The sequence below is a fragment of the Scyliorhinus torazame genome, chromosome 19 (assembly GCF_047496885.1).
Source record: "Scyliorhinus torazame isolate Kashiwa2021f chromosome 19, sScyTor2.1, whole genome shotgun sequence".
NCBI classification, from domain to species: Eukaryota; Metazoa; Chordata; class Chondrichthyes; order Carcharhiniformes; family Scyliorhinidae; genus Scyliorhinus; species Scyliorhinus torazame.
In genome coordinates this window covers 130,445,244-130,589,422 of record NC_092725.1, presented here as the reverse complement: position 1 = coordinate 130,589,422, position 144,179 = coordinate 130,445,244, and positions in this window count along the sequence as shown.

The following is a 144,179-nucleotide window of genomic DNA, read 5'->3' as shown; positions in this document are numbered from 1 at the left end:
TGGATGGCTTGGTATTAACATTGCCATGTCCACCTTTTTCATTAGGGACTAAAAGGTTAAAATTCCTCTGATGGATAATTTTAGCAAAGAAAAATGTCAGCAGGACATGGGATTTCTCATTTTGTACTGAAGACAACTTTTTTTCAATGAAGTTATCATCAGGCAAAATGTTATCCCTTAAGCCAATGTGATTGAATTGAAGCCAACACAATAGTTTCCCATGTACCAAACTCCCAAATAAAATAAAGGTCCTATCTCATTTTGAACATCGTCTGATAGGCTTTCTGTAAAATATATTAACTATTCATTCATACTCACCTTTGCAAAAACTCAGAATTATTGACTTAATTAACATAATGAGCTAAAACTACCACTACATGCATTAGCCTCCAACAACTCATTATGTTGCCATTCCACTTGCTCCTGGAGCAAAACACCTAACAAATTTCAGAAACTCTTCCGGAGGATTCCCAATGACCATCAATCGCAATCTAATGGGCATTACCCATGGCAAACAGCTAATTAGATATCACGTCGTGTTTGTCTGGAGCCGAAGGAACATCACGATGTGGGGGGAAGGAACAATGGAGGTAGAGGTTTCACAAAGCAGGCGATAGTGAATTAACTGTTCAATGTACTCCTGACCGGAGGCTCCTTTCAATTGAGGGGCACACATAGGTTGCCAATTCACTGTTGTGACATGCTAAAAGCCACTTTCCACACCAATGTGTCTCCACAGTTTGCTAATATTTGATTTGGCAGCAAAGTGCAGCGAGAGAACCAGGGATTTCTGTTTCCCAGCATAAGAAGCAACCAGCAACGGTGCAGCCAGACAAGTAAGATTTGAGAGGCTCCAAAAGTATTTTACAGTTCCTTCTATAGGTTAGTGAAAGCAACAGGGAGGTCACATTGCAATCAGCGTTATTGCATTGTAATCCAATTTATATGTTGCTTAAGCTGTCATTAAGCATAGCTTACAGATACACATGGAGTTGTCAGACATTTAGCATTTCAGTCAGACTGGCCTCATCCAGGCTGATGGCCACCTCAAGGCTTAGAAAGACCTTGAGAAACAGGCCATTTTAAACGGCAGCAAAATCTATGTCAGGTGGTAGAGGACTCTTGTGCACAATGCAAGTGGCACTTCAATCAATTAGCTCAGATTCATACGGGATGAATTTAAACTTCAGCAAGGATTCAAAAAGTGGATTAGATACCTGTTTTATTTGTTTACACGTGATTTTCCTAAGGACGGGTCAACGCGCGGCTGATTTGCTTCTGCCCACTCACTGCCATGCCAAAGTGGGAATTCACCTGCCTTTTAATCGGATGTGACCCTTCCTCCTGGCAGAGACGGATTTACGATGAGACGCACCTTCCTCAGGCATCAAGCCCCAAAACGAAAGGGGGTCCCAAAATGATCAATGGGTCTCTCACAGCCAATCAGGGACGGAACTACTTTGAAATTCCTTCCAGAAGTTATCTATCAACAATGCTGCTGAGCCAACCACAGAGGAGGAGGAGTTCTTTCCTGACACAATCTATATGCCGCCTGGGCATATAGGGCCTCTGTGACGGTTTGGATGCACCTTTGCACCAATGTTTGTGAGATCCTGGACAGGACCCCACTCAGCCCCTGGAAGGACCCCATGTAGTAAACGTTCAGGGCGACCATCACCTTGATGGCGACCGGGTGCCCTCCCCCATATCCCCGCGTTGCAAGGTACGCCATAATCTGGCAGATATGTCGCACTGTCTCCCTGTATAGCTGGAGTCTGCAACAGCATGCCCGGTCTGGCAGGTCCTCGAATGACAGGCGCAGCTGGAACACACGAGGTCGCATGCTGCGCCTCGTTGGCCCCTCCTCCTCCTCAGCCTGTTGGGTGGCTACCTCTCCAACCTGGGCAGCTGCCACCTGTTCTGCTGCTGCAGGCTCCGCTGCTGCCTGCTCTGCTGCTGCCCGCTCCGCTGCTGCCCGCTCCGCTGCTGCAGTTTTCCCCTCCTCCTCGAGCAGCTCCAGCCATACAGCCGCAGGGCATCCCCCAGGGCTGCCGCGACCAGCAGAAAGGCCACCACTGCTGGCTGAATTCCAATAGCCACTGTCTGCAAGGGTTGAAAGACTGACATGTTAGCATGGTGCTAAAAGGATACACGGTGGCCCCAGTTGGAACTGTGGGCTCTGCCCCGCATGTTGCTCCCCCATCCCCATACCCTTGGCCCCGTCGGTGCCTAACACCATGGGGGCATCTGGCCCTGATGCCCGTCCCTGATGCCAGGCGTAACATCGGCTTACACTGCCCTTGCCAGCAGTATGCTCCGCAGCCCTCGCCCAGCGCCCCGTGTAGGGCACTGGGTGGGCCACCTGATGCCCCGCCGCCGGGTGAGGGGTATGGCAGAGGGTGGGGTGTGGGGTGGGGCACCCATACGGCCGATGTCACCCTGCAGAATCAGGGTGGTCAGTGGGGTGCGCAGCAGGATGGCTGCCTGGCAGGGGGGGCAATGCCTGGACACCGCCTCAGTCCTGTTGGGGATGACCCCAGCCTCTCAGCCTGTCCCCCCTCAACCCCTCACTCCTCCTCAGCCCTGGCAGGGCCCCCCCCCTCCTCCCACCCCGGCCAGCCTGGCCCGTGTCCGGCCTGGAAGTCGTGCCTCTCTGTGTCCTCCCTCCTCTCTCTCCCTCATCAGCCACAATACCAGTTTCATGATTTTTAAAAGCAGAAGTGAACCGCGCCATCAGGAACTCGGCCCATAAGACGGGGAGAAGTGGAGGCCCAGAGAATGCCGGGCCAGGCCCAGTACTGATGTGCAAACAGTGTTTACTGTACGTGCGTTCCGGACAGCATTGACACTGCTGTCGAGCTAATGGAGAATTGCGATTTGGCGTCAAATCAGTGCCCGTCGCGATTTGCTGTCCGAACCTATTCTCCACCCAATCACGTTTCCTGATTTCAGTATCAGCCAACGGCGAATCTCGCCCCATGAAACCTGCCCCGGTATCAACACTTAGTCCCAGGAATGAAGAATTCCGCGCCTACCTTTGTTCCCAAGTCCTTTTCAGTAAGGTTAATGGAATAATTTGGGGGTTTGTGTGGGCGGGATTTGTCTGTTTGTTCAGGTTGATATTAAAAAAAAAGACTTTGGTCCTGTAAAGCTTCATTCACTAAGAATATCGAGGTTTCATTAGAGCCCGAAATGTTGTTTCATTTATCTTGTTTGAAGCATAACTATTATACCTAACATTAGTTAATTATATTATGATATAATTATTCAGATATTAGGGTGTGTTACCATATTCAATTCATTATGTGGCAAAGTGTTGAGGGTGCAGGCAAGAATTTCCTTGCTTACTCAACATGAGGTGATATCCGATTTCCCTGTAGGACCCAAGGAATTTCCCAGCACAGATGGAAGCTGTTTGGTCCATCATTGTCACTGTGCAGCTCTCGGAAAGATCGACTGACATAGCCCTATTCCCCATACTTCCCTTTTTTTAAATTTTAGGTACGAAACATAAGATAGAGCCTATTCCTGCCACTGTATCTGGTGGGAGCATTCCACCTCGGAACAATCCCTCAATTCATATCGATAGCTATTGAATCATCATATTTCACTTGGTGGAGAAAAATATTGCTGGAGACAACGTGATACTTGCTGTAAGAATGGGTTCAATTTTCAGGTGTAAAAATGGTTAAAAGATGGAGATTGCGATGGGCTGGTTGATAGAAAGGTGTAATAGAGAAGAAAAAGTATTTACAAAGTCAGAAAGAAGCCTCAAAAATAAATATTTCACTAAGTGTGAACCATTGGGGCAGCACGGTAGCATTGTGGATAGCACAATTGCTTCACAGCTCCAGGGTCCCAGGTTCGATTCCGGCTTGGGTCACTGTCTGTGTGGAGTCTGCACATCCTCCCCGTGTGTGCGTGGGTTTCCTCCGGGTGCTCCGGTTTCCTCCCACAGTCCAAAGATGTGCAGGTTAGGTGGATTGGCCATGCTAGATTGCCCTTAGTGTCCAAAACTGCCCTTAGTGTTAGGTGGGTTTACTGGGTTATGGGGATAGGGTGGAGATGTTGACCTTGGGTAAGGTGCTCTTTCCAAGATCCGGTGCAGACTCGATGGGCCAAATGGCCTCCTTCTGCACTGTAAATTCTATGATAATCTATGATTGGAAAGGTTGCATGTAGAGGTTTTAGATACAGGTGAAGTTAACTAAAGCCACAATTGAATGCCAAAAATACGTTGGAAGGAAACAGGTGGCATTCCCATGGTAAAGCTGTATAAGTTCTATTGGTGGCTAGAAAAGCCACAGAACTCATTTGAAAGATGTAGCATTGTGGTTCGGATTGAAGGATAGGATATGGAAAATGCAAATATAGATGTTTTGTATTCATTTTAACTGTTGAAGTTGGTACAGCGGTAGGTATGAATGCTGATTAGGGGCTGGTTTGGCACAGGGCTAAAGAGCTGGCTTTTAAAGCAGACCAAGGCAGGCCAGCAGCACGGTTCAATTCCCGTACCAGCCTCCCCGAACAGGCGCCGGAATGTGGCGACTAGGGGCTTTTCACAGTAACTTCATTTGAAACCTACTTGTGACAATAAGCAATTTTCATTTACTTTTTCATTTAGATGTTGACTCCTTGAATGTAAATACGCAAAAAGCCTTAGTTTAGTTCGAGGCACTGAAGATTGATCAGGTTGCCCAACCTGATAACATTTAACCTTGAATACTGTAGAAAATCAGAGAGAGGGGCAGCACGGTGGCGCAGTGGGTTAGCATTGCTGCCTCATGGCCCCGAGGTTCCTGGTTCAATCCCGGCTCTGGATCACTGTCCGTGTGGAGTTTGCACTTTCTCCTCGTGTTTGCGTGGGTTTCACCCCCACAGCCCAAAGATGAGCAGGGGAGGTGGATTGGCCACGCTAAATTGCCCCTTAATTGGAAAAAATGAATTGGGTACTTTAAATTTAAGAAAATCAGAGAGGTACTATGCGAGCCATTCATTTAGCCGACCAATAGTCCTTTGAGATCTGGGGTAGTTTGAATTAACCGAAGAAAGAGCTTGATGCATGAATGCTTGCAAAAATGTGTCAAGGCCTATTCGTTAATATCTAGAAAGCAACACAACAAGTGTAGGCCATTACATTCAGAACTTGCTTCCCCCGCCCCCCCCACCGCCCTCCCATGTAACTCCTCCAAAACATAGTTTGTGTTGTATCCTTCAGACAATTTCATATTGTCCTCAACATTTAACCTACTTGGGTTCCAACTTCCTCAAAGGCGTTTCATTGGTAAGTCATGTGGAATCTTTCTCTTTTAATATTATTTGAACTGTTACACCCTAGGTTACCCATTAAGGTAAATTGTCAATGTCTCACGTGTCATACGGACATATACATTAGGAGCAGGAGTAGGTCACTCAGCCACTCAAGCCTGTTCCACTATTTAATAAGTTCAAGGCTGGTCTGATTGTAACTTCACCCCACATGCCTGTAAGCTCCCTCATTTGTCTCAACACTCTGCGTTAAATCTTTGAATCAAAATTAAGATTGGGAAATATGCATCATTGGCAGCTGAATCGATGTTGTCCATTTTAGATTCACCAAAAATCATTGGGTGGCACGGTAACACAGTGGTTAGCACTGCTGTCTCACAGCGCCAGGGACCCGGGTTCGATTCTGGCTTTGGGGGTCACTGTCTGTGTGGGGTCTGCACGTTCTCCCCGTGTCTGCGTGGGTTTCCTCCGGGTGCTCCGGTTTCCTCCCACAGTCCAAAGATGTACGGGGTCGGTGGATTGGCCATGCTAAATTGCCCCTTATTATCCAGGGATGTGAACGTTAAGTTATGGGGTTGCAGGGATAGGGTGGGACACGAGTCAGTGCAGACTCGATGGGCCGAATGGCCACATTCTGCACTGTAGGGATTCTATGAGTTTATGAAAATTGCCTCTGCAGAATATATAGGGTGAAATTCTCCGGAAACGGCGCGATGTCCGCTGACTGGCGCCCAAAACGGCGCCAATCAGACGGGCATCGCGCCGCCCCAAAGGTGCCGAGCCCCAACATTGAGGGGCTAGGCCGACGCCGGAGGAATTTCCGCCCCACCAGCTGGCGGAAACGGCCTTTTGTTGCCCCGCCAGCTGGCGCGGAAATGACATGTCGGGGCGGCGCATGCGCGGGAGCGTCAGCGGCCGCTGACAGTTTCCCACGCATGCGCAGTGGAGGGAGTCTCTTCCCCCTCCGCCATGGTGGAGACCGTGGCGGAGGCGGAAGGGAAAGAGTGCCCCCACGGCACAGGCCCGCCCGCGGATCGGTGGGCCCCGATCGCGGGCCAGGCCACCGTGGGAGCACCCCCCGGGGTCAGATCACCCCGCGCCCCCCCCCAGACCCCAGAGCCCGCCCACGCCGCCTTGATCCACCGGTAAATAGGTGCTTTAATTTACGCCGGCGGGACAGGCAATTTATCGGCGGGACTTCGGCCCATCCGGGCCGGAGAATCGAGCGGGGGGGCCCGCCAACCGGCGCGGCCCGATTCCCGCCCCCGCCGAATATTCGGTACCGGAGACTTCGGCAACCGGCGGGGGCGGGATTCACGGCAGCCCCCGGCGATTCTCCGACCCGGTGGGGGGTCGGAGAATGACGCCCCATCGTGTTGAAGAATGACATAAAATGTGTAAGAAACTGATTCATCTTAGGTCTAGATATATCATCATGAATATGATTGATTCATACGGTCTTTTTCTGCTTCATATTTTAGTGCAGTTAATATTGAGGGAGAAGCGAACTCATTAGTTTAGTGAAACTATATATCAAGCACATTTCAATGCCATGGTTTAAAAAGGTTGTTACAAACAAAAACGTTTATAAGATTGTATGGTTTAGATGAGAGGGAGAAAGTAAAATTTATTGTTAAGAGACCTAGCCAGTCCGTAAGATCAGCTTTACCTGAACTCCAAAATGTCGGAGGAGGAACCCTAGATGAAATGAAGGAATCCATATTAGCTGCTATCAGGTATAATAAAGGGGACGAGTGAAGGTCTAAACAAATGTAGGCAAAAGAAAGGAGAGCATCCGACAGTCTTTGCCGGTCACCTCTGGATCCATTACAAAGCAGTTTTCGGCAAATTAAACCGCGCTAACCTGGATGATGAAGAAACCACAAAATGATCCCGAATCTTAGTTTCGCGTGCAACAGAAGCAGGTAAAATGGCTTGTGCAAACTACGACTCGGCAGATCACGCACATAATGAGGCATGGGTACTCAGACGTCTCTTTAGGGCATGGGGACAGTCACTACAGGAGCAGATAGATCAGAATGAATGAAATGAAAATCACTTATTGTCACAAGTAGGCTTCAAATAAAGTTACTGTGAAAAGCCCCTAGTCGCCACATTCCGGCGCCTGTTCGGGGAGGCTGGTATGGGAATTGAACCGTGCTGCTTGCCTGCCTTGGTCTGCTTTAAAAGCCAGCTATTTAGCCCAGTGTGCTAAACCAGCCCCTATTTGGGTGTAATAATCGAAGGGCAATGTACAAAAGCCCAACGGGAACACATCTGCATGCTACATTAGCACAACTGGAAAAGGGGATTGGTGGGAACTTGTGAATGAAGGGTGCCCCGAAATTGGATGTTCAAAGAGAAGCTCAGGGAACACATTAGGGATCGGACAAAATTGCCCCGGGGCACCCACTAAAGGTAACTTAGTATTGCACACAATTAGAGTAGGACACAAGCATAACCTTCTGTTGGCGCACCTCCTCAAAGAAGCTATGATGGTCTGCAGTGGGTTAAAATGGTGTTATCTTATTGCAGGTGTCCCTTAACTGGGTTATCGTGAGCGGGGTGGTGTAGGTGATAGGTGGACCTATAAGATTCTCTATCCTCCTTTCTGTAGTGACCAGATTCATGGGTGCCGGGGCAGTTTCACTACTCGTGGGGGTTGGTGCTGTCTGTTCAGTCGGGGCTGCTGGTGCTTTTCTCTTTGGTGTGGATGGCGGTTGCTTTTGACCTTCAGTTCCGTCTACGTATATGTGCGCGCTTTCTTTTAACTCTGCCCATTCGGCCGTCTCTTCCTCCTCTTTCCCTGCTGTTGAGAAGGGACACATAGATTCATTCTGAACCGAAAGTAACGATTGGAGTCTGTTTATTTCTCGCTGGCACTTGGTGTGGTCAGCGGTACTTTGCCTTTGCTCCTTAGTGGAGAGCTCTTAAAGCTGCCTTAAGTCGGCACATTTGTTCGTTAATTGAGTGACCTTTTGTTCAGTCTCCTCTCTTACCAAGACCGCACGTTGTGTGTCTTGATAGGCCTTGTCGTACTGGGTCTGAAAGCTGCTAGGTTGTACTATACAGGACTGGTGGGCGCGTTTAACATCGGCCATTTCCCTTTCCTTAACGGCTAACATCTCCGGGAGTTCCTCATTGTTTCTCCTATTTTCTTCCTCCTGCTCTCTTAACTGACCATGGAGTGTCTCTACGACCTCCTCGGTGCCTCGCAACTGTGCCAAGCAGCACACTATTGCCATTGGCTTTCTAAACTTAACTGCATTCTTCTTATATATCTCACAAAGATTCTCCCACCAAGTCTGTCCTGTCTTTCCTGGACCTGTCTCAGCGTTTGCACAAAAATTCGACCAAAGGGGCCATCCTTTCCCCTTTAAATACTTCCTCAACACATCCTCCCATATGGAGCACTGCTCTGACTTATCGACTACTGTATCCTTGGGTTGCGGATTCATCATCTTCTCTACTAATTGCGCTGCCACCTCTACTCTACTTTTAATTTGGAATAGGGGGAATAAGGAGTCGATTGAACAATGGGTACGGCTTATGGCTATATTCCGGTTCACAATCCCTCTGGATTTGCATGCAAGTCTGATGAGTTTACCTTACCCTTCCCTGTTAGTTACATATGCGGTTAGTGCACACTTCCAAAATTCGGTTATTTGGTCAAAACAAAACTTGCGCTTGTGGTTTCTTTTTCCTTTTTCCAATTTAATGCAAAGTTTGTGGGCTCTCTCGGAGTAACAAAGTCACTTCTACTCGAGTCCCACCAGAGTCGCCAATAAATGTTGCCACTTTATTATCAAACCACAAGCAACGAGTATGTTTCTTGTCTTGACCAAATGACCACACAACCAGCATGTTAGTTCAAAAGACAGTTTATTATTAAACACAGACTTATCTCTCTGTGCAATGATACACGCGGCTACGCAAGGGGCTGGTTTAGCACACTGGGCTAAATAGCTGGCTTTTAAAGCAGACCAAGACAGGTCAGCTGCATGGTTCAATTCCCGTACCAGCCTCCCTGAACAGGAGCCGGAATGTGGCATCTAGGGGCTTTTCACAGTAACTTCATTGAAGCCTACTTATGACAATAAGCGATTTTCATTTTCATTTCATTTTCATTGAACTACACCTATCAACTAAGATGACCTTTACTTAACGTCTGGATGACCGGCTCTGTGCAGGTAGATAAGGCCTTTATCTGAGTCCCCACGTGTGTCGGCTGGAAATCGTCAGGTTCGTCTCGGCTGCGGCTAATCTTTCTCAGGTAGCGATCGCGGGCCTTGACCTTGGCTGGCTGTTATGCCACAGTTGGTGTGGGCACAGGCTGATCCCAAAAGAGACTGATCCCTAGTGCGCAGGGTTTCTTATCCTTCTTCTCTTTCGCGCCCTTCTGGGTGGGGTTAACTCAGGGTCCAATGGATCGATAGAGTCTCGATCACTCTGATCGATACTGGCCAATTAGGGGCGGGTACCTTGATGGCTGGGCGGGTCCTAGTCGTTATTATGTCAAGTGTGTGTGCCTTTCCAAATAAGCGGGAGTGGCGCCGGGGAGTCTGCTACTGTTGCTATTCCTTGATTTGAGTCTATTGTCCTGGGGAAATTAGTGATTGACATTTAACAGGTGCAGGTTTCAGTTCGGGCTGGTTTTTCCTTTGCACAATACACAGGGGCTGTGTACTGTCTGTGTCCCAGCTTGACCACAACTCCCATTACCCTTTGCAGGTGGCCATTTTAGATGGCCACAAGGGGACAGTCGATCCCCAGAAATTGAAATAGAAAGGTCAAGGAAGGAAAGGGAAGTGTCGGAGATGAAGGTGATAAAGGGGTGGAAACTGGAAGAAAAATTAATACAGTTTTCCTGGTCCAGACGGGAACATGATGCGGCACCAAAACAGTCTCCGATATACCGATAAAAGAGATGTGGGATGGGGCTGGAGTAGGACTGGAGCAAGGAATGTTCCACATACCCCACAAAGAGACAGGCAAAACTGGGACCCATGCGATTGCCCCGAGCCACATCTTTGGTTTGGAGGAAATGAGACATGTTAAAGGAGAAACTGTTGAGTGAGAGGACAAGTTCAGCCAGACGGAGGAGAGTGTTGGTGGATGGGGATTGTTCAAGACTCTGTTCGAGGAAGAAGCAGATAGCCCTCAAACCATCCTGGAGGGGAATGGCGGTATAGAGGGATTAGACATCCATGGTGGTTAGGGCCGAGGAACTGGAAGTTGTTGATATGATATACGACGTCAGAGGAATCGCGAATGTAGGTAGGAAGGGGCAGTTCAAGAGGAGAGAGTATGGAGTCAAGATAGGAAGATATGAGTTTGATGGGGGAGGGACAGGCTGGCACGATGGGTCTCCTGGGACAGTCCTGTTTGTGGATTTTGGGGAGGAGGTAGAAGCGGGCTGGGGGATTATAAGGTTGGAAGCGGTAGAGGGAAGATCTCCAGAGAAGATGAGGTCAGTGACATCCTTATGCAGTCCTGGCCAATAAAAATATTTTTGTATTTTTGCCTCCGTTTTCTTTACTCCTAAATGGGGCCTCATGCTTTTTTGCTGAATATTTAGTTTTCTTGGAAAAATAACCAACAGGTCTTTCTATACTTTTGTCATCTTCCTGTAACAGTACAGAACCAATCACGCACATCAATTGCCATCTTAAATTGCTTGGCATAATTCGGTGTCGGCAACATTGGTGCGGTGGTTAACAGTTTTCAGATTGTCAAATGCCTCCTGACATTCTGACGTCCACGGACATTTCCTGAGTTTTTTCAGAAGCTCAGTCAGTGGAGCAACCAGATGGTAAAATTTGGCATGAATTTCGGTAAAAATCACTCATGCCCAGAAATCCCAGAACTTCTTTTCTCGTCAATGATATTGGAAACTCCCAATAGCTTTTGTTTTCACATTCAGTCGGACCATCTGACCATATCCAATCGCATGGCTGAAGAATGTGACTTGAGCTTTTGCAAATTCACTTTTAGTCAAGTTTATCACCAATGCAGCCTCCTGTAGTCGATGAAACAATTTCTTTAAGTGTTTCTAATGCTTCGTCTACATTTGACTGAAAACCATCAGATTGTCTAGGAATTATCTCGTGGTTAGTCTTTTGAATGTTGCTGCTGCATTCTTTATTCCAAACAGCATAACTTTAAACTGATACAGACCATTTGGCGTTTAAAAAGCTGAAACTTCCTTCACCCTGGCTGATAAAGGTACTTGGCAGTCTTCTTTAAGTAAGTCAAGTTTGGTAGGACATATATCTGACTTCATAAATGCATTGATTTTTCTATAGTCCCACACACAATCGTTATGTTCCATCTGATTTTGACACCATCACAGTAGGTGATCTCCAATCTCTGGAACTCACTTCACTGATATCATTCTTAAACATGCTTTAAATCTCCTTTTGTACCTGTACCAACTTTAATGGATTGAGCCTATATGGATGTTGCTTACTTGGAACAGCATTTCCTGCATTTACATCATGTATAATTATTTTTCTACTTCCTAGTTTGTTCCTACATATTGTTCTATATAACTGTAATAACTCTTTCAGCTCACTCTGATTTTCCTCCAGAAGTTAACACAGTAATCTATCCCAATTTTTTCCATTTCCTCATTGTCCAATCCAATTTGAGGAATGTCAAATTCAGAATTATCTGGATTTATCTCTTCTCTCTGAGTTACAATGACTTCTTTTCCTATAAAAAAAACCTTTTGAGCATATTAACATGACACACTCTGTGAGATTTCCTTCTATATAGTGTTCTTATCAAATAATTCACCTCATCTCAATTTACTTTCAATCTGATATGGGCCACTAAATCTTTTACTCTCTCTCCACTAACAAACTATGAATTTTTCATTCCTTATCTGTCTCTTTCTTCATCACATGCTGTGACAATTTGAAATGCTTTACAGCCAACTCTCCAGCGCTATTTAATCTCTCCCTAAAATTTGACACAGAGTCCAGCAATGTACTCTCCGAATACTGACTCACCAATTGCTTCTTAATTAATTTAAGTGGTCCTCTTACCTCATTGGCCAGCAATCTATTTGAATGGACTAAATGTAGTTGATTCATTCGGTACATGCCTAATTATAAATAATACAAATGAAATTCCTTTAGCCCAATCCTCTGGATAATCCTGACTATATGCCCTCAACATGGTCTTTAAAGTTTGGTGCCACCTTTCTGACACCCCCTGTGATAGTGGATTATACGCAGTTGATTTCAATTGCCCCAAAGCTATCCATAACTTCCTTGAATAATCTCAGCAGAAAATTGGATCTCTGATCTAACTGAATTTCTTTTGGAAGTCTCCATCTGGTAAAGATTTTAGTTAACTCCTCTGCTGTAATGTTTCTTAATAGAATGGCCTCCGGAAAACTCATAGACACATCCATTATATTCAACAAATACTGATTCTCATTTTCTGTTTTCGGAAGGGGTCCCGCACAATCAATTAGGGCCCTAGTAAAAGGTTCTTCAAATGCTGGAATGGGTATTAAGGGTGCTGGTTTGATTACCACTTGAAGTGTTCTTATTACCTGACATGTAAGACACATACAGCTAAATTCAACTACATTCTTAAGCAGTTCAGGCCAATCAGAATGTTTTTGTATTTTTGCTTGCATTTTCCTTACTCTTAAATGACCACCTATTGGAACGTCATGTGCTATCTGTGAAACCGCCTTTCTATAACCCACCGGTAATACCACTTGATGAACCTCTGAACCATTTTACATCTGCCTGAATATGTAAAAGTCTCCACTTCCTCGTTAATGCTCAATAATGCAAATCTTTTTCAGTGCTTTCCATGGCCAACGCTATCACAGATTGCAAGTTTGAAATTGATGTCGACTTCTGCTAGCAACCTGCACCGTATGGTGTTCTAGCTGATGCCACAAACTAACCAATCCCACAGCATGTCATTTATGGTCGTTCCAAAATCACAATGCTCTGTTAGTTGCTTCAGTTTAACAACATAAATCACAATCGATTGCCTGGGCTCTTGTCCACAAATTTAATTTGAATCTCTGGATTATGACTGATGGTTAGGTTTGAAAATGACCCTTCATTAAATCCACAGCTCACTGAATGATTTGGAGTCAGGCACATTAGGAGTTGTGAGACTGTGAATAAGATTATATGTCTGACTTTCACACAGGCTCAGGAGAATTGCTTTGTGCTTTACCTCCTCCTGTATGTCATCTGCCTAGCAATAATTCACAAGGCACCCAAATGTATTGATTCCAGTCCTCTGTGGATTGAATGGATCAAGCGAGGAATTCTGGTGAGTACACATATTTTTTCAGTCTCTGTTCAAAACACCGTACTCAGAGGTGTAGGACTAGAGGCAACATCAGGACCATTTATCCTCATCGCCAGATATGAAAATGTACTCCCAACGGCTTCTGTAGCTGAACAAATAAACTTTATTTGCAAAGTTGCTTAATTAACTACATGCTTCGAGCTAGTCCAAGTACACTTGTTCCAGCGAGGAAAACTCCTCCCCTTAGAGAGATTCCCCACAGTAGGTGGTGATTGGTTGTTCAGACCGCCTGGTCCGTACTCAGTAAGGCTGGTCTTAAAGTGGCAATCACCGCAATGCACTTCTCCATGCACCAACATGTTTCCTTAGGCATTGCACTTTCACCTTTCAAGAATGTAGATAAGATTGCAGCGCACCTCCTCCTCAATGTTGCACAGCCAAGAATAAAGGTGACATGAGTAAAGAAGTATGTGCACAAGATTCATTCCAAGCATACTTAACATTCAGGTCCAGGCATCACTGACATTGACACTGATCAATGAAAGGTCCACACACTGTGGTGATACGGAAACACACTACTTAGACGGGTGGCTCATGACTACAACATCTGTGATAGGTGAGGGCAGAGGCCTTGGTCTCACACCTGATTGACAACACAGCTCAGCATAAGAAAGAGACACACACAAGCGGAGACAGGAAATGGGAGCGATTCTATATACATTCATGAACATTGCATGTGCCACCATTTTGTTGCTAAATCTTTCAACTTTCCTAACCCTACTGTCACATCTTGGTGCATCCCAGACATCCACAGCGGAGGTGTAGGCAACTGGCTAGCTGCTACACCCTGTTATCGGTGAGGATCTTTGCAGGCGTCCTCTGCAGGGCTGAGTACTGGAGTGCCCTGGCCTGTTTTAGATGCCCTGCTGTGGGACAGGTCCACCCTCGGTGACGGGGTGACAGGAAGAAGGGATTTGGCTAGGCCAGAGAGTTCTGGACTCAACTGGGTGGATGATCCTGGGTGTCCTGTTGCTTGTCCCCTTCTCTATGGTGCCTGAGGAACCCTTTGATTTGATTTGATTTATTGTCACATGTACTGAAGTACAGCGAAAAGTATTTTTCTGCAGCCGAGGAACGGACACAGTACGTACATTGGATTGGATTTGTTTATTGTCACGTGTACCGAGGTACAGTGAAAAGAATTTTTCTGCGAGCAGCTCAACAGATCATTAAGTACATGAGAAGAAAAGGGAATAAAAGAAAATACATAATAGGGCAACACAACATCTACAATGTAACTACATAAGCACTGGCATCGGATGAAGCATACAGGGTGTAGTGTTAATGAGGTCAGTCCATAAGAGGGTCATTTAGGAGTCTGGTGACAGTGGGGAAGAAGCTGTTTTTGAGTCTGTTCGTGCGTGTTCTCAGACTTCTGTATTTCCTGCCCAATGGAAGAAGTTGGAAGAGTGAGTAAGCCGGGTGGGAGGGATCTTTGATTATGCTGCCCGCTTTCCCCAGGCAGCGGGAGGTGTAGATGGAGTCAATGGATGGGAGGCAGGTTCGTGTGATGGACTGGGCGGTGTTCACGACTCTCTGAAGTTTCTTGCGGTCCTGGGCCGAGCAGTTGCCATACCAGGCTGTGATGCAGCCCGACAGGATGCTTTCTATGCTGCATCTGTAAAAGTTGGTAAGGGTTAATGTGGACATGCCGAATTTCCTTAGTTTCCTGAGGAAGTATAGGCGCTGTTGTGCTTTCTTGGTGGTAGCGTCAACGTGGGTGGACCAGGACAGATTTTTGGAGATGTGCACCCCTAGGAATTTGAAACTGCTAACCATCTCCACCTCGGCCCCGTTGATGCTGACAGGGGTGTGTACAGTACTTTGCTTCCTGAAGTCAATTACCAGCTCTTTAGTTTTGCTGGCATTGAGGGAGAGATTGTTGTCGCCACACCACTCCACTAGATTCTCTATCTCCCTCCTGTATTCGGACTCATCGTTATTCGAGATCCGGCCCACTATGGTCGTATCGTCAGCAAACTTGCAGATGGAGTTAGAACCAAGTTTTGCCATGCAGTCATGTGTGTACAGGGAGTAGAGTAGGGGGCTAAGTACGCAGCCTTGCGGGGCGCCGGTGTTGAGGACTATTGTGGAGGAGGTGTTGTTGTTCATTCTTACTGATTGTGGTCTGTTGGTCAGAAAATCGAGGATCCAGTTGCAGAGTGGGGAGCCAAGTCCTAGGTTTTGGAGCTTAGATATGAGCTTCGCCGGGATTATGGTGTTGAAGGCAGAGCTGTAGTCAATAAATAGGAGTCTAATGTAGGAGTCCTTGTTTTCAAGATGCTCTAGAGATGAGTGTAGGGCCAGGGAAATGGTGTCTGATGTGGACCGGTTGCAGCGGTATGCGAATTGCAGTGGATCAAGGCGTTCTGGGAGTATGGAGGTGATGCGCTTCATGATCAACCTCTCGAAGCACTTCATTACGACTGGAGTCAGGGCCACTGGTCGGTAGTCATTGAGGCACGTTGCCTGGTTCTCCTTTGGTACCGGTATGATGGTGGTCTTCTTGAAGCAGGTGGGGACCTCGGAGTGGAGTAGGGACAGGTTAAAGATGTCCGCGAATACCTCTGCCAGCTGGCCCGCGCAGGCTCTGAGTGCACGACCAGGGATCCCGTCCGTGCCCGTCGCCTTCCGAAGGTTCACTTTTAGGAAGGCCGATCTGACTTCGGAAGCTGTGATTGTGTGTATGGGTGAGTTATGGGCTGCTGGGGCACTCGACAGCGGATTGTTGGTTACCTGCTCGAACCGAGCATAGAATGCATTGAGTTCATCGGGGACGGGTGCGCTGCTGCTGGAGATACTGTTCGGCTTCGCTTTGTAGCCCATTATGTTGTTTAGTCCTTGCCACAACCGCCGAGGGTCTGTCTGTGACTCTAGCTTGGCTTGATATTCTCTCTTGGCATCTCTGATGGCTTTGCGGAGGTCGTACCTGGATTTCGTGTATAGGTCAGGGTCATCTGCCTTGAACGCCTCAGATCTGTCCTTCAGTCGGGAGTCAATCTCGCGATTGAGCCATGGTTTCCGGTTGGGGAACGCACGTACTGCTTTCTTTGGCACGCAGTCGCCCACACATTTGCTGATGAGGTCTGTGACGGTGGTGGCATATTCATTTAAGTTGGTCGCTGAGTTCTTAAATATGGACCAGTCCACTGTCTCTAAGCAGTCACATAAGAACTCTTCTGTCTCCTCGGACCAGCACTGCACAACCTTCTTAGCTGGATTCTCCCGCTTGAGTTTTTGCTTGTATGCCGGGAGAAGGAGCACCGTCTTAAGGTTTGATTTCCCAAAGTGCGGTCGGGGGATGGAACGGTAGGCGCCCTTGATTTTTGAGTAGCAGTGGTCAAGAGTGTTGTCACCCCTGGTGGGACAGGAGATGTGCTGGTGGAATTTTGGCAATACACTCTTGAGGTTGGCCTTGTTGACGTCTCTGGCCACGATGAACAAGGCCTCCGGGTGTTCTGTTTTGTAGTTGTTTATAACTGTGTATAGTTCGTCCAGCACCTTCCTCACTTCTGCCTGGGGTGGGATGTAGAATGCTGTGATAATGGCTGAAGTGAACTCACGTGGAAGATAATAGACACAAGAATAATCAACAGAGAACACTGAAAAATGGTACATCGACAAAACAGTGATTGGTTACAGTGCGGAACAAGGGGCCAAACAAAGCAAATACATGAGCAAGAGCAGCATAGGGCGTTGTGAATAGTGTTCTTACAGGGAGCAGATCAGTCCGAGGGGGAGTCGTTGAGGAGTCTTGTAGCTGTGGGGAAGAAGCTGTTCCTATATCTGGATGTGTGAGTCTTCAGACTTCTGTACCTTCTGCCTGATGGAAGGATCTGGAAGAAGGCAATGCCTGGGTGGGAGGGGTCGCTGATAATGCTGTCTGCCTTTCTGAGGCAGCGAGAGGTGTATACAGAATCAATGATGTGTGATGCGTTGGGCTGAGTTCACCACAGTCTGCAGCTTCTTGCAATCTTGGACCGAGCAGTTGCCATACCAAGCTATGATGCAGCCGGATAGGATGCTCTCTGTCGCACATCTGTAGAAGTTTGAGAGAGTCGATGCAGATGTGCCAAATTTCTTTAGCTTCCGTAGGAAGTAGAGACGTTGTTGGGCTTTCTTGACTGCTGCATCAACGTTAGTGGGCCAGGACAGACTGTTGGTGATGGTGACCCCCAGGAACGTAAAGCTATCGACCATCTCCACTTCGGAGCCATTGATGCAGACGGGAGTGTGTGCCGTGCTACGCTTCCTGAAGTCGATGATCAGTCCCTTGGTCTTTCCAACATTTAGAGAGAGGTTGTTTTCAGTACACCATGCAACCAGGTGATTTATCTCCCTCCTGTAGTCTGATTCGCCGTTGTTTGAGGTACGGTCCACCACAGTCGTATCATCCGCAAACTTATAGAGTTAAATCTTGTCACACAGTCATGGGTATATAGGGAGTACAGTAGAGGACTGAACACACATCCATGCGGGGCCCCAGTGTTGAGGACTATTGTGGAGGAGGTGCTGTTGCCTATCCTGACAGATTGCGGTCTGTTGGTGAGGAAGTCGAGGATCCAGGATGACTCCCTGAGGAGAAGGGGCAGATGAATGAGATTCAGGTGCCCCACTCCCCCTATAACAGTGGAGTGTTGCCCCTGTAGCAGTGCAGAGCTAATGTCCTGGACTAAGGTGACCAATGCGACCGCCAACCTGCCAATATTGATCTCGGTGTGTTGGCACGTGGACACCATCATCAGACTTAAGGAAAATGGGCTGCTGCATCGAACGTCGCAAGCCAAGGATTGCAGCTAAAAACCTTCCTGATGTTCCCTTGACTGTCGCCCCAGGCCCAGCTATTGACTTAGGACCCAGTCCAGAGGTTCGGCACCTGACTCAGCAGAACCATGGCCTCCAGCAGTCCTCCGAGTGCTGCCGACCTCGGATGTCCCTGCCTCCTCCTGCTGTGGACCAAATTGTACGCTCGCCAGACCATGGCGCCAAGCCTGCTCTAGAGCTAGGTCCCTCTGAGGTGTATCTGCGCTGGGGTAGGATATGAGTGAGTGCTGTGACATGTCTTCTATGGTGCTCTCCTCTGGTTCCACATCTGAGGTGTCCTCGGAGCTGCAGACGGGGGTGCCATGGGGCATTTTCGCGGGGTGCCAATGAGAGAAAGGAGCAATACTTGGTGCACAGCCAGCGCGATTGTAAAAGAGGACAAAGCCCTCACTGTGGTTGCCTGCGGGTGAGCTGCGCACATCCTCACTTGGATGTGCACCGCCTATGTCACCGCTGACATAAGCGGGGTCAATGTTCTCTCCTGCCAGTTCGATGGATCAACCATCAAACTCTGTGAGGACCTTGATGTCGTGCACTTCACCTCCCGCCTGGGGCTACTCCCTTTTATTGTGTCCGAGCTTGTCCTGCATAAAGATAGACGGAGAGAATGTGAGCAAGGTGCATGCCAGGGCAGATGATAGGAATGCCTGGCATTGGTGGGTGGTGAGTGGGGCCATAAACAGGATGAGGATGTGATCTCGAGAAGATATGAGCCCAGATAAAGATGTGAGGTCACGTGTGAGAGGGTGAGTGGTGATGCCCCTTGAGCTGGCAGTGTGAGAAATGCCAGTGAATGTGCGATGGGCTGGTGGTGAGTGAGAGTGATGAAATGGGGTGACGCAGCCTGGAAGCATGGATGAGATTATTCATCCTCTTTCTGCATTGCGTGCTTGACCTCCTGTATTCAGTATTGGCACTGACCACCGCTGCCACCCCTTTTCAAGCCAGATTGATGAACTTGCGAGACCTCCTGTGGCCAGAGCAGGGGGTCAATGACATGGAGGTAGGCTTCCACTGCGTCCAGCAGCCGCTCCAGTGAGGCTTCACGGAATTTGTGAACTGCCATTTTCTTGGGTTTCGGGATCATGTCAGTGGAGCTGTTCTGCGATGCCGACATTGAGAGGCCTGTGCGTGTGGCTGCACTTAAGTAGTGATGTGACCATCAATTCACTCAAAGACACGAGTAGAAGTAAACCGTGGTTTTAATCAGCTTAGAACAGTGCCTGCCTGCGACTGGTACAATACTGTGAACCGCCTACAGGTCAACTGCTCTTTATACTTCCTTTCAAGGGGAGGAGCCATGGGCGGAGCCCGTGCATGCCCCAACATATCCCCCTGTGGGTGAAGCCACACAATGGCCCATAGGTGGAGCCCAGAAGGTCAACAACATAACATAGCTGTAACACAATGGCAGAGCATGATACTAATACACTGGTGAATTACTCCTACTATACATTCACCACAGTATGGCATCTGGAATCAGGAAGCAGTGAGCTGGTGGCAGGGCGGACGAATCAGTGGCTACCCACTAGCTGCGTTTTACATGTGCGCATAATTAGTGAGCCGGGGTGAAAACCTATTTCAGCCTGTGGGCAGAACGCTGTTTTTCCCGCTCGCTCCCGCATTGGGTGCAATGGCAGGAAAATCCCATCTGTAGAAACTCTGCAGTTGCAGGAAGAGACGGCAATATTCATTCAACCGATTCTACAAAGAATGCTCCACTTGGAAAAAAAAACCCCGCACAAGTTGTGGCAGCCCCTTCTAACTCCAAGAACAAAGTCAATAAGTCAAATCAGTCTTGACATTTGTTGTGCTCTCCAAGAAACTGCTCAAACAGAAAGCTGCGCTTTGTTATCAGACAGCAAAGGCTCTTAAAGCCTCAAAGAGAAAGAATATTTCTGCATCCAGACCTTTCCAGAACTGGTGAAGAGCCTGAGAAAATTTGATAGAATTAAGAGACAATTAAAGCAGTGTCCTGCTTTCTTTCCTACCGAACATAACAATCAGTCATGGATATGCTAGTTTCTCATCGATCAAAGAAAACAAAACTATTTTTGCTTCAAAATATCGCCATGATATATGACATAAAGAATGATCATCTATCCTGTCTGCCTGAGGCCTGGAATGTAATGAAAAAGAATAACGAAACGTGTGTCATGGTCCATCTTAGATACGATCCAAATGAATCAATTTAATCACAGCAGACGAAATGGTGGCTTACTAAGCCTTAAGCTCTATTGACAATCTTAATGCTCTCCTGGCGAGAATGTTTCACCCTTAATAAACGATCCAAATGTCTGCTGCCCAAGTCGTAACACACACAAACCCTCACCCATCCTGGTGTGCATTGGCCCCTGATTTGAGAATACCTCAATTTTAAAATCCGAGTCATGTTATGCACTCATGCACATAATGAGATACAGACAGGCAGTGACATACACCCAGTACAGCCAATCAACGCACAGTTCAGAATACAACCAATCACCAGGCAGAACACTAGAAGGTGGTCTCCCACTATAAAACACACGAGGCATCAACACTCTGCCTCTTTCCACTGGTGACAACTGTAGTGACAGGCAGGGTGTATACATCAGTTAGCACCTTCTACACGTGGCTCAGAGCTAGTATGGTCTAGCTAGTTATAGTAAGCATGCTTAGATTAGTAGCGTGTCAAACCCACAGCGAACTGTGTGCACTGCCTAACAAGTTCAATAAAGTGTATTGAACTAACATCAAAGTTTGGAGTCTACTTTCAAGTACAACTGCATCCAGTTGCAGTCAGTGTTACCCCAGGGTGATTAACACGACAATCCGCACTCTTGTTTCACATCCCTCTGCGGCCTCGCACACTCCTCCAGCCTGACAAACCCCAAGATATCTGGTCTCTTGCGTATCCCCATTTTAATAGCTCCACCATAGCTAGCCATCCCTTCAGATGCTGAAGTTTAAAGCTCTGAATTCACTACCTAAATATCTCTGCCTCTTTACCTTCTTTAACATGTTTCTCAAATCCGGCATCTTTGACCAAGTTTTGGCCGCCACCTTCTGGCTCGATGTCAAGTGTTTCAGGAGAACACTCCTAAGTAGCACCCTGGAACATTTTTCGACAGTGAAGACACTGTATAAATGCTGGATATTGACGTTATTGTTCTTATTGTAAGCGCTGTCTTTTGTTAGTGCTTGGTACTGTTGAGCACGGAATGAAGATTATATACTGACTATAATAAGCTTTAGAGTTTATTTTTTGACAGTATGCCTCCTGGGCTATGCTTGCACGTCATCCTGGACTCAGAGTAGTTTCCAATGTTTATTGTGGGCTTTCTGCAGCCTCAAGTTGACAATAGTTTTCCCATTGCTGCAATTCAGCCAATTTATCGTAACAATTGCGGAGGACACGTCCTCGTCACCATAACATTGGAAAAACCGTAAAACAGCGAAAAGCACTGTGTACAGAAATGCGGTTTCCATATCCCTTCAACACTTGTCCTTCACTTTAACGTTGATATTTCTTGATTGAATCACTCGCCTTTTAAGTGAATTCTGTAGCCTCAACTCGCTTCATAAAAATGTTCTCCTGCCTTCTGTTCTAAATTGTTCCAATTTGTGGTTTGAGTTTCAATCCCTTCAATTATTGGAAATGACAGTTTCTATCAATAAGGCAGCACGGTAGCGCAGTGGGTTAGCCCTGCTGTCTCGCGGCGCCGAGGTCCCAGGTTCGATCCCGGCTCTGGGTGTCCGTGTGCAGTTTGCACATTCTCCCGTGTTTGCGTGGGTTTCACCCCCACAACCCAAAGATGTGCAGGGTAGGTGGATTGGACATGCTAAATTGCCCCTTAATTGGAAAAAATGAATTGGGTACTTTAAAAACAAAAGTGATGCTTAAATAGGTAGAAACTTTACGGTAGCACAAGTGATCAGCACTATGGCTTCACAGCGCCAGGGTCCCAGGTTCAATTCCCTGCTGGGTCACTGTCTGTGCAGAGTTTGCACGTTCTCCCCGTGTCTGCGTGGGTTTCCTCCGGGTGCTCCGGTTTCCTCCCACAGTCCAAAGACGTGCAGGTTAGGTGGATTGGCCATGATAAATTGCCCTTAGTGACCAAAAAGGGTAGGAGAGCTTATTAGGTTACGGGGAAGGGGTGGCAGTGAGGGCTTAAGTGGGTCGGTGCAGACTCGATGGGCCGAATGGCCTCCTTCTGCACTGTATGTTTTATATACTATGTTCAATCTTCCCCAGCCTTTCAAAAGTTTTAAAGTTTCTATCATATCATTCCATAATCTGTCACTTTAACGTTAAAACATTTTGCTTTCAGGTCTTTCTTTATATTTGTATTTTCTGAAGCCAGGCAGTATCCTCATGAAGTAATATCCTCTCTGAAGCCTCACATTACTTCCTACAGGGCGCGATTTACCGGCCTCGTCGCTCCTGATTTCATGGTGCGACGAGGCTGTTGAATCTCGTGAGATTTGCGTCACTTGAGACATCTCGCGAGTTTCAACCCAATCTCGCGAGATGTCATGATCTGAATCTCGCTCCCGCTAGGCGAGGGCCAATCACCATATTTAAATGAGCCATTCGGCAGATTCTTCCGGTACTCGGGAACTAACAGCGTCCCCAGCGCAAACTCGACCGGCGCCACAAACGTGGATCAGGCGTTATGGCACCTGGGGTGTTTCCCAGGCCATTGGAGATCTGGGTGGTTGGGGACAGGGCAATGTGGCCCCCTCGCTCTCCCTCTGGCAACTGGGCACCTTTGCACTGCCAGCATGACAAGTTGCGCTGCCAACCTGGCACTGCCAAGGGGCTCAGGTGGCATGGTCAGGCTGGCAGGGGCAGTGCCAAGATTCACAGGTGCCAGGATGGGTTTGTTAAGGGTCCGGGCCTGAGGAGGCCTGCCCATGAAAGGGGGGGGTGGGCGTTATGAAGGATGGAGGGCGTAAAGGCGGGTATCAAAAAGGTGCGGGGGTTACGGGTCGGGGTCGTGAAAGTAGTGGGGCTATGGGAGGCCTGAAAAGGTGGGGCCTTCAGCAACCCCAGAGCGGGGTGTCCTCACTCGGGGGGCGGGGGGGGGGGGCGGGGGAAGGAGGAGGGGGGGGTAATGCCTATGTGTGCGGGAGGGTGACATTGCCTTTGGGTGGGGGCGGTACGGCACCCTCAAGCTCACTCTTTCAAAATGGTGGCCCTATCTCCGAGAAGTCGGTTTTGCCGGCTTCCCAGTGATGAAAACAATTCTAAGGGCGAGATTCAACTAAAAGGGAACAATGTTCCACCTCCAGCGCCTTTATCGGCGTGTTTCCCGGCATTCGTAGCGCTGAGAATCACAAGGCTATAAAATGCCACCCTCATGAAATAAGGGGCCTAAGCGGGAAACGGGCAGCCGAGGCGGCACATAGCCCCGTGAGCTCCACTCGCTGGAACTCCTCAGTTCAGTGAGAAATCAGGACGCAGCTTTTAATGGCCCCAACGCAGCCCAACCCCCGCAACTGGAGAGGGCCGACAACCACCCCCCCCCCCCCCCTCCCCCCACCCGCCCCCTCCAACACCCCTGCAGGACACCCCTGGCCCGATCGCCAGCAGATAGACAATGACAGCTTGGCACATTGGCAGCACACTAATGGCAGTGCCCCTGCCAGCCGGCAGTGTCACCAGGGTGTCAGGTTGGCAGTGCCAGTGTGCCCAGGTGGCACCAGCAATGCCAGGGCATCACCCTTCCCGAAGGGCGTGCACCTGGGGGCCTCCAATTCTCTGGGATACCCTGGACGCCTGAGCTAAATATCGGCTGCGGTATGTTGAGTGACTGGAAGTTTTCTGAAGAGCAGACAGAGTTAGACTCATGGAATTCCTACAGTCCAGAAAGAGGCCATTCGGCCCATCGAGTCTGCACCGACCATTTTAAGGACCACCCTACACAGATCCAATCCCCGCCCTATCCCTGTAACCCCACCTAAGGACTCTTAGGGGCTAATTTAGCATGGCCAATCCCCATAGCCTGCACATCTTTGGACTGTGGGAGGAAACCGGAGCAGCCGGAGGAAACCCACGCAGACACGGGAAGAACGCGCAGACTCCACAGTCACTCGAGGCCGGAATTGAACCCGGGACCCTGCAGCTGTGAGGCAGCAGTGCTGAGCACTGTGCTACCGTGCCGCTGCTAGATTCAGAAGATTCAGGAGAATGAATCAACAACCCCGCAGCAGTATAGTGTGTTCTGGGCGTGGGGGAAAATCACTCGCCAGAGATCTGCAGATTCAAAGAGGTGAAATGATTGACATTTGAGGCACAGCTACAAGAGTAAGCAGAACCTGCCTAGTCGCAATGAACAGTCCAGATAAATACATAATGTTGAACATTTTTCTGCGAGTGATCGGAACGTTCTTCAGATGAATAATGTGAAGATGAGCAAGGTGGCCCCCATTACAGTGGTGTTTCTGGTCAATGACAGACCATTAAGAATGGAAGTAGAGTGGTTGCTACCATAGGGGGAACTACAGATATCTTGGGGTTCAGCCTCAAAGGCTGCAGAACATGGCAGCTAGATTGGCCACCTGCCCAAAACGGGAGCGGCATTGGAGGGTGGTCTTCAGGGTAATCTCAAGGGTGGCGCATGTGAGACTCAAATCAGGTCCCCAAGAAGGCATATTCGGGGTGTCAGATCGGCCGGGGTTGGAAGCGGGTGCGGAGGCAGATGTCTTAGCCTTCACCTCACAGGTCGCCTGAAGGCGGATCCTGTTGGGGTGGAGGTCGGTTTCTCCGCCCTGTACTTCACCCATGCCAACTTAACTGGTACCCAACGTTCTGCTCTTACAGGACCACAGATTAGGATTCTGAGGGAGAAAGGGAATGGGTGACCAAAAGGCAGAGAAAAAGCAGGAAGGCAGTGTAGGTGTCCCCTGCGGTCATCTCCCTCCAAAACAGGTATACCGTTTTGGATACTGTTGGGGGAGATGGCTCACCAGGGGAAGGCAGCAGTAGCCAGGTTCATGGCACTGTGGCAGGCTCTGCTGTACAGAAGGGCGGGAAAAAGAGTCGAAGGGCTATAGTCACAGGTGATTCAATTGTAAGGGGAGTAGATAGGCGGTTCTGTGATCGAAAACGAAACTCCCGAATGGTATGTTGCCTCCCAGATGCACGGGTCAGAGATGTCTCAGATCGGCTGCAGAACATTCTGAAGGGGGAGGGTGCACAGCCAGTTGTCGTGGTGCATATAGACACCAATGATATAGGTAAAAAATGGGATGAGGTCTTACAAGCAGAATTTAGGGAGTTAGGAGCCAAGTTAAAAAGTCGGGCCTCAGAGGTAGTAATCTCAGGATTGCTACCAGTGCCACGTGGCAGTCAGAGTAGAAATGAAAGAATAGGCAGGATGAATGCGTGGCTTGAGAGATGCTGCAGGAGGGAGGGGTTCAGATTTTTGGGACATTGGGACCGGTTCTGGGGGAGGTGGGACTACTACAAATTGGACGATCTACACCTGGGCCGGACTGGAACCAATGTCCTTGGAGGTGCTTTTGCTAACACTGTTGGGGAGGGTTTAAACTAATGTGGCAGGGGGATGGGAACCAAATGAGGAGGTTAGTGGACAGTAAGGAGGTAGTAACTAAAGCCTGTATGGAACTAGATCATGAAGTCAGCGTGATTAAGGGGAAGAGTAGGCAGGGAGCAGATGATAAACGCAAAGGGACTGGTGATCTGAGGTGCATTTGTTTTAATGCAAGAAGTGTAGGAGGTAAGGCAGATGAACTTAGGGCTTGGATTAGTACCTGGGAGTATGATGTTATTGCTATTACTGAGACTTGGTTGAGGGAGGGGCATGATTGGCAATTAAATATCCCAGGATATCAATGCTTCAGGCGGGATAGAGAGGGAGGTAAAAGGGGTGGAGGAGTTGCATTACTGGTCAGAGAAGATATCACAGCTGTGCTGAAGGTGGGCACTATGGAGGACTCGAGCAGTGAGGCGATATGGGCAGAGCTCAGAAATAGGAAGGGTGCGGTAACAATGTTGAGGCTGTACTCCAGACCTCCCAACAGCGACCGTGAGATAGAGGTACAAATATGTAAACAGATTATGGAAAGATGTAGGAGCTACAGGGTGGTGGTGATAGGAGATTTTAATTTTCCCAACAATGACTGGGATACACTTAGTATCAGAGGTCTAGATGGAGCAGAATTTGTAAGGAGCATCCAGGAGGGTTTTCTAGAGCAGTATGTAAATAGTCCAACTCGGGAAGGGGCCATACTGGACCTGGTGTTGGGGAATGATCCCGGCCAGGTGGTTGAAGTTTCAGTCGGGGGTTACTTTGGGAATAGTGACCACTATTCTGTAAGTTTTAGAATACTCATGGACAAAGATGAGAGTGGCCCTAAAGGAAGAGTGCTAAATTGAGGAACGGCCAAGTGTAACAAAATTCGGCAGGAGCTGGGGAATGTGGATTGGGAGCAGCTGTCTGAAGGTAAATCCACATTTGATATGTGGGAGGCTTTTAAAGAGAGGTTGATTAGAGTGCAGGACAGACGTGTCCCTGTGAAAATGAGGGATAGAAATGGCAAGATTAGGAAACCATGGATGACAGGTGAAATGGTGAGACCAGATAAGAGGAAAAAGGAAGCATACATAAGGTCTAGGCGACTGAAGACAGATGAAGCTCTGGAAGAATATCAGGAATGTAGGACCAATCTGAAACGAGGAATCAAGAGGGCTAAAAGGGGCCATGAAATATCTTTAGCAAACAGGGTTAAAGAAAATCCCAAAGCCTTTCATTCATATATAAGGAGCAAGAGGGTAACTAGAGAAAGGGTTGGCCCACTCAAGGATAAAGGAGGAAAGTTATGCGTGGAGTCAGAGAAAATGGGTGAGATTCTTAACGAGTACTTTGCATCGGTATTCACCAAGGAGAGGGACATGACGGATGTTGAGGTTAGGGATAGATGTTTGATTACTCTAGGTCAAGTCGGCATAAGGAGGGAGGATGTGTGGATGTGTTAGGTATTCTAAAAGGCATGAAGGTGGACAAGTCCCCAGGTCTGGATGGGATCTATCCCAGGTTACTGAGGGAAGTGAGAGAGGAAATAGCTGGGGCCTTAACAGAGATCTTTGCATCATTCTTGAACACGGGTGAGGTACCGGAGGACTGGAGAATTGCTAATGTTGTCCCCTTGTTTAAGAAGGGTAGCAGGGATAATCCAGGTAATTATAGACCGGTGAGCCTGACGTCAGTGGTAGGGAAGCTGCTGGAGAAGATACTGAGGGATAGGATCTATTCCCATTTGGAAGACAATGGGCTTATCTGTGATAGGCAGCATGGTTTTGTGCAGGGAAGGTCATGTCTTACCAATTTAATAGAATTCTTTGAGGAAGTGACAAAGTTGATTGATGAGGGAAGGGCTGTAGATGTCATATACATGGACTTCAGTAAGACATTTGATAAGGTTCCCCATGGTAGGCTGATGGAGAAAGTGAAGTCTCATGGGGTCCAAGGTGTACTAGCTAGATGGATAAAGAACTGGCTGGGCAACAGGAAACAGAGAGTAGTAGTGGAAGGGAGTTTCTCAAAATGGAGAACTGTGACCAGTGGTGTTCCACAGTGATCAATGCTGGGACCACTGTTGTTTGTGATATACATAAATGATCTGGAGGAAGGTATAGGTGGTCTGATTAGCAAGTTTGCAGATGACACTAAGATTGGTGGAGTAGCAGATAGTGGAGGGGACTGTCAGAGAATACAGCAGAATATAGATAGATTGGAGAGTTGGGCGGAGAAATGGCAGATGGAGTTCAATCCGGGCAAATGCGAGGTGAAGATCCAATTCAAGAGCGAACAATACGTTAAATGAAATAGCCCTGGGGAAAATTGATGTACAGAGAGATCTGGGTGTTCAGGTCCATTGTACCCTGAAGGTGCCTGCGCAGGTCGATAGAGTGGTCAAGAAGGCATACGGCATGCTTTCCTTCATCGGACGGGGTATTGAGTACAAGAGTCGGCAGGTCATGTTACAGTTGTATAAGACTTTGGTTCGGCCACATTTGGAATACTGCGTGCAGTTCTGGTCGCCACATTACCAAAAGGATGTGGATGCTTTGGAGAAGGTGCAGAGGAGGTTCACCAGGATGCTGCCCGGTATGGAGGGTGCTAGCTATGAAGAGAGGTTGAGTAGATTAGGATTATTTTCATTAGAAAGACGGAGGTTGAGGGGGGACCTCATTGAGGTCTACAAAATCATGAGAGGTATAGACAGGGTGGATAGCAAGAAGCTTTTTCCCAGAGTGGGGGACTCAATTTCTAGGGGTCACGAGTTCAACGTGAGAGGGGAAAAGTTTAAGGGAGATATGCGTGGAAAGTTCTTTACGCAGAGGGTGGTGGGTGCCTGGAATGCATTGCCGGCGGAAGTGGTAGAGGCGGGCACGATAGCGTCATTTAAGATGTATCTAGACAGATACATGAATGGACAGGGAGCAGAGAGATACAGATACTTGGAAAATAGGCGACAGTTTTAGATAGAGGATCTGGATTAGCGCAGGCTTGGAGGGCCGAAGGGCCTGTTCCTGTGCTGTAAATGTTCTTTGTTCTTTGTTCTTTAACCTAACGCTCCTTCGAGGTGGTCCCCCAGGCGGTACATCAGAAGTGGAGGCGGCCTGCTGCGTATCTCGTCCTGCGACCTGTGTCCCCTTTGGTGGATGTCCTCTGGAGCGGCCCAGTCCGGATGGGCCCTGCAGTCATCTGGGTGCCATGGGTGGCATTGTGCATCAGGTCAGCTAGCAGCAGGCCAATGCCCTTGACACCGAGAGTCATGACCCGTTGTGACTGGGCCAACCTCTGGAGCGTCATGACCCGTTGTGACTGGGCCAACCTCTAGCTGCAATGTCCATGTGGCTCTGGTACATAGCTGCCTGTGACATGGTCACCCTGTCCTGTGCTTTGGCCACCGCCCACACAGAGTGTCCCAGGCCTTGGACATCTTGACCTATGGCTGATACCTTTGCATCTAAGGCCTCCAGAGCGTATGCCACCCATGTGGTTTTGGCCTGGGTGGCACATATGGCCAGCCCCACCTCCTGCCCCTGCTGGATGGTTCCCGCCACCCCCCGCCTGAAGCTCCTGGCTCTGCCCCTCCATCTCTAAAATTGATGGGACTGCACTTTCCAGAAGCCCGAGGCACATCTGGGCGGCAGCTAGTCCCTGGGGTCGGGCTGGCCTCCGACTGCCCGCCACCGCGGGGGTTCCTACCTCCACCTGATGTACCACAGCATGTGTGTGGTACGCACCAGACAGTGTCCCAGGAGCCCCTCCACTATAATACCCAACCACGGTGAGTGCCTCCGGGATGGTGGAGGGTGTTTGGACGCAGCTGTGACGAGAAGTCGGTGTCGTCCCCGGACATGTACTCCAGAGTGTCGTGGGGTTGCAGCGGGGGTCACTGGTCACCAGCAGGTCCTGCCTTGTCACCATGGTTAGATTGCGGGTGGGGCGAGGGGGAGGGGGGGGCGACGGTGGCACATGTGCCGTAAGGGCACTGCAATTCATTAGGGGCTCACTTGGATCTGCAAAGCTGACCTCCGCCTCTGCAATGTCCCGCTCTCCAACCCCACTGACCAGGTCCCTCACCCTCTGCTCTGCAACAGACCCGGCAGGCCTTCTCCGGTCTTCTCCTGCTCCCTGCGGTTGTGGGCAGCCTTCTCCTGCGGCGACAGGTACTTCATAGTGTGAGACACTCTGACGTGGGCAGCAAGGGCAGCTGATGGTCTATGTGCGCAGGGCACCCGGCCATGGCGGGTGGTATGGGTGTTGGCATGTGGTGAGTAGTGGGGTGCGAGGAGCCTGCCGGGTTCCATCGTTCTCTGGAAGGCCGGGGGAGGGGGCACGCTATGGGTGTGGTGCCAGGGGCACCTTGGCCACCCTGAGGAAGTTGTGCAGCTTCTTCCTGCACTGCTGTGCCGGATCCTGGCGGTGGGGCCCACGACGCTCACAGCCTCTGCCACCTGCTCCAGGCCCGGTTGACATCTGTGGGTGGCAGCCACCTTCATACCCCGGGGAACAGGATGTCCCACCTCTCCTCCACACCGCCCAGCAGTGTGTCCTGCTCTGCATCAGCGAACCTTGGTGCCACTCTTCGGGGAGGCATCTTCTTGGCTGGAATGAGAGTGTGTGCGGTGGGGTGCTGAGATGCGGCCGCAACTTGTCAGGTTGTTGAGTGTCAATCCTGACCCCAGCGAGTCACATGCCAAGTGCATTGGAATCGCAATAGTTCCACCTGGCACCAGTGCTGACACATGAGCATGTCCCGAATGGCTCCAGGATCAGAGCCGCCATCGGGACCATAGATACCCGCAATTCAGTCCCGGCGGCAGCACTTGCCCCTGAAATGGAGAGCCCCGCCCAATGTAAATCTTAATTAAGGACTATGATATTGGCCCAGGTCTTCCAATTTCTGAATCGTCAGAGACCGCACGTACAAAGCAAGACCTGCGTCTCCCATAGAAACGTCGGCACGCTGAGCTCTGGGAGAATTACCTGCGAAGTTTGAAATTCAGATGGGAAATTCCTCTGCTCCCCGGATCTTTCACAAAAGTCTCCACCTGTGAGTTAAAGTCAGTCACTTCAGCCAGTTCTGATGGACGTATTGGATAGCTACCTTGGAAATATGAGACAGAAAGATCCTAGCCGAACACTTGGGTAATTATGGAACGGATCCTCCCAATTACTCACACTGAATCCTAAGCCCCTCTGTTGCCTTTTTTTACCTGCTATAAATATGGCAGTCAATAAGCCTGCCCTTCTTTCTTTAGATATCAATACTATATTGCTTTCAGAGTCGCCAGGTATCAAATGATACCACCACAGGGTTCAACTGGGTATCGATCAAAGAGCCAAACAACCAGTTAGTTAGTTCAAGGTCAATGGTACTTTATTTACACACATGATTGACTTTACACATGCAACATAAACACTACTAGTTAAACTACACCTAACAACTATGACAACCAGTACGTAATTTCAGGTACCCGGCTTAGGTCAGAGGGACAGTGGCTTTTGTTCGATTCTGGATCTGCTGGGTCTGTAGAAGTAACTGCTGCTCAGCTGGGCTCCTCCGTCTGGTAGCGGGCGTTGAACTTGGACTTGCTTCTGGCGGTGCTGCAGTTGGAGATGGACGTTGCCGGAGCGCCAGGTCCAAAAGAGATCGAACACATGGCGGTGCCTCTCTTTATCCTTGGGGGGTTTCGCGCTCTTTTGGGCGGTCCTTAGCTTTGGACCCCATTAATTGGGCAGTTCTTGATCACTGCCTTCGATCTGAGCCAATAAAGGGGCGGGTGCCTTGATGGCTGGGCGTGTCCTAAACGATCATTGACCTTGCTGATTATGGTTCCTGAGTAAAGGGAGTGGCGCCGATGTGTCAAGAATTGTATCAGTTACCAGAGTATCAATCCTTTGTCTTACTGAGATGGGCCATTAAAATGCTAATCGGTTGGGGGTTTCGGTGCTGTCTGGATTCTTTGCTCACAAATATACATTCAGGCTTTGTGCCTGCCTGAATCTTACAATGTCCACATTTCCCTTTAGGCTTTGCGAACGAACATGTTTCTTGTTGTAAGTGGCCATCCCAGATGGCTACACCTCTCGACAACCTAGCTCCCTCTCTTACTCATTTGTCTCACCCACCTACCACTCCAGTCATTCACCCATTTGTGCACTGTCCCATTCATTGACATTCACACTGGATATTTAAACTTCCTGTATGGCAGCTGGTGCAGTAACAAGCGGTTGTGTCCAATCTTCCCCTCGACGGCGCTTTGCTGTGAGGAGTTCTCCGATGGACTGTACGCTCCTCATTTCTGGAGGGCTTAGCCAGAAATGCGGAGCCGGGTCAGGGCACAGAAAAGCACGGTGGGAGCAGCAACCCGACAGTGATTGCCACTTTCAGAAGACCCGGGCCGTTATTCTCCTTCCCGAAAACGTTGAGCGAAAATGTTGGGCAGCTCGGTGGTTAGCACAGTTGCTTCACAGCTCCAGGGTCTCAGGTTCAATTCCCACCTTGGTTCACTCTGTGCGGAGTCTGCACGTTCTCCCCGTGTCTGCGTGGGTTTCCTCTGGGTGCTCCAGTTTCCTCCCACTGTCCAAAGATATGCAGGTTAGGTGGATTGTCCATGCTGAATTGCCCCTTAGTGTCCAAAAAAAGGTTAGGTGGGGTTACTGGGTTACAGGGATAGGACTTTGATATGGTGCTCTTTCCAAGGGCTGGTGCAGACTTGATGGGCCGCATGGCCTCCTTCTGCACTGTAAATTCTATGATTCAAAGTGGCCTATAATTACCTGTCTCCATTTTGGAAAATCGATACTACCTTGGACCCTTTCCAGTTTTCTGTACACATCCCCACTCAGATTAATAATGCATTCCTGCAGACGCTTTGTTAAAATGCCTCTTGAACTCATGGTTATGATGATATTAACAATAACTAAAATATGAAACAATAATTATCATGCCTTGTGCCAGTTTCATATTTCATTATGTTTCACTGGGCAGTAAAATGTGGGCCTGAAAAGCAGGTCATGAACAAGTCCGCGACAGACCCGAGAATTCAGGGAACATTGCAAAACCTTGTCAAGACTGAATGAGAATTTATTGTTCAAGTCTGGTTTCCTTCGGCAAAAACATGCTGCATTGACCATGATGAAAATGTCACAGAAGGTTATGTAAAAGTGACAGGAAATAGGAAGATAAAATAGATTTTTACATAACGTGTCGTTCCTTTGATGCATCCTGCTGTGTTTGTTTCAAACTGTGTTATACCTTTTGAAGAATAATCCTCCTCTAAAGCCTCCTTTTTGGTTCCCTGTTGACCTGGATTTCAAGGAAGAAAATTCACTTTGCTGATGCCAAGCACAGGAATCCCTACAGGTAACATCACTATGAGTCACGCCATTTCACTTAGTCTGCGTGACTACAGAGTAAAAAGGAATTATATTTTCATCATACACAAGGACCTGAACGAGATGACCCCTCGCCTCCAGCGCATCCAACTCAAGCTCCGGAGGTACGACTTCCAACTTTGGTCTACACCCCGAGAAAGGACCTCATCATTGCGGATGCCCTATCCAGAACAGTGAGCACACCGCCCGACTCGGAGGGGTTCGTCTGTCAGGTCGAAGCGCAGGTGGCCTTCACATCGGCAAATCTGCCAGCTGATGATTCAAGTCTGGCCCCTATTCGCCGGGAGACTACGGCTGACTCCCTTCTACAACGTGTGATGCGCCATATGACGGGAGAGTGGCTCAAAGGACAGTGCCCACAATTCTATAATGTCCGGGACAATTTGGCCGTCATTGACGGTGTCCTCCTAAAGCTGGACCGGATTGTGATTCCTCACAGCATGCACAAGCTGGTCCTCGACCAACTGCACGAAGGCCACCTCGGGGTTGAGAAGTGCAGATGGAGGGCCCGAGAAGCTGTATACTGGCCGGGCATCAGCGATGACATTGCCAACATGGTGTTCAACTGCCCCACCTGCCAAAGGTTTCAGCCGGCGCAACCCCCTGAGACGCTACAGCCCCATGAGTTGGTAACGTCCCCCTGGGCGAAGGTGGGTGTGGACCTTTTTCATGCGCTTGGCAGGGACTACGTCATCATCATAGATTACTTTTCGAATTATCCAGAGGTCATACGCCTGCACGATTTGACATCGTCCGCTGTCATAAGGGCATGCAAAGACACCTTCGCTCGCCATGGCATTCCGCTTACTGTCATGTCGGACAATGGGCCCTGTTCTGCGAGCCAAGAATGGTCTTCTTTTGCTGCTTCGTATGGCTTCACACATGTGACGTCCAGCCCTCTGCATCCCCAGTCGAATGGCAAGGCGGAAAAGGGCGTTCACATCATCAAGCAGCTCCTCTGCAAGGCTGCTGATGCTGGATCGGATTTCTGCTTAGCCCTGCTGGCCTATTGCTCGGCCCCACTAGCCACTGGCCTCTCACCAGCCCAGCTGTTGATGGGTCGCGCCCTCAGGACCACTGTGCCATCCATTCTGGTCCCTACACCCAACTATGCTCCAGTACTGCAAAGGATGCGACAGCAGCGTGCTCAGCAGAAGGTGGCACATGACGCTCAGGCAACTGATCTTCCTGCCCTGGTGCCTGGAGACAACGTCCGCATCCACCTACCAGAGGGTGGCTGGTCGGCAACTGCCGAAGTTCTCCGACGCGTGGCTCCCTGCTCGTTCCTGGTTCGCATGCCTGATGGCTCCATTCGCAGGGGCAATCGCCGGGCTCTTCGCCTGCTTCCGTGCTCGCTACGTGATCATACACCGGTGCCACGCCCTCCTGTTGTTCCTGATGTCGAATTCGTGGAACTTCCTGCCACCATGCCCATTCCTCTGTCGCCTGTGGCCAGGCCCATTCCTCAGCCGGTGGATCCTGTCCCACCCTTGAGGCGGTCAACCCGAATTCGTCGCCCACCTACTAGGCTGGACTTATGAGCCTGTGTGAACATTGAACTCACTGACGTATTATGCCACAATGTTAATATCTTTCTCTTTTTGTCGTTACAGGAGTTTGTTTTGATGCTTAATGTTTACACTTGTTTTGTTTATGGTACAACCTTGTTGCTATGTTGCACCTGACACCTACCTATGTATATAGTTTAGCATCATGTACATGTTGTAGATATTGCACACACACATTCAGCTGCACTCAGTACACATCTATATTTATTACCACATAGGCACATATTCTTGTAAAAAAAGGGGGGATGTCATGATATTCAGATAAACATCATGGTGCAAACATACATACACATTGATGGACAGATCAACGGACCAATCAATACACACACAACATCATAGCCGATCACAGGCAAGAGCATACACACTATAAAATGGGGAACACGACACTTCCCGCTCATTCCAGCAGGAGACAGCTCAGGGCACAGAGCTCACAGCAAGCCACTCAGACATTCACCATGTGCTGAGTGCTTCCCCAAGATAGTGTTAGGGCTAAGTCCACAGGTTAGAGGGTAATGAACGAACTACAGTAACCAGTTTACAGATGTTGTTATTGTTAGTAATAAAACTGAGTTGGACCATCCGCAACCGTGTTGGTTCGTCTATGTAGCAGAGCACCCAACACGACAGGACCCACCTTGAGATAGTCTGCCTTTGACCAGCGATCAGCCATCCGGTAACATGGGCAGCGTCCGCCCTCCCCCGCCGCTCCGCATCGCCGGCAACCTTGGTGCTAACTGGAAGATTTTTAAGCAGAAGTTTCAGCGGTATCTTGAAGCCATCGACCTCGAGGCCGCATCGAATGCCAGAAAGATCGCTCTCTTCCTCTCTACAGCCGGGGACCACGCTATCCACATTTTTAACTCCCTCACCTTTGCTGAAGACGAGGACAAGACAAAGTTCAAAACAGCCCTGCTGAAGTTCGACAGCCACTGTGACATCGAAGTCAACGAGAGCTTTGAACGCTATGTGTTCCAGCAGAGGCTTCAGGGTAAGGATGAACCTTTTCAGTCCTTCTTAACCCATCTCCATATCCTCGTGCAATTCTGCAACTACGGCTCCACTTCCGACTCCATGATCTGCGACCGGATCGTTTTCGGGATCCATTCCGACCCCCTTCGCCAGCAACTCCTCAAAGTTGAGCAGTTCACCCTCACCATCGCCATCGAAACCTGCGTCCTACACGAGCACGCTAATAACCGGTACTCCCATTTCAAGGCGGCAGGGATGGCGCGGCAAGGCCCACACGATGCGGAGCCGGTGCAGGCCGTAAAACAGCTCCAGGGCCCGAGTCTGGATGAGGGCAGCCATTTTGCGCGCTTTTCCTGGGCTCCTGCGCATGCGCGCAACGACCGAGGGGACGGCGAGGCCGAGGATCGAACTGCGCATGTGCGCACCTCTTTCGACCGCACCGCGCATGCACGGTGGCGCACGGAACGTCCTGAAATCAGCGTCATGACGTGCAACAACTGTGGCTCCGCCCACTTAAAGCAGCAATGTCCCGCAAAATTTTGATGCTGTGGGAAGCTTGGCCACTACGCAGCCCTGTGCAGATCTGCTCAACTGCCCAATACACAGCGATCCCAGTCACAGCGCAGGAACGTCCGGTCAGTACAGCAACCCGTTGCAGACTCCGACTCCGACATGGTTCCAGATCCCGACACTGAGGATCTCACATCCCCATTCCGGGTGGGCATCATCACCAGGCATACGATGCTTTCTAAAAAAAAGGCGAATCAACTCCCAGTGATGAGCATTGATCCGGACGACGAGTGGTGTGCCACCCTTATGGTCAACGAATCTCGCACACGCTTCAGGCTGGGCACCGGCGCTTCAGCGAACCTCATTTCGAAGTCTGACCTGGATACCATCCACGTCAAGCTGAGCATTCTTCCATCGTCCTGCCAGCTTATCGACTACAATGGCAATGCCATTGCTGCCAGTGGCTGATGCCAGCTTGTGGTTTCTCATCGTTCCTCAAGAGCCACCCTGCATTTCGAAATAGTCACGTCCAACAAAGCTTCCCTGCTCGGTGCTCAGGCTGCACAATCCTGAATTTTGTGCAGCGGGTTCACTCCATGTTGCCCGCTGAGGCGTCAGCCTCGCCAGATGCCAACTTTCAAACCCAATTAAATGACATCATAACACGATACCACAGCGTCTTCGAGGGTATGGGCACACTCCCCGACACCTACAAGATACTTCTGAAATCGAATGCCACACCTGTGGTTCATGCACCGCGTCGGGTGCTGGCACCCCTTAAGGACCGCCTCAAGCAGCAGCTGCAAGACCTCCAGGACCAGGGCGTCATTGCTAAGGTCACGGAACCCACGGACTGGGTTAGCTCCATGGTTTGTGTCAAAAAACCGTCAGGGGAATTTCGCATTTGTATCGACCCCAAAGATTTGAACCGTAACATCATGAGGGAACACTACCCTATCCCTAAGCGAGAAGAGCTCACCAGCGAAATGGCTCGCGCCAAGTTATTTACGAAGCTGGATGCCTCCACGGGGTTTTGGCAGATACAGCTGGATGCATCCAGTCGAAAGCTCTGCACTTCTAACACCCCAGTTGGTCGTTACTGTTACAACCGGATGCCCTTTGGCATCATCTCCGCCTCGGAGGTGTTCCACCGAATAATGGAGCAAACGATGGAGGGCATCGAGGGGGTGCGAGTGTACGTCGATGATATCATTGTCTGGTCCACAACTCCTCAGGAACACATCGATCGCCTCAAGCGAGTGTTCCATAGGATCCACGAGCATGGCCTCCGACTCGAGTCAAGTGCTCGTTTGGTCAAGCAGAAATAAAGTTCCTCGGCGACCATATTTCGCACTTTGGTGTGCAGCCAGGCGCAGATAATGTGTCGGCGATCAATGCAATGAAGACACCGGAGGACAAGAAGGCGACCTCCGCTTCCTAGGGGATGGTCAACTTCCTTGGGAAGTTTATCCCCAACCTTGCATCTCACACCACAGCTCTCCGCAATCTTGTAAAAAAAACACTGATTTCAAGTGGCTCCCCGCTCATGAGCGAGAGTGGCGTGAGCTCACGGCCAAACTCACCAAGGCCTCGGTGCTGGATTTTTCGACCCTGCCAAGGAGACGAAGATCTCCACCGACGCGAGTCAGGCTGGCATTGGGGCAGTACTCCTCCAGCGCGATGAATCCTCCTCCTGGGCCTCAGTCGCATATGCATCTAGAGCCATGGCCCCTACTGAGCAGCGATATGCTCAAATCGAGAAAGAGTGCCTGGGCCTCCTCACGGGGATTGACAAATTCCATGATTACGTGTATGGACTCCCCAGGTTTACGGTCGAAACGGACCACAGGCCATTGGTTCACATCATACAGAAGGACCTCAACGATATGACGTCATGCCTACAGCGTATCCTCCTCAAACTCCGACGCTATGATTTCGACCTGGTCTACACCCCGGGCAAGGAGCTCATTGTGGCCGATGCACTCTCTCGCTCCATCACCACGCCGTGCGAGCAGTCGGACTTCGTCTGCCAGATCGACGCCCATGTTGAGTTCTGCGCATCCAACTTTCCGGCCACTGACGAAAGGGTCGTGCAGATTCGTGCAGAGATGGCCAGGGATCCTTTACTCCAACGGGTCATGCGCCATCTCACAGATGGTTGGCAGAAGGGCCAGTGCCCACAGTTCTATAATATAAAAGACGACCTGGCAGTGGTCGATGGCATACTAATGAAACTGGACAGGATAGTAATACCACAGAGTCTGCGAGAGCTCGTCCTCGGCCAACTCCACGACGGTCACCTGGGGGTGGAAAAGTGTTGCTGGCGAGCCCGAGAGGCAGTATATTGGCCTGGCACCAATCACAACATCGCCAACACTGTCCTCAATTGCCCAACGTGCCAACGGTTCCAGCCAGCTCAGCCGAAAGAGACTTTGCAGCCGCATGAACTGGTGTCGTCTCCATGGACCAAGGTTGGCATTGCTCTCTTCCACGCAAAAGGCCGGGACTACGTCCTCCTCGTGGACTATTTTTCAAACTACCCCGAGGTGGTCAGACTGCATGGCCTCACATCAGCAACAGTCATCTGGGCGTGCAAAGACACCTTTGCCCGTCATGGCATTCCACTTACGGTCATGACAGATAATGGCCCGTGCTTCTTCAGTCAGGAGTGGACGGATTTTGCCCGACAGTACAATTTCACGCACGTCACTTCAAGCCCCCACTACCCCCAGTCAAATGAGAAAGCAGAAAAGGGGGTACACATTGTAAAACGACTGTTGTGTAAAGCTGCTGATTCAGGTTCAGATTTTCACCTGGCACTGCTAGCCTACAGGGCGACTCCTTTGTCCGCTGGCCTGTCCCCAGCACAGCTGCTAATGGACCGCACACTGCGGACGACGGTGCCAGCTATCCACGTCTCGGACCTTGACAATTTTCCGGTCCTGCAAAGAATGCAACTGTCTCGGGCCCAATGCAAGTTGGCGTACGATGCCCACGCCACAGATCTCCCTGCTCTGGTCCCTGCTGACCGAGTTTGTGTTCAGCTACCTGACGGTGGCTGGTCTTCCACAGCTGTGGTGGTCAAGCAAGTGGCCCCCAGATCATTTCTCGTTCACACGCATGATGGCTCTTTTCTTCGCCGTAATAGGCGGGCACTGCGGCTGCTTCCACGCCCGCCACCTGAACGTGATGTCCCGCCTCGCCTGCTGATTCCTCAGGACACCGATCTGCCGCTTCTTCTGCCACCGTCTACGTTGGACGCAGCTCCACCCATTCCAGTGCAGGCGGCCCCTGACCCACCCTTGAGGGGGTCCACCAGAATTCGTCGCCCGCCACAGAGACTGAACTTATAGACTGAACGTTGCATTACCTTGTGATCCGTTTACACATCTGTACATATTGTTTCTTCCAAATTTGTTGCATGCACTCTATCTGCACTAGACACCTTCCCATGTAAATACATTCACGTACTTTTGTTAAGCTCCTACTCATGTAAATACACTCACATACTTTGTACATAGTCAGGCTCATACACACACACTATTTATTGACACATACACATTTTTTGAAAGGGGAGATGTCATAATATATGCACAAATATATGATGGTGCACAGACAGACATTGATTGACACAAAGGATGACCAATGAACATTCCTAACACAGCAGTCAATCACCAGACAGGACACGGCCACTATAAAACCAGAGGGCACTAGTTTTCCCGCTCTCTTGGGATGAAGCCTCTGAGACAGTCAGAGCCCGTGAGCAACAACTAGAACATACACCACGTGGTAGTAAGATAGTCTGGTCAGGTTAGCCTCAGGTCTCCAGTCAACTCAGCATAGTGTCAACCCACAGTTAAAGTATGTTTAATAGTTAAGAGTTTAATGAAATAGAGTTGCATTTCTTCAAGTGTTGGAAACCTGTCTCTCTCTGCTACAGTAAACGCAGTCCTCACAGACCCAGCTTACCCAACACATCAGCTGCCAGACCTGCTGAGATTTTCCAGCATTTAATAATAATAATCGCTTATTGTCACAAGTAGGCTTCAATGAAGTTACTGTGAAAAGCCCCTAGTCGCCACATTCCGGCGCCTGTTCGGGGAGGCCGGTACTGGAATTGAACCCGCATTGCTGCCTTGTTCTGCAGTACAAACCAGCTATTTAGCCCAGTGTACTAAACCAGCCCCAGTTTTCTCTTCAACATCCTACTTCCAACCTTACGTTGGAAGGGAGGTCATTGAATCAAACAAAGATGGTTGGGCCGAGGACACTACGGTGAGGAACTCCTGCAGTGATGTCCTGTAACTGAGATGATTTACCTCCAACCACCGTATCCATCTTCACTTGTACCAGGTATGACTCCAACCAGCAGAGAAGTTTCCTCCTGATTCCCATTGACTCCAATTTTGTTAGCACTCCTTGATGCCAAACTCAGTCAAATGTTGTCTTGATGTCACGGGCAGTCACTCTCACCACACCTCTGCGGTTCATGTTTGATTCACGCCTGTAATGAGCCGAGCTCAGGGGTTGAGCGGCCCTCGCAGAACTCAGTGAGCATCAGTGAGCAGGTTATTGCTACATAAGTGCCGCTTGATAGCTTGATGACCTATTCCATCACTTTACTGATGATTGTCAGTCAGAGGCTGCACGCCATCAATCTATCTGTTTTTAAAATGTCAAAAACCAATTTCAGCCGGTTTCCCTGAGCATTAAGAAACCACCAGGACTACATCCATAAGGTATGAACATTTACAGCACGGCTTGTGGGCCAAGAGTGTTTCCTCCAAGCCCCAAAGACTTACTTGTTTCCAATTCCACTATCGCTGACTCCTCCTGATCTCTACCCACATGATTCCCCTTCCATTTTGATGCTCTTAACACCTGCCCAAAATCTCTTCCCCGCCCACAATCTATTCCCTGGCCACATTCTCTTCACTCCGACAATGAGCCTCCACCACTTATAATTTACCTTCACGCCCTGAATGGTATCCTCTCCACACAGGAATCTCTACCTCCCTTCCCACCCACTTGCTGCTCCTGAGCTGCAACCTTCTGCTTCAGGCTTTTCTTTCCCACAGACAGCCAACCTGTCAATCAATGTCTGGTATGAAACCTGCAGGAAAAAATTAAAATACATTCTGTAATTAATATCGGCATGATGTCCACAAAACCCGTTCTTTTACGTTTCCCATCTGGAACTCTCCCCTCCGCTCCATTCCCACTTCTCCATAAATATTGGGGCCAGCTTCTTTGTCTCCACTCTATGGAATTCTTTCATTATTTTAGCACTTTCATTCGATCTCCATCCGACCTCACCACTTCCCTGTAAACTTCAACTAATACAACCCAAGTCTATGCAGTCTGTCCTCATAGTTCATTCCTTTTTAGCCCAGAATTATTTTGGTTAATTAGTGCAGCACCCCCTCTTGCGTCAATATGTTCTTCCTGGGGTGTGCTGGCCAGAATTGAACTCAGTGCTCCTGATGGGTTCTAAACCAGATGGGTTTTTTAAAAACAATAATTTTTATTAAAGGTTTTCATAAAATATCAATAACGAAATGAAAAAGAAAAAAGAACCCAACAGGGTTAAGTACAAAACACAATCTAAAAAAGCAACCCCCCAAACCCCTCCCCCACTGTACATAAATAATAAATTAACATTAACACCCCGACTTAAGACAACAGGTGTATACACCCCCTCAGACACTCCAGTGTAAATAACATAAACAAAAATAAAGTAACCCCCCCCCCGAGCTGCTGCTGCCATTGACCAATGTCTATCGTTCTGCCAGAAAGTCTAAGAACGGTTGCCACCGCCTAAAGAACCCTTGTACCGACCCTCTCAAGGCGAGTTTCACCCTCTCCAATTTAATGAACCCTGCCATATCGCTGATCCAGGATTCCACGCTTGGGGGCCTCGCATCTTTCCACTGAAGGAGAATCCTTCGCCGGGCTACCAGGGACGCAAAGGCCAGAATTCCGGCCTCTTTCGCCTCCTGCACTCCTGGCTCCTCTGCCACCCCAAATATTGCGAGCCCCCAACCCGGTCTGACCCTGGATCCTACCACCCTCGACACCGTCCTCGCTACGCCCTTCCAAAATTCCTCCAGCGCTGGGCATGCCCAGAACATATGGGTGTGATTTGCTGGGCTCCCTGAGCACCTAACACACCTGTCCTCACCCCCAAAAGAACCTGCTCATCCTTGTCCCGGTCATGTGTGCTCTGTGCAGCACCTTAAACTGTATGAGGCTGAGCCTCGCGCACGAAGAGGAAGAGTTCACCCTCCCTAGGGCATCTGCCCACATCTCCTCTTCGATCTCCTCTCCCAACTCCTCCTCCCACTTACCTTTCAACTCCACCACCGAGGCCTCCTCCTCCTCCTGCATCACCTGGTGAGTTTCCGAGATCTTCCCCACTCCCACCCACCCCCCCAAGAGCACCCTGTCCTGTACTGTGTGTGGCAGTAGCCGCGGGAATTCCACCACCTGCCGTCTGGCAAACGCCCTTACCTGCAAGTACCTGAAAGTGTTCCCCGAGGGGAGCCCGTACTTCTCCTCCAGCTCACCCAAGCTCGCGAACTTCCCGTCCACAAACAGGTCCCCCAACTTTCGTATCCCTGCCCTGTGCCACCCCGAAAACCCTCCACCTGTTCTTCCTGGGGCGAACCGGTGGTTCCCCCGTAATGGGGTCCACGCCGAGGCCCCAACTTCCCCCCCTATGCCGCCTGCACTGCCCCCAAATTTTGAGGGCCGCCACCACCACCGGGCTCGTGGTATACCTCCTTGGAGGGAGCGGCAGCGGCGCCATTGCCAGCGCCCCCAGACTCGTACCCACACAGGACGCCGTCTCCAGACGCTTCCATGCAGCCCCCTCCCCCTCCATCACCCACTTGCGCACCATTGTCGCATTGGCGGCCCAGTAGTACCCACAGAGGTTGGGCAGCGCCAGCCCCCCCTATCTCTACTCCGCTCCAGGAACACCCTTCTCACCCTCGGAGTCCCTCGCGCCCACACAAACTCCATTATACTCCTGTTAACCCGCTTGAAAAAAGCCTTCGGGATAAACACGGGGAGGCACTGGAACAGGAACAAAAACCTTGGGAGCACCGTCATTTTGATTGACTGCACCCTACCCGCCAAGGACAGTGGCAACGCGTCCCACCTCTTGAACTCCTCCATTTGCTCCACCAGCCTTGTAAAGTTAAGCCTATGCAGGGCCCCCCAGTTCCTGGCCACCTGGACCCCCAAATATCTGAAGCTCCTCTCCGCCCTTTTTAGTGGGAGCTCGCCAATGCCCCTCTCCTGGTCCCCTAGCTGAACTACGAACAGCTTGCTCTCCCCCATATTGAGCTTGTACCCCGACAAGTCCCCGAATTCCCTAAGGATCCTCATTACCTCTGGCATTCCTCCCACCGGGTCCGCCACATACAGCAGCAGGTCGTCCGCATAAAGCGACACCCTATGCTCCTCCCCACCCCGCACCAACCCCCTCCAGTTCCTCGACTCTCTCAGTGCCATAGCCAGGGGTTCAATCGCCAGTGCGAAGAGCAGGGAGGACAGGGGACACCCCTGTCTCGTCCCTCGGTGCAACCAAAAGTACTCGGACCTCCTCCTATTTGTGGCCACACTCACCATCGGGACCTCATACAACAGCCTAACCCACCTGACAAACCCCTCCCCAAACCCGAACCTATTCAGCACCTCCCACAGGTACCCCCACTCTACCCTATCAAAGGCTTTCTCAGCGTCCATCGCCACCACTATCTCCGCCTCCCCCTCCCTCGCCAGCATCATGATAACGTTCAAAAGCCTCCACACATTCGCATTCAACTGTCTCCTCTTCACAAACCCCGTCTGGTCTTCATGGATGATCTGCGGCACACAATCCTCAATCCTCGTGGCTAAGACCTTCGCCAGCACCTTGGCATCTACATTTAGCAAGGAAATCGGTCTGTAAGACCCACATTGCAGGGGATCCTTGTCCCGCTTCAGGATCAAGGAGATCAGTGCCCAGGACATCATCGGGGGTAAAGCCCCCCCCGTCCCTTGCCTCATTAAAGGTCCTAACTAACAGCGGGCCCAACAGGTCCATATATTTTTTAAAGAACTCGACCGGAAAACCGTCCGGCCCCGGTGCCTTCCCCGCCTGCATGCTTCCTATCCCTTTGATCAGCTCCTCCAGCCCAATCGGGGCCCCCAGTCCCGCCACCAGTCCCTCTTCCACCTTTGGAAACCTCAATTGGTCCAGGAAACGGCCCATCCCTCCCTCCTCCCGTGGGGGCTCGGATCGGTACAATTCCTCGTAGAAGTCCCTGAAGACCCCATTGATGCCAACCCCACTCCGCACCACGCTCTCTCCCCTGTCCTTAACTCCCCCGATCTCCCTAGCTGCGTCCCGCTTCTGAAGCTGATGGGCCAGCATCCGGCTTGCCTTTTCCCCATACTCGGAGACCGCCCCCTGGGCCTTCCTCCACTGCACCTCCGCCTTCCTGGTGGTCACCAGGTCGAATTCGGCCTGGAAGCTGCACCTCTTCCTCAACAATCCTTCCTCAGGCTCTTCCGCATACCTCCTGTCAACCCTCACCATCTCTCCCACCAGCCTCTCCCTCTCCCCCCGCTCCCTCCGCTCCTTGTGGGCCCTAATGGAGATCAGCTCTCCCCTCACCACCGCCTTTAGTGCCTCCCACACCATCCCCACTCGGACCTCCCCGTTGTCGTTGGTCTCCATGTACCTCTCTATACTTCCTCGGACCCGCTCGCTCACCTCCTCGTCCGCCAACAGCCCCACCTCCAAGCGCCACAGCGGGCGCTGGTCCCTCTTCTCCCCCATTTCCAAGTCCACCCAATGCGGGCGTGGTCCAAAATGGCTATCGCCGAGTACTCGGTATCCTCTACTCTCGCTAACAGCGCCCTACTCAAAATAAAAAAGTCGATTCGAGAATAAGCCTTATGGACATGTGAGAAGAATGAAAATTCCCTAGCCCCTGGCCTTGCAAATCTCCAAGGGTCCACCCCTTCCATTTGGTCCATAAATCCCCTCAACACTCTAGCCACCGCCGGCTTCCTACCCGTCCTAGACCTGGAGCGATCCAGTGCCGGATCCAACACCGTGTTAAAGTCTCCCCCCATTATCAGGCCCCCACTTCCAAGTCTGGGATCCGACCCAACATACGCTGCATAAAACCTGCATCGTCCCAGTTCGGAGCATACACATTGACCAGTACCACCCTCTCTCCCTGCAACTTACCACTTACCATTATGTACCTACCGCCATTATCTGCCACAATGCTCGACGCCTCCAATGACACCACCAAGATCGCCACCCCTCGATTTTTGGCACCTAGCCCTGAGTGAAACACCTGACCTACCCACCCTTTCGTCAGTCTTACCTGGTCTGCCACCTTCAAGTGTGTCTCCTGGAGCATAACCACATCCGCCTTGAGCCCCTTCAGGTGCGCGAACACGCGGGCCCACTTAAGCGGCCCATTCAGTCCCCCTACATTCCAGGTTATCAGCCGGATCAGGGGGCTACCCGCCCCCCTCCCCCGCCGACTAGCCATGACCCCTCCTCGGCCAGCCACGCGCCCGCACCCCACACCCGGCCCGTTCCCCACAGCGGCATACCCCGGTCTCGAACCCCGCCCCCCCACTCGCTCCAGCTCCTCTTTGACCTTAGCAGCAGCAACTCGATTTCCACCCCCCCCCCCCCCCAGCTAGGAGCCATCCTAGCTGGTTTACTCCCCCCATTGCACTTCCGCAAGTCAGCTGACTCTTGCTGACCCTGGCCACTCCCCTTCGACTCCTCCCATTGTGTGGCACACCCTCCTCTCCCGCTCCCCATCCACAGGCTCTCCCCCTCCCCCCTCCGTTCTAAGCGCGGGAAACAATCCTTGCTTCCCTGCCCCGGCCCCGCCCCCCCCCCAGTCTTCGGCGCGGGAAAAAAGCCCCCGCTCTCCACCTACCAGGCCCCGCCACCAACCAAAACAGTGCCCAACCCGCCCCATCCATCCTCCCCAACCTGAAAGAGAAAAACACAGAGAAAAAGAAACCCAAAACTATGCAAAGGCAACCCCCCACCCCCGAACCAAAAATAGGCATAACATATCCACTGCAATCCCCAATTGCCCATCCCGACCCTCAGTCTGTGTCCAGCTTCTCGGCCTGAACAAAGGCCCACGCCTCCTCCGGAGACACAAAATAATGGTGCCGGTCCTTGTAGGTAACCCACAGTCGCGTCGGCTGCAACATGCCAAACTTCACCCCCTTCCTGTGCAGCACCGCCTTCGCCCGGATGTACCCGGCCCTCCTCTTCGCCACCTCCGCACTCCAGTCCTGATATATCCGAACCTCCGCGTTCTCCCACCTGCTGCTCCTCTCCTTCTTGGCCCACCTGAGCACACACTCCCGATCGACGAACCGATGAAACCGCACCAGCACCGCCCGCGAAGGCTCGTTAGCATTGGGCCTCCTCGCCAGCACTCTATGGGCCCCTTCCAGCCCCTGGAAGGACCCCGCTCCCATCAGCGAGTTCAACATGGTGACCACATAGGCCCTCACGTCCGGCCCCTCCAGCCCCTCCGGGAGGCCCAGAATCCACAGATTCTTCCGCCTCGACCGATTCTCCATTCTCCTCGAACCGCTCCTGCCATTTCTTGTGGAGCGCCTCGTGCGCCTCCACCTTTACCGCCAGGGCTGAGATCTCGTCCTCATTGTCAGAGATCTTTTGTCGAGCCTCTCGGATCGCCACCCCCTGGGCCGTCTGTGTCTCCAGCAGCTTATCAATAGATGCCTTCATCGGCTCTAGCAGGTCCGTTTTAATCTCTCTGAGGCAGCGCTGGATACCCTCCTGTTGCTCCTCCGCCCACTGCCTCCATGCTGCCTGGGCTCCACCCGCCGCCATTTTGTCCTTCTTCCCTCCCTTCTTCTGGTCCACCACCACCTTTTTTGTCGCCCCGCTCCTAGTTAAAGTCATACACTGACGGGGAGCTATTATTAACTCCGTCCCACACCGGGAAACGTCGAAAAAGTACCCTTGGGGGCCCTGAAAAGAGCCCAAAAGTCAGTTTTTGCGGGAGCTGCCGAATGTGCGACTTAGCGCCGCATAGCCGCAACCGGAAGTCTCAAGAGGGAATCCTTTTGGCAGTGTTCGCTTTACCAATTGGCCCAAAAGGTCTGTGGAAACTCCTGAAAAAGGTCTAAGAATCCGTTCCAGACAGGAGCTGCCGAATGCGTGACCTAATCCTCCATGGCCACCACCGGAAGCCTCTAACCTGCCTCTTCAGTGGCCTCTGTGAGATCTTTTCACAGTTGTTCCCTCTGCTGCTAGAATTCACCTTTGATAGAGGCCCTCAAGTCAGATTGCAGCTTTAAGCTTGCCCTTCCCCCGCCTGCATGCTGGAAGAGGCTGTTTATCCTGCAGTTACAGCCAAATCTTTTACTGTTTCTGCCGGGTCTGGTAACCAAGAGACATAACATTCCTGGGGGACACTGTCGGGGGAATGTTGCAGTCTTCCTGCCACACCGGGAAATGTCAAACAAATGCCGTGGGGGCCCTGTGAAGAGCCCAAAAGTCCGTTCCAAGCGGGAGCTACCGAACATGCGACTTAGCTCTGCATAGCCGCACCCGGAAGTCCTCTAAACCAGATGTTGATGGTATGTTCATTATATTGTTAGAATACACAGCTAAAGGGCATTTTTTAATTGAGTACTATGAGCACATATAAATAGGGGATGGTTTTTGTTTTAGTCACACTGCCCCACCTGGGGCAGTCATCCCTATCATTTTTGTTTAATTTGTGATTATTCCTTTATTCAAAAGAGTATCAATTGATGATTACTCCTGGGAATGACGTTAATTTGATTTTGTAAGTTTCCTTTGGTCGTTCCCACTCATTTCTTGTTTAATTTACTGAGCTTTTGTTTGTATTAAAAGGGTATGATTAGGGGATGCAGCTACATTCGCAGTTGGGTGGTCTTCGAGGTGGAGCACACGGTGGATCCAGTTCAGGGTTTCCGCAACTGGTGGGTGCCGTGGGGGCGGGGGTGCATCATCAGCCCCAGCATTTATATTTTGGTTAAGTCAGTGAGGTTTCTTTTTGAGGTTTGAGAGTATAAATAGGGGGTGCGGCTATGTTCGCGGCCAGGCACGGTAGCACAATGGTTAGCCCTGTTATCCTCACAGCTCCAGGGTCCCAGGTTCGAGTCCAGCTCGGGTCACTGTCTGTGGGGAGTCTGCACGTCCTCCCCGTGTGTGCGTGGGTTTCCTCCGGGTGCTCCGGTTTCCTCCCACAGTCCAAAAGATGTGCAGGTTAGGTGGATTGGCCGTGCTAAATTGCCCTTCGTGTTCAAAATAAAAAGGTTATGTGGGGTTACAGGGATAGGGTGGGGGCATGGGTTATAAAGGTGCTCTTTCCAAGAGTCGCTGCAGACTCGATGGGCCGAATGGCCTCCTTCTGCACTGTAAATTCTATGAGGCGGCTCTGACGAGGGAGGACATGGTGTCCACGGCAAGCTTCAAGTGTTCCATGACTGGTGAATGCAGGAGGCGGTGGTGGTAGGGGGGGGTGTGGGGGGTTACAATTCCCCCCCCCCCGAGTCTCTCACCACTCTTTCATTTGTTTATCTTATTGACAATTTTTTCAGTTCAAAAAGCATACCAATAGGGGATAGCTGGGGCACTGGGTGTGAGAGGAGACCTGGGAGACTGAGAAAAGTCAATGAACTGCTCCTCATGAAGAAAAGCTCCTTGTCTTGGCCATGATCGGCTTGGATTCTGTACAACTGACGCATAACTTCCTCCTCTTCTTGTGAAAAAGGCGAGCATTCCATTAGCCTTTTTGATTACTTTTTGTAGCTCTGCACTAGCTTTTAATGATTTATGTAGCTGGAAATCTAAATCCCTTCGCTGCTTCATAGCATCTCGCCGCTCAGCAGATGGAAAAAAAAAAAGATTTGATTTGCTTTTGATAGATCCAAAGTGAATTAAGGTCCAGACCTCAGAGGAGCTCCAGAGAAAAACTCAGAAAAAGAGAGAGAAGGTGGAACAAGAAATATCTTCACGTTATGAAAGAAGAATGCATTTGAGGCATCGAAACCTGACATATTAGAATATTCTTGAGTGACTGGGCTGGTTGGAGTGATTCAGAGTGCTGCATTGGAAGATGTTTTTGCTGTTCCTGAACTTGGCCAAACCAAATAAGAAGTTGACGACAAACCAACCCTGGAATTTGTTTTCGATGGGCTGTAAAATAGTTATCGTGCTAGCAAGGCTTAACAGAAATCGTTTAAGGATATCAAGACTAGTGAGCTGAATTTAACTTAATGGTTTAGGTCAGGTCCAACAAGAGGGGTAAGGAATTGGATCAAAAACAGGGAATGCTGGAGGACCTCAGCAGGTCTGACAGCATCTGTGGAGAGAGAAGGGAGCTCATGTTTCGAGTTTGGGTGATTCTTTGTCAAAGCTGGAGAAAACTGGAAATAGGGTCAGATTTATACTGTTGCAGAGGTGGGGGGGGGGGGGGGGGGCGTGGAGCGGTGGGGCTGAATAGAGGGCCAGCGATAGGTGCAGATTAACAAAGATGTAGTGGAACGAAAGACAAAGGTAATGTAAATGGAGGTGATTAAGGTTCAGAAGGGTGTTGATAGTGGCACATGAAGAGATTATCGATTTATTTTCATTTCTTCCATCGATCTGTTTTTCCCTCACCATTGACCCACCCACCCCCCCCTCCCCCCCCTCCCTCCCCCCCCCGCTCCCACCACCCCACCCCACTTGGTCCATCTGTTCCATGTTCCTAGTTGCCCTTTGGCACACTGCTCACCTTTGTCCTGCCATTAACACATTCTAATCTCTTTATGTGCCACTCTCAGTCTCTGCCCAGTTCTCTTCAGCTTCGACAAAGAGCCATCCAGCCTCGAAACATTAGCTCCCTTCTCTCTCCACAGATGCTGTGTCAGGCCCGCTGGGATTGTCCAGTATTTCCTGGTTTTGTTTCAGATTCCAGCATCCGCAGTAATTGGCTTTTATCTTCGGGTTGGGAATTGGACTGGTTGGCATCCTCAGTACGTGGCTACAAGCGTGGGGTGAATCATGCTAAAACTGCGAAGGCATCTGCCAGAAGTATGCAGAACAGACAGGTAATGACATTCAATCATTTTACGCCAGAGATGCCATTTTGAGACTCATCGCTCCAGCTAACACCCTCTCTACATTTTGCACAACTAACAGCAGCAAAAGGATGCCCTCTCTTCCCACTGTTGCTACTTAAAGGGATTATTTGCTCCTTATGGGTATACACATCACAGAAAGGGACTATTTGTCCCCACCAGTCCAAGCCGTCATTTACGTTCCACTCTAAGGCTGCTGCCATATTCGCTTATCTAAATCAATCGTTGCGATCCTATTTTCCCTTCTCCCTCGAATGCTTGCCTGTCCCTTAAATGCTCCAGACTATTTGTTTCGGCCACTCCCAAGTGAAGTGCTGATTGATGTATTCTGACTGCTGCTACAAATCTGCAAGTCTTTTGTGCTTTCTCAGCCTACTTCAAGTCGCCAAGCTCCACAGAGAGAGATACGCTGGACTGAAGAACGTTTTGTTAGCTTCCAGGCTCCTGCTCAGACCAGTTGCTCCCAGATATGGATGCACCAGCAGTCAGTCCCTTTGAAATCCAGCATGACTGGGGAAATGAACAGAGGCCACACAAACCGGGGAAGGTAGCTGGAAGAGTTAGGGGGGGGGGGGGGGGGGGGGGGGGAGGCAGAAGGTTCCAAACAGTGGGCCATATTCGTCCAGAGTCTTTAGTCAGCATTACGATCTCCGTTGAGACCAATATATTTTAAAAAGAAATTTGAACTTCCGGTTAATAGCTGGAAGAGTGACAGGAACAATTTAATGTTTTAAAACTTTTACTGTAACAAATGATTTAAAAAAAAACACGAAACACTATTTTTTTTTGTGGGCAGCTCATCCTTAACTACAGAAAGTGGCATTCCCCTTGCATATTTGTCACCCATCACACTCTCCCCTGAATTACACTCCTTTCGGCAAACAGGCCACAGTTACTCCCAACTTCCAATCCCCACTTTGCTGAGTAGTAACTCGCAGTCACTGTCTCCAGGTGCATTTCTCAGTTTGCCAAGAGTTTCTTAAATCCACCACCAGCAGCAAAGGTTGTTCCGATCATTCTTCGTGGTCTCCAGCCAAGTCAGAAACAATGGCCGGGATTCTCCCCCAATTGGCGGGACGGCCCGATGCCGGCTCCAAGAGCAGCGCGAACCACTCCGGCGTCGGGCCACCTGGAAGTTGCGGAATCCTCCGCACTTCTGGGGGCTAGGCCGGCGGCGGAGGGGTTGGCGCCAATCGGCGTTGAAGGACCGCTGTGGACTGGTGTGAGTTGGCGCATGCGCAGAACCACCGGCATGTTCTGGCGCATGTGCAGGGCGTTTCCTCTCCACACCGGCCATGGTGGAGCTGTACAGAAGCCGGTGGGGAGGGAAAGAGTGCCCCCACGGCACAGACCCGCCCGCAGATCGGTGGGCCCCGATCGCAGGCCAGGCCACCATGGGATCCCCCCCCCCCCCAAACCGGGGCCGGATCCCCCCCGCGCCCCTCCCCCGAGGACTCCGCTAGCCGCCCTCCAAGCCAGGTCCCGCCGTGATGGACCATGTCCATTTCACGCCGGCGGGGCTGGCCAGAAACGTGCGGCCGCTCGGCCCATCGGGGCCTGGAGAATTGCCGGGTGGGCCGCTGCCAACAGCCCCCCACCGACGCGGCGTGAACCCCACCCGAAAATCGGCACCGGAGAATTCAGCGGCTGTGTCAGAACGGCGGGGCGGGATTCACGCCACCCACTGGCGATTCTCTGACCCGGCGGGGGGTCGGAGAATCCCGCCTAATATTCCTGAGTCCGTAGAAGGGTGCAGGATACATTTCATTGGCTTTCCCTTCTGCATCTGGTTTTGGTAGCTCTCACAGCCAAGCAGCCTTTTCTCTCTGCTGACCACACACAATCTCTACTGTCTGTCTGTGATTTTTGGGGAAGACTGTAACCTGTTCTCAAAACTGGCTTCATCTACCCTCTTCTCCATTGCAATATGAAACACATTAACCTCACATTCAAGTAGAACTGCTAATCATCTATCTTTTATTCAAACTCCCTTCCATCTCAGAAATAAATGGCCTCTCTCCAACACAATGGTTTACAACCTGTTACACCTTTCTGGGCTTTTGGGAGACTCCGGGTCCACTCGTGGTGAACTCAGAGGCTGCTACCATTGTCCCCCTCAATAAAAAAATCTCTTGCTTCCTTTGATCTCTAACAATCAAACTAGCCACGTTTTAGTGTAGAACATAGAATTTACAATGCAGAAGGAGGCCATTGGGCCCATCAAGTCTGCACCAGCCCATGAAAAGATCACCCTACAGAAGCCCACACCACCACCCTATCCCCATAACCCAGTAACCCCATCTAACCTTTTTGGACACTAAGGGCAATTTAACATGGCCAATCCACCTAACCTGCACATCTTTAGACTGTGGGAGGAAACCGGAGCACACGGAGGAAACCCACACAGGCACAGGGAGAAAGTGCAGACTCCGCACAGACAGCGACCCAAGCCGGGAATCGAACCCGGAATCCTGGAGCTGTGAAGCAACAGTGCTAACCACTGTGCTACCGTGCCGCCGACAATTGCTTGCTGTCAGGCAGAGGATAGAACAGGTCCCTCTAGGTGCTTCATAATTTAAAACTACAGTGCCAAAATATAGTGAACTTATAAACTTCATGATTGTAACAGGATCAGATCTCCAAGCTGAGCCTCCGGGGGGAACAATCTGTGTTTCAATAAGGACGTCCTCGCTGAAATTTGCCAGCTATTGCCAGCCATAAGTGCAATGTCAGAGCAGAGCCTGCTGTTCAGTGCCGGTAGCTAGGAAAGTGACTGTGAGACTGATCGTTTATGTGTCTGCTTCTGCCAGGCTGGAGCTGCAGTTAGTTGCTGCAATTTGCAGTTTGCTATCACTTCTTGTATTATGGAGGCCATCAATGATTTCTACACAATGGGAGCTGACTCACAGAATTTACAGTGCAGAAGGAGGCCATTCGGTCCATCGAGTCTGCACCTGCTCTTGGAAAGAGCACCCTACCCAAGTCCACCCTATCCCCATAACCCAGTAACCCCAGCCAACACTAAGGGCAATTTTGGACACGATGGGCAATTTAGCATGGCCAATCCACCTAACCCGCACATCTTTGGACTGTGGGAGGAAATCGGAGGAAACCCACGCAGACACGGGGAGAACGTGCAGACTCCGCACAGACAGTGACCCAAGCCGGGCATCGAACCTGGGACCCTGGAGCTGTGAAGCAATTGTGCTAACCACAATGCTACTGTGCTGCCCCCATTTTGTGTTGCCTCTTGCCAGGCAGCAGACAGACAGAGCAAGGACTGACACGGAAGGGGGGGGGGTGCAAGAAGAATGATTGGAACAGCCTTTATCGCTGCTGGTCGATTTGGGAAACTCTTGGAAAACAGAGCAAAGCATTTGGAGACAGTGACTGAGAGTTACGACTCAGCAAAGTGGTTATTGGAAGTTGGGAGCACGTGTGGCATGTTTGCCACACATGTAATTCAGTGTAATTCAGGGGATAGTATGATGGGTGATAGGCATACAAGTGGAATGTCATTTCTGTAGTTACGGTATAAGTTTCTTACAAAAAGAAAATAGTGCTTAATGATTGTTTTTTCTAACTCATTTGTTGCACTTCAAGTTTTGAAACTCCTCCTGAGCAAGGGGCAGAAGCCCTGCCTGCAGCCAATTGATGCTGATTTATGTGTGAAATGTCTGCAGGCAGGCAGGGTCAAGGGGGATGTGTTCCACGTCGACTCTTCAGATGGCGGGGCAGGATGGGAAACCTAGCCATTCCAGATATCCTGGCCATGATGTAAATCACGCCATATTGCATATAAAAGTCAATAGTCAGCCTTATGCATTCCCTTAATGCCCGTCTTCTGTGTGCCTTTATCTGTGCTCGGGCTCCTGCATCATGTTAGCTCATGTTACCTCCAGCACAGTTGATGACTTTAATGGGGGATGTTGTGGACTGTCTTGCAGAACAGCCTCAAGCAGCTCTGGTCCAAGACGGCTCCTCAGAGCCTGGCATCAATCTGGACACTCTCTGCTTTCACTGCCTTCCGCGAATGTGCCTGGAGGGTTTCCTGACCACTTCTAGATACAGGCCATTTCTCTTCCTATCCACCAAAGCCTCCAGTGCAGCATCTGAAATTCTTGGACCTTGTGCTCCCCCATGTTCGATGTTTCCAGTTCAGAATCACCTCCTCCATGACTGGCAGCCACAATGCAGTGCTCCTTTTGGAGATGCAAACGCGGTTTAAGCCCTGCGTTTCCCTTTTAAGCAGTGTTCGCCATTCATAATACTGGCACAATGATGTGTCCAGTCAATAGTATGATTAGCAGCAGCAGGACATTTAAATAATTGAAATGATCAGCTAGTACAAAGTTGGTGTGGTGCCCGCATCACAATTAAGAAACGTGGCTTAAACATGCATCATGTTCTCCCTGTCTATTTTGGGGAGACTGTCAAATTTAGCCCCTGTGAACTTAAGAACTTCAAGCCAAATTTGAGCCAAAGACAAAGGACAATCATAAAAATTATCCAATGGACAACTATTGGAACTTAGGAAGTACCACATATGAAAATAGTCCTGCAAAGTACCGGGGCGGCACCATGGCACAGTGGTTAGCACTGCTGCCTCGCAGTGCCAGCGACCCTGGTTCAATTCCCACCTTAGGCCACTGTCTGTGGGGAGTTTGCATGTTCTCCCCCTGTCTGCGTGGGTTTGGTTTAGCACACTGGGCTAAATAGCTGGCTTTTAATGCAGACCAAGGCAGGCTAGCAGCACGGTTCAATTCCCATACCAGCCTCCCCGAACAGGTGCCGGAATGTGGCGACTAGGGGCTTTTCACAGTAACTTCATTGAAGCCTACTTGTGACAATAAGCAATTTTCATTTCATTTTCATTCCTCCGGGTGTTCCAGTTTCCTCCCACAGTCGAAATATATGCAGGTTAGGTGGGTTGGCCAAAAGGTTAGGTGGGATTATTGGGTTACAGGGATAGGCTGGGTAGTGAACATAGGTGGGTGTTCTATGAGAGGGGCTGTGCAGACTCAATGGGCTGAAGGGTCTCCTTCGGCACTGTAGTGATTCACTTAAAGTAGGATATTGCTTCTTATTTTGCAAATCTGCAAAACATAGGCTGTTATTCAAGACCATTTGCTCTATATGTAATTATTAAAGGTACTATATATTAATCATAACAGTATTCAATGTTTCTGTTTCCTTTACTACGCTGTACAACAAATTTGATAAAGAAAATATATTTTCATCAGTTCGATGGAATATTCCTGTTTTTAGTGAAGTAATATATCAAAGCTATGGTAATATGTCCAAATGCACTGGTAATATAATCTTTGGGAATTATGCATAAAAAATTTATAGTGAAGGACATATGATGGAAGATATTTAGCTCATTTCTCTATTGGCGAGTGATCCATGAATAACGCATTTATATCAGAGAGCATGGCATATTAAGAAACATGGGTCGGTGTATCAAGGGAGAAAGGGAAATTTACAGCATCTAGGTACAGTAAATGAATGCACTAAGATGGAATATTGATATCATCTTCATACATAATGTCTAATTTTCGAGCAATTAAAATTCTGTCCCATGATACCACACAATCTTTAACTTCTGAATCCCTCAGTCAATTAATTTATTTTAGCGCGCACTTGGGAACTTGATTAGCTCTCGTTAGTCGAGGACAGAACGTGAAAGGAAACATTTCTCGAAGAAGAAAAACTTTTGTACACTGGAATTCAGTAATGATCCACAATCCCTTGAAGCATCAGACTACTTGGCAACACGATGACGCAGTGGTTAGCACGACGCTGACGACCCGGGTTCGATCCTGGCCACGGGTCACTGTGGAGTTTGCACATTCTCCCCGTGTCTGCGTGGGTCTCACCCTCACAACCCAAAGATGTGCAGGGTAGGCAATGTGAATCATAAGGGCCTTGTATCCAGGTAATAATGTTAATTATCTACCTCCGAGACAACCAATTCCATTCTATCTTGAAATTAAATGAACAGTTTTGTGCATAACTATTTATAAAAACCAACACTTCCTGTGAGACTTGGAGACTAAAAGTCTATCCAGTGTCAGCACAGCTGCTCAGTCAATGTTTACAGGTGTGAATAATTTGGGGGATAATCCAGCTCCTCATCCCCCAACCCTGACCTTCCTGCCTCACCACCTCCTTTAACCTTTAGCAACCATGCCACTCAAGCTGTGAGGCAGAATTCAGAACAAGTCACATGACCCCCTTTATTACTCCATTTTACACTAAATAAAAAAGACATTGGCAAAACAGAACAAACATAACAATCCTATAAACTTAATTTATCCAATACCAGGTACATAAACAAATGATGTCCCGTACACAGGCAAAAACACACCCACACACCATTTAACAAAGAACAAAGAAAAGTACAGTACAGGAACAGGCCCTTCGGCCCTCCAAGCCTGCGCCGACCATGCTGCCCGTCTAAACTAAAACCTTCTACACTTCCAGAGTCCGTATCCCTCTATTCCCATCCTATTCATGTATTTGTCAAGATGCCCCTTAAACATCACTATCGCCCCTACTTCCACCACCTCCCCCCAGCAGTGTGCTCCAGGCACCCACTACCCTCTGTGTAAAAAACTGACCTCTTACATCTCCTCTAAACCTTACCCCTCGCACCTTAAACCTATGCCCCCTAGTAATTGACCCCTCTACCCTGGGACAAAGCCTCTGACTATCCACTCTGTCTATGCCCCTCATAATTTTGTAGACCTCTATCAGGTTGCCCCTCAACCTCCTTCGTTCCAGTGAGAACAAACCGAGTTTATTCAACCTCTCCTCATAGTTAATGCCCTCCATACCAGGCAACATCCTGGTAAATCTCTTCTGCACCCTCTCTAAAGCCTCCACATCCTTCTGGTAGTGTGGCGACCAGAATTGAACACTATACTCCAAGTGTGGCCTAACTAAGGTTCTATACAGCTGTAACATGACTTGCCAATTTTTATACTCAATGCCCTGGCCAATGAAGGCAAACATGCCGTATACCTTCTTGACTACCTTCTCCACCTGCGTTGCCCCTTTCAGTGACCTGTACAGCAAGATCTCTCTGACTTTCAACACTCTTGAGGGTTCTACCATTCACTGTAAATTCCCGACCTTATTAGTCCTTCCAAAATGCATTACCTCACATTTGTCCGGATTAAACTCTATCTGCCATCTCGCCACCCAAGACTCCAGACAATCTAAATCCTGCTGTATCCTCCGACAGTCCTCATCGCTATCCGCAATTCCACCAACATTTGTGTCATCCGCAAACTTACTAATCAGACCTGTTACATTTTCCTCCAAATCATTTATATATACTACGACCAGCAAAGATCCCAGCACTGATCCCTGCGGAACACCACTAGTCATAGCCTGTCAATCAGAAAAGCTCCCTTCCATTGCTACTCTCTGCCTTCTATGACCTAGCCAGTTCTGTATCCATCTTGCCAGCTCACCCCTGGTCCTGTGTGACTTCACTTCACCATGTGACTTTACTCAAATATGGAGGCCCAAGAACTTTGAGAATTTGGCCCTGAGTTTTCATGTGCAGAAAACCGGCAAGATGTGGACGCCAATGGACTACTGAGATGCAATTCCTCATTCAGGGTCTTAGGAGATTGTCCAGCTCATGTTGAGTCAGCAGGTTGATCTTGAGGAGCAGGAAAGTAACAATTTGACAAAACACAAACTGAGTGTCAATGATCAAGATTTGATGGGTAGGTGCCACTTGATAGGGGCAGCACGGTAGCATTGTGGATAGCACAATTGCTTCACAGCTCCAGGGTCCCAGGTTCGATTCCGGCTTGGGTCACTGTCTGTGCGGAGTCTGCACATCCACCCCGTGTGTGCGTGGGTTTCCTCCGGGTGCACCGGTTTCCTCCCACAGTCCAAAGATGTGCAGGTTAGGTGGATTGGCCATGCTAAATTGCCCTTAGTGTCCAAAATTTCCCTTAGTGTTGGTTGGGGTTACTGGGTTATGGGGATAGGGTGGAGGTGTTGACCTTGGGTAGGGTGCTCTTTCCAAGAGCCGGTGCAGACTCGATGGGCCGAATGGCCTCCTTCTGCACTGTAAATTCTATGATAGTATTGCCAGAACCCGCTCCATCACTTTGCTCGGTAGGCTGATGGGGTGCAAATGGGTCGGATTTGTGCTGCTTTTTGTACACAGGTTATATCTGAACAATTTTACACATTGCTGGATAGATGACAACATTTTAGCTGTACTGGAACAGCTCCGCTAGGGGCAAGGCAAGTTCTGGTCTTCAGTACTATTGCCGGTATATTGTCCGGGCCCATAGCCTTTGCGATTATCCAGTGCCTTCAGCCATTTCTTGGTGTCATGTGGAGTGAATGGTATTGGCTGAAGACTGGCATCTGCGATACTGGGGTCCTCCAGAGTAGGTATTGCTGGCTGCAAATGATTCCGCACTATCTTTTGCACTGATGTGCTGGGCATCATTGAGGATGGGAATATTTGTAAAATCGCCTCCTCCAGTTAGTCACTTAATTGTCCACCACCATTCACGAAGTAAGACTTCAAAAATCCAATGAATTGGACGCGGGGTTGCTCCGCTCTGTCTATCGAATGCTTCTTCTGCTGGTTGGCACGCAAGTAGCCCCGTGTTGTAGCTTCACCAGGTAGACCCCTCATTTTCAGGTGTACCTGGTGTTGCTCCTGGCATGCCCTCCCGCACTCTTCACTGAACCAGCGCTGATCTCCCAGCTTGATGGTAATGGTAGAGTTGAGGATATGCTGGGCCATGAGGTTACAGATTGGGGTTGAATACAATTCTGCTGCTGCTGATGGCCCTCAGCGTCTCACAGATGTCTCGTTTTTAAGCTGCCAGATCTGTTCAAAATCTATCCCATTTAGCGTGCTGGTAGCGCCACACAACACGGTGGGCAGTATCCTCAGTGTGAAGACAGAATTTCTACAAGGACTATGCAATGGTCCCTCTTACCATTACTGTCGAGAACAGATATATCTACATCAGAGGATCATTGAGGACAAGGTCAAGTAGGTTGCTCCTCTTGTTGGTCCCCTCACCACCTACCGCAGATTCAGTCTACCAGTTATTAGAACTAGGCAGCTCGGTTGATTGTGCAGCTTCAGCTAGGTATTGTGATGGAATTGAAGTCCCCCACCCACAGTACATTCTGTGCCCCAGTCACTCTCAATGTTTCTTCCAATTAGTGTTCAACATGGAGGAACATTGATTCATCGGCTGGGGGAGAGGAGGGTGGTAAGCGACAGGATGTTTCCTTGCCATTGTTTGACCTGACGCCATGATACTTTGTGCAGTCTGAATTCTATGCTGAGGAAGCCCAGAGTAACTCCCTCCTGATTGTTTATCATTGTGGGACGGGACATACCCAGGGTAGGGTGATAATGGTGGTGCCTGGGACATTATCTGGAAGGTATCATAGAATTTTAGAATATACAGAGCAGAAGGAGGCCATTCGGCCCATCGAGTCTGCACTGGCTTTTGGAAAGAGCACCCTAACCAAGGTCAACACCTCCACCCTATCTCCATAACCCAGTAACCCCACCCAACACTAAGGGCAATTTTGGACACTAAGAGGAATTTAGCACGGACAATCCACCTAACCTGCACATCTTTGGACTGTGGGAGGAAACCGGAGCACCCGGAGGAAACCCACGCGCGCACGGGGAGGATGTGCAGACTCCGCACAGACAGTGACCCAAGCTGGGAATCGAACCTGGGACCCTGGAGCTGTGAAGCAATTGTGCTAACCACAATGCTACCGTGCTGCATGATTATGACTATATCCGGCTGTTGCTTGACCCGTCTGTGAGACAGCTCTCCCAACGTTGGCAGAGGTCTCTGGAAGTCACTCGGCAGATTTGACAAGGCTGAGGTTGCTGCTGTTGCTTCCGGTGCCCAGGTCAATGCCGGCTATTTCATTCTGTTTCAGTCCCTTTCGGCTTCATACTTTAGATAGCATGGTGTGGCTTGTTAGGCAATTTCACAGGGCATCTAAGAGGCATTGGACTCACATGCAGGCCAGACCAGGTAAGACCTTCCTCAGGGGATAAGTGAACCAGATATGTTTTAACAACAATTGACAATGGTTTCATGGTCACCATTAGACTAACTTTCAATTCCAGATTTATCAATTTAGTTTTAATTCCATTAATTACTGTGATGGGACATGAAACCCGATTCCCAGAACATTGCCTGCACTTCTCGATGACTGGTCCAGTGACATTACCATGACAGTGACAGCCTCACACCATAACATCTGTTATTATGACTCCCATATAATAATAATCTTTATTAATGTCACAAGTAGGCTTACATAAACACTGCAAAGAAGTTACTGTGAAAATTCCCTAGTCGCCACAGTCCGGCGCCTGTTCGGGTGCACTGAGGGAGAGTTCAGAATGTCCAATTCACTTAACAAGCACGTCTTTCAGGAATTGTGGGAGGAAACCAGAGCACCCGGAGGAAACCCACACAGACATGGGGAGAATGTGCAGACTCTGCACATTCAATGACCCAGGCCAGGAATCGAACCCGGGTCCCTGGCGCTGAGAAGCAACAGTGCTAACTGTGGTGCTCTTTCTGGTTCTAATCCGAGGATGGTTGGCGTAGTGCTCACAAAGACCACAACTAGCTTTTATATTGAACCAAAGCTAAAGGTTTATTCACACTACTTAATTGGATTTGATACTTACTCCTATATAATAAACAGTTGATAATAAACATACAATCTACACTCATCTACTACTAATCTCTACACAAATACAATAACCATGATCTGCTCTCACTCACACTCTCTTTCCTACAGTCTGTTCTCTGACCTTCTCCTCAACCTCTGTTCCAGAAGGCTCTTAGCATTGATGTCTTATATTGTTCTGCATGTAGCTCCCTCTAGTGGTTGATTTGGGCATAACATTAACCCTTACATACAATTATCATAATACCACTGTTCTCCGTGCCGCCCAGTATGCTACTTGGTACACTATCCTTGGTTGCTTGTGTTATGCACACCCAATTTTATGAAAAGACATATCAGCACACAGTGCCTACTAAAGGCAGGCAGCAGGGCAAAGCCTTCAAAGCTTCAAATCACTTGAAGAGAAGGCCATGAACCTCATGGGGAGCGAATCAGCATCTCAATGTGAGAGTTGGAAAGGTCAATAATTTATAGAATCTGATGGCCTGCAAGACAGCACAAACAGAAACTATCCACATTTGGTTGCTGTAGTAACAGGTCAGGTGAGTGTCATGATATGCAAACATGCAGCTAATGAACACGTAGACTAGGACACGACCAATGAGCAGTCAGGACACTCCGGGGTGGTATCTCACTATAAAAGGGATGAGGCACTCACACCCCGTCTCTTTCCACAGACCAACATCTACAGAGTGAGACAGGGTGTATCCTCAGCCTCACACCCCAGCACGTGGCTTAGAGCAAGGCCTGTTCAGTTAGACTGAGTTACTCCATTTAGATTAGCAGAGAGTCGAACTCATTGAGAACTGTGCTAATCGTTCAATAAAACACATTGAACTCACTTCAAAGTCTGGAGCATCTTTTACTCAAAACTGCATCAAGTGGCAGCTTGTGTTATTCCAAATTAACTAACACAACAGTGAGTGCCATGCAAGCACAGCGTGCTGCCATCATGGCTGTAAACTTAGATTGGAACATTATGTCATAATGGTTAGCATTTCAGCATTTTGGTCAAGAAGCCCCTGATATGATCAGTCTTAGAAGTAAAATAAAGTGGGGGACTGTTGGTGAAGAGGAAATTGGGGTTGCGTTTACTAATCCCTCATTCAGGCAACTCAGTCACAAACAGTGTGGCTAGATTGTCCCTTCTCCTCTCCTTCTCTTCCTCCTCCTCAACTACTGACCAGACACTCAAGTCAGTGAGGTTGGGCACCATGACCATCACGCATCTTGATACACACTCTGCTGAGTATTGCAGGGCTCCTAGAGAGGGGTCCAGACAGCAGAAACATTATTTAAGAACCCAAATGGTCTGCTCTGTCACAGTTCCTGTGGTAGCCTGGCCTAGATTATAAGCATGCCACCTAAAAATACACAAGTCATGTGTCAGCAAATAGTCCTAGCCACGTAATAGCCACCCCTTGCGTTGCCATGGCAGCTCAGATGCCGATAGTACAGCAGCTGTGACAAGATGGCAGCATCATGACTGTCGCCATGATAATGGACATTGAATTGCACGATGCCATAAGTCTCGCTGCATACCAACAGGACATTGAGTGAGTGGAATCCCTTTTGATTGCTCCTCAGAATTTACATGCAGCAGCCGCAAAGTGACATGGATACCATCAATGTTCCCATGCGCCACAGGGAAGCCTGCAGTCCTGCCTAAGCCGCGTTCTCATTCCACATCCTTCTCTGTGATATTCAGTTCTCTTGCAACACAACGACCAAGTGACCTGCCCTTCATAGCAATGGATGGAAATGCGAGGGATATCGCAAATATCGCTTGTTCCAGCCGAGAAAGACCAAACATTCATAGTCTCGGGGTACCTTCACAGGCATTGGCAATGCCATCCTAGCTCTACTCTGATATTGTAGTTCAGATTTCAACAGGTGACAGATTTGAATGATGAAGTATAGATTTTGGATCCTCCCTGTCCTTGATTGAGGTTATTGTAAGAAAATTGCGCCTTGAAAATTCTGGGTGGATATAAACCCTTGCTGAGAGTCCTTCTCTACCACTCTTCCTCCCTCCTTCAGTCTTGAGATCTTAAGAGATAAGAACAGAATTGGCCCATTCAGCCCATCGAGCCATTCGATCATGGCTGCTATGTTTCTCATCCCCATTCTCCTGCTTTCTCCCCATAACTCTTGATCCCCTTATTAATCAAGAACTTATCTATCTCTGTCTTAAAGACACTCAGTGATTTGGACTCCACAGGCTTCTGAGGCGATGAGTTCCACAGATTCTCCGCTGGCAGAAGAAATGTCTCATCTCTGTTTAAAGAATTGCCCCTTCGGTCTGAGGCTGTGCCCTCTGGTTCTAGTTTATCCTACTAGTGGAAACATTCTCTCCATGTCCACTCTATCTAGGCCCCTCAGTATCCTGAAAGTTTCAATAAGATCCCCCCCTCATCCTTCTAAACTCCAACGAGTATAGGCCCAGGGTCCTCAACTGCTCCTCATATGATGTCCTTCATTCCGAGGATCATTCTTGTGAAGCTCCTCTGGATCCTCTCCAAGGCCAGCACATCCTTCCTTAGATACGGGCCCCAAACTGCTCACAATACTCAAAATGGGGTCTCACCAAAGCCTTATTCAGCCTCAACAATGCATCTCTGCTCTTGTATTCTAGCCCTCTGAACATGAATCCTAACAGTCCATTTGCCTCCCTAACTGCCAACTGAACCTGCACGTTAACCTTGAGAGAAGCTTGAACAAGGACTCCTAAGTCTCTTTGTGCTTCTGATGTCCGAAGCCTTTTCCCATTTAGAAAATAGTCTCTGCTTCTATTCGTCCTATCAAAGTGCATTAACTCACACTTGTCCAAATTGTATTCCATCTACCACTTCTTTGCCCACTCTCCTAAACTGTCCAGGTCCTAATGCAGCCTCCCTGCTTCCTCAAAACTACCTGTCCCTCTCCATATGGGCAGCACGGTAGCCTTGTGGATAGCACAATTGCTTCACAGCTCCAGGGTCCCAGGTTCGATTCCAGCTTGGGTCACTGTCTGTGCGGAGTCTGCACATCCTCCCCGTGTGTGCGTGGGTTTCCTCCGGGTGCTCCGGTTTCCTCCCACAGTCCAAAGCTGTGCAGGTTAGGTGGATTGGCCATGATAAATTGCCCTTAGTGTCCAAAATTGCCCATAGTGTTGGGTGGGGTTACTGGGTTATGGGGATAGGGTGGCGGTGTTGACCTTGGGTAGGGTGCTCTTTCCAAGAGCCGGTGCAGACTCGATGGGCCGAATGGCCTCCTTCTGCACTGTAAATTCTATAATTCTATGATAATCTATGATATCTTTGTATCATCTGCAAACGTAGCAACAATGCTACGTCCGTCCGTCCAGATAATTAATGTACATTGTGAATAGCTGTGGTCCCAACACTAACCCCTGTGGGACACCACTAGTCACAGGCTGCCATCCTGAAAAAGATCCCTTTATTCCCACTCTCTGCCTTCTGCCAGTCAGACAATCCTCTATCCATTCCAGGATTTTATCCTTAAAACCATGGGTTCTTTACTTATTTAACAGCCTCCTGTACGACACCTTGTTAAAGGCCTTCTGGAAATCCAAATAGATCACGTCCACTGGCTCTCCTTTGTCTAAATTCCTCAAAGAAGTCTAACAGATTTGTCAGGCATGATCTCCCTCCTCTTATGTGAAGCCTCCGTTCATTACCTCTGTTATGCTGTCGTCAAAGGGAATTGAAAACAATAACATCTATGTCCGTGACAGGAAAACTGGTAGTTTTAGATGAGCAATATTTATATTGTCAAATATTAAAAATAAGGTATAGATTTAAATGGGTTTAATTTAGTGTTTCTGTGTAAGGAAAATACAACTCTAGTTAGATTCATATTAAACAAAATGTGTTTGCATGTATGGGGGTTTTGATTTCAATTCGAACTGTGTTACTATTGTGGTAAGAGAGTTTACGAGGTGTAACGTAAATAAGCTTGGAGAAGGAAAGCAAGGTTGCTTAGCAACCAGGGGCACCTTTCAGGGGGGAAACTTTCTAAGTTTAGGTTTTAACTAAAATAGAAGCTTAGCTAGAGGAAACATCTCTCTCAGATAATCTAGAGGAAAAGCCGTACCATGGGGTAAGGGACAAATAAGGCAAGTGCTAGAAATAAAGAGCAGCTAGTTAAAGAAATTTGAGAAATGAAGAGAGGTTTCCAGGAAGTCTGAGGTTAAAGGAACAGACAAAACTGGAACTTGAAAGGTTCATTCAAACCACAGAGATCTGAAAATGACTCAGCTAGTGAGAAGCCGGAAAGATATCTGAAGTAGTTCTAGGGTTTGTGATATCTTACTACAGTTGGTGAGACATTAGTTGAAACAATTAGGAAGCAATTGGTGGCTGGATTTCAGAGTTTGCCTTCAAGGCAAAAGGAAACCTGAAAGGAGAGTTGAAAAACCTGGAGATGGCCCCAGTTAAAACAATAGAGGGAAAGCTGTGTTTGAAAGGAGAGTTGGAAAATATGGAGGAGGACTCTTGATGAAAACAGCTAATGGAATGAATTGTTTGAAAGAAGATTTTAAACAGTGGGCGCGATTCTCCACTCCCACGCCAGTTGGGAGAATCGCCTGGTCCGCCAAAATTTCCGGGGACGCCGGTCCGACGCCCTCCCGCGATTCTCCCAAGCGGCAGGAACGGCCCGGTCGAGTTTCGCGGGCCTCAGGCCGGAGAATCGCCGGAGACTCCGAAAATAGCGATTCTCCGGCACCCCCGCTATTCTGAGGCCCAGATGGGTCGAGCGGCCAGGCCAAAACAGCGGGTTCCCCCCGGCGCTGTCCACACCTGGTCGCTGCAGTTGTGAGCGGTGTGTGAACGCTGGGGGGGCAGCCTGTGGGGGGGCGAGGGGGGATCCTGCACTGGGCTTTACCTGAAATGTGGGGTGGCCCGCGATCGGTGCCCACCGATCGTCGGGCCATCCTCTCTGAAGGAGGACCTCCTTCCTTCCACGGCCCCGCAAGATCCATCCCCCATCTTCTTGCGGGGCGGACTTAGAGAGGATGGCAACCACGCATGCGCGGATGATGCCCGTTATGCGACGCCGGCCGCGTCATCTATGCGGCGCCGCTTTTACGCGGGCGACAAGGCCTGGCGCATGTAGATGACACGGCCCCGATCCTGGCCCATTGTCAGGGCCTGAATCGGTCGCGCTGTTCCACGCTGTCGTGAACCTCGACGGCGTTCACAACGGCGCGGCCACTTCGGCGTGGGAGTGGAGAATCGCGCCCAGTGTCTTTCTGAGAATGGGATTTAGAAACACTCACCTGACAATTATCTGGGGGAAATTTGAAGAGACACCCAGGAAAGATCGGCATCTGGTTTCAGTGTGGAGTGTTAACTTTGAAATCTGTGTACATGTGTGAAGATAAGGGAGAGTGGAGGAGTATTGTATTTTGGTTTTAATAAGTGTTTTTCTGTTGTTGTTAAAAACAAATTGGCAGTCCTGTTACTCCATGTTTTCCCAAAAAAACGAGACAGTCTTCTGAGCCAGGGTTCCATTCTGGGATCTTCCCATCCAATAGTAACACTAACTGGAATTGTAACAGTCTGGGAGGAAATGGTGCCTCCCCATTCTCTGTCAATGTCAATAAACTGAAATAGCAGCACAAGCAACCAAACATTTTGACAAAATTAGCAAATGCCAGCAGAAATTATTCAGCAACTTACCTGAAAGGTGTTGATGATCCCTGAAGATAGCATTTGTCGGTGTCCTTTCTGCATTCAACAGCACAAAGTTACTTGTGTGTTTTAGCTGGAATCTTCAGATGGAACGTGGCAATGGTGGTGTTAAATTAGCATTGCAGATTGATCAATGTTATGACCAGCCTACTCTGTTGATTTCAGGTACATCCCCCCCAAGTGCCCACACTAATGCCCTAATCAGAATAGTGGTGTTCACGCCCATAAATGTCATTTTGTAACCGGAACAGTGAACTAAGCATTGAAAGTACAAGCGCAATGCAACCAGACTTTGCAGTAACAATGTTACTGTGACGTCAAAACGCAAGCACAGCTGCCTCACAGTGCCAGGGACCCGGGTTCGATTCTGACCTTGGGTGGAGTTTGCACTTTCTCCCTGTGTCTGCGTGGGTTTCCTCCGGGTGTTCCAGTTCCCTCCCACAGTCCAAAGATGTGCAGGTTGGGTGGATTGACCACACTAAATTGCCCTTAGTGTCCAAAGAGTGAGTGGGGTTGCAGGGATAGGGCGTGAGTAGGGTGCAGACTCAATGGGCCGAATGGCCTCTTTCTGCACTTTTGGGATTCTTTGGGATCTCTGCAAAGTACTACATAAACACACTCATCATCTCTGACCTTAAACCCAAGGAGGCAACGCTCCCACATTTTTAGATTGTACGATGTTTTATTTGCATATTCAAAACAGCACAGGTGATGACGTGGACTCTCCAGGTCTTTTTCTGCATGATACTGCCACCTGTTAGTTACATGCCAGACCTCCTGCCACCATCCCACCCCTGTAGCGTGATATAAGTGAGACATTTGAGACAGTGCCAAGTTACCAAGGGGCAAGCTGCCATAAAACGAAGAGTGCTTCGGCCCAAGAGTCTTTTGAACAGAATGAACAACCAGACACATTGGCCTGTGTAGCATTTTAAAAAACGATAGCTGACTGCCCTTGACATCAAGGCAGCATTTGACTGAGTGCCGCATTAAGAAAGTGCTATTCATCCACAAAGCAGCCTGCTTGATTGGAACCCCATCCTCACGTCAATCTTCAATACCTCACCAAAATGTTTAAATTACCCCAGCTGCATCAGTCGTATATCTCCAGGAAACCTAAGGTGCATCACCGTTGGTTCTAATGTTGACGTATTCAAATGAGACCAGAATCTCCTTGGAGACAAATAATCTTTTAGAAGGAAAGGAAGCACCGTGACAACAATGGAAGGAAAACCGCTGGACAAGATTTCATTTGTATTTAATTTCTTTCTGCACTCGCCAACTAAAGTCAATTTAGCAGGTGAAGAATTTTTCAAATGAAAATTTAATTTTAAATGGTCAATTCAACAAAGACATGCCTTGCGTAGTTACAAGTGCTCATATTACTCATATTACAAGCACGGTAGCATTGTGAATAGCACAATTGCTTCACAGCTCCAGGGTCCCAGGTTCAATTCCGGCTTGGGTCACTGTCTGTGCGGAGTCTGCACATCCTCCCCGTGTGTGCGAGGGTTTCCTCCGGGTGCTCCGGTTTCCTCCCACAATCCAAAGATGTGCAGGTTAGGTGGATTGGCCATTCTAAATTGCCCTTAGTGTCCAAAATTGCCCTTAGTGTTGGGTGGGGTTACTGTGTTGTGGGGATAGGGTGGAGGTGTTGACCTTGGGTGGGGTGCTCTTTCCAAGAGCCGGTGCAGACTCGATGGGCCGAATGGCCTCCTTCTGCACTGTAAATTCTATGATTCTATGATTCCCGCGCAAACGTGGAACCATGTGCAATCTCACAGACTTCCCAAGGTAGCCTTCATTTTGTAGGATCTCTCACTTTCCACCCAACCATTTTGGCTATCATGTCACAATCGCTATTTCATCTGAAGCCCCGTGGCACAGATATCAATGATAAGGCACTCTCCCCCACTCAGGTCACAGCAGTTCTGATGGCACAGAATCCCCAGAGTCTGACGTTTCCCATCTCTTTCAATGATCTGGTAGGCAGTGACATGACTGAAACAGCATCGATTGTGTATTGTTAATCCACAATCCCTCACACTGCCTTTAGTGTTCCTCCTTTACAACTGTACAATACACAGTAACAGGGCCTCTGCTTTATTCTCAGACACCTGCTTCAACACCAGGATCTGTTGATGATCTCTAAGCAGAAAACTGCTCCATCTGGAGAGAACCGTCATTGCTTTCTCTTGGAATGAATTCTCAAGTGTTCTGAACTGCCAAACAGAAAACACAGGTTAAAAAGCACCTCACTGCAATTAGCTTTCTGTTTACCCTTTGCTTTCAAAAAAACATCATTCATGAAATGCAGGTATTACTGGCTAGGCAAGCATTTATTGCTCATCAAGAAGTCGCCTTTTTGAATCACTGCAGTCCATGTGGTGTAGGTACACCCATAATGCCCTTATGGAGGGAGTTCTAGGGTTTTGACCTAGCGGCAGTGACGGAACGGTGATGTATTTCCAAATCCCAATTGCGAATGGCTTGGAGGGGAACCTCCAGCTGGTGGTGTCCCCATGTGTCTCCTGATGTTGTCCTTCTTGATAGCCATGATTGTGGATTTGGAAGGTACTGGTCGTAAGGAGCCTTGATGAGTCCCTGTAGTACATCTTGTAGACAGTACATATTGATGCCACTGTGCTTCACTAGTGGAGGGACTGGATGTTTGTGGATGGGATGCCAATTAAATGGGCTATTTTGTCCTGAATGGTGTAAAGCTTCTTGAGTGCTTTTGGAGTTGCCTTCATCCAGTTATGGGGAGAATATTTCATCACCTGCCTGACTTGTGCCTTGGAGATAGTGGACAGGCTTTGGGAAGTCAGGAGGAGAGCTACTCGCTGCAGGAGTTAAAAAATAAACTCACTTACAGGACGTGGGCGTCGCTGGCTAGGCTAGCATTCATTGCCCATCCCTAGTTGCCCTTGAGAAGATGGTGCTGAGCTGGCTTCTTGAACCGCAACAATCCCCGAGGTGCAGGTACATCCACAGTGCTGTTAGGGAGGGAATTCCTGCATTTTGACCTGGCGTCAGTGAAGGAACGGCCGATATACTTCCAAGTCAGAATGGAGTGTGTCTTGGAGGGGAACCTTCAAGTATTCCCAGGTATCAGCTGCGTTTGTCTTCTATATAGTTATGGCATTCCTGGCTTCTGACCTGCTTTTGTGGCCACAGTATTTATTTGGCTCGTGCAGTTCAGTTTCTGATCAATGATAACCTCAGGATGTTGGTGGTGGTTGAGTGTAGTGGTGATGGTAATGCCATTGAATGTCAAGGGACAATGGTTTGATTCTCTCTTGGAAATGGCCATTGCCTGGCGCTTGTGTGGCACTTGTTACTTGCCACTTGTCAGCCCAACCCTGGATATTGTCCAGCTTTTGCTGCATTTGAGTATGGACTGCTTCAGTATCTGAGGAGTTACCAATAGTACTGAACAATGTGCAATCATCAAGAAACATCACCATATCTGACCCTATGATACAAGGCAGGTCAATGATGAAGCAGCTGAAGATGGTTGGACCTAGGAAACTACCCTGAGGAACTCCTGCAGTGATGTCTTGGAACTAAGATGATTGGCCTCCAGCAACCACAACCATCTTTCTTTGTGCCAGGTATGACTCCAATGAGCAGAGAGTTTTCCCCTGATTCTTATTGACTCCAGTTTTGCTAGAGCTCCTTGGTACTTGATTAAATGCTACCTTGATGATACTTAGCTGGTCACCTCCATGGCAACCCTAGGTCACATTTCCTGGAACCTAATGATATTATACTCAAAATACTATTAACTATCTTTAAAACTCTCACCAGTGCATTTTTATCTCGAAGGGACTTCACACAAAAGGCAATACAAGATTTTCCCAGTCCATGAGCCATCAGAATAAACAAATTGACAGTCAGATCACACCCCCTTGCAGTGCAAAATGAAGCCATTTGGCCCATGCACCGATCCTCTGAAAAAGCACCCTATCTTAGCCCACTCCTCCACGCCCAATCCCTGTTACTCCAGTTAACCTGCGCATCTTTGGACATTAATGGGCAATTTAGCATGGCCAATCCACCTAGCCTGCACATCTTTGGACTGTGGGAGGAAACCGTAGCATCCGGAGGAAACCCACGCAGACACAGGGAGAACGTGCAAACTCCGCACAGACCGTCGCCCAAGGCCAGATTTGAACCCGGGTCACTCGCACTGAGACAGTAGTGCTAACCACTGTGCCACCTTGCCACCCAGATGGAGGGTGGACAGAAATGACTTCCATCTGGCTTTCTTGCGATGAAATGATTCTTCACATAGTGGGGGTAACAGCATGGGGGCTGAAAGCAAAGACACAATTTCCCCCCTGTCTTCCCATCCTCCTGTAGGATACCTGTCGTATGTTTGTGCCGTTTGTAATCCTACTCTGAGCATCCTTTGTATATTCTGTGCGTTCACATCATATAACAGCTGAAAAATGCAATGTGGCAGTAATTCATTGCATTGTCCACCAAATACTGGCTCGTTTTGACTAACTGTTGCAAAAGTACGATTGCAGTCTTGGGCACTTGTCAGGAAATCAGGACTACCCGAAACACTGCTGCTAAAGTAACATTTTATGTTGACTATTGGATTTTGACATACAATCAAGTGACATCAAAGTTCCATTTGGTAATCATCTTGACAGTCTCAAATGTCAGGGCTCCCTTATCAGTACCGATGTCGTGTAATGTCATGTCTCTCTCAGAAGTGTATTAATATTGTCTTGTGGAATGCCAAAATGCTATCATCTTTTTCAAGCTTTTTATCTGTCCCCATAAAATGGCCTTGAATTTAAATAGTTTTACCATGTGCATAATCGCAACAATGTACAAGGCGCATAGGCCAGATGGGAAACACAATTAAACAATAGTTTAAAGCCAATTTTCATTTGTCTATTGAGTTTTATCAAGGCCTGCTTTCCACCTGAATTTAATGTGCCACTTAAAGCTTGAAAAGAGATTGAGCAAACAAAGCCCTTCCCCGCACTCGACTGATTTATCCCCATTTATAGAGCATGTTGAACGTGCTGATTATTGTCAGTGTTATGTATGGATGGGGTGGGAACACCGGATTATGGTTCACTACCTATTCATTGTGTTTTATTCCAACATGCAACCAGTCAGTCATCGAGAGCCTGCAGAGTTGGGAGTGGAGTGCTGTCAACTTCAGCAGCTATTGAAAGAGTCTGAAAAGGTGTGTACAGCACTGGCGGATGCCCGGGATTGGACGGTGCAATCCTGTCAGCATTGGTTGCAGCTTCAAGTGATATCTCTCCGCGTGATGCCATTTCTGACAACGAAAAGACATCTCGGTGATTCCCCCCTGTAAATGATCAATCCTTTGAGGAGCTTAGGTTAAGAGCCAGTGAAGAGCCTCCTGCCACCCCTGCTGGACGTTTCCCCGTGGCAGAGGAGGCCCATGTCAAGTGGCCGGGCCACCCAGTTAAACCTGGCAGCCTGGTGGCAGGACCCGGGGTGGTCTTCTGTTGAGAACCCTGTGGCCATCAAAGGCCCTCTCCAAGTTTCACAACTGTTGCATTTCCCGTCGCCCACTGAAAGCCTGGCCCCATATTCACCTGGTTCCTGGTTCCCCTTCTTCAGGCCACTCACTCCTGGAGGCAGCTCTCAGAGTCAAGACTTCCTCCTTGTAAACACCCATCTGGTTCACTAATGTCCTTCAGGGAAGGAAATCTGTTGGCCGGTCTGGCCTACATGTGACTCCAGGCCACAGCAATGTGATTGACTCTCAGCTGCCCCATCTAGGGCAATAAATGCTCACCCAGCCAGTGATGTCCTTGTCCCATGAACAAATTTTTTAAAACCTATTGGTCCTTTCAAGCCACCTCAGGGGTTCCTCTGCCCTATCAGCTTGTCTGCATAGACATTGAACAAGTAACATACATAGAAACATGTCGAGAAAATGGAAGCAGGAGGAGGCCATTGGGCCCTTCGAACCTGCTCTGCCATTCATTTTGATCATGGCTGATCATGAAGTTCAATACCCTGATCCCGTCTTCCCCCCCCCCCCCCCCCCATATCCCTTGATCACTTTAGCCCCAAAGGTTTTATCTCATTCCTTCTGGGAATTACACAACGTTTTGACCTCAACTACTTTCTGTGGGAGCGAATTCCACAGCTTCACCTCTCTCTGGGCGAAGAAATATTTCCTCACCTCAGTCCTAAAAGATTTACCCCTTATCCTCAAACGATAACCCTTAGTTCTGGATTCCCCACCATCGGGAACATTCTTTCTGAATCTACCCTGTCCAATCCTGTTGGAATTTTGTAAGTTTCTGTGAGATCCCCTCTCATTCTTCTAAACTCCAATGAATATAATCCTAACCGACTTAGTCTCTCCTCATATGACAGTCCCGCCATCCCAGGAATCAGCCAGGTACACCTTCGCTGCACTCCCTCCATAGCAAGAACATGAACTGGCACCATCTCTGCAGAGGGAACGCTTCTTAAATTTTCTTTGTGGGCAGGACAAGGAAAAGGCGCTCGACCAGAAGGCAGGGCTGATTTCCTTGAGTACAAGATTTCTTCGATGTGAGATTCACAGTTTTGCCCATTAGCCCATTAGATTACTTAAAGAGCCAGATATACTCAGAGAATATATAGCCCAGAGCTTCCAATCTCTGCATGGGATCATCCTGTGAGGCTGGGGAAGATACACGGCAGGGAGTGGGACGGGGGATGGGGGGGGGGGATCACTCTCGCGACCCCCGCGACCCAGAATCCCCTTGAAAGGACTGCATGGCAATTGCTCGGGAGGTTCAACCTACCAATGGGCAATCAATCTGCATTGATTCAAATCAGAGAATTTGGATGGTACCAACTCTCTTTGTAGAATAGTTCCTCAGGAAGAATGAGATAAAACCAATCCTAACTCCTGGATAACAATACTAGTGACCCCCAAGCCCTGACCCTCCTATCCCCCCCTACCCCCGCCACTGACTAAACTATCCTGACCCCCCACTGCACCACCTGACTTCCCTAAGCCTCTATTACCATCCACATCAAGCTGAACCCCCAATTATCTCCCACACACCCCAGACTATCACGAACCACCCCCGACTATCCTCCTGACCCATTCACTACCATCAAGTAAACTCTGACTAGCCTCACCACTCCCCCGATTGATTGTCAAACCCCTCAACCAATCCTGTGCTTGTCACTCCTCTGAGATTCCTGGATGTGGATGCTTTGGAGAGGGCGCAGAGGAGATTTACCAGGATGCTGCCTGCACTGGAGGGCATGGCTTATGATGAAAGGTTGAGGAAGCTCGGACTTTTCTCACTGCAACAAAGAAGGAAGAGAGGTGACTTGCTGCAGGTGTGCAAGGTGATGAGAGGAATGGATAGAGTGGATAGCCAGAGACTTTTCCCCAGGGCGAAAATGGCTGTCACGAGGGGACATAATTTTAAGGTGATTGGAGGAAGGTATAGGGGAGATGTCAGAGGTAGGTTCTTTACACAGAGAGAGTGGTGGGTGTGTGGAATGCACTGCCAGCAGAGGTGGTGGAGTCAAAGTCATGAGGGACATTTAAGCGACTCTTGGACAGACACATGGACAGCAGTAAATTGAAGAGCTGTCGGTTAGGTTGATCTTGGGCAGCACGGTGGCGCAGGGGGTTAGCCCTGCTGCCTCAAGGCGTCGAGATCCCAGGTTCGATCCCGGCTCTGGGTCACTGTCTGTGTGGAGTTTGCACATTCTCCCCGTGTTTGTGTGGGTTTCGCCCCCACAACCCAAAGATGTGCAGGTGGATTGGCCACGCTAAATTGCCCCTTAATTGGAAATAAAATGAATAGAGTACTCTAAATGTAATTTAAAAAAGGTTAGGTTGATCTTCAATTAGGATAAATGGTCAGCACAACATCAAGGGCCGAAGGGCCTGAACTGTGCTGTACTGTTCTATATTTGATGCACGATCAATTACACAAAGACGAGAGTAGGATGTAATCGAGGCTTTATTAAATTGAGATGTGTGGTCTCCTACAGCAGCTGACAAAATGACTGCTGTACTGGGAGCACACATATTTACACTCCGCCTACTGGGCGGAGCCAGCAGGCAGGGATCCACCGCCGTACCTGTAGTACATGGGCCTTACCGTAAAGCACCTATATCAACATTCTATGTATATAATATATACATCAGTGGTGACTACCATAATGTTCTACTCGATGACCAAACCAACTTTACGGGTGTTAATTATTTGTGGGAGTATTCATGAAGCCCTCGTTACATCGCAGTCATCAGTACCTGTATCACTTGAAGGACAGCACGGGCAATGAACCCATTTGCCAACAAAACCTCAGCTACTTTAGCAAAATCAGGGTCTTGAAGTTCCCAAGCTATAGCCTCTTGACTATTTGCTCTGATTCTCTCAATCTGAAGCTAAGATTTAAAGTGATCACGCTAAAATAATAGAATAAAACATTTTCAGGTCAATAATGTCTCAGGGGCAGCACGGTGGCGCAGTGGGTTAGCCCTGCTGCCTCACGGTGCCGAGGTCCCAGGTTCGATCCCCGCCCTGGGTCACTGTCCGTGTGGAGTTTGCACATTCTCCCCGTGTTTGCGTGGGTTTCGCCCCCACAACCCAAAGATGTGCAGGTGGATTGGCCACGCTAAATTGCCCCTTAATTGGAAAAAATGAATTGTGTACTCTAAATTTTTCAAATAAATAAATAATGGGCGAAATTCTCCCCCAACGGCGCGATGTCCGCCGACTGGCGCCAAAAACGGCACCAATCAGACGGGCATCGCGCCGGCCCAAAGGTGCGGAATGCTCCGCATCTTTGGGGGCCGAGCCCCAACATTGAGGGGCTAGGCCGACGCCGGAGGGATTTCCGCCCCGCCAGCTGGCGGAAATGGCGTTTGTTGCCCCGCCAGCTGGCGCGGAAATGCAGCGCATGCGCGGGAGCGTCAGCAGCCGCCGACAGTTTCCCACGCATGCGCAGTGGGGAGAGTCACTTCCTCCTCCGCCATGGTGGAGACCGTGGCGGAGGCGGAAGGGAAATAGTGCCCCCATGGCACAGGCCCGCCCGCGGATCGGTGGGCCCCGATCGCGGGCCAGGCCACCGTGGGGGCACCCCCCAGAGTCAGATCGCCCCGCGCCCCCCCATGACCCCGGAGCCCGCCCACGCCGCCTGGTCCCGCCGGTAAATACCAGCTTTGATTTACGCCGGCGGGACAGGCAATTTCTGGGCGGGACTTCGGCCCATCCGGGCCGCGAATTGAGCGGGGGGTCCCGCCAACCGGCGCGGCCCGATTCCCGCCCCCGCCCAATCTCCGGTACCGGAGACTTCGGCGGGGGCGGGATTCACGGCGGCCAACGGCCATTCTCCGACCCGCTGGGGGGTCGGAGAATGACACCCATCGTCTTCAACATCTCGCCTTACAACAATTCCATTTGTTCACAGAAGGTCCAAAAGGGCTAATTCTGTCCCCCTGTACTTACCTCAGGGAGACAAGCTCGCAGAGTACTTTGCAGGAAATCACAGGCCCATTAGCTCGGCTGAAAGGAAAATCATGGGCTGTGCACTGCAATTTCTCAAAACAAGCTGCCGGCTCAAAGCAGTTGGGATAATTAGAACTAGCTATCCCCATTACAAACTTTTTTGCCCATTTCATTCATATTACTTTTAAGTGCACATGTACTTAGAGAAAAAAAAGGAAAGATTGCGAGGCTACAGGAAAAGTGCATAGGGTGGAGCAAATGGCACAGCTCCTTTAGAAACATAATGGGCTGTTTCATTCTGTGATGAATCTGTACTCTGATCATTGCCGTAGTGAATATTTTTCTGTCTCTCTCCCTCTTCCCTTATGCTTCACTGTGTCGAACCATTACACTATCCCCGACACTGCAAGACCTGCGAAGGATATTCTGCCACACTGCCTGGGTTTGACAGCGCACAGTGGTTAGCACTGTTGCTTCACAGCACCAGAGACCCAGGTTCGATTCCCGGTTTGGGTCACTATCTGTACAGAGTCTGTACATTCTCTCCATGTCATGGGCTTCCTCCGGGTGCTCCGCTTTCCTCCCACAAGTCCCGTAAGACGTGCTGTTAGGTAATTTGGACATTCTGAATTCTCCCTCTGTGTACCCGAAGAGGCGCCGGAACGTGGCGACTGGGGGATTTTCACAGTAACTTCATTGCAGTGTTAAAGTAAGTCTACTTGTGACAATAAAGATGATTAATTATTATTATTAACTCTGGTGCAGCATCGAACAAGGAGCCAGTAGAACTATGCCACTTCTTAAAAATGACCAAAGATTATTTAAACGTGTAGATGTATCCAATAAGGTCTGTGTCCACAAAATATCTAACATGGAAAGATCGGGTATCGAGTTCCGCACAGATGTCCATAAATACCTCCGTCCTTCAGGTTAGAGTCAAATGTATATAAGAAGTTTCTGTAGTGTACCTGTAGCCTCAGACTGTTAGCTGAAGTTTAATTCAAAACTAATTATGCTTGCCTCCTTCAGTTTTGCCCTTGTCTCACAAACTACAGCCTTTTAAAACCCAAGTTTGAGTATCTCTACATTGTTCCTGTTCATTTGACTCCTGTTCATTTGAACCATTGTCATGTGCCGGAACTTGCAATACAGCCCCTGGCATTTTGTCTAGGTTCTCCAAGGATAACATTTCTAAATTAATAAGTGAGGGGACTAACATCACATGGATGGTGATCATAATAATTGTATAAAAGAGCAGACAATGCATGGTCACCTTACCATGAGAAAAGTCAAAACACCTTTTTTTTACATTTCTCCTGGAGCCAATGTTTATGCGTGTTAGAGAATGAGATGTGTACACTTGCTGAATGCTTAAGATTTAAATTGATGAAAAGATGGTTATTTTTAATGAACTTTTCCGATCAGATATTCAAAACGTAATTAATTTCAACAGAGTGGATTTGTTTCATATGTGACTGGTTACACTGACATATCCAACTGCAGCCTTGCACATCATCTGTGTGACATTCTTGGCTATTAGGCTTTAGATAGGATGGCAAGCAGGAATCATTTAGATTTACTGCCTTATATTACAATTATAAAGTTGCCTGCAGGCATGAAACATAGGAAACTTTCAAGCGTGGCAAAATTTACTTTGAAACAGTTTTTTTTTGACAACACATTGCCATAGTGACAATGATTCTGTGAAAACGTTTTACTGATATTGGTTAAATCATGTGTCATGATGAGATTACGGGCGGGATTTTCTGCGCAACCCGCTGTGTGTTTTTCGGCGGCAGAGGCAGCCTTCCAGTGGGATTGTCTGGTCCCGCCATTGTCGACGGGATTTCCCGTTGAATGCGCCTCTCGTGGCCGGGAAACCCGAGGCGGGGGTGCGCCATCGGTGAAGCCGGAATGAAATGAAATGAAAATCGCTTATTGTCACAAGTAGGCTTCAAATGAAGTGACTGTGAAAAGCCCCTAGTCGCCACATTCCGGCACCTGTTCGGGGAGGCTGTTACGGGAATTGAACCGCGCTGCTGGCCTGCCTTGGTCTGCTTTCAAAGCCAGCGATTTAGCCCTGTGCTAAACATCCCGCCAGGTGTGAACTGCCAGTAAATTCCGCATTAAATGTTGAGGTACCACGCTGTAGTGGCATCTGGCAACTTCTATTTGTGCTTTGTGTATTATTTTATTTCTGTACGCCAGGTTCCAGGCATTTTCCTCCAAGACACTGGGCCAGATTTTTGTTACCAAGCTCGAGTTGGAAAACCTCCCAGCCCGCTGGTCCCAATTCATTAGAAAGGACCCCGAATGTTGTGATCTTTGCTTGGAGGTGGAGGAAGTTGGGGGTGGAGGGGGGATGGAGGTTGGTGGGGCGGGGGGGGGGGGGGGGGGGGGGGTGGTGGAGGAGGGGGGGGGAAGTGTGGGATTGAGTCAGGCCTATTGACCCTGAAAACAGAAGAGGCGGGCCAATTAGAAAGCCTGCCTCATTTTTCTGGGACTACATTCCAGTTGTATTGAAGGCTTTAAGGTATTTTAGTGCCCACTCCTCTTATCCACTCCCCATGTTTACTCCATGCCCTCCATGCCAACTTCTGCCCCCAGCCATCTACTTGGTTCCTTATCGCCCCCCCTCCCAACTCTTGCCCCCATCCATTCCAAACAGTCCCTCAAACCCTCCATGCCCACCCATACAGATTCATGGCCATTCCATGCCCATTGACAAGGCATCTATTATATACAGAACTAATTGGCCCTATAATATGTGTGGAACTTTTCAGAGAAAAAAACGCCCATCACAAATTTTCTTTTGAAAGAAAGCTGCTGTTCATTTAACCCTATAAAAGTGTCAGTTAGACGACCATTAAGTATTAATAGCATAGACAATTCAACAATTCACACCTCTGAATGTGCGAACAAACATCGAGACATTGACCACCCAGTTCTACTTTTCTTCATTAAATCTGCTTTGCTGAGAGGCCAGACACATAAGAAGAAGACGATCTTGGCAGGGGTTTTTGTTTTGACAACGGTTCAGCTTGTTGACTTTGTTTGATTGACATATTTAAGTGGTTATAATAGGGCTGCTCTTTCTGTGATCTCTTTTGTCAACGTCACAATGCTTATCAGCACGATCCCCAGCTTGCCACAGCATGGTGGTCACTGGGTTATCAGTGAACTGGAAACCTGCTTGATTTATTTTCCCATTCAGCTAGTTAAGGTATATTGAGACCAATCGTAAGGCACCAGCAGCTTCCGCAACTCTGCTCTGCAAACTCACCAAAGATTTGAAGATCAAATCTGGCATTTTTGCCCTTTAGTAAAAAGCTAGGAAGCTCCATTTTGCACTTTCTACACAATAAAACCTTTAGCGGGATAAAGTTTGTATCCGCGCTCCCAAAGCACACATGAAAATACAGGATTAAAATAGGAAAAATAAGGACTAATCCATTTCTCCCACTGTGGACTTGGAATTGCATAGCACCTGAATTTCCTCTGTGGCTTTTCTGCTCTCTATATCTGATTGGGCTTGAAGCTACATTGACACAAGTCCTCTGTCAGGTAAATTGGACATTCTGAATTCTCCTTCAGTGTACCCGAATAGGCGCCGGAGTGTGGCAACTAGGGGATTTTCAGAGTAACTTCATTTCAGGTACACTGAGGGAGGATTCAGAATGTCCAAATTACCCAACAGCACGTCTTTCGGGACTTTGGGGAAGAAACCGGAGCACCCGGAGGAAACCAACGTAGACATGAAGAGAACCTGCAGACTCTGCACAGACAGTGGCCCAAGCCGGGAGTCAAACCTGGGACCCTAGCGCTGTGAAGCACCAGTGCTAACCATGGTGCTACCGTGCCGCCCATGAGAGGGCGGGGAGCTGTGTTCTGTCTGACAGGTGGTGCAGAAGAAAGGGGAGGGGAATTTACAGTGCAGGAGGAAGTTATTTGGGCCATTGATACAGCCCCGGCCCTTGGAAAGAGCACCCTACTTAAGGCCAGGCTTCCACCCTATCCCCGTAACCCACTAGCCCGACCTAACCTTTTTGGACACTAAGGGCAATTTAGCATGGCCAATCCACCTAACCTGCACATCTTTGAACTGTGGGAGGAAACCGGGGCACCCGGAGGAAACCCATGCAGACTCGGGGAGAAAGTGCCAACTCCACACAGTCACCTGAGGCCAAAATTGAACCTGGGACCCTGGAGCTGTGAGGCAACAGTGCTAACCACTGTGCTACCATGCTGCCCTTGTGCCACCGTGCTCCCTAGTTCCACCTCTAACAACCCCCCCCCCACACACCCACCCTCATGCCCTAGACACACGAGGACACATAAAACCTAACTCAACAGGTGTAAATTTAGGATTAGCATTTGAAGCTTAAAAGAGAGGTTAAAATAACTTTTTCATGCTAATTGTTGCAAGTTGAATTGAATTGCTGTAAGTAGTTATTAAAGCAGTGTTAAACACGGTATTGAACACGTAGATTTAAAATATTGAGGGGAAAAAATTTAAAGGTCTTGAAAATAATTGGGAAGATGTGATTAGAATTGATAGTTCTAATCTGGAGCTAGTATTGGAAAAGGAACAATGAAGTGAATGGCCTTCAGAGCTGAATGGCCTATGTTTCCTGGTGTTTTCGTCCTCCCCAGGCAAAATACAGGAAGATTAAATAGTAGAAAAAGTGATAACGTGAGCTCCATTTCCAAAATAACTGAAACAGAAACAAAAGCAGAGAAAACATTGGAACACTCAACAAATCAGCCAGCACCTGTGGAAAGAGCAACAGTCAATGTTTTTAAGTACTGTCCAAAGGTTAGGTGGGGTTACGGGGATGGGGCGGGTGAGTGGGGAGTAGATATCTTTCAGAGGGTCAGTACAGATTCAATGGGCTGACTGGCTTCCTTCTGCAGTGTTAGGATTCCACAGATGCAATGAGTGGAACAGCTGGAAGTAGCCAGTTGTCAATGAAGCCACCCTTCCCTCACCAATCATTCTGAAAATTTAATTTTATGGCTCTCTATTGCTCTTCAACTTCAAATTAGCATAAATTCATATTTTAATTTGCTCTTTGGGAATAGAAAGATTATTTAGTGCCAGCCATGGCTAAAATCTTTTCTAGAGCTTTTTGACAAAAAATACTTGCGTTTACTGTAGAACTTCACATGCCGTTGACCAAATTAAATGATTCTTGTCAGGGTCTTGCCAATGCAGTTAAGGCATAAAATGCATATTGCAAAAGATTTTTTTAATTCAAAGGGACAATCCCTTGCAGGAGTCTTGCCGGTTCTCTGCCGTTCTGTCCTGTGTGCTTGGGGTCTTGCGTGCCATTGCTCAAGAAGACTTTGTCAGCTGAGCTTTTCTGCCTAGTGTTCAGCGTGCCCTCATTAAGCCTCGTTTATCATAATAAATCCCCGTGAGCACAGCTTCAAGAACTGTAAATGTTCCATAGTCCAACTGCACTGTGAACCGCTCAGTTCTTCAAGTGCTTATCAACAAAGGCTGATAACCGCTTGCCAGCGATTAGATTGGAGTCTCGGCAGACTTGCAGGCTGAAACCTCCCAGTCATTTTCTCAGCGTTACTCCAAATGTGCTGAGTCTACGAGACATTTTGAATGAACGCATTTCGAAAAGATCGCTGCTAGATCTGAACTTTAATTACAGATATAATTTCTCTCACTGGTGCGTTATACTAACAATAACCCAATTAAGTTTAATTTATACCAATTCATTTTTGGCTGGGATATATTTCTAGCATGACAATTGCAAATGTTTAACTGACGCACACCTGACTGATCGAGGTTGATGATGTACTGTAATGAACAAAATTAGAATCGTTATGAGCATTTTTCGATAATAATGAGCCCTTTCACACGCATTATTGCACATGAGCAGGACATTTATCTAATTTCATAATTACCGAACAAAATGTGCAATGCAATAATCTCATCTCGTCTTCATTCAGTTTGTCTATTGCGCAATGCTTTTTCACGACCAATATTAGCATTGTTGAAATGCAAACAATTTGTCACCAACAAGCCAGTAGGTGGCATTCATCTACGATTTATTTGAGATTTTATGACTTGTTGAATTTTGTTTTAAACATGCAATTTAAACGATTGTAACAGATTACAATTATAACCCTGTTCTATGCAATAGTTTATGGTGAAGCAAATGTAACAATTTAGTCACTTAGAGCACTGTATTAGCTGTAGGACAATAAATTAAAATGTTGTAAAATTCCAGCTCGATAATTGTATACCTTGGTCGAGGTTTCCATTGCTGATGATTTTATTGCCTTGCAGTTGCTATGGTTAGTTATTTGCTAATTTCTTACATGGTCGCAACGTTTAATTTTTCACAATAGAGTGAATTTACAAATGAATGAAAGAATAATGAAGATAATCTACTGCGATTCAGAAAATCAATGTTTTATAGCGATATTCAAAGATAAACATTTAAGGGCACCATACACCTACGTTCTTTTTTCCCCAACTCCCAATCTCAATCCCCCTTTTTATTGTGGGGCAATATATTTAGGGGTGAATTTTGCTCCATGCCCTCTGCTCTTCCCCGTCTAGGATATGCAAAGGCATGCCTGTCAGAAATGCCACAGCTGTATTGCAATCCTTGACTAAAGGTCTAAAAATAATGACAGGTTCCAAGCTCATTTTCAGGGAGAATTTGCATTTCCAACTTATTAATGAGAGCGAACCCGGAAAGCAGATATAAATTGGAAGGGAATATTTTGGTTGACACCAACTTATAGTTGGCAGTCAACCCTACTAAATAAGTTCCCTCCCCCCACGCCCCACCATAAAAAAAGGGATTGACATCTGGAGTTGGGCAAAAGAAGGCTGGGGAGGTTCCATTGTGCAACACTCATGGATGAATATGATTTCGACATTCTTTTTCTCATCATCCCCCTTCTCCCTTGCATCACCATCTTCAAAATCTACAACAAAGGGATATGAATGATGTGTGCCCCAGGAAATTTATGTTCTACAGTCCGCACATATTTGGAAAAATCATTTGGGTTGTGCATTGATTTAGAAAATATGGAACAGCTCGGGAGATGGTTAAAGCACTAACCCGGGAGAAGTGTTTAAAAGACTATAATTGGAAAACTGTGCTTGTAATCTGGCAAGGACATCAAATTGTAAAACTAAAGAAACAATTAGGAGCAGATACTGATTGCGACAAATGTTTGAAAATCCACTTACACTAAAACACCCAATTGCATCAACAATTTTAAAGCCCAATTACATCAGAAAACAGGACACTCGCACCTCCAATCTGAAATGGCAAGAACATCCAGAGAATTAACAGCACATTGAAGTCCAGCACATAAAGTGAGACAATTTAAATAAAATGCTGGAATATAATTTGAACAGTTAATCAGTGCTTTCAGTGGGCTTCTCAATCAACAATGGGACTGATGACACGACCATAATGGGTCAGATCTCAAACAGCGATGAGTCAGAATACAGGAGGGAGATGGAGAACCTAGTGGAGTGGTGTAACGACAATAATCTCTCCCTCAATGCCAGCAAAACTAAAGAACTGGTCATTGACTTCAGGAAGAAAAGCATTGAACACACCCCTGTGCATCAACGGGGCCGAGGTAGAGATGGTTAGCAGTTTCAAATTCCTAGATATGCACATCACCAAGACTCTGTCGTGGTCCACCACTTCGACGCTACGACCAAGAAAGCACAACAACATTTTTATTTCCTCAGGAAACAAAGGAAATTCGGAATGTCCACACTGACTCTGATCAACTTTTACAGATGCACCATAGAAAGCATCCTATCGGGCTGCATCACAGCCTGGTATTGCAACTGCTCGGCCCAAGACCACAAGAACACTCAGAGAGTCGTGAACACCGCCCAGTCCATCACACGAACCTGCCTCCCATCCATTGACTCCATCTACACCTCCCGCTGCCCGGGGAAAGCGGGCAGTATAATCAAAGATCCCTCCCACCCGGCTTATTCACTCTTCCAACTTCGTCCATTGTGCAGGAGATAACAGAAGTCTGAGAACACGCACTAACAGGTTCAAAAACAGTGGGCAGAATTCTCCGTTCCCTGATGCCGATTTTGTAATCGGCGATCGGGGAGAGAGTCCCTTTTTATGACCGAATCGCGGGCGGCACCTGTTTGCAATTCTCCAACCCCACAAAATGGCATCATCGGGGAGTACGCCTCAGCACGTTACCCGAAGGCCCGCCCTCGATGCTCCGCCCCGATAGCACGGTTCACTTGTGCTCTCAGTTTTCGTGAACCTGGCGTGGCGGCTGCAGACTGTGCCCAGCACTGCCACAGTCGGCGGCGGTGGTGGTGGTGGGGGGGGAGTGGGGGGAGAGCCGTACTGCTGGCTGGGTGGGGGGGGGGGTCTTCGGAGAGGCCTCGGGGGACTTGTGTGGGGTGGTCTGAGGGTGGCGAGGAGGTGTCCAGTAGGGCACTATCTGGCAGGGCGGGTCCACGCGGGCCGGCGCCATGTTGTACCGCGCAATTGCTGCAAGTCACCCCAAGCGCACATGTAGCCACGGAGCCGGCAATTCGCCAGCTGTATATTTCGTAAAGGGCGTGTGTTTTACGTGGCGCGGCTGCTGGCCCCTCACTGGTTGGAGGGTGGGTGCTGGGGCCTCGCTGATTTTTTTCATCGTAGAGCTGGGCACTTCCTCCAGACATAGCCTCAAAATCGGAGAATCCAACCCAGCTTCTTCCGCACTGTTACCAGACTCCTAAACAACCCTCTTATGGACTGATCTGATGAATACTACACTCCTGGATTGGATTGGATTTGTTTATTGTCACGTGTACCGAGGTACAGTGAAAAGTATTTTTCTGCGAGCAGCTCAACAGATCATTAAGTACATGAGAAGAAAAGGGAATAAAAGAAAATACATAATAGGGCAACACAACATATACAATGTAACTACATAAGCACTGGCATCGGATGAAGCATACAGGGTGTAGTGTTAATCAGGTCAGTCCATAAGAGGGTAATTTAGGAGTCTGGTGACAGTGGGGAAGGAGCTGTTTTTGAGTCTGTTCGTGCGTGTTCTCAGATTTCTGTATCTCCTGCCCGATGGAAGAAGTTGGAAGAGTGAGTAAGCCGGGTGGGAGGGATCTTTGATTATGCTGCCCGCTTTCCCCAGGCAGCGGGTGGTGTAGATGGAGTCAATGGATGGGAGGCAGGTTCGCGTGATGGACTGGGTGGTGTTCACGATTCTCTGAAGTTTCTTGCGATCCTGGGCCGAGCAGTTGCCATACCAGGCTGTGATGCAGCCCGATAGGATGCTTTCTATGGTGCATCTGTAAAAGTTGGTACGAGTCAATGTGGACATGCCGAATTTCCTTAGTTTCCTGAGGGAGTATAGGCGCTGTTGTGCTTTCTTGGTGGTAGCGTCGACGTGGGTGGACCAGGACAGATTTTTGGAGATGTGCACCCCGAGGAATTTGAAACTGCTAACCATCTCCACCTTGGCCCCGTGGATGCTGACAGGGGTGTGTACAGTACAGTACAGAACCACTGTGCGGTTCACCCGATGCCTGTGACTATGTATTTACATTGTGTATCTTCTGTTGCCCTATTACATCTTTTCTTTTCATGTGCTAAATGATCTGTTTGAGCTGCTCGCAGAAAAATACTTTTCACTGTACCTCGGTGCACGTGACAATAAACCAATCCAATCCAATCCAACATGGTACTGAGACAAGCCAAGCGATGAAAAGAAATCCCAGAAGATGGAAGGAAAATCAAAGCAAAAGGAAGACATGAAACCTGAACCAGTAATCTCACTTATCCACAGGCAAGCAAGAGCAGTAATTCATCCCAGAAAGAGGTAAACTAGCAGAGGCAATTGGCCAGTGTAATCAATGGACGAAATAGGGCGCAGGAGGACCATAGTCAAGAACCAGGACTCACTGGCATACAATAGCAATGATGAGGCCCATACAAAGTAGCAAAACATGCCGCAGCCAGCACGAACTGAAGATCTTACTGACCCTAATTTGCCACCTGCCTTCTGGGCACAGGTAGCCATGCCAGCCCCAGATCCACCTTGGTAAGAATGGATGACGCTGGGAAGGGAGGCATGATGGATAGTGCTGCCGTTTTTGGCCCTATTGCCTCTGATCCTAGCCCTGGTGGGGCCAAAGGTCCTGCCTTTGATGTCTAATAGTGGGCGCGATGCGCCGGAAAGATTTCTAAGTGTTGTAGCGAGCGGGAATTGCCGCAAGCATCCCGGCGCTCGGGCCAGCGACGCTATTCAATGGTAATTGGTCCACTTAACGAGGCTTCACGGGCTTCTCGCTGCAAATGAAGTCCCACCAGCTGATTCACCGGTGCCGCGCTCATCAGCCCCCCCGCTTACAAGGTCGAGCAGCACCTAAACAGCTCTTGTTCAGCCAACCCCAGCCAGCTCACAACAATGGCGTTGAGGAGACCGGCCCCAAGATTCGGGGACATGACCTGGGGAGGCTGTTGCAGTGGAGGCCAGGAGAGATATTCTGTTCCCCTGAGAGTCCAGGAAGGTTAGCCATAAAGTGGCCAGTGCTGCCTGGGTGAGGTGGCGGTGGCCGTGAGCGCCAGGAGTGTAACCAGCATGGCTGGCCTTCAGTGAAGGATGAAGGTCACTGACTTAAACGGGGCAGCACAAGTGAATAGACACCATAGCCCCCCCCAACCCCCACCCCCACCCCCAGCCTTCAAACCCCCAAACCTCACTCCACCCTTCCCCCTTCATCCCTGCCCCCAACCCCTCCTTTATACCTCGCCCTCACCACTGTGAACCACACGTGCGGTTAACGATGCCCTCTCTGTGTCCCCTCAGGAAAAGCTCTCCCATAATCGCTGGGAGAGGGCCCAGACTGGCGGTGGGATGCCGGACATAAGACTTCTCACCTCCTTCGAGGGATGTGCCCTGGAGGTGACCGTTGTGGCTGAGGACAGGGCAGTAACCCACGCGGAGGCTGGCGGATGCTGCAGAGCTGAGGAACCACCGGGCTCCAACTGGAGGACCTATCAAACGTGAGTACTGATTGCCCTACTGACTGGCCCATCCCTCCCACTGACCACATGTCCATTCTCCCACAGGTCCTCCAGTGGATGCTGCCGGCCCATCCCAGGCGGCCCCCTCTCCAGTCTCCCAGGAGACCACCTCGGAGGAGAGCTCCGAGGATACCACCGTAATAGTCGCGGCACAGCTGTCATTTCCACCCTTCCACCAGTGCAGATACACACACCTCGGTGGGAAATGTTAGTGGTCAGGTGTCTGGGACACAATCTGGTGAGCACCACACTGCTGCTGATGTACATCAGGTGGAGGCCGGAACCCCCAGGCTGGACAGCTGTCGGAGGTCTGCTGGATCCCGGGAACAAGCTGGGTCCCAGCCTGATGCTGAGCCTCTGGAAGTGGGTAACCCGGAGCTAATGGAGACGATAGGGAGCGGCCGGGACATTCAGAGGGAGATGTCAGCGACACTCCAGAAGATCCATAGCCACTTGGAGGCGTCCCAGAGGCTATGGGTGCAAGAGATGGCACCAGCAATTTGTGGCACCGAGGCCAGCATTGCTAGGGTGGCGACCGCAGTGGACAGCCTGATGCACGACGTCAGCACCATGAATGAAGGCGTCCAAGGCATCGCGCAGTCGGTGGCGGCCATGGCTCAGGGTCTCGACAGAATGTCCTCCTTGCTAGGGCATGTCACCCAGTACCAGACCAACCTTGATGAGGTTCTGTGGGACATGTCCCGCTCTCAGATAGGAATGGCCGAAGAGCTGCGGAGCTTGTCCCAGTCGCAGATGCGCATTGCCGAGGCGCTGCAGAGCATGTCCCAGTCACTGAGGAAGATCACCGAGGGTGTCGATAGACCACAGGGAATCGCCAGGGCTGGCAGGGCCAGATGATGCCGGGACAGCCTGGGCTCGTACCAGCTTCCTCCCCCCCACCCCTCCCAAGGTGAACGCAAGGGCCCTATGGGCAGCGACTGGGAGGAGGGTGCGCTGGGTGCCAAACGGGACCCGTCCCATGGAGTCACCAGCTCCCCCACCCTTCCATAGTGGCCCAGCCCTTCAGAGGGTCCCACACCCCCAGCCAAGGGTCCCCCACCCTCCACCGAGCCCTGGGGTGGCAAGCCCAGCGTCCCCAGGCTCTTTGCCTGTGAGCAAAGATGGCTACTCACCTCCTCGGCTCCCCCCAGAAGCCCATCCGCCAGGTTCAGGTTTTTCAAAAGGAGTAGTAATCGGCGCCAGCGTGACCACTTACTGGGGAGGCCGCTGAATGACGGGAGGCCATTGGATATGGGGTGGCTCTCGTTGATTGTATGGAAATGGCTTAAGTGGTGATAATTGGCGACTTGCCATGCTGCGGCGAGATACCGATTTCGCCTCGGGGAACGGCCCAGTTGCATCACAAACTGCACCTGGCGCAGTTTTCGGTTTTGGCCTCTCCCATTATTCACCGGCCGGGTTTCAGTTGAGCGAGAGCGTAACAAGTCCGGAGAATCGCGCCCAATGTCGACAGACAAGGTATTGAGTCCTGAATTCCATTGCATCTCTTGTTATACCATCAGCAGTGTGTGGTTCAACAAACCAGTGTCCTGTTTGGAGAAAAGAAAAACAGGAAATCCATTGTGGTTCTCCTTGAAGGTCTAAGGGACAATTCCTAATCTCCTTGTGTTACCATGTGGAAATAGTCACTCAAATTAAAATGTAATAATGCACTGTATATATCAGACATGCCATCTAATCTTTTAATCTCGCATTCATCAAGAGAGGTGTGAAGGTTACTCACTTATGAATGTTAACTCGAGTTGCAGGCCGTTAAATGCTCTGTCGTTATGTATTTGATGTGGAAGTATTTTAATAATTTTAAGCAATATCCTTTATACAAGTGCATGCTATTTTAAGTTTAGTGCTATGTTAATTGTTTTCTCTGTGTTGTATACACACATGCACTATTTTTGATGCTGTTAGGCCAAGCATTTTACCACGGGAGTCAGGAAACAGGAGTTGGAATTGTTTTCGGGTCCTGGACCGATCCCTGGGGGAAACAGTCATTCTCTCTCAAAGAGACCCAGGAATTGGCTCCCTGACCAATTAAGGATAGTGGACAGACTTTAGAATCAATTAAACAGGTTAATCAGAGGCCTTCAGCTTGGACAGCAGCAGACTGCAGTGTTATATTACGTGATAGTAATATGTCGTTACTCTTTTGCTTCCTTCCAGAGTGGCCTGATGGTTGTCGTTCAATAAAGCTATCAGTCTTCAAATTAAGCAAATAACATTTATTGAATAACAACTATAATATCTGTGACTTTGTTCACTCTTCTACAACTATAACTGATGATTAAGTAAGAAGAAGTATAAATAATGTTTAACTACAAGTGCCAACTAAGCTATATCTCTAACACTTTGCTCACGAGTCACTCCTGATACGAAGAGGCGGGGATCTCCTCTGAGTGCAGTTTATATATCTGGTGCTGCCATCTAGTGGTTGTCTAGCGCTATAATACAGATATTAACCCCTTCCATACCAGCAGATATACAGATCACTACATGCAGTTGAGGGTAAACAACTGAGGGGGTGCTTCAACATGGAGACGCCATCTCAGCAATTTTTTAAATCTTTGAATAAAAATTAAATTTAGTAGCCAGACCACCACTGTTGGTGGGAGGTGAGGTGGGGGAGGGGTGGCTACCTGTCCACAGGGTGGACTTTGGTCATAACCACACTAAGGCGAGTGGAGAGGTCACGTAGGTCCGTCTGAAGCACTGACAATCTAGCACCAAGTGCTTGCGAGCAGGTGGTTGCGGACTGGAAAACCCATTCACCCTGCTTTAACTGTAATCAACAAAGCTTTTAAGGAGCCTAAGTGGCTGCCCATCCCTTTGGGAGGTGGGGTTGGTAGCAGAGCAGCCCTGACGGCCCAGAACCCTCCTTCGCAAAAATGGCTGGCGCCAGGAAGGGGGGGTGTCAAGAAACTGGAAAACCAACTGACAATGGAACTTGGGGTGAGGGGGCGGGGCTGCTGTCTATTTCTATTCCCATCTTCAGTGGAGACCAAACCGCTAACCCTTGGGATTGTGTACTTAGTTTTAAACTTGATTTACATGATTCCTTGAGCTTTTTGACCTGGGAATATCACATAAAAATTTGTGATTCCTGGAGTTCATAACCCATTACTGAGATCAATATTTTCAAGGTGAAGGAAAGCGTGAAAATGGTTACTGAGTACGTTCATTTTAATTTAAGAGTCCGTACAATGAATTAGGGAAGACTTTGTGATTTACATTTTAAAGATCCTGGTGTGGATTTATTCCAACTAAAGCTTACTTGTGCAAATATAAAATGCAGAGGGAGCTTGTTTTAAAAGAGAAGATAAGATACAACCTTAAAGAAATTCCAAGTTACAGTTGCTATGGTGTGGGAAGCAAATCAATTTGAATTCTTCAAAGTGCTTTTGTTTTAATTAGATTATAGCTAAAAATTGCTTGATGCAGGTTAAGTTACAGACGGGTGCATTGTGAACCCTTAGAAAGTGCTATATTCTTAACTTAGTTACTGCAGTTCTGAATATTGTTTCTAAAAACATCTCAGGCAAGTGGGAGCGACAAGGCAGACTAGTGAATTATGAAGTTTGCCATTGTACTTGTCATAACCCCCACGAGGACCACGCGGAAGCCTTCACTGATCTCCCTGTGGGACCTTGTGGAGTTCGAGCACCCCACGTTGGGGGCGGAGGCTGACTGCCTGGGGCTCGTTATCAGCAAAGGTTAAAAACAGGCCCACGCCGGTGGGGGGGGAAAAAGAGACACAGGCGGGGGATGGGGAATGGGAACGGGGCTGTAGGGGGAGCTGTGCCATGGGGGGGGGGGGGATGGTTCTAGAAAGCGTGGGGTTTCTTTTACTTTTCCCGCGCCAGAGAGATGATGGTGGGAAGATAGTCGCAAGGAGGATGGGAGTTCCTCACACGGAGGGGTCAAGGAGAGAGCGGGAGAAGCTGGGGTCAGTTGAAGTCAGCTGACTTTCGGAAGCAATATGGGGGGAGTAACCATGCTAGATGGGGATCTAGCGGGGGGGGGGGTTGGGGGGGGGGGAGGAGGGAGGTGGGGGGGACAACTGGGTTGCTGCTGCTGAGATTGAAAGGGAGCTGGTAAGAGAAAAGGTGGTCGAGGCGGGAATGCGCCGCCTGGGGGACGGGTGGGTGCGCGGAACCGGGACGTGGGACTGGCCCAGAGAGGGTGATGGCTAGTCGACATGGGAGGGGGGCGGGCAGCCCCCCAGCCCGGCTGATCACGTGGAACGTGAGAGGCCTAAATGAGCCGATTAAGAGGGCCCGAGTGTTCACGCACTTAAAAGGACTGAAGGCAGACGTGGCCATGCTTCAAGAGACGCATCTGAAGGTGGCGGACCAGGTTAGGTGAAGGAAAGGATGGGTGGGACAGGTGTTCCACTCAGGGCTGGATGCAAAGAATAGAGGGGTGGCCATATTGGTGGGGAAGCGGGTGTCGTTCAAGGTTTGGGACATTGTAGCGGACAGCGGCGGCACATATGTGATGGTGAGTGGTAGCCTGCAGGGAATGGAGGTCGTGCTGGTAAATGTATATGCCCCGAACTGGAATGATGCGGGATTTATGAAGCGGATGCTGGGACGCATCCCGGACCTGGAGGTAGGAAACCTGGTAATGGGGGGGGGACTTCAACACCGTGCTAGACCCAGGGTTAGATAGATCTAGATCCAGGACCGGAAGAAGGCCGGCAGCGGCCAAGGTGCTTTAGGGGGTTTATGGACCAAATGGGGGGAGTGGATCCGTGGAGATTTGCTAGGCCGCTGGCCAAAGAGTTCTCCTTTTTCTCCCATGTCCATAAGGTATACTCCCGGATAGATTTCTTCATTTTGGGAAGGTCACTGATTTCGAGGGTGGAAGGAACGGAGTACTCGGCCATAGCTGTTTCAGACCATGCCCCGCACTGGGTGGATCTGTAACTAGGAGAGGAGAGGGAGCAGCGTCCACTCTGGCGACTGGATGTGGGATTATTGGCGGATGAGGGAGTCTGCGGAAGGGTGCGGGGATGTATCGAAAGGTACCTGGAGGCCAATGATGATGGGGAGGTCCGAGTGGGGGTAGTATGGGAAGCGCTGAAGGCGGTGGTCAGGGGAGAGTTGATCTCCATCAGGGCTCACAAGGGGAAAATGGAGGCCAAAGAGAGGGAAAGATTACTGGGGGAGATTTTGAGTGTGGATAAAAAATATGCGGAGGCCCTGGACGAAGGACTATATAGGGAGAGGCGAAGACTCCAGACGGAGTTTGACCTGCTGACCACCGGGAAGGCAGAGGCACAGTGGAGGAAGGCACAGGGGATGAGATATGAATATGGGGAAAAGGTGAGTCGCCTGTTGGCCCACCAGCTTCGTAAGAGGACAGCGGCGAGGGAAATAGGGGGAGTTAGGGATGAAACGGGAAACACGGTGCGGAGAGCAGGGAAGGAAAATGAGGTGTTCAAGACCTTTTATGAGAGGTTATATAGGTCCCAACCCCCGGAGGGAAAAGAGGGGATGCAGCAGTTTCTGGACCAACTAAGGTTCCCGAGGGTGGAGGAGCAGGAGGTGGCAGGCCTGGGGGCGCCAATTGGGGTGGACGAGGTGACCAAAGGGCTGGGGAACATGCAGGCAGGGAAGGCCCCAGGACCTGACGGGTTCCCGGTGGAATTTTACAGGAAATACGTGGACTTGTTGGCCCCGCTGCTGGTAAGAACCTTCAACGAGGCCAGAGAAGGGGGGACCCTACCCCCGACAATGTCGGAGACGACGATATCACTAATCCTGAAGCGAGATAAAGACCCGCTGCAATGCGGGTCTTATAGGCCTATCTCGCTCCTGAATGTGGACGCCAAGTTGTTGGCAAAAGTGCTGACAATGAGGATAGAGGATTGTGTCCCGGGGGTGGTGCACGAAGATCAGATAGGGTTCGTAAAGGGGAGACAATTGAATGTCAACGTGCAACGGCTATTGGGGGTGATAATGATGCCCCCAGCAGAGGGGGAGGCAGAGATAGTGGTGGCAATGGATGCAGAGAAGGCATTTGATAGGGTAGAGTGGGAGTATTTATGGGAGGTGCTGAGGAGGTTTGGGTTCAGGGAGGGGTTTGTCAGCTGGGTTAAACTCCTCTATGGGGCCCCAATGGCAAGTGTAGTCACAAATCGGCAAAGATCGGAGTATTTTCGACTACATAGGGGAACAAGACAGGGGTGCCCTCTGTCCCCATTATTGTTCGCGCTGGCAATTGAACCACTGGCCATAGCGCTGAGAGACTCCAGGAAATGGAGAGGGGTGGTTAGAGGGGGAGAGGAACACCGAGTGTCACTCTACGCAGATGACCTACTGCTGTATGTGGCGGATCCAGTGGGGGGGATGACAGAGGTTATGCAGATATTGAGGGAGTTTGGAGATTTCTCGGGATATAGGCTTAACATGGGAAAGAGTGAGCTTTTCGTAATACACCCTGGGGACCAGAGTAGAGGGATAGATGGCCTGCCGCTAAGGAGAGTGGAAAGAAACTTCCGATACCTGGGGATTCAGATAGCCAGGAGCTGGGGAACCCTACACAGACTCAATCTGACTCGGCTGGTGGAACAAATGGAAGAGGATTTCAAAAGACGGGATATGCAGCCGCTGTCACTGGTGGGCAGAGTGCAGGCGATTAAGATGATGATCCTCCCGAGGTTCTTATTTGTGTTTCAATGTCTCCCTATATTGACCACTAAGGCCTTTTTCAAGAAAATAGATAGGAGCATCATGAGCTTCGTGTGGGCAGGGAAGGCCCCGAGGGTAAGGAGGGAGTTCCTGCAACGTAGCAGGGACAGAGGGGGACTGGCATTTCTGAATTTGGGCAACTATTACTGGGCCGCCAATGTGGCGATGATCCGTAAGTGGATGATAGAGGGAGAGGGGGTGGCGTGGAAAAGGCTGGAGATGGCATCCTGTAAAGGAACGAGCTTAAAAGCGCTGGTGACGGCGCCACTACCGCTCTCCCCGAAAATGTTTACCACGAACCCAGTGGTGGCGGCAACACTAACTATCTGGGGGCAATGGAGGCGACAGAGGGGTGTGTTGGGAGCCTCGGTGTGGTCCCCGATCAGGAACAACCATAGGTTTGCCCCAGGGAGGTTGGACGGAGGTTCCAGTGCTGGCACCGGGCAGGAATTAGGAGAATGGGAGACTTATTTATAGATGGGACGTTTGCGAGCTTGGGAGCGCTAGAGGAAAAGTACGAGCTGCCTCCGGGGAACATCTTTAGGTATATGCAGATGAGGGCGTTTACGAGACAGCAGGTGAGGGAATTCCCGCTGCACCCGACACAGGGGATCCAGGATAGAGTGATTTCAGGGGTGTGGGTCGGGGAGGGCAAAGTGTCCGAAATATACCGGGAGATGAGAGAAGAGGGGGAGGAGCTGGTAGAAGAGCTGAAAGGAAAATGGGAAGAAGAGCTTGGGGAGGAGATTGAGGAGGGTTTGTGGGCTGATGCCCTAAGCAGGGTAAATTCCTCTTCCTCGTGTGCCAGGCTTAGCCTGATCCAATTTAAGGTGCTGCATAGAGCACATATAACGGGAGCGAGGTTGAGCAGGTTCTTCGGAGTGGAGGACAAATGTGGGAGGTGCGGGGGAAGCCCGGCGAACCACACACATATGTTTTGGTCGTGTCCGGCACTGGAGGGGTATTGGAGGGGAGTGGCGGGAGTGATCTCGAAGGTGGTGAAGGTCCGGGTCAAGCCAAGCTGGGGGTTGGTTATATTTTGGGTAGCGGATGAGCCGGGAGTGCAGGAGGCGAAAGAGGCCGATATTGTGGCCTTTGCGTCCCTAGTAGCCCGGCGAAGGATTTTACTCATGTGGAAGGAAGCGAAACCCCACCGGCGTGGAGGCCTGGATAAACGATATGGCAGGGTTCATAAAACTGGAGCGGATGAAGTTTGCGCTGAGAGGATCGGCTCAGGGGTTCACCAGGGGGTGGCAACCGTTCCTCGACTATCTAGCGGAACGTTAGGGGGAAGATAGATAGCCAGCAGCAGTCCAGAGGGGGGGGGGGGGAGGAAGGGAGGGAAGGGGGGGGTAAATTGTTTTTGTTCTAGATGGGGTGAAGGGGCGGGGGGAGCACTATTTTGTGTTATTTTGTTAGTTCACTATTTTATTTAAACAATGTTATCTATCAGTTATCATGCTACCATTTTTGTTGATTTGTAAGGGGGAAAAATTGTGTTTGAAAACTTTAATAAAATATATATTTTTAAAAAACAGGCCCAGATCAGGGCCTGGTGAGATACGTCCTCCCAGCTAGGATTGCATTGGGAGTGAGATGCTGCGTCATGCAGAGCCCTGTAAATATTTGTAAATAAATCTAACTTACGCTTACCATCAGCCTTCTCTGCGTCATACTGGCGATGAGGATGAACTCAAACTCCAGTCTCGCCCATCACTTCGCCTAACCCCCAGGTTTTGCTGTGGGGAATGCCACGCCGTATCGATAGCAATGCCTGAAACTGGAGGCCTTTGATGCAGGATTGGAATCAAAATGCAGAATGCATGCGATACTTCCTCCAGGCGAATGGAATATTGCGGAAAAACCGACAGAAAGTTTTCCTCCTAACCAGCTGCAGGGCCCAAATGTTTGGAATCATAATGAGATTGACATACCGGCAACTCTAGATTCCGGATTCCAAGTCTTTAGGTGAACTGGGGACTCGGTTAGATCTCGGGAGGCTGTGAGATAACGGGTCCGTCTCGCTAACATTATGGAGATTGGCCTCAATTGATTTCTCGCCACCTCTAGCCGAGATCCAGACAGGGGCCGGCCGGTTAGATCACAAACCGATCGGCGGCCGGCGCGGATCCCGATTTCGGCCTCTCTCACGATCTAACCGGCTTGCACGGATCCATGCTGGGCATGTCTCGGCCGTTCGATCACTCTCTTCGATTGCGAAAGCTAATTCTTTTTCTTCAGCTAGCTTCAGTATTTTCACAGTCAAGGTTCAGTCTTTTCACAGTGATTTGAAAGGCACCTGAAGAAAGAGAAAACAAATATTGAACTTTATTTACTGGGCTTTTGTACACACAAGCCATTTTGATAGTTCTGTTCTCGTTGTTACTTAAATGGTTTGAAATATTGGTTTGAAAGCAAAAGTGAAATTATTGATTAAATAATTAGTGGATATATTGCGTTTCTAGTTGTGGTAAATTATAAGCCATTCTCTAATTCCGGATAGGAGACGGTCACATATAAAAATTGTTTAAAGTGGAAATTTCTATCTCCATGGCAACCGTCCAGAGATATCTGGTAAATAACAAATGAGTTAATTCCCAGGGAAGCTTTGAAGATATAGAAACATTTTTAAAAAAATAAATAAATTTAGAGTACCCAATTCATTTTTTTTCGCAACAAAGGGGCAATTTAGCGTGGCCAATCCACCTAGCCTGCACATTTTTGGGTTGTGGGGGTGAAACCCACACAAACACGGGGGGAATGTGCAAACTCCACACGGACAGTGACCCAGAGCCGGGATCGAACCTGGGACCTCAGCGCCGTGAGGCTGCAGGGCTAACCCACTGCGCCACCGTGCTGCCCATAGAAGCATTTTTGACAAAAGAGGTAAAATGGAGTTTGTCATTCAGCAACTTTTGATGACACCTATGTGAATTTTTGCATCTGCCATTATCTTATACACATCCAAAGACATTAACCCTTTTCACTAACTACTTTTAATTTGCCAAGCAGTAAATTTTTTTTACAATAAAAACAGAAAATGCTGGAAAAACTCAGCAGGCCTGATAGCATCTGTGGAGAGAGAAAAAGAGCTGCAATGGGGAATGCACCAGGGAACAGTTAACTGCCAAGATTTTGTTCAAATTCAAAGCAGGCAGGTCAACTCTAATTGATCAAAGAATTACCATGCAGATTGAACCGGAGAATGGCTGACCCCCAAGTTTTATTTAGTTGAAAAAGTTGGAATGCATGGGTGTACTCCTTCTGTCTGCTCTATGTGTGAATCTCTCTATCTTCTAACATGCGTAAGTGAGCCACATTGCGAGCCTGACTGATTATCTTATACTGGTTTTCAGCGTACTTCTTAGCACAATCAGGATTGTTTAGCAAGTGCTGTCCAACCATAGTATCGCATCTAATGTTATACATTGAGGACGAGATCTTCCGGCTGTTCACGCCAGCCGGGATCCTCTGATTCCGCCAACACTGCACCACCGCTGCAGGTTTCCCAGTGCATTTGGGTGGATTCAATGGGAAATCCCATTGATAGTGATGGGACAAGAAAATCTACCTCCTGTCTCCAAGGAACACGCCACATGGAAGCCAGAGAATGTATTTTGAAAGCACATGGTGGTTGGGTCCAGTCTTTACTTTGTCTGTTGTGAACAGCTGTGCTGTTTGGTATGATCTGCGTCAGTCATTGGGGTGTATATCCTACCTACCTGGCATCACACAGGCACTAAAATTCATATACCACATTACTCATTGTGTTGATAGGCAAAACATCTCTTTGGCTTGATGGCAGCATCCTGTTAGTGGAGAGTACCACCCCTGTTGATACTGAATAGTTACATCCAGAATGGCTAACTTCACCTGCAGCTCAAACTTTTGAGACACCTTACACTTCCAAGGCAATCAGAAGTAGACAGGGAACTTTTCAGGACAGTAAGATTGGCAGTTGCCTGATCCCTGGTGCATTCTCCATGGTAACACCTTTACCAATCAGAGTACACTTGCCAACAAGTCAGCACTTTCTTCTCATGCAATATAAATTGCTGTTCCCTTTACTATTGGCACACTTGTGAATTGTCCCGATGAATGCAAGATGAAAAGCTTCGAAAGCCTGTGTCTTTTTTCAGCAATATATTATGTGTATGTGTTAGATTTGTTAGATTTTAAATTCCTGAATAGGGTTGATATTTCAAACATGCTAAAATAATTAGGAATTGTCAAAATAGCCCCTTCGACCTCCGTGAAGAACCACAATGGATTTCCTGTTTTTCTTTTCTTCCGAATGGGGAACTGGTTTTCTGGACCACATGAATGTGGATGGCACAGCAAGAGATCCAAAATTGTAGACATTATTAGACAGCAAGGGCAGGATTCGTGGGCTCCACCAAGGGCAGGAGCGAAGACAAATGAAGCCGGAACATACTGGAACCCTCCAGTTTCCCAATCCCATTCCAGGCTTCAGCCATTCCTAACTGGGTGAGCCTGGGGCCAGCAGGGCTACCCGTCCCCCCCCCCACGGGGCAGGAAGCAAATTGGGTTCAGTAAGAGCTTCATGAACAGAGATTAAGGGAGGCTGACTGGAATTTTCCAGTCGTGTCCAGTTTCCCAAGCTTACAGAGGTGGGCATTTTAAGTGGAGGTGGGTTCCAGGTAGACTTGAAGGACTTTACTGTCCCCCCCTCCCCTCCCCCTGAATAGCCCAACAGGCCGCCCTGCAGAAGGCATGGATTGCCATTCTACCTCATTCACAAGTGCGAGATGAACTCGACTGTCTACACAAGACAAAGATAGCAAGCACCACCCAAGTTGTCACACACTTTGTTTGTTTGTTTTAGAGAACCTTTTATTTGACAAGCTCTTGTTTATATTCCATTGATATATTTCAAAATCATCCTAAATCCCAAGTGCAGACTTACAGAATTTGCTAAAGTGCAATTTTATTTCCCCAAAGCCGTGAGAGTAAGACACCATATCACAGTAAAATATAAAGACTGGCCGACACATTATTATACAAGAAACAACGCTTGCAGACTCAAGAGGTCAAAAAGGTTAGAACGTGGTCTAAACGCCCTGAATGTGGTAACGTATGTGGCAGAATCTAATGTTCACATGCATCCCAAGGTAGCCAGCAGTATAAGGGTTGACCCTCGCCCCTCCAATGTTAAGAGTGATCTCAGGTCAGCTGGAAGTCCTTTCGTCGGAATGCTGACCCATGAAAGGTCACAGGGCTGGTCAGCTTGAAGGAGCTTCACAGGGAAATAGGTTGTACTAATGGCTTGCTGATTAATGTAACACTGCAAAGCAGTTATGTAAACCGAATAGTCTCATTTTTCAATGTCCAGTAATGCTTGTTGTTCTTACCCAATATCCTGGTCCACGTCCAGGCAGATATCTCGCTGCCCACTCTCTGTGCTAAACAGCACAGGGCTAAATCGCTGGCTTTGAAAGCAGACCAAGGCAGGCCAGCAGCACGGTTCAATTCCCGTAACAGCCTCCCCGAACAGGCGCCGTAATGTGGCGACATGGGGCTTTTCACAGTAACTTCATTTGAAGCCTACATGTGGCAATAAGCGATTTTCATTTCATTTCATTTTCTCTGACTGCAAGGATTTTATGCATATGCCAATTCAAGACAAAGGCAAACTCCGCTATAAAAAAACATTTTAGAATTTAATTAATGCATTTTGTTTCTCGGTTATTACCACAGCTGTTATCTAGCTCTGTTTCTACGAAAATTCACCATGCAGTTTATATTAAGGTAATTTTTAAAAGCGTACAGACTGAAGTACAGTTACAGTCAGAACTTTATCGCTGGAAATCATTTTTCAGAGAATAAATCAGGCTGCAATTCACGTAAGTTTCGTCCTCCAGATTGCCTTCAAATAATTTTGTTGTATTAGAGGCTGAAACAGTTGTTTCCATTGCTTGGTCACAATGCTACTGATTTACCCATGGGAATTGTACAGTACGCGTGCTTGGACTACAGTATCTATCTCAGCTCGCAGTCCGAATCTGGTCACAACATTAAGTTCCAATCCTGGCTTTTGACAGAGCTGACATTTCTCAAGTAGATGTGAATGAAACTACTCAAAGACAACAAAAAAACAACCTTTATTGCTGAGTTCGATATTTTATTGTGCAATACATATGTTTTTTTTTAGCCAAAAACTCATCTTAGATATTTAGAAATTTCAATTACTGATAAAAATGGACATTAAATTTATTTTGAAAGGTGGTTTCAATGGTTGACTTGTTTTCTATTATCGACGGGCCCAACAGATTCACTGGTCCTCTGTTTCTATCCACTCTGCCCTGTCGAGTGGCATGTGGGCGTGAAGAAGGCAGCTAATGCTGCTGCTGGAGTTTCTCCCGTCGCAGCTGATCCTCTTAATCTTCACCAGAGCGACAAGTAGAGCAGCAGAAGCGCCCCCCCCCCCCCCCCCCCCCAATCCGCCACCCCCACCACCCCCTGCTGTGGTGGTGCCTGGCAGCAGAACAGTGCAGGCGCAAGGCAGCTGAAGCAACGTCCAAGAAGTTGGCAATCACCTGTCCAGCAGTGATGGTCCTCCTTCAGAGAGGAAGCGCTTTCAACAGGCAGTCTTTCACCTGACCATGGCTGCAGCTCTTCCATTTCACTGAAGAAAGACGTCCCAGTTGTCACGTTGACTGGAGAAGCACTCTCCACTGTGAACTCATCTTGGTGACCCCAGCAAGTTGCTGGCAGCTTGTGGAACTGGCCTACTGGCTGCTAAAGCCAGATTCCTTAATTCAAGCACAGCCTAATAAGCTGATTCATAGAATCCCTACAGTGCAGAAGGAGGCCATTTGGCCCATCGAGTCTGCACCAGCCCTTGGAAAGAGCATCCTACTTAAGCCCACGCCTCCACCCCATCCCCATAATCCAGTAACCCCACCTAACCTTTTGGGCACTTCGGGGTAATTTATCATGGCCAACCCACCTAACCTGCACATCTTTGGACTATGGGAGGGAACCGGAGCACCCGGACGAAACCCACGCAGACACGGGGAGGACTTGCAGACTCCACACAGACAGTGACCCAGCCGGGAATCGAACCTCGGACCCTGGAGCTGTGAGGCAGCCGTGCTAACCACTGTCCATTCTCTTTTAACTACTTGCCTGACAGGTGGAAGGGCAGCCGTGGGTGGTTCCCCACTTACCTTCAAAGTGCCCTCACGTTTAGTCAATTTAATTCCCCACATACAAACAAGACTGCGGAGAAAATCCCCCCATTCATTTTGTTTTTCTCTCCACGGAAGCTGCCTGACTTTCTGTATATTGCCAACATTTTCTGTTTTAATTTTAGATTTCCAGCATCTACAAGATTTTGGTTTTGTAATGAAGTGATAATGCAGTCTGAAAAATCCCCGCAACAACCTGCCTGCATAATCTATCTCGCTCGAACCGACATTGAATACCTGCTGCTGTATTTAAATACATGTTTTACAGATTTGACAACTTCTTTATTTCTAATTAAATGCATTCTTGCACTGTACTCTGTCATCACCATTCCAACTGATTAAATTTAGCCCCTGATAAATTTATACCTGATCCAAACAACATTCAATGCATCCTAGCACTTCCTATACACAATAATTTACAGAGTTCCTGATGGACTTACACTTATCATCAGAAAACATTCACCAATTATTCATCTTTCTTTTACTTAGATCACTTAATGCTGTCAGTCCAACATACATCAGTCATTTTAACCACGCAACCTTTGAAGGTGAATAATTAAATACTTTTATTTAGATCAGTCATAGAATAATTAATTGGATCAAAGTCATTATTTTAAAAAAAAATCATAGGTTTCGGAGAAGACAAAAGAAAAACTGAGGTAATTGGTTCTGTTAAAAATAAACCCCGGTGACGCAACAGGTGATTGTAAAGTATGTTTTTGTCAATGATCAAATGTCTTAGGTTCGTCATCAAGATGTTTTCAGGAAACATCCGTTCACAAAGCCATTGTGATTTTCTCACCAGGCCAACCGAAACAAAGGATGACCTAAAGGATAAGTCTTTTTACTTACTTTTGACTTTCCTGTCTGTGTGGAGTTTGCACATTCTCTCCGTGTCTGCGTAGGTTTCCTCCGGGTGCTCCAATTTCCTCCCACAATCCAAAGAAGTGGATTGGCCATGATAAATTGCCCCTTAGTGTCCAAGGATGTGCAGGTTAGGTTAAGGGGGCCAGGCGGGGTGGGCGGTGAGTGGACCTAGGTAGAGTGTTTGGAGGGACAGCACAGACTCGATGGGCCGAATGGCCTCCTTCTACACTGTAGGGATTCTATGATTCTGTCATGCCAGAAGGAGCAAGGGTGTTCCTCTGGTCCCATTAATGCAAATGTGGGCCTCTCCTCCCCTGGGCCTCCTCCCCACTTCTCACCTGCTTGTGAAAATCGGCTCAACCCTATCGATGCCAAGGACCATTCTAATGGTTCCCGATGGCAGACTCCTTCCAAACAACCAATCAACTGCCACATCCCGGGTAGTTTGGATGAGGCAATGTCAGAATAGGCCTGGCAGTTAAACTCCTGAGGTCAGTACAATTTGCTGCTCCCTTCAGTTTCCACCTACCCAATTCCTATCCCAAGTTAAAATCAGAGCTACAATGTCTCGAGTAACTTACCAGCAAGGTGACCCTGGAATTAGGGAACTTAATGCTGTGCTTGAGGAGCAGGCAGTGGAGTTACAAAGAAGGTTAGCCACAATGGAAAGAGCAATCGACCAATGTCAGCAGTAAATCAGTTGACACAAAAGCCAAAATTTCACCTATTACAACATCTTAAAGAACCAAGTCCCCATTGGACTGTATGAAAGTCTCTATCACGCCACCTTGTCAATCAACATTGCAAACCCACTGTCCCTCAGTCCCATGTCATCTTCAATTTCAGCACAACAGGGTAGGGTATTGAGTGCAGTGACGGGTGACAATAGTGATGATGATGCATGAATATAAAGGCCATTGGATTGGATAGAGATCTATCTTGCCTGCCCTATGCAGGTATGCATCCTATTGCATCAGAATATAGGCACACACCACCAACACAGAAGCCACATCCAGATGCAAACTCAGGGCGAATGCATCCTGGCTGTTCCAAAAAACAAGACCACAAATGAGTTGCATTTTGAGGGAATGGTATCCCTTTCTATTGAGAAAGATATCCAGCTGATAATGGGAAGCATATCATGTTCAGTCTATTGTACCTCGTATTTGGGGATGGCTGCAATGCAGACAAAGCCTAATGCTGTCCTGTCTTGCTATGGTATTCCCATAAGGAAAGCAATGTAATGACTCCAATTGGCACATAAAACCTTCCCTGAGACAGTCATGGGTTGCTGTGAGACGGTGCTCAATATCAGCTGCTGTAACCTGTTGCTTAAAAACAATGGACCTGCAGCTACTGTCCATACCCTGGTGCAAGACTCGAGCAGTGGCTGTGAGAAAGCAGCCCCGATGAAGTAAAATTGCCTGAGACATTTCTCCTTGGATTAAGCTCAGGGACTGGTTTCTGCGTTTTTGGGACTATGTCCCCACGCTGTCAGGAAAACTGGCGTCAAAAGGCCACAGATTCCCCGTTTTAGCTGGGGGTTAGCAGGGAGCCGCCGTGGAGCTCGCAGCTCCAGCTGCCGAGACAGCCCCCCCACAATTCCGGGTCAGAGGCCACGCGTGCACATGGCGCAGCCTTCAGCAGCCGCGCCGCGCTCCATGGCGGCATCAGCCCATGGATGGCCGCTCGCGCGACCCGGACCGCCCGCACACATTGTCCACAGCCCCGAATTAAGCCTTCCCCTGCCCGGCGATCGTCCCTCCCCTGACTGGGGCGGCCCCGGACAGAGTCCGCAGGCGCCAGGCGAGGATCACGGACGGTGGGACAATTAGAGATCCACGCTGTCAGGAATTCGGCCGGTCGGGTACGGAGCATCGCGGGGTGGGCCTCAGGCAATGGCCTGAGGCGGTGGATACTCAGCACGGCGTGCTCCATGAGTACGCCGATTTTTGGGGACGGAGAATTGAAGAACCGGCGCCACTCGCGATTTCATGTGCCAAAACGGATCCTCCAACGTGCCGCCAAACGTGATTTTGGCGTCGGGATGCGGAGAATCCAGCCCCCAGATGTGAGAAATGGTCCTGAAGACTGAGCATGGATATGGCAACCAGCATAGTGCCCTCTTCCTCTTCCTTTACCTCCAAGATTCTCCTCTCTCTTGCTTTCTGTGTCACTCTCAAAAGCAGGCCGACCAGACCATCCGCAATGGCAGGAGAACTACTTTGAAGCAAACGAAACCGGTGAAGCACCTGTAAAAACCTCTTCTGAGAAATCACAATCGAGTTGCAGAAGTCAGAAAAGAGTCCAAAGTATGCCATGATATTTGACTAACCATCAACTAATATTTAGTCGTATATGAGCCCTATAAGTAGAGCTGTTGGAGAGAACTTCCTGCCTCTTTGTGTCTGGGTTTTTCACATGGAAAATCAGGCAATAGCACAAACCATCGTCATCAAACATACAGAAATATTTAACCGATCTTTTAGCACTCTTCTCTGTAGATCTGTCAACGTCCCTTCTGTTTAGCAATGAGGCATCGTTTGACTTGATGGAATTTGTTGAAATATACTCAAATCAAATCAAAGGAAGTGAAATTATCTGAATTTCACTCATAATTCAAAATTGCAAGTGGAACTCTGTTGGAATTCGCAAATCATGAAACAACATGTCAGATGAATGATAATATAAAACTAATGAATAACATAACTAGAAAAATCAGTTGGTCCTGATATTTTCTGACATACTATCCCGCCAAGTCATGTCCCAGTGCAGTGATTATTATTTTCACGACTCCAATTACCTGCTGGTGATGCAAGGATAAGCAGAGAGAAAGCAGTGACTCCTGGAAGCTCATGATTTTTGTGACAGTCAAACATTTATCAGGTCTGGTGGATCAGATATGAGTATTCCTAGCCACTTGTTTTAAATCTGAAAGTCAGTGGCAGAAAGTTAATTGCCTTATCCGGACATTTGTTTCAATCCTTTGGGAATGCTCCAGGTGGTAATGTGCGGTGTGGCAAAAAATAATACATTTCTAACTTCTGGCAGCAAGTGATTGAATGAAATACCCTGGAATAGGGTAAGACATATTGTTCTGGGTCAGGGTTTAGAGAACCCCAAAGTATATCATGGAGTTCACCTGACCCACAACTATGAATAGATTGCGGTATGGGGAGCACGCGGCCCACTCTACAAACTTCAGAAATTGAAAAGTTATTTTTTAAAGCAAAACAATGTTTATTCTATGAACACAAGTTAACCTTTTTAAAACAAACAGTGAACATCTTAGCAACCATCAATTCAAATACAATCCCAAAGAATACAACACTAAGTAACCCTGTAAGCTGTCCTTTTAACATCCAAAAGACTTAACAAACCTTCAAACAGGAGCACATTAGGTTTACATTCAATACTGAGACCTTTTACAATTCTGGGTTCATCAAATGATCCATAGATAGCCTTTGGATGGCAGAGATCAACATTACATCTCTTTGTTTAAACTTCAGATGCAGCTCACTGAAAAACACAGACACACCCAAGCTTTTTCTCAAACTGAAACTAAAAAGCAGAAGTAGAGCTGAGCTCCACCCACACTCTGACATCACTCCAGTAACATGAGCAGCTCCATTTCTTAAAGGTACATTTCTTAAACACCCATTTTATAAAGGTACTCTCACATGACAATATGTTAACTCGTATTAATGTAATTGGTCAATTGGAACATGGGACTTAAGAGCAGGAGTAAACCATTCGGCCCTTTGGCCCAGCTCCACCATTTAATAAGATCATGGCTAAACTGATTATGGATCAACTCCAGTTTCCCATTTTCCCCCAATACTGCCCCCAACCCCTGCCGCAGACTCCATTGACTATCCGTTTCACTCAACCTGAAAAATATTCAATGTCTCCACCTCCACTTGAGGAAGAGAGTTCTAGCCGCCCTCTGGGAGAAAACAATTCTCCTCATCTCTGTCTCAGAAGGGAGATCACTAGCTTATAAACCCTGTCCGCTGGTTCTGGTCTCCCGCACAAGAGGAAATATGCCTGCGGCATCCATCCTTTTAAGACCTCTCAGAATCATTTATTCTTTGAAACTCCAATGGATAAAGGCGCAATCTGTTCAACCTTTCCTCACAAGACAATCCCTTCATCCCAGAAATGAGTCACGGGAACATCGCCTGAGCTGTTTCTAGTGCAATTATATGCTATTTTCTAATAAGGGCAAGATTATCCATTTTGAAGACTATGGGCAGGATTCTCCAGTCCCTGGCGCCAAAATCGCATTCGGCGATCGGCCAGAGAACTGAAGTTTACGACCAAATCGGGGGCGGCGCCGCTTTTGCCGGGGGAGGGCCGATCCGCGGAGAGGGAGGACTTTGCCATGGGCTGAGGGCACTGTGGGGGGTGCTGGTCCGGAGCATGCAAGCCGGCACTCTTTCGCATGCGCGGCCATGGACCCGGCAATTCTCCGGGCCGTATCAGCAGCTAGAGCCGGGTGCTCGACAGTGCCTTCCTACTAGGCCCCAGCCAAACGGAGGTTCGGTGGCCATTTTATGACATTCTGTCTATCATAAAACACCACCGTTCCCACGCCGGCATAGGGATATAGCCTCAAAATTGGTTAATCCAGCCCTATTTTCTCCCGCCCGAGCTGAATTGCACCTGATTTGTGCTCCTAATTCCGAACCCTTAGCCATGCAAATTTATGCATCTATCGCGCCGCCATTTTGAGTGGACTGATAGTGCAGTCCCACTGGCCATCACCGCCCCCCCACACATCACAATCCAGCCTCAACCCCTCTGCAATTCAGCCCCCCACCCCTGGATTTTCTGGGTGCCTCCCAACCCCAGTACAGGAGTGACCTGACCCAGGCCACCCCCAACAGAGGCCCCCTAAATAAAGAGACCCCCTAAAACAAAGAGACCCCCAACAGTGATGCCCTAAATAAAGAGACCCCCACAGAGATTACCTAAATAAAGGAACCCCTGCACAGAAACCCTGTGAATAAGGAGACCCCCAGAGACCCCCTAAATAAGGAGACCCCCAGAGACCCTGTAATAACGTGCAGCCCCCTCAGACGCCCCAGAAGAGAGACCCCGTTGGGAAGTTAGGGAGCAGATCAAATAGAGGCAGTGAAAAAAAAATTGCTTTAACACTCACCTGGGCAATACACCTGCTGGCTCAGATACAGAAAGCATCATGTGTCAATTTCAGAAAACCAGTCAGCTGGGTTTAAACCACCTCAGATCCCTGATCCACAAGCCATTAATTAATTTGTCTTTGATATTGATTTTGCTAAGCTGTGATTAATAGCTTTTACATACCCCTCGCTGTCAGCATTGTTCCATTCATCGTCCTTCATGGTTGAGCACCTTTGAAGTGGCCTAACCACAATGTTTATAAACATCAAGTTTTGATTGATAGATTCTGAGCCACTTCAAACAAAGTGAAGTGCTGTCAGTTTCTAGCTGACCACTTGAAAGGGTTGTGAGAGTGAAACCCACGCAGACATGGATAGAGTGTGCGAACTCCACACAGATAGTGACCTGGGGTCAGGATCAAACCGGGTCCTCGGCATCGTGAGGCAGCACTTATTGCATGATGATTGTTTCTCCCGCCTGTTCATGTCTTGATTTTAACGTCTCTTTCTGAACCTTCCTAAGCCTTGTAGAGTGAAGGCAAACACAAAATACCTGTTCACTGCCTCCGCCATTTCCCTATTTCCCATTATCAGTTCCCCAGTCTCACTCTCTAGAAGACGAATACCAACTTAGCCACTCTTTTCCTTTTTAAATACTTGTAGAAACTCTTACTATCTTTTTATATTACTAGCTAGCTTTCTCTCATGCTCTACTTTCTTTCATTTTTTTAGTCATTCTTTGCTGATTCTTAAAATGTGACCAATCATCTCAATCTTCCTAATTGATTCATCCTGTCTCATTGCCCATTACCAGGGCTCGAATAACCTGCTCCCCAGTTGATTCTGGAACATACTACTCTGAGAAATTGTTCCTAATACATTCTATGTATTCCAGTCCACCTTTAATAATCTGATTCACCCAATCTATATTTAGATGAAAGTCACTGATTATTGTAGTAATCTTTCTCACATGCCCCATCCATTTATTCCTGGTTCGTTATGCAGAGCGAGGTCAACAGAGCGGGTTCAATTCCCGTACCGGTTGAAGTTATTCATGAAGGCCCCGCCTTCTCAACCTTGCCCCTCGCCCGAGGTGTAGTGACCCTCAGGTTAAATCACCACCAGTCAGCTCTCCCCCTCAACTTTACCTTCTAATAAGAATTGGTTGTCCAATTGGTGGGAGGCGTCAAAAATATGACTTTATTATTGTTAATTACTCTCTGGTATACACTTGAATAAGAGCTGAATAAAAACGTAGAAACGAAATATCAAACAATACATGAAAAAGCCAAGCAAATGGTAAAAAAGCATAAAGCACGAAAGGAAATCACTTTAACACAAACAATCAGATAGATGATCCAAGAATTCAGGAACAAAGACCTCGACCACGAGGTTCTATTTTTAAGGGAATTCTTATCTCTGGTTCAACCCCTCATTTACGTTCATTGGCTTCTAATTCTCAGCTGAGACCTCCTGGTTTGTTCAAATGAATGTCTGTTTCTTAGAGGATGATTTGTGAATCAAACATTGGACATTACTTAAGATTGACTGGTGCCTATCAAATCTAGCTTAGCATTTGCTTGCGTAGCCTAAGGAAAAGGATTGGATATATTTTCTCATATTTTGCTATGTTTCATAGCTTGGCGGAGACCTTAAGAATTGATTAGTTGGTTAGACAGAGAACAATACATTCTCAGTGCTGAATACACTGGAATACAATGGTTAATTCATTATATGAGACAATGACTAAGTTCCCACAGTCAAGACACTTTTAATATTCAACTTATTTAGCTATATGCAGTCAACTAGCCCCTATCTAAATAAAACTATGAATAAAACTGGACGCTATCACGGCCCTTGGTCATCTGGGACTATGGTGACTTTTGCTGACTGCATGTTGTGAAAACATGATCACGAGACCCAGGTTTGGCACTATAACGGGGGAACCACTAGACAGAGAGAGGAAACCAGAGAGAGAGAGAGAGAGCCCAGAAAGAAAGAGAAAGACCACCAGGCGGAGACCACCAGTAGGAACCATTGGGAAGGGAAACTACAGCGGAGTGGAAGAGAGAAAGAGATCCCAGGCAGCTAGTGCTGGAGCTATGCCCATGAGTTGCTGCTGGAGTGAAGCCTCGGGAAGCCAGTGGAATGTAATCTCAGGAGAAGAGATTAAACAATCAGGAGATGGGCAGTCATTGATGCAGTCGGAGTCAGAGTGACTATTGGAGGGAATTCAGAGGCTAGATCTTCGAAAGTGAAGTATTGGAAGCTATCCCCCATGACAGAGGTAGTGCTTTATCGAGATTGCATGACTTGTGATCTGGGTGAGTTGCCGAGAAATCCAGGGGATCTGACAGGATCGCAACTGCCATTCAAGTTGCTTCTGGCACATTTTAACTTGATTGCAACTTATTTTTTGCTAAAATAATGGTTGAAGTAGCCTTAATTTGTGCATTAAAAGGAAAGGGCGTCATGGTATCACAGTGGTTAGCACCGTTGCTTCACAGCGCCAGGTTCCCAGTTTTGATTCCCGGCTTGGGTCACTGTCTGTGCAGAGTCCGCACGTTCTCCCCGTGTCTGCGTGGGTTTCCTACGGGTGCTCCGGTTTCCTCCCACAAGTCCCGAAAGATGTGCTCGTACGGTGAATTGGACACAAAGAAAGATTATTATTAGTTTTATTGCGCAACGTAGTGTGTTCAACCACAGTTTGCTTGTTAATTCACATGTATTTAATTCTGAATATTAGAGTGTAAGATAGACATTGCAAATTGTTTTACTTTTCTGACTTTTCATTGTAAAATTAATTTTGTCTGTTTAAAAACAGTGGAATCTTGTGGCTTTATTCTTTCCTTGAAGGTACCTGGGATTTGAAATGTTGTCTCCTTTAAACAAAAAAGTTCCTGGTCCCTATCCCGATCTTGATGCTATTTATTTCTACCTGTGCTAACAATTCATTCCTTTTTATTAGAAATGCATTTTGATACTGATGTACCATCAATGACGACAGACGAGAGTCGGAAGGGTAAACTGTGGCTTTAATCATCTAAAAGATACCTGCTGGCAGCCGGTCCCAGAATGAGGGCAGGGCTGGAGGTCAGCTACCTTTATACTTGAGGCTGAGGGGCGGAGCCAGCAGGGACAAACCCAGACATGTAACAAACAGTAAGAACAGTAAGTACAAGAGAATACAGTGGGTCACCACGGATACCCAAATCACTGCGCTACTCCTTTACTTCCTTGTTTCCCTTTGATTTGTCACACTTCCTCTCACATGATTCCCCCCCCCCTCCCCCTCACCCACTATTAGTTTAAAACCCCTCTATCGTGTCAAAGAACAAAGGACCAAGTGTCAAAGTAAATCTTGCCACATTATGAACATTTTATCTCTGGGCTGCTTTGTAATTGTTGAATGACAATTCCAGTAGCTGTCAAATAATGATGATGCCTATTTTTACACTGCTATAAGTTCTGTCAGAGAGAAACAGGAAAAATTATGGTAAAAGCTGAATTACATACCTGTTTATGATAAAGATTGAAGGTCACAGAAACAGGAAAAGAGAGATGATCAAATATTCTGCAGAACATTGAAGGAGTGAGTCCTGGTGAGATTACCGACGTGTAATCCGTGGGATATAACTGCTCAGGGCTAATAATGGCCATGGAAACTCTTCACACTGACATACTGGTCTCGGTCAGTTACTTCAGGAATGGGAGAAAATCAGATTTCTTGGGGGGGAATTCTCCGACCCCCCGTCGGGTCGGAGAATCGCCGGGGGCTGGCGTGAATCCCGCCCCCGCCGGTTGCCGAATTCTCCGGCACCGGAGATTCGGCGGGGGCGGGAATCGTGCCGCGCCGGTTGACGGGGCCCCCCGGCGATTCTCCGGCCCGGATGGGCCGAAGTCCCACTGCTGGAATGCCTGTCCCGCGCCGACGTGGGTTAAACCACCTCTCTTACCGGCGGGACAAGGCGGCGCGGGCGGGCTCCGGGGTCCTGGGGGGGCACGGGGCGATCTGGCTCCGGGGGATGCCCCCACGGTGGCCTGGCCCACAATCGGGGCCCACCGATCCGCGGGCGGGCCTGTGCCGTGGGGGCACTTTTTTCCTTCTGCCTTTGCCATGGTCTCCACCATGGCGGAGGCGGACGAGACCCCCTCCACTGCGCATGCGCGGGGATGCCGTGAGCGGCCGCTGACACTCCCGCGCATGCGCCGCCCGGCAATGTCATTTCCGCGCCAGCTGGCGGGGCACCAAAGGCCTTTCCCGCCAGCTGGCGGGGCGGAAATCAGTCCGGCGCGGGCCTAGCCCCTCAAGGTTAGGGCTCGGCCACTCAAGATTACGGAGAATTTCGCCCCTTATCTGTGGCTATTCATCTCTAACAAGTGACTCCCTGGACTGGTTAATTTTTAAAAAAAAATAATCTTTATTGTCACAAGTAGGCTTACATTAACACTGCAATGAAGTTACCGTGAAAAGCCCCTAGTCGCCACATTCCGGCGCTTGTTCGGGTACACAGAGGGAGAATTCAGATTGTCCAAATTACCTAACAGCACGTCGTTCGGGACTTGTGGGAGGAAACCGGAGCACCCGGAGGAAACCCATGCAGACACGGGGAGAACGGCATACTCCGCACAGACAGTGACCCAAGCGGGGAATAGAACCTGGGACCCTGGCCCTGTGAAGCCACAGTGCTACCCACTGTGCTACCGTGCTGCCCGTGGATGCATGACGGTGTATCTCTTTTCGGCAATCGGATTAAGGTAGCACAAAGTGCCTGTTTTTTCTTTGTACATTCCTTTTGGAACCGTGCACAAGACTGATACCCCAGGTGTTCACAATGGTCTTTCGGGTTCTGTAGACGACTGATAAAAATGGCAACTATAAACAGAAGATGTTGGATGAACTCAGCCGCATCTGTGGAGAGAGAAACAGAGTTAACATTTTGAGTCCACATTACTCTTCGACAGAACCAAAGAGGGATAGAAATGCAATGAATTATATTGTTGGAGAGGGGCAATGCGGTAGAATGAAATGTCAGGGATAATTTGGAGCTAAGGAGAGATTTACAAAGATGTCATGGGCATAAGGCAAAGGGAGTGATAAAAGTGGCCTCCTTTCCGTAATGTACAGATTGAGACGACTTCAACCATTATTTCAGCAAAATTAAGCTGCAATCAACTTCAAATATGCCAGAAACAGCTTGAAATCACCTTGCACACAGGTGGGCAGCATAGAGCATTACTGAGTGCGTCAGTGTCTGAGAAATGATCTGGAAGTTTAATTTCAATGCATTAGAAAAAATAAACAGCTCACACTGGCTCTGGAACCTGACACAACCACAGAAACAGTGTACTGTACTGGGTCCACAGTCGTGCGAAAACAAGACATACTATTTTGGAATCGCGGTACTATAATGTGCAGGCTGTCGCGGTTTTGAATTGTAGCACCTTTCTACAAATTAAATGCGTAGAAGTTTTAATCACTAAAGCGCAAGGTTAATGCCAGGAAACAGCAACGTGTGAACCGTACCATGTTAATGTATCCAACTGGCTCGCACTGCTGCCTCTCGGCGCTGATGACCCGGGTTCACTCCCAGCCCCGGGTCACTGCCCGTGTGGAGTTTGCTGGTCTCCCCGTGTCTGCGTGGATCTCACCCCCCACAACCCAAAGATGTGCAGGGTAGAAGAATCAGCCACACTAAAATTGTCCCTTCAATGGAAAAAAATAATTGGGTACTCTAAATTTTTAAAAAAGCAATCCAATCCAACTGATTATTGGAATTAGATCAATTATTTAAATCTTTATCTATATCTATTATTGATCATACAATTGACCATCCTATTGACTATCGCCTAGCCCTGATTGAGACACATCAATTTCTACCATTGCTCTGCTGCTTCTTGCATTTTCTGCCCCCAGGTTCACTTCTACTGCTGCATCTGTGAAAACAGTGTGATTCTATTTGTCGTTTTTGTCGTTTCATTTTTTTCCAGTCACTATTTTTGTGACATCTTTGGAACATCTTTCTGTCGTCTCTGTTAAACATTCCCAAATGTTCCTCAGCCTCCGCACTTGCTTTCTGAATCAACCCATCTTCTTTCATCACTTCCCTGTGGACAGGATGTGTGCCTGAGCTCCTCCTGTTCTCAAAGATAAATGGATCAAAATGGATTTCACTTACTTCCTCTTCACAGTAATCTTTCTAATCCTAATGTAGACGGAGCGGGGCCCTTGGAATTTCTTATTTCTACATTACGTTGGTATTTTTGACCCAAATATTTTCACTAGCGAGAATACATTCTCTTATCCCTATTCTTTTTCATTTATTTTCATCTCTTCTGTTATTAATAGACCAAACTATTTTTTTGACTTGAACTTCCTGTATGTTTTCTTCTAATTATGTTACTGGTTTATACAGAGCAAGTGAGAAATTGAATAGCTTCATTTTTGGGGGTACAGCAGTCATGCTTGGTGAGTTGCTCACACCTATTTAGGTCAAGGTGAGCAACAAGCGGATTTGGCATATTCACCTGATCGAAATGATGGTAATATTTCCCCAAGCTCCGCTCTGAGCCCCGCTGCTCTCCTCTTTTACCTGCTGCCTCTGCACATTCTGCCAGGACCAGGCAGCGTTGTTAGAAAATCACGCCATCCAGTCAGCCTTCATGGCCATTGGAGGGAAGCTGCACTGCCAGAATGAAGATTGCCACAGTCCCCTCGGTTAATAGCACACACGGATAACTACACTAACAAACAATCTAAGATAATGGTCTGGATCCTCCAGTCCCCAGCCACGTGTTTCTCGGTGGTGCACTGTTCGTTGGCGATGGGAATCTCTACTGCTGCCGCTTGTCAATGGGATTACCCCTTGAAGCCACCCCACACTGCTTGGAAACCCATGGGTAGGGGTAACTGCCGGCGGGGCAGAGAATCCCAATGGCTGGAGAATTCCGGCCGATGAGTTTACCTCGTCACGTGACTCATTGCACTTGACAGTAACTTTCTGCCTTCCTATCCAGCGACTCATTCTCTGCAAACAAAAGAAATATGTTCAAGTCTTGCACTCTTTATGAATTACCTGAGAGCTTGAGGAACCAATTGTTCCCTCCATGATAATACCTCAGTCAGTCAGAGTAGACTTGCCAGCCAACCAGCACCTTTTTCTCCTGTAGTATAATTTGTTGTGATCCTTTGGAGTTTGGCAACATGGGCGGGATTCTCTGATCCTGAGGCTAAGTGTTGACGCCGTCGTAAATGCCGTTGCGTTTCCCGACGGCGTCAGCATGGCCTCAGGATCAGCAATTCTGGCCCCTATGGGGGGCCAGCACGGCACTGGAGCAGTTCACGCTGCTCCAGCTGTTGATCCCGGCATCAACTGGGTGCCGTGGGATCCGTGCATGCACAGTGGCACCGGCGCCAACGCACGCAAGCGCAGTGGCTCCCTTCAACGCGCCGGCCCCGATGCAACATGGCGCAGGGCTACAGGGGCCGGCGCGGAAGAAAGGAGGCCCCCAGTCCGAGAGGCCGGCCCGCCGATCGGTGGGCCCCGATCACGGGCCAGGCCACATCGGAGGCCCCACCCCGGGGTTGGACGCCCCCCTGACCCTTCCACACTGAGTTCCTGCCGGCTGAATCAGGTGTGGACGGCGACGGTGGAACTCGGCTTTTTTACGATAGCCGCTTGGCCAGGATCGGCGGGGCGGCCGGGTAGAGCGGCCCCCGACCTGCGCCGCGCCTCCCACGCCGGCGCCAATGCCGCCGATTCTCCACTCTACGCTCAACTCACCAATCATGACTGCTCTGCAGAGAATTGCGTGCCGGCGTCGGGGCAGCGTGGCGCGATTCGCGCTGGTCGCGGGGATTCTCCGGCCCCTCGCAGGGCTGAGAGAATCCCGCCCCATGTCTCACTTTTCAGCAATATTCCTTGCTTTTGTACTCTATCCCCCTGTTCATAAAGTCCAGGATCCTGTACGGTGTTTTTAATCATTCTCTCAACCTGCCCTGTCAATGTTGTGATGAATGTAGGAATTTCCGATATATCGGCCAGAATTCTCCAGTTAACCCAATCACTTTTCCCACCGGCATTGCACCCCGCTAGCGGCTTTCCTGGAGGAGTGGGCTGGATTCAATGGGAAATCCCATTGACAAGACGTGACGGGAAGATATAATTCCGCCACCAGTTGGGGGCCCAGAGAATCCATTGTATTATAGGTACCTGGTGCAGTAAGGGTTAAAAGCCTGGGTTAATGTGTGTATGACTGCTGCAGTAGTGTTTTTAAAGAATCCTGGTTTGAAAGGTTTTGGGAACCAGAGGTGCAACTAAGGTGCCGTAAAAGCTTGGGCTAATGGACTGGACTTTTGTTTGGATTAAGGGCATTCCCTGTGGAGTTGATTGGTGGGCCACGTGATTCTCGGCAGTGCACCATTTTCTGGCAGTGGGATTCTATCTTTCTGCAGCTTGTCTATGGGATTTCCCACTGAAACCACCTCATGCCACCGCAGACCCCACTGGCAGGGGCGCGTTGCCAATGGAAAAAGTGAATCCGATGACTGGAAAATTCCAGCCATTGTGTTTCAGCTTGGCAAGGTGATGTAATTAATAGGAGGAGCGATGGTACCAAGCATTTTGCAGAAAAGCAATTTACTTGAATTTTAGATAGGGAAACAGCTCTTGAAGAAATACAGCCAGATTTTCTGCACGGTTCTGATAGGAGTCAGGTCTTTTCTTTAAAACAGTGTCAAAGAACATCTTTATAAAGTAAGTATGCCTGGGTCTGCTAATTATATTTGAAAATGGAATGAGGGCTGAGATAGTTTTGATGTTTGAGTGGAAATAAAGATAGCAGTTAAGGGTCAGTGTATCTCTAATGATTAGCATTGATTATAGGGTAATTATAAGCCATTTTTCTTGTGTGATGTTTCAGAGATTTTAAGACTATGTTAGTGATAAAGTTTGTTTTAATATATCATATTCCTATTTCTTTATGCAATCACTCCTAGAGCGAAGTGTCCTTTCCTCACAGATTTCCAAAATTAAAATGAAATATTGGAGTTTCTGTCCAGTTGCCTAGCCACTGCTGGGGTCTGGTCCAGGATCATAATACCATCAACAATTAGTACAGCTAACCCCACCAACAATGCTCCACCAACAATGCTGCATGGGCCATACAAGAATCAGCCAGCCACCTATCCAGCAGGTCTCTGAAACGTCACTCAAGACAGCGCTACACAAACAGGGTTCGAGCTCAGTGTCTCCCTTTATTTTGCATTCTACTTTTGTGTATCTTCTTCCACAATGATGATTCATGTATTCTAGCGATTAGCTTTACCCACACATTAAATATCTTAGGAAATTACCCTTTCTTCCATTGATGCAGCACAAAACTATGCGACCACAAGGCTGGATGGTTCAAATATCAAATCCCCTGTCTTCGACCAACCTCGGTGCTCCAATTCCAACCATGTCCCAGCTTCCCACATGTGAACATTGGTGTCAGTGGAAAAATTGCCTGGCGCAGAGCTAAAATAATCCCGGAGCATTCTAATGCCGGGTATCACTGTGGTCCAGGCATTCTGCTGCACAACAGCCTCCCATCAGGTGAGAAACAGGCCCTGCTGAATCCAATGTGACCTGTGCACGTCCCGTTCTCCACAACTGCGTCACGCCATATTAGTGAGGGAGCCCTCTACTTGGCCGGGGTGAAGAGCTTTTCATGCTGCACTCGGGGCATGATCTAATTTTACAAAAGAGCCTTAAACAGGTATTAAACCCCCTGCGTGTGCAAACGGATGTGGAGGGCGGGGGTCTGATGTCTGTTTCCGGTCCTTTAGTTAAATTGGATTTCAGCTGAGTGCAGCTTGAAACAAGGTACAGTGATATCTTTGATATCATTGAGCTACAACTTTACAATCTAATGCAGGCCCTTACCTGTCACAAGGCCGGCTCTTGGCGGGCAGGTTATGGTGATGAGAGGCAGGAACATTCCTCTGGTCAAAGGGCAGAGGATTAAAATCTATCCCGTTGTTTCACACATTTAAGCCAACCATCCAAATTCAGTGAGTGAAGCAATAGGGCCCAATAGTTTATCAGGTTTGATTCAAGACCTTGCTTTTTCAGACGGGAATTATCCAACACGGGAACAGGTGTAACGCGTTCCTAGAGAAGGTTTCTTGCAGAATATAACAGAGAAAGCCAATGATGACGTCAAGACACCTATCAACATTTTTGTTATTTTTGTACGATACGTTTGCATGAGTTATGATGAATATTTATCGACAAATTCAAGGAGGGATGTCTACAATCAAGACATCTCCTTACCGCCCTCTGTCTGATCGGTGTGGAGAAGCAATTTTTCTTTGCAGAAATAAGGCTCAAACAACACACGGGATTCTGTCAGTCTTCTATTGTTACTGCAGCAGTAGCCAATTTGCCTTGTCAGGGGAGAAATCTTTTCCCATCCTTTGCAAAGCAACTATCACCAGGAAGGGCCGGAATCAAGAAGAGGGCAGGACTAGTGACAGAAGCTTCCCACATTGATACTTGACAATTCCTGTTAACTTAATTCAGTAAATGCCTGGGATGCCTCTGCAGTGTTGTACACTAATTGGGTTAAGGCACTCCAGCCTCCAGATCAATGAAAGTCAGACCCAACACTGAAATCCAGACTGGAAAATGATTTCTACCCACCGTGGAGATAAAATGGATATGTCTGCGGTTTGGATAGGGCAAGGAAATTGGTTGGGGTAGCACAGGTACAGTATTTTCTAGTTGCATAAAATATTCAGGCATGGAGATGTGCCTATTGCCAGGGACATAGTTTATTGGTTTCATTGTTGTCTGTGATCAAAGTGTTTAATGTGTGCGATTAGTTTGTTTTCATACCCTCAGAATGGTTGGTCCTCTTTTGATGGCTTTCAGCAGCAAGTCTTCATGAATTTGAAAACAACGAAGGTTGTTTATTTGCACGCACTTCCCGCAGAGGTTTAAATGTGATACCTTACACACATTATCGCACAATGGTTAGATATGGATGAAGGAACAAAAACAAAAACAATTACAATCTGGAATTATTTCAGTCTCTTTGAGGTCTGTTGTTTGTTCGATGAATTGATGCTTTAGCTGGAGTGGAGGATTCTCAGTAAGCTGCAAGACATCTTGTAGTCAGAAGGTCAGCCTTCAAGTGAAGTTGAAGTTGTAACAGGTTTGGAGCCCTTCTCCCACTTTCAAGGTTTAGGTATTATTTGAGTTTCAGAATTACCTGGAGGTCTATGGGGAAGGTTTGTCAAATATCATGAGCAGGCTGGTAGCAACTTTTGAAAATTTGACATTCTCATTCATGATCACATTAATCTAACTCTGGTACAGTGCATCTCCACACACCTAGTTAGCAACTTAGGTTATCTCTGAGGGTTTTCAGTGCATCCAGAGACAGGCTGTATTTACTTAGCCCAGACAGAGCTCTACACTATTGCTTCTTCACCCTAGTCCTCCTGGAATATAAAGTGAAGGGGGTCAGGGGAAATGCTAAATTGTCCTGAATATCAAGGCCAGAAATATCTGTTTGAATGTTGTCAACTCCTCTGTTCCCGCCACAGTGCACCCCGCCCCCCCGCCCCGCCACCCCCCCCACCCCCCACCGGTTTCCCGGTGGCATGAGGTGGCTCCAATGGGAAGACCCATTGACAAGCGACGCGAGTACAGAATCCCACCGCCAGCGAACAGCACGTCGCTGAGCAGCATGCGGCTGGGGGACCGGAGAATCCAGCTCCAAACATTTATTTGATGTACTCATGAAGGATGTTCTATTATTAAAACACTGCGAGTAGCCAAATATACCAGAACCTGATGATCCAAGGCAAACGCATATGGCATACAGGGTAACTTGTTAAAGTGGATCCAAAATTGGCTTTGCTGTAGGAGACAGAGACAGACGGTTGCTTTAGTATCTGGAAGCCAGTGATCAGTGGCCTACCACAGGGATCTGTGCTGGGTCCCCTACTGTTTGTCACTTATATAAATGACATAAATGACCATGTGGGAAGTAGGATCCGTAAGATTCCGGATGACACAAAGATTGGCCGGGTGGTTAACAGTGAGGTTGAGTGTTTTGGGTTACAGGAAGATATAGACTGGATGGTCAAATGGGCAAAAAAGTGGCAGATGGAATTTAACCCTGAAAAGTGGGAGGAGATTCACATTGGAAGGAGTAAATTGACAAGGATGTATTCAACAAACGGCACGACACTGGGGAGTACCGAAGAACAAAGGAGCCTTGGCCTGGTTGCCCATAGATCTCTGAAGGCAGAAGGGCAGGTTAATAGGGCGGTGATAAAGGCATATTGGACACTTGCCTTAATCAATTGAGGCATAGATTACACAAGCAGGGAGGTCATGTTGGAGCTGTACAGAACTTTGGGGAGGCCACAGCTGGCATACTGTGTGCAATTCTGGTCACCACAGTTTAGGAAGGATGTGATTGCACTGGAGGGGGTGCAGAGGCGATTCACCAGGATGTTGCCTGGGATGGAACATTTAAGTTATGAAGAGAGGTGGATCGGCTTGGGTTATTTTCTCTGGAGCAGAGAGGACTGAGGGGCGACCTGGTCGAGGTGCACAAGATTAGGAGGGGCATGGACAGAGTGGGGAAGGAGCAGCTGTTCCCCTTAGTTGAAGGGTCAGTTACAAGGGAACACAAGTTCACGGTGAGGGACAGGAGGTTTAGCGGGGATTTGAGAAAAAACTTTTTACCCAGAGAGTGGTAACGTCTGGAACACACTGCCTGGGAGGGTGGTAGAGGCGGGATGTCTGACATCCTTTAAAAAGTACCTGGATGAGAACTTGGCACATCATAACTGTCATGATATCCATATTAACATATCATGGTGCATTCACACACACACACTGATGGACAGGTCGATGGACCAACCAACACACACACAACATCGCAGCCAATCACCAGTGAGAGCACACGCACTATAAAACAGGGAACACCACAGTTCCCGCTCATTCTAACAGGAGATAGCTCAGAGCACAGAGCTCCCAGCGTGCCACTCAGATATACACCATGTGCTGAGTGCCTCACTAAGATAGTGCTAGGGCTGGGTCCACAGGTTAGCTGGTGAAGTACGAACCACAGCCAGAAGTTAATAGTTATTATTGTACAGAATAATAAAACAGAGTTGTACCATCTACAACCGTGTTGGTTCGTTTGTACATCGGAACACCCAACACGACAATAACATTCCAGGCTCTGGGCCAAGTGCTGGAAAATGGGATTAGGTCGGCAGGTCAGGTGTTTTTCATGTGTCAGCGCAGACTCGATGGGCCGAAGGGCCTCTTCAGTACTGTGTGATTCTGTCAATTCTGGTCCTAGCGATGCCAACCAATCTTTTCCCTCAAATAGACTCCGGAATGAATTCTCCGCCGGCGGGATTCTCAGTTCTGCCAGCAGCACATCCTCATTCGTGGGTGTCCCTGCGGTCTAGGTTGGCCACAGTGGGAAACCCCGCCTGCTGGCGGCAGGAACAGAGAATCCCGCTGCCAGCGACAACGCGCCGCCGAGGAACACTCAGCTGGGGAGGCGGAGAATTCACCCCTCTGACTTTTTTCCTGCATGATTGCTCTTTAACTGGCAAATGAAGAACCCTTTACACTTAGTGAGTTTCTTCACAGAACAGAAAAGTTGTTGGATTAAGACACTAGAATAATTTTAGCTTTTATCACCGAGTGTATCAGCAGCCTTGTCTGTCTACCTTTCCCAAAGGAAAGGGGAGTTGAACGATGTATTAATTGAACTGTCAGTTTGTTATAACCCATTTAGCGACCAGAGAAAAATTATCCCACTTATTCTACTGTATTGTTTCAACAAACTACTGCAACAACTTACAGTACTTTGAATCAGAACAACCTTACTGCCTACACTTTTTCAGGCTTGTTTAAAAAAATCAGGAAGTAGTTGGATTGAATGATAGGCATCCCAAATTTATTCATGGTGGACATGGATTTTATGGTCTCTGTGAGCGTATGCAAGACCATCCACAAGGTGCTGAATTTCCTGTCTGCCTGAGACAGGCATACCCTAACTCATGAGCATAGTGTCTTAAGGTTTTCCCGTTGTATATCTTTCGGTATTTGTTCATTTATAAAATATATCTTTCTTTCATATGCACAAATAAAAATAAACTTAGTTTTGCAATGAAATTACTGTTTTCTTTGGACTGGCTGGCACCGGCCGGAATTCTCCGTCCGTGGGGAATCTATGTTCCCGCCAGCAGTGATCCGGCAGAGTGGGGTGGCTTCAATGGGAAATCCCATTGACAAACAGCGGGAGAAGATAATCCCACCGTCAGCGAATGGCGCGCAGTCGAGAAACACACAGGTGAGGTACCTGAGAATCCAGCCCACCGTCTTTTAAAATTTAGTTACCTGCACCTTTGGAAATAAATAACTACTTGCATAGCGTCCTGCAATGAGAAAAGTTATAAAAACAACTAATGTGTTTGAAAGCTGCTCTCCCTTCCATCTCTAACCCATTTCAGGTTACTGGGATGGAAATCTGTCTTCCTCCGGCTCAGAGCGCAGGGTTTGTTTCTGAAGAGTGCTACACGAATTAGACTTGTCTTCATCCAGTGCCCAGGGTGCGTGGCCCATAATGCGAAGATGCCAGTTACTAACAATAATCTTTGTCAATGTTTATAAGGATAGCGAAGGTGAAAATCATATTGCGTTGATAAATTGGATGAAGTTTAGCTTGCCGCATATATGCCACGTAATAACCATCTCAAACCAGGGGACGTCCACCAGTCTACCCCGATTTTCAACAGCCCAACAACAGCAATAAAGTAGAACTGAACCAGAAATAGCCAGACCACAAATATATTAAGAGGGCAAAGGCAGGTTACACTGACAATTGCTCATATCTTGACTACTTAAAGCTTCGCCACCATCTATAAACCTCAAGTCAAGAATGTGATGGAATGCTCACCACTTGCCTGGAGGGGTGAGGCAACATTCAAATAGCTTGACTCCATCCAGGGCCGTGTTGTTTGCTTGTTTGGTGCCCCTGCCACTGGCTTCAATATCCGCCTCCAACATTATCTGCGGCTGTGGTTTGTATGATGTACAGGATGGATGGTGGCTATTCACTGGGGTTAAATTGGCAGAATCGTCCTTGCGACAATATGTATATTGTAAGGATAATAAAGGGTTAACAATTTACTGTAACTGCATCCAACCACTAGATGGTGATCAAGCACATAATGTGGATCACGTGATACCCTTGATACCAGGAGTAGGTGATTAGACGAGATAGAGAGCAGTCGTGTTTTCAGAAGTTCTGTAGGTAGAATCTTGGTTTTAGTTATATGTAGTCTTTTTAAAAAAAATAAAATTTAGTGTACCCAATTCATTTTTCCAATTAAGGGGCAATTTACCATGACCAATCCGCCTAGCCTGCACATCTTTGGGTTGTGGGGGCGAAACCCACGCAAACACGGAGAAAATGTGCAAACTCCACACGGACAGTAACCTAGAGCAGGGATCGAACCTGGGACCTCGGCGCCGTGAGGCAGCAATGCTAACCACTGCACCACCGCGCTGCCCCCATTTATAGTCTTTTATATCTTCGTAAGCAAGTCGAATCTATTTAGTTGTAGTGTTAATAAATTAACTTTGTTCAAAACATAGCTTGATGTTCTTTGTGAGACACTGCACTTCGAAGCCATCCTCATCTATAAAGCAAGGAACATCACAGTCCTCTGGCCCGATACCCATTACTGTGATAGACAAGAGCAACCAACGTGAAAGAGCATCACTCCCTTCACATTCTCTTCCAGGTCACTCGCTACCCTGACTTTGAAAATATTTCAGTATTTCTTCCTTCTTCCTGGATCAGTTTTCTAGAATTTGCTGCTTAAAATAATTGTGGGAGCTCAAGGCCACAAGAACTGCAAACGTTCGAGGAGAAAGTCCACCGTCACATTCTCAAGGCAACTACGGAATGGGGCAATAAATGTGGCCTTCTTTGTATTGCCCGCTGCCCGAGAGCTGACACAAATAATCCATCACCTGAGAGTGCTGAGGCAGAAATGAAGAATTAATAAGTACGATTTACTCAAAAATCATTGGAAAATATGTTTTTTTATTTTTGTCTGGCACCTTGGCCGGTTAAAATGTCAAGATCTTGGTTTAAACTGTTTGTTTACAATATTTTATCATGTGTTGGCAGAAAATAAATAATGATTGAATTAAATCAAACCTGGGCAGGTTGTTTTTATCAGTCTGGAATGTTTTTTTAAAAAGCCAAATATGAATATTCTTTTGTCTCTGAAGAAAGTTCATTAAACATTGAGGAAAAATTACATCCTGATGGGAAATCTTTCCGGAATTCATCACTTCCCTGGCTCTACTTACTTAGATTTTTACTCGTCTCCACTTGTGACAGGAAATGCCTGGACTGCAGGCAACCATTTTTCAATTAGTTAGGTATATGCTTCACTTGACAACTTTCGTAAATTAAGTTTATCTCAGAATTTGCATAATGTAGGCTTTGATATGTGAAACATCAAGGAGCCCAACTTTGTGTTCTTTTTAAATTGGTACTAGCTCAGTTCCATACGGTTGTCATGCTTACATCTAAAAAAGAACAGGAGCGATCAATCTCCTTACGTTATAAGCACTTCGAAATGTAATGGGAACTGAACGTGCTACATGGGTAACATCCATCCTCTTCTTTTCATTAACGACTTCTCATTATTTAGCCATAACTTTGAAAACAATAGCCACATGCCTTTTATCACCTGCCTTGCAGGAATAAACAACATAAAAGATGTTTTGTACAATGATGTCCTTAATTGCTTAATGTGTATTCCATCATTTTTAAAATTCTTCTGCTTAAGCCACTTTCATTCAGTTGTGTCTATTGAACCAGCCAAATAAAGGGCTCTATATTCTGAGAGGCCTGTTGAGCCAACAGAAGTGACTCATTGCAGCGCCAGGGACTGCAGGAATAACCTCCACAGATAAACTGTTGGGCTCTCTCTGGAAGGTAATCAATCCCATGCAGAGTGAGTCACCCCAAAGCCTATCTATTCTCCAGCCTATCACGTAAAGCACATACAGTACCAGTTTCTAACTTGGTGCTTGCTAAGTGAAGATTGAGTTACACTGTATCTTCATGAGTGCTGCCCTCTTCTAGCTCCTCAACCTGTGGGTAATCTATATCTGGTTCACCTGAAAAAGAGAGGGACAAGAGGGTAGATTCTCCATTGCCAACGCCAATAATGGGATTCCCCGTCAAGCGGAGAATGGATCGTCCCCTAAAGAGCGGCAGACCCATTGCCATGCTCCGATGCCCAGCTGGCGGCAACAGCGTGCTACCCTCCTCACGCCGCTGGAACATGTAAATTAAAGGAAAGCATGCATATGCATGCAATTAATGGGCTTGAAGGCCAGGTCTCCCTCACCCCCACCGTGATGCTCCAACCCCCTCATTGGGAACTCCATCGGGCAGGCTTTGGTGCGAGGATGGTCAAGTACAGCCCTTGCGCGGTGGAGCCAGAGGCGGGTAAAGCAGATTAGGGCACTGATGAAGTGCCCCTCTGCCATGGCCAGGTCCCCCTGGAGGTTTCACTCCCTCTTTTTCACAGCAGAACCACTTAGCTGCTTTTGATGTGGTCAGGAGCTGTCAATCATAGCAAGGGTGTTTATAAACATTGTGGTTGGCATAATGGTAATGGGGATGCATTCATGCATGAAGGGAAAGGTAAATAAATAAATAAACAATCAACCAAGCACCTCTGTAATAATAATAATCGCTTATTGGCACAAGTAGGCTTCAATGAAGTTACTGTGAAAAGCTCCTGTCTCGAGCAATAAAATGGTCAATCACAAGTGAAATGTGTTGCTGTGTGAAATGGAACAGAAGATTTGCATTTAAAAGGCTGTTTGGGGATTTGAATAGCTTTCAAGTATTTGGGGATTTTAAGAACGTCTCTGCCACATGTAACAGCTGCTGTTTCGGGGGCCTCTGATGAGTTTCGCTGATGGGAGTCTGATAGGGGGTTGAGGGGTCGGCGGGTAGTTGGTGGGGGGAGGTTGGGTCACACTCATGCATGTGTGCTGTGGGGGTTGGCACATTATTCTCATGATGGGGGGATACCCCTTCTTGTCAGTGGTCCGGGGGGAGCAGAATTAGCATTGTGGGGGAGGGAGATTTGCCCCCGGAACTTTGGATCGGGCTGCCTACCCAAAGTAGACAGAATCCAGAGAGCTTTTCACCATGCGTTTATTTGCATGGTTAAGGAGTGAGTCCCAAACCTGGACCCCTCTCCTAACGCTTCCCAAGACCAGTCCTACTTCTCGACGGGAGCACTTAGACTTCAGAACTGAGAATCCCAGCCAAGTGTTCAATTGCGGGTTTGGGTGACTCTAGAGGAGTTTGCACCTCTTCACCCTGTCTGCATGGGTTTATCCGGGTGCTCTGGTTTCCTCCCACAGTCCATAGATGTGCAGGTTAGGTGGATTGGCCATGATAAATTGCCCTTAATGTCCTAAGATATGCAGGTTAGGTGGGGTTGTGGGGTTATGGGAATAGGACGAGGAGTAGGCTTAGGTAGGGTGCCCTTTCAGATGGTCGGTGCAGACTCAATCAGCTGAATGGCCTCCTTCTGTAGGAATTCAATGGTTCTATGATTAGTGTCAAGGCTAAGCAGAGACAGAAGTGAGGCTGATGAAAGCAGTTGTATTTTGTCAGGCATAACGGCTGGGACTTTCCACTGTCATTCACATGCAGCAGGTTCGCCGACGAGAGCGGAAAATATCACGAGAAGGGCGAATTCACATTTCACGGTGACGTAAAAGCAGGAAGCGATTGTCCCCTCCCCCGACAATGGCTGGTCACATTTTGCGACGTTCAACAAGGGGCACCTCATTGTAATTAATTTACATCTCATTATCAGGCCCTTACACCAGAATCATCCCCCCCACATCAGAAACTCCATCCACGGCAGCGTGGTGTGAGAATGGTGTGAAGCACGACTGGTTTCGGGAGGTACGCACCCGGGGAGCAGTACTCCCAGGAGAGCTCGGCAGTGACTGCCGTGCTGAGGGGGAAGAGGGTCATGCCAGGGTAGTGCAATGGTAGTGCCAGGCCAGGGTAATGTCAGCTTGATGCCAAAGGAGTGCTGAGGGGAGAACCTGGGTGAAGAATGTTTCTTGGTTTGTTAGTGTGTGCTGGAATGGCCTTAGGTAGCGCCCAGATCATTCAGACGCTGATTTGATAGCAGGGCGGGTGAATCAGAGGTTGCCCGCCATCGATACATCGCTGGACATGTGGCTGCAACTTTTGTTCCTAAGTCGCGGACTATTTTGCGGAAAAAGCCGCCTTTGCCGTCGGTGGCTCTAACGCCACTTCTCCCACCCGACGTCAGTCTTTGCCAATATTGGATAAAATGTTGCCCAGTAGGTTGGGATGAGGTTTCATTGAGAATTGTGGACGATAGGCAGGAGCCCTGAATGTGTGACCGTCAGCCTCGGCACACCCCACAGTCTTCATGTCATCCTCCTTGACTAGGGAGAGGACACATCATCACCTCCTTCTCATCAATCAAAATCTTGTCCTGAAGTGAAGACGATTGTTAATTGTGGCCGAACAAAATCCTTGAAGGATGGACACGAGAAGGTAGCAAGTGTGGTAATAGGTGCTGGGGAAAGAGTGATGCAGTAATTTGAGAAAGTGCTAGTAACTGGGAGGAGGCAGGCGGGAAGGGTTGCCAGGGCTGGATCTTCAGGTAGTTCAGGGCTACGTAGAGAGGGATACAGAGATCAGAGTTATGGGTCTCAGAGTGGCAAGCCTGATCGGGTCAGTAAACATCGTCCTATGTTGCAGCGAGGCATGTGAGACCAGTTACCTACTACAGGTGACCATTGGGACCAAAAAGCTTTTCAGGATCCGCTGGGAGGTAGACACCACTCCGCCTGCTGGCCTTGTCCAGTCAATGCTCGATGATGGTAGAACCCAGAGGTGGGTCCGCCCTGAAGATCCCTGCCCTGCCATATGGAGAAGCTGTCCATCGTCTACCGGCAGCCAAGGTGCACCTCTCCTGGATGAGGTGCGGACTGGTTTTAAATTGCATGAGGAACACGTGACAGTAACCCCCCCCACCCCGGCCCCAGCGCCGATTAGGTGAGTTATTCCACTATTTCTACTGCTTTATATTTATAACGCTTGTCAAAGTCGGAGTACTTACACTGCATAGTTGGCAGCTGGCAGATAGGCCGAGATGAAGTATAAAATATTTACCTTGTTGAAATTTGTGTCAAAGCAATTTGACATTACACTATTTGTACATAAGATGAGTATATCAACACTCGGCAGGCGTACGGTCATATTGAATTTTTTCCATTTATACATAGTTGCAAAGCCAGATCTCACATCTGGAAAGAACATCTTCCATTGAAGTGTGCAGCTAACTTTGAAGTGTTCTCACAGTTCAGCGCATTCTCTCTCTACTGCAGAACTGCCTTAGTTGTCATAGGTTATCATAGAGTTTACAGTGCAGAAGGAGGCCATTCGGCCCATCAAGCCTGCACCGGCTCTTGGAAAGAGCACCCTACCCAAGGTCAACACCTCCACCCTATCCCCATAACCCAGTAACACCAGCCAACACTAAGGGCAATTTTGGACACTAAGGGCAATTTAGCCTGGCCAATCCACCTAACCTGCACATCTTTGGACTGTGGGAGGAAACCGGAGCACCCGGAGGAAACCCACGCAGACACGGGGAGGATGTGCAGACTCCGCACAGACAGTGACCCAAGCCAGAATCGAACCTGGGATCCTGGAGCTGGGAAGCAATTGTGCTATCCACAATGCTACCGTGCTGCCCTATGACAGATATAGGGCTAGATTCACCGTTTTTCAGCCGAAGTGCGGAGGATCAGTGCCGTTTTGCGTCAAACAAATTGGCGCCGCTCCTTCACCGATGCTGCGACCGGTGAGGGGCTAGCAGCCGCACCACGTAAAACTCCCGGCTTCCACGATATAAACGGCTGGACAATGGCTGGGTCCGTGGGCCATGCGTGCGCACGGTGATGGCCTGAAGACGCCGCCCCCTAAAACATGGCCGTGCGCGGACCCGACCTGCCAGATAGTGCCTCCCTGGCCACCCCCTGGCCTCCCCCCACCAGTCCCCCCCTCCCTCGCAGAAGCCTCCCCCGGCCAGCAGCACGGCTCACGCCTGACTATGGGGGCGCTGGACACAGTCCGCAGGCGCCACGCCGGGTTGCCAACCGCTGAGACCACACGTCTCCCGCGCAGTCGGGAATTCAGCCCATGGGGGGCCGAGCATCGGGGGAGAGCCTTCAGGCGACACGCTAAGGCCGTCCCAACGGCGCGCCACACGACTCGGTGACGCCATTTTGGAGAGGGCGGAGCATGCCAAACCTGCATCAAACAGGCGCTGCCCCCAATTTCGCAGTCAAAGGTAATCTCCGCCCGATCGCCGATTATAAAATTGGCGTTGGGGTACGGAGAATCCTGTCCATAGATACAGTCAGATTCTTTCAGAATAGTTATATCATCCACAAAACCATGAGGTTAGTTCAGCTTGCTTTGCTTTTTAGGAAAGTTTTAACACACTGACACACTACCACGTTCAAATCACTGTCTAATAGTTTTTGATGTGTGTTGATACGAAGGTGGCAATGTATCTTGAGGATGTCAGGCCCAGAATGTGATTCCTGAGGCCGCTGGAAGTCAGAGGAGGCCTGTGGGTGAGCTCGCACTGCTTGAGACTCAAACTCATTGCGATATAATTTCAACCTTCGCACAAAGCCAAGATTAAAAACCGCCCGGACACTCATTTCAGCTAAATTTTGAATGAACAATTTTATCAGTTCTCTTCCAACATTAAAAATTGAAGCGGCCCAGAATGAAAGAGGTCATTGCAATGTGCAACAAGTAGTTTAATTCCAAGCCACTGGCTATGCATCGTTGTTACAATTCCAGCTCTCTCCCTGCCCTATTCCTGTTCTCAATAAAATAGCAACTCCCACAAGAGGAAACAGCATGATCTAAAATTTATACCTTTGTGCGTGCCATAATTGTTAATTGTGGCCGAACAAAATCCTTTGAGGATGGACACGAGAAGGTAGCTCAGGTGGTGATGTCTAGCACGAGGGGACATAGCTTTAAATTGAGGGGAGATAGATATAAGACAGATGTCAGATGTTCTTTACTCAGAGAGTAGTAAGGGTGTGGAATGCCCTGTCTGCAACAGCAGTGGACTCCCAACACTAAGAGCATTCAAATGGTCATTGGATAGACATATGGACGATAAGGGAATAGTGTAGATGGGCTTTAGAGTGGTTTCACAGGTCGGCGCAACATCAAGTGCCGAAGGGCCTGTACTGCGCTGTAATGTTCTATAAGGTGAAGTTGAGTGCCACAGGATTAACAATTATTCTTTTACGCAGTACTTCCCACTAGAATACACGCTGTCAACCATGCACTCCATCCATTGCAAAGCCTGAAAATACCATTTTGTATGATTATACGATGACGGCTAAAACCACCAATAATATTTATTTGCAGTGTGTTGAAAGCAGTAATTTTGTAATATATATTGTATTATATGTTTGTTGCAGTAATGTTATTAAAAGAAATTCGGATTAGGTGTCCAGATTATATTTCTGCTCACACTGTGACTAAGGGTCCCACTGCTAGGTCACTCTTACGAGGGGCTGGGTCTATTTTCGTTTCATTTTTCAGCCCTGGCCTGTGTCTGCTGTTTTTAGTTTTATTTTAGGGCTCTGCTCTGGGTTCTGAGGAACGGAGTTGTGTTTCTCACACCGACTTCTGAAAGCATCTACCCAGGGACTTTGTGAATAAATCTGGAAGCCACTGAGTGTTTACTTTATGAATAAATGGCACTTGACTTGTATGTGGATTTTGCTCGGTTGAAAGTTTGGAACAAGAAAGGTGGGAAAGTAAGCAGCAATACCTTTTTTTTAAAAGAACTGTTAATTGAAAAACTGTTTCTTTTTTCTTGGATATTAATGGGGATAATCCTCTGTTGGTAATAAAGTTTGTTTTAAGATCAAATATCCCCGTTTGTCAGTGGAATCAGTCCTAGGGGTGAAGTATCCTTTCCCCAAAGTTTACAAATTAAAAAATTGTTGGGGTTTCTCATCAGGCTTCGGAATATAAATTGGGGTCCGGTCAGGGACCATAACAATAGGAATTATAATTACTCCGATGCAATATCTAAAGCAAGAAACTTGGACAACAGTAACATTTGAATCAGTCCAAAGAATTTAGGTATTATCTTCAGAACATATTTTATGCACCGTTTCATAAGTTTCAAGACTTTTGAAGGATACAAACTTGCCTCGACACTCTGATGCAACATTTGTGCACGGATCAAGCCATATGCATAATAGCTAATGAGCAATTTAGCACGGGCAATCCACCTAACCTGCACATCTTTGGACTGTGGGAGGATACCGGAGCACCCGGACATCGGGAGAACGTGCAAGCAGTGACCTGAGGCTGAAATTAAACCCTCAGTCCCTGGCGCTGGGAGGCAACAGTGGTAACCACCATGCCGCCCATAAATGTCATTATCACATCGCTGCTTATGGGAGCGTGCTGTGCACGATTGTCAGCTTACATCGCAACAGTGCCGACACTACCCAAGTATTTCATTGGCCACAAAAGCTTTGAGGTTTCTGGCAGTCATGAACTGCACTACATAAATGCAAGTCTTTCTCTATGATCCTTGGTGTCCTGTCCAATATTTATTCCTCAATAAAGAACACAGGAAAAGGATTTTGCCACCTGTTCTGGGAGGCCGGTGCAGGAATTGAACCCACGCTGCTGGCCTTGTTCTGCATTTCAAGCCAGCTGTTTAGCCCACTGTGCTAAACCAGCCCCTATTTGTGCTTTGCGATGCGATAAGGCCATAAATGGTGTTCTATAAATGCAGATTTTTCTACAAGCGTTAAAAACTAAACTGCAAGAAAGTAAACCTAAGGTGCAGGAAAATGATGAAGCAGTTTGATTTCCTGCCCTACTTCCCACCTTATCAATAGTGGTGCAAGGGAGAAAATGAATCACACTCATTAATCGGCCCAAAGGCTCAGGAGGACCTCAGAGAACTAGAATATCCACTGTTCCTTAAAAGGTCAATACATTGATGAGCTTGTGTTCTGAGAACAATCCAAATGTGTGTAGCAGTCATCAGGCAGATGTTTATGTATTTAAACTTTCAAGATGTTGGAAAATTTCAGATTTAATTAACTCAATGCACTTTTAAAAAAACCTGCCCTCTCACTATCTATTTGAACCAAGCGTGTTTATCATCTATACATAACAGCGAGAGGGATTGCTGGAATTCTCCTCATTCTGACAGGTTTGCAACACCTGTCAACGTAAAGCTGCCTGTAACCCACTGGGATCTCTCAGAACTATTGAACAGCTTTGACAAAGAGTTGTCCAGATTCGAAACGTTAGCCCCCTTTTCTCTCCACAGATGCTGAAATTGTCCAGGATTTTCTGTTTTCGTTTCAGATTACAGCATGCGCAGTAATTTGCTTTTATCACAGCGTTAGCTAAAGTGAACTGGGCAGATAGTTTAGCAGGGAAGTCGGTAAAAAAGCAGCCACAGATGTTTAAGGAGGTAAATTCCCGTACCAGCCTCCCCGAACAGGCGCCGGAATGTGGCGACTAGGGGCTTTTCACAGTAACTTCATTGAAGCCTACTCGTGACAATAAGCAATTTTCATTTTCATTTCAAATTTGCGACTCTCAGCAAAAATATATCCCAGTAAAGAAGAAAGATGCTAAGAAAGGGATAAACCAACCGCGGCTAACTAAGGAAGTTAAGGAGAGCTTAAAATTGAAAGAAAAAGCAAAGGAGAAAAAGTCAGTGGTAGCCCCAAAGATTTGGAATAAATTCAGAATCCAGCAAAGGAGGGCTAAAAAGATAACAAAGAGGGGGAAAATAAATTAAACTGACAATAAAAACTTCTTTAAATATATAAAAAGGAAGAGAGAGTTCAAAGTGAAAATAGGCCCCTTAGATAGTGAAGCTGGGGAGATGGTTATGGGGAACAAGGAAATGACAGAGGAGTTAAACAGTTTTTTGCATCAGTACTTACTGTGGAAGATACTTCAAACATCCCATTAACACGAAAGAATGCAGGGGAGAAATTAAATGCCATCACAAGCAAAGCAGTATGAAACATACTAATGGAACTAAGCACAGACAAGTTCACTGGCCCAGATGGCTTACATCCTAAAAGAAGTAGCTACACTACAGAGCAGACGGATAAATTAGTTGTAATTTTCCAAAGAAACTTGGATTCTGGAGATGTACCGTTAGGTTGGGTGGATTGACCATGTGAAAATTGCCCCTTAGTGTCTAAATATGTGCGGGTTAGATGGGGTTACAGGGATAGGGCAGGGAGTGGGCCCAGGTCAGGTGCTCTTTCAGAGGATCAGCGCAAACGCAATGTGCCAATGGTCTCCTGCTACACCACAGGGATTCTATGGATTTTATGGATTGGCAAACTGCCAATGTGACACCCCTATTCAAAAGGGAGGGAGGCAAAAAGTGGGTAACTACAGGCCGATTAGCCTAACATCTATTGTTGGAAAAATGTTGGAATCAATTATTAAGAAAGTAATTGCAGCATATTTGGAAAATCAAAATCTAATCATGAAGATTCAGCATGGCTTCATGAAAGGGAAACCGTATCTGAGTAAGTCATTAGAGTATTTTGGCAAAGTCACAACCAGAGTAGATAGAGGGGAACCAGTAGATGTGTTGCATTTGGACTTCCAGGAGGTGTTTAAGAAGGTGGAAATATTTGGTAAGGCAAGTTGCGAGAGGGATACAAAAGGATACAAAGGGATATTAATAGATTAAGTAATTGGGCAAAAAGTTGGCGCATGGAGTATAATGTGGGAAAATGTGAAGTTGTTTATTTTGGAAGAGAGAACAAAAGAACAGAGTATTATTTAAATGGTGAAAAACTGCAGAAAGCTGCAACTCAAAGGGGTTTGGAGGGGGACTTGAGTACGAAACACAGAAAGCTAGTATACAGGTGCAGCAGCTAATCAGGAAGGCTAATGTATTGTTGGCCCTTATTTCAAGGGGATTGGAGTTTGAGCATCAGGAAGTCTTGATGCAAGGTACTGGTAAGACCACATCTGGAGCACTGTGAGCAATTTTGGTCGCCTTATTTAAGTAAATATATTATTTCATTGGGGCGATTCACAGAAGGTTCACTAGGATGGTCCCCGGTATGGAGGAATTGTCTTATGAGCAAAGGTTAAAATAGAATCATAGAATTCCTACAGTGCAGAAGGAGGCCATTCGGCCCATCGAGCCTGCACCGACCCTTTGAATGAGCACTCTACCCATTTGCAAGTGTCCACTCCTACCTATCCCCGTAATCCCGTAACCTAACCTGCACATTCCTGGAAATCAAAGGGCAATTTAGCATGGCCAATCCATCTAACCTTCACATCTTTGGACTGTGGGAGGAAACCGGAGCACCCGGAGGAAACCCACGCATACACAGGGAGAAAGTGCAAACTCCACACAGACAGTCACCCGAGACCGGAATTGAACCCGGGTCCCTGGCGCTGTAAAGCAGCAGTGCTAAACACTGTACCATCGTGCCGCGGGTATCTAATCCTTGGAATTTAAAAGAATGAGAGATGATCTCATGAAAACATATAGGATTCTAAAGGGACTTGACAAGGTCCCAAATGCTGAGAGGATGTTTCCCCTCATGGGGGAGTCTAAGACCAGAGGGCATCATCTCAGAATAAAGTGGTACCAATTTAAGACTGAGATTAGGAGGAATTTAATCTCTTCACCTCACTTTTGTCCATAGACCACTCGACAGTCCAGCTGACAAATTCTCAAATGTCTTCTGACATAGAAACAGAAAATAGAAGGAGGAGGAGGCAATTCAGCCCTTCAAGCCCGCTCCGTCATTCATTATGATCACGGCTCATCATCCAACTCAATAGCCTAATCCCGCTTTCCCCCCATATCCTTTGATATCCAAGTGCGATATCTAACTGCTTCTTGAACATATCCAGGGTGGGATTCTCCGGTCCGCCAGCTACATTTTCCTAGGCAGCGCGCTCTCACCAGCACCGTGATTCTCCGTTCCCGCTACCTGCCAGTGGGATTTCCCAATGTGACCATCCCACGCCACCCTGAAACCCACGGGCGAGGGTGCCCTACCGGCGCAATGGAGAATCCCGCCGGCAGAGAAACCAGCTCACAATGTTTTGGTCTCAATTACTCCCTGTAGTAACAAAATCCACAGGCCGACCATTCTCTGGGTGAAGAAATTTCTCCCCATCTCTGTCCTAAATGGTCTAGCCTGTATCCTCAGACTGTGAACCCTGGTTCTGGGCGCACCCACCATTGGGAACACCCTTCCTGCATCTACCCTGTCCAAAAATTGGTTTGTGTCTAACAAATTCCTGTCAGAATGTTATAGGCTTCTATGAGAGCCCCCCTCATTCTTCTGAACTATTCTGAACCTCTTGTATTATGTTGCATTTCTTCTCAGTATTAGCCATAATCCCCAATTTGACATCATCTCTAAATGCTAATAGTGAATTGCTTATTCTTAAACCCAAATCATTTATGTCAATTGTGAATAACTGATGTCCCAGCACTGATCTTGTGCGACACTGATGGGGGTTTGATCATGGAGACAAATTTCACTTTCACTGGTTGAGCATCAATCTAATGCAGTAGAAGCTTCCCTTATTTTACACCAGTGCTAAATAATAATCTTTTTACTGTCAGAGGTAGGCTTACATTAACACTGCAATGAAGTTACTGTGAAAATCCCCTAGTCGCCTGTTCGGGTACACTGAGGGAGAATTCAGAATGTCCAATTCACCTAACAAGCACGTCTTTCAGGGCTGGTGGGAGGAAACCGGAGCACCCGGAGGAAACCCACGCAGACACGGGGAGAACGTGCAGACTCCGCACCGACAGTGACCCAAGCCGGGGATCGAACCTGAGTCCCTGGCGCTGTGGAGCAAAGGGGTAACCAATGTGCTACCGTGCAGTGCACCAGGCACGATGGATGTGGGTCCTATGGGGGCAGAGGGTAGTTGAGTCCTGTTTACAAACCCACATTTGAAGTAAGGTGCCTGTCCCAGATTCGGGCCTCCGCTGCATCTTCAGTGTGAGCTGCCGTGCCTCTACACGCTGGTTACCCTGTGAGTAAAATAAATTCTGCACTGCCAGCTGCTGACCTCACATTGGTTGTGGGTTAGATCGGACATGAGACGAGGGCTGATTGCGGTCGTTTGTGAAGTCAAGGGAAGGATTCCTGCTTATAAAATGCCGGGAAAATGATCGTCTGCTAAACTGGTATGGTTTCTGACCATTTCCCATCCAAAGCACAGGCACAGCACATACCAATCTTTCTCTCCGCCCCGTGGCAATCTGCAAGAAGTGAAGCTGCCAGTCTACCCCTCTGTTTCCAATTGCTGCTGAAGTGAGCAACCAGAGAACAGTGCTTCAAAAAGTGAATTCAAGCCAGCTAAAATGAATCAACAGCTGGTGTTGTATTAATATTATTTGGAGTTTTCTGCTGTTTTCAAACACCGAACATTAATGAAGCATCTGAAAAAAATGGAAACATTTGCTTTACTAATGTTACCCGCTAAGAAATTGATGACTTTATTCTAATGGTGAAGTATACACTTTGCTCAAGTTCATGTAAGGATGAGACATTGGTACAAACAGACTGATCCATGTTCTTCAGCAAAAAGAGAACTGTCTGAGCTAACTGTGACCATGTCCTCGATGGTACTGAATAAGAGTTTATGGTATAGATCTTGCTGCTGATCAATTACAGAGAAAATCAACGGTCACTTCCTTTATGTTTGCCTCTTGCCTGACTGTGGTGTGTGTGGTGGTTGAAATCGAGTTCACCACGTTAGTCACCACCTCCTAAAATGTCATCTAACCGGCAACTCATTGCTAGAGCAATGGAAAACTAATCCCACTGCGGAATCCTGAACAGAACACTCTTCTTTCTCATTGTGTCAAACTGATCCATGGTCCCAACACTAAACTGTGGTTTGATATTGCTTTGCCGATCGATAATCCCTGTGTCATGTGAGAGTACTTTTAAGAAATGGGTGTTTAAGAAATGTACCTTTAAGAAATGGGTGTTTATCAGTGATGTCAGAGTGTGGGTGGAGCTGAGCTGTCTGTCAGCTTTTTACTTTCGTTTTAGGCTGTTTGCTGCAGGGTGTGTTTTAGTTTCGTTTTCAGTGTTGGAGCTGAAGCCAGACAGAGCAGGTGTACTGTTGATCTCTCTGCCATGAAAAGACTATCTCTTGATCATTTGGTGAATTCAGAATTATAAATGTTCTCAGTAGTGAATGTAAACCTCATGTGCTTCTGTTAAAAGGTGTTTCTTTTGTCTTCTGGATGTTATTAAGGATTACTTAGTGTTGTATTCTTTGGGGGTTGTATTTGAATTGATGGTTGCTAAGATGTTCACTGTATGTTTAAAAAAAGGTTAACTTGAGTTCATAGAATAAACATGGTTTTGCTTTTAAAAAATACTTTTCCATTTCTGCTGTACCACACCTGTAGAGTGGGCCGTGTGCTCCCCGTACCACAATCTATTAAAAGTTGTGGTTCAGGTGAACTCCATGATACACTTTGGGGTTCGCTAAACCCTGGCCCATAACACCTGTAGAATTGCACAGTACGCAGTTGGTAGTATTACCCTTGCCCATTAATGTCAGTGATATTCTGGGCTGGATTCTCCGGTCCCCCGGCCGTGTGTTTCTTGGTAGCCACCCATTGGAGCCACCCCATGCCATCGGGAAACTCCCGGGCGGTGATGCGTTGCCGGAGGAAACAGAGAATCCCAACTGCCGGAGCATCCCGGCCCCTATAATAGGATTAATTGTGTCAGGATTGTTCAGAGTCTTGTCTTTTCCAGTAATAAATCCCCTTTTCATGAAAGCTTTGACAGCTTTAACAAAGAGTCGTCCAGACTCGAAACGTCAGCTCCCTTCTCTGTCCACCGATGCTGTCAGACCTGCTGAGGTTTTCCAGCATTATGTCGCTTTTTAGGAACTTGAGTAAAGCGAGAGGTGAGTGACCATTTTGTTTTTTTTGTGTTAAGTACAATGCATGGTGAGGAGCCAAAGCATTCTCCTTTCTCAAAATGAAAAATATCATCAGAACAAAATGTTGGTGGATATTTCTGTGAATCTCCCATGGCATTGCTCACAGTGCATCAGAGAATACAACTTCCTCTTCCTTGTCTCTGTTGAGTTTGTGTTATATCGTTCCATATGGCTCTCTCCCAGTGTGGTGCATCTCTTTCTCATTACCTCACTCCTGATTTTCTCTTTTTTTCCCGTTTTTCTTCGTTTTCTCTTTCCTTCTGGATGCGGCATGTTGGGTAACTTTGCAGAGTACGATCTGATGAAGGCTACGGGTCACATTTTCCCAAGGCAGACAAAAATGTGCCTCATTCCTACTGTCTCCCTTACTACTTGCCCTTCCCTTAATCCCTATTAGATTTTTCCCTTTTCCATCACCCTCACTCCTAGCACAATTAGATCACGACCATATCACGGGGTACATTAAAAGGCATTCTCTCTATCCATTGCTTCCCGGGCTCTTTCCCTCCTCCACCACTGCCCCTCATTAAGTATTGCCATTCTTCATTCCCAACATCCATGCTGGCCTTCCAGTTTCCTGCTTTTTGTGAGGGCCACGAAGAATCCAGCACGAGTTTTAAGGATACAAAGTAATAACATTTATTTACAATAACATATATATATAACAGCGGCAGCAACTTCCCTTGCTGCTCACTCCTTCCTGCTTGTTCCAAACTGGCCAGCTTTATTTATACTTGGAGTTTACTAATGGTTACTCCGCCCCCCTCATTGGGGAAGCTCATACTCCCACAGGATTGTGGGATTGTCATTAGTCCCCAGCCAATGGTAAGCAGTCAGGTTATAACATCCCTCCCCCCCAAAGTCCAAGGAATCCACCGAAGACCCTGGCGAAGGAAGGCGTCGGACTCGTTTTGCCGCAGGTCAGACACCATTTGCACGCGGCGCTGGATCAGGCGGCGTGTAACGAGACGGAGACCGGCTCTTCCGTGATGAACGGCGTAACGGTTGTACATCCACGGCCCGTGGACCCGTGGGTTCCCCCTCTGATGCGTCCTGTGTCTCCATCTCGGAGTCAGAGTCTGCTGCCTCCGTCATGTCAGCGTCTCTATCTCCATTCGGTTCTGTAACGACCTGCGCAGGCTTCGAGTGAGGCACCAGTGGAAGATTGTGAGGACTACCTTCCCTTGTCTCTGGTCTCTACGGATGTAGAAATGAGCTCCAGGGGCGGGGAATCTTTGGAGGGGATTTCTGGACCGGACGTGGTCTACATGTTTGCGCTGGAGATGACCCTGGGCTTGCACCTGGTAAGATATAGGGCCCATTTGGTGAAAGATTATGCCAGGAACCCACTGGGCACCACCAGCAAAATTCCGAACGAACACTGGGTCACCGAGCGCAAACTGCCGAATCGGTCGATGCCGAGAAAATCCCGGTCCCTGCCGTTCTTGTGTGCGGCGTACTTTTGCACCAATGTCCGGGGAAACCATACTAAGGCGGGTGCGAAGTCTCCGGCCCATTAGGAGTTCTGCGGGAGCTACCCCAGTCACCGCATGCGGGGTGGTCCTATACGCAAACAAAAAGCGAGCCAGTCTCGTGTCCATTGATCCGGAAGACTGCTTCTTTAGGCCTCTTTTGAATGTCTGCACTGCGCGCTCTGCCAACCCATTTGAAGCCGGGTGGTATGGGGCCGTGCGGATATGGCGTATGCCGTTCATCTTTATGAACCTCGCAAACTCCTCGCTCGTGAATGGAGTGCCGTTATCCGTGACCAGCACCTCGGGGAGGCCATGCGTACTGAAGGACAAACGCATCTTTTCAATTGTTGCGCAGAACGTTGTCCCCTGCATCTTATGCACCTCTCGCCATTTAGACTGGGCGTCGACTAATAGAAGGAACATGGATCCTCGAAAAGGGCCTGCGAAATCTGCATGCAAGCGTGCCCAAGGCCGCCCTGGCCATTCCCAGTGATGTAGGGGCGCGGCCGGCGGAAGCTTCTGATGCTCCTGGCAAATGGAGCAGTTTTGGGCCACCTTCTCAATGTCGGTGTCGAGGCATGGCCACCAGACATAACTCCGGGCCAACATTTTCATTTTGGTCACACCTAGATGCCCATTGTGCAAGTCTCTTAGTATCAGCTCCTGGATTTTTTCCGGGACAATCACACGCGTCCCCCACAAGTGGATGCTATCTTCCACGCTGAATTCTGACAGCTTGGAGGAAAATGCCCGCAACTCGCCTGGGAGCTGTCTATGCTGCCCACCATACAGGACTATGTGCCAAACCTTTGACAGGACTGGCTCCGTCTGGGTCCACTCACGGATCTGTGATGCCGTGACAGGCAAGGTGTCCATAAAATTTAGGGTTGCAACGACCTCACCGGTCGTGGGTGTCGACATGGGGCCGGTCGATAAAGGCAATCGGCTCAGTGCGTCGGCACTTGCTATCTGCGTTCCTGGTTTGTGCTCCAGAGAATACTCGTATGCAGCAAGCAACAAAGCCCAGCGCTGGATCCGTGCGGAAGCAATGGGCGGTATTGGCTTATCCTCTCTGAAAAGTCACAGCAGAGGCTTATGATCAGTCAAGATAGTGGAATGGCGGCCATACACGTACTGGTGGAAGCGTTTCACCGCAAAAACCACTGCCAGGCCCTCCTTCTCGATCTGCGCGTACTTTTTCTCCGCTGCAGTCAATGTGCGGGAGGCGAAAGCTATCGGTCGCTCGGCCCCGTTCTCCATCTTGTGGGACAGGACGGCCCCAATACCATACGGGGATGCATCACATGTGACGAGCAAAGGCTTTCCAGGATCATAGTGGGTTAGTAACCCAGACGACGACAATTGTTGCTTTACCCGCCGGAAAGCGGTTTCTTGCGGCTGACCCCAAACCCAGGTGTGATTTTTCTTTCGCAGAAGGTGCAACGGGGCCAGCGTAGTTGCCAGATTGGGGAGGAACTTCCCGTAATAGTTTACGAGACCGAGAAAAGAACGAAGATGCGAAGTGTCAGTCGGGGCGGGGGCCTGTTGAATCGCACGCACCGTCTCTGTGATGGGGTGCAAACCTTCGCGGTCCACCCGCTAACCTAGGTAGACTACTTCCTTTGCCTGAAATACGCACTTTGTGTATAAACGGACTCCAGCCTCCGAAAAGCGTCTAAGGACAGCCTCCAGATTTTCCAAATGTTCCTGCTCCGACGTCCCTGTAATCAAAACATCATCTAAGTAGACAGCAACACGTGGTAAACCTCTCAAAATGCCCTCCATTACACGTTGAAAAATAGTGCAGGCAGAGGATACTCCAAAGGGCAACCGTGTATATTCATACAGGCCCCAGTGTGTATTAATCGTTACATATGGTCGGGAGGCAAGGTCCAGCTCCAACTAAGGTAGGCGTGACTCATATCTAATTTTGTGAAGGAGAGTCCGCCTGCAAGCTTCGCGTAGAGATCCTCTATGTGAGGCATTGGATATCGGTCGAGTCGGGAAGCCGTATTCACTGTAAGTTTATAGTTGCCACACAAGCGAACTGTGGCATCTGGCTTCATTACTGGTACAATTGGTGCTGCCCAGTCAGCAAAACGGACGGGCCTGATAATACCCAAACTCTCCAAACGAGTGAGCTCCCCTTCTACCTTCTCGAGCAAGGCGCAAGGCACCGGGCATGCCCGGAAATAGCGCGGCGTGGCTCCTGGTTCGACTTGGATACAGGCTACGGCCCCTTTTATTTTCCCCAAACCAGGCTGGAATACATCTGGGTATCATCCGAGCACCTCAGTCAACCCTTCAGAAACTGTTTGGAGGATGTGCTGCCATTGCAACCGCAAATGGCGCAACCAGTCCCGACCCAACAGGCTGGGCCCATGGCCCCGCACCACGATAAGTGGGAAACGCCCCTCCTGGCGTCCATAAACAACAGGGGTCATTGTAGTTCCTGCAATGTCCAGTGGTTCCCCCGTGTAGGTGGCCAACCTGGCCTGTGAGTCGGTTAATGTAAGGGTCTGTATACCCTGCTTGATGCGGTCGAATGTCCTCTGGGCGATCACGGAGACCGCTGCGCCAGTGTCCAACTCCATCTCAAGTGGGTGACCATTGACCCGTACTGTCACCTTAATGGGGGCCACACGGGGAGCTGCCACACAATGCAGCTGCAGGCAGTCGTCCTCCGTCTCCACGTCCTCAGGAGTAGTCGCCGCAGGTTCATCCACAATGAAGGTACGGCCCCTGGGCTGGTCCCAGTTTCGGTCGGAACGACGGCGGGACTGGCGTCCGTGACAGAGTCGGCGCCTACAAGTCTGACACGGACATGGCTCCTCATCCATTGGTTCTGGAGAAGGCTCCCTTCGGGGAGGAATGTCCGACGGCCACTGGCGTCGGTCCGGACGTCGCCTCGCCCAAGGTACCGCAGGAGTGCGGGGGGACGTTTTCGGACGGAAGGGGCTGCGCCCTAAGGCATGCACTTGCATTCCCTGTAGTTCCTGCACTCCTCGTTCTGCGTTCTCTCGGGACAATACTATTTGAATGGCCTGTTGAAAAGTCAATGTTGGCTCAGCTAACAACTTTCTCTGGGTATCCGCATTGTTAATACCGCAAACCAAACGGTCGCGTAACATTTCTGACAAGGTCTCACCACAGTCACAGTACTCCGCAATCCTGCGTAGCCTGGATAGAAAATGGGCAAGGGATTCTCCAGGGGTCCTCTCAGCGGTATTAAACCGTAAATGCTGGACTATCATGGACGGGGTTGGGTTAAAATGTTGCCCCACTATATTCACAAGTTCATCAAACGTTTTTGTGTCCGGCGCAGCTGGGTACGTAAGGCTCCTAATCACCCCAAACGTATGCGGGCCGCAGGCGGTGAGCAATATGACCACCTGGTGCTCGTTTTCGGTGATATTGTTTGCCCGGAAATAGTAACGCATCCGTTGTGTGTACTGGTTCCAGCTTTCCAGCGCAGCATCAAAAACATCCAAACGTCCATCCAGAGGCATGGTATAATAGAAAACAACTTCCAACCTGTATCCAACAAAAATCCAGGGAGGTGGCTTCAGCAGTGTAGACAGCTATTCACTTTAACCCTCGGCGCCAGTTTTGTGAGGGCCACGAAGAATCCAGCATGAGTTTTAAGGATACAAAGTAATAACATTTATTTACAATAACATATATATATAACAGCGGCAGCAACTTCCCTTGCTGCACACTAGTTCCTGCTGGTTCCAAACTGGCCAGCTTTATTTATACTTGGAGTTTACTAATGGTTTCTCCGCCCCCCCCCCCCCCCCCCTCATTGGGGGAAGCTCATACTCCCACAGGATTGTGGGATTGTCATTAGTCCCCAGCCAATGGTAAGCAGGCAGGTTATAACACTGCTCATTCCTACCTATTTGCTCCACCTCACCTACCTGCCTTCCTCATACCATATCCTCCCTGCTTCACCCCTATCCCCAAACGTTCTCTTCCTCAATTCACATTGTACTTCACCCTCTCCATCTCAGGCTAAATCCAGTACAGTTTCTCCTTTGTCATCCAATCTTGCCTTTAACCCTGCTCACCTCTCGCGTTCATCCCAACAGCCTGGTGCTAAATTAGTAATATGATGATCACTGACTATTAATGTGATATTCATTTGCACTTCCCACTCACTGTACTCCAACTGACATTTGCTTCTGTCCTTTGTTTCTTTATCATATTTCAGTGCTCTGTTCTGCATTGTTCTGGTACAATTGGGAAAGGGGAATTTTAACCCTCCAAAGGAGGTGGATTTGGATTGTGCGAGATGTAAAATGTTTAATATCTCAGGCACAGGGCCAAAGTGCCTCAAATCTGCTCACTTTGATTTTACTGGAGATGGGATTGGAGGGCAGAGGGGCAACCACCCATTCCCAGGAGACGAGACTCACATTGTAATAATTTAATGGACCTTAATTGGACCTAAACAAGATTGGATACTCCGACCTAATTGGATCCCTGCTGATATTATTGATTCCTCCACGATTACTGAGCCCCCCTCCCCCCGCACCCCCACTCCCACACCCGCCTGCTTTTCGGCCAACCCGTGATCACTATTCATTGCCCTTCCATGTTTCAGCCCTCTGCTCATGGTCACCCTCACAACAGAGAGCGAGTCCCCACCTCCGTTCCAGATCTATCGCCACAACCACCCCCACATGGTCACCCCACCCCCACTCTAACCCTAGGGATTTATCTGCCACCAGTTGCCACCTTCTCATGCACAACCCCCACCCCCAACACCCTCCCCCCCAATCCAACAGGGAGCCAAACATCTCAATCACTTAGTTTACAGGCAGGGGTCTGTGAAAGAAAAGATGCACTCGCACTGTGAATTCAAAACTCCACGGTCTTCACCAACCAAAAACTCTCCCACTCACCCCATTTGGAAATTCTGCCCATGTAACTTCCTTTGCAAAAGCACACTAACAAAATAAATGTTTAATGTAAGTTTCGGTTCCCAAACCTAATATTATATACGGAGATTCCCATAAGCGCAACGTGTGGGT